Below are 144,179 nucleotides of genomic sequence, written 5' to 3'. Positions count from 1 at the left end.
GTAGATGCTGCCAGGTGCAAGACCGTGTTGCCTTCTTCATCCTTCCAACTCAATACGTCCTTCTTCCCGAGCCATTTCAGCCATCCCATTAGAACTTTAAAGGCTTGCAACTGACCATTCTTCACAGCCAGATGAATAACACTCTCATCACTAACCGTCAACCCTTCTACAGAATCTGGGCAAGTGGAGATTAATTCATCGATGACATCAACTTTCCCTGCGATAGTCGCATAGTGCAGAGGAGATCTACCCTCTCTACCCTTTAAAAAACCAAGATCATAGTCGACACCCATGAACTTTCTCACCATTATAACATTCCCATTGGTTGAAGCCATGTGAATGGGGCTAAACCCATGAGGGTTTAACTTCCTAACAAATGAAGGCTTTAACCTCAAGACCTCCATAGCAAATTTGGTTTGCCCAGTCTCTACAGCCATGTGTAGAGGAGTAACAGTAAATGGGATTTGATCAAATTTCTCAAGAATGAAGGGATCTTGCCCAAGAATCGAATACAAGACATTGATATCTCCTACTTTTGCAGCATCCATCAAACTATCATACCTAACTTGTGAGAATCGTTCATTTTCCATTATTTCTCTAGTAAGAGATAACTAGAAGCAGGCAAGAACCCTGGGCACTTCTGTTTAAGATGTATAGACTATAGATAAAGAATATTAAATAATGTTCTTAAGTTCCAACTAGAAAAAAAAAAAATGTAAAAGACTTTGAAACTGTCGGCCAGCTTCAAACTTTTGGAGAAATTATTTAGTTTCGTTCACACTTGAGCAATTTTGGTGAATATTTGAGTTATCATCTTATGTTATCAAATTGATTACGTATGACTTTTATATTTTCTTTTAGATAATGAAAAATGATCTCGACGACCTCGTGGTCATCAACTTTTTTTTAGCCTATAAGAGAAGAGCAAGGTGGGCCATGTATAGGACTGATTACAGATTCCATTCTAGTCCGGTTTCTAAGAATGACAATTCCTTGTTCTATTTAAATCAACAATTAATGAGGTGACTTCTATGAAACTTACAATTGACTTCTATGAAACTTACAAATTAAAAATGAATAATGATGAAGGCATGCAGTCTTCTTGGTATGCCATTGAGTATGTGGCTGACGCGATTTTGTTCCCTACCAAACCGCGTATCTAGATAGCGTGCATTTGTCACGACTCATTAAATATTAATTGAAATTTTATGAAGTACGGTCACATTTCTCTTCTTGATTTGTTGACCGATTAAAGTCTTCTTGGTATCCTCAGCTTTCTTCTATATGTTAACGATAAAGAGGAAAAAATGTGTCACTTGACCTGCAATTTCCCTCCAATCGTCAATTTCTAACTAATTTACTAGAATTTCCCACAACAAACATAATTTCCCATGAGAATAAATTTAACAAATTCAATCAAATAAGATCTCCCAATCTCATAGATCTATTGTATAAGGGGAGCGTTCAAGGGATATAAGTAAAAACATATGTAAAAATAATCATTTTTCAAAATATGGGTTACAGGTTTTGGATTGAAATTGATTTTTTGTGAGGATAATCTCTATGATGAGAAGATTATCCTCACAAAAAATCATTCCAATTTGAACTTTCTAATCCCATCAAAAGTGATTTAGGAAGTGGATCGTCTATCTTTGTTATTTACAAATAAATGACGGTCCACGATTCTTCAACTTGTAAACTGGGGTTAGAAGTTTCAGAATGAGTTGATTTTTTTTAGTCATATAGGACAAATTTTGTCTCCCAAAGTTGTATTCCTAATGTTGTCTGTCAAACGCTACTCTCTCTCTCCCTCTCTCTCTCTTTCTATATATATATATATATGTATAGGGTTCAATGACCTTAAAGTTTGCCAAACATTCTTCAAAACATGGGTTAGAAGCTTTGGAATGAGCTGATTTTTTGTGAGGATGATCTCTATGATGAGGAGATCATCCTCGCCAAAAATCAGCCTATTCCAAAACTTCTAACCCCATCAAACAAAAGTGATTTACAAAAATTGGACGGTCCACGATTCTTCAATTTGTAAATTAGGGTTAGAAATTTCAAAATAAATTGATTTTTGGAGAGGATGATCTCTTCACCGTAGAGATCATCCTCACAAAAAATAAGCTCATTCCAAAACTTCTAACCTATGTTTTGAAAAATATTTGGCAAACTTTCAGATTGCTGAACCATTCCCTATATATATATATATATATATATATATATATATATATATATGAGTAGCGTTCAATGGCCAACATTTTGGCAAACACATTTTTCAAAACATGGGTTAGAGGTCTTGGAATGGGCTGATTTTTGGTGAGGATGATCTCTATGGTGAGGAGATCATCATCACCAAAAATCAGCCCATTCCAACTTCTAACCTCATCAAAAATGGTTTACAAAAAATGGACGGTTCACGATTTTTCAACTCGTAAAATGGGGCTAGAAGTTTTGGAATGAGCTGATTTTTGGTGAGGATGATCTCCTCACCGTAGAGATCATCCTCACCAAAAATCATCCCATTCCAAGACCTCTAACCCATGTTTTGAAAAAGTGTTTGCCAAAATGTTTGCCAAACTGTTGGCCACGGATAGGGACCCTATATATATATATATATATATATATATATATATATATATATATATATATATATATATATATATATATATATAAACCCATCAAAAATGATTTACAAATAAATGACGATTCACGATTCTTCAACTTGTAAACTAGGATTAGAAGTTTTGGTATAGGCTGATTTTTTTTTTTTTTTTTGAGGATGATCTTTATGGTAAGGAGATCATCCTCACAAAAAAAATCGACCCATTCTGAAACTTCTAATCGTATAAGATGAAATATTTGGCCCTTAAATGGTCCCTTATATATATATATATATATATATATATATATATATATTAGAATCACGAACTTCGTGAAATTTGAAGTTGAGCAATATTATGTTTTTGCAATTTTGTTTATGTATATCCTTATATTATTTGATATATTAAATGTACTTTTTTATTTTAATTTATGTTTTTCATAATATTTTTTCCTGAAATTTGCAAACCCTCTCCCCCCCTTCTTTTTTATTTTTTTCTATTCCCAAATTATTCCTGAACCCCAACTTTGCACATTGGTCTCTACTTTCATTGCACTTAGCATCAATAGGTTGAGAGTAAAACGATTGGCGGTAACAGGTATGGGTATAGTGGTGGTGGATTCCATTGGAATCCATGATGCCCAAAAACAATAATTGGGGGAAGTGATTTGAAAATTTTCAAAATCCAGGTCATTGATATGGATATTGGCCTCCTACACATTTCCTAAAATCTGTAAAAGAGTAAATCCAAGCGTGTTTACAGATATAAAACGGGAAAGAAATGCTAATATTTTCCTGTTTCTGGTAGCAATCGAGTGAAAGTAGGTTTTAAACGCAGGTCTATGATAATGCCACTCATGGTTTAAAATTTCGATTCGTTTTGGTTTGTATCGGCCAAAACGTCTCGGAATTTCAACCTTCCGAGACATATATCCATGGAATCAAAACATTCATGGTTTCGGTTCCAAAGTTCCATTTTCTCTTGTGAATCTGGCTATTTTAAAGAGAACGATTTCGAATGAATTTGGTGGATTTGGATAGAGAGTCGTCTTCGATTTTCCGATCGCTGCTACTGCGGAGAACATACTTGGATAGTCTTAATTCTTCTCTGTTTTTTTTTTCAAAGATGGTGAGCATTCTAAAAATCACGTTTTCAATGATGATATGCCCTTGACTTCAGTCTCCCTTCAAAGACTCGAAGGATTTAGAAAAGACTCCCTCATATTTAAGTAAACATTTGAGAAATCCTTCTACATTCAAACTAATGACATACCCCTTGACCTAGGTATCGTCTTAAGGACTCATATAAATGATCCGAATGTTTCGTACGTATCGAAATGTTTCTGTAATGTTGTAGAAATGTTTCAGCATGATTTTGATTTTTGAGAAACTTGTAACACTGAAACGAAACGAGATCTTGAACCATGCTACCACTCACAGACTTCACCAAGTTACCACGTTGGTACTTTGAAAGTGTGTGAATCAAGTAATTGCTACAATACATACATGCATGATGTATAACTATATCATCAAAGCCACGGAAATAATAAAAACCCCTTCCGAGGAAGAGCACAACCCCCAAACGTCCCTTCCAAGGAAGAGAAAAGATCCGATGCCAAAATTTCATGAAGTCCCTTCTAAAGTAGGAAATCAGAAAAATGTCCCTTTGAACTCTTTGGACAATTTAGTAAGACTAAAGCAACATGTTTGCTTTGATATCCATAATTATGTCACTGACATTGCTTTTCTTTCCTTTTAGAGCTTCAGAAATATTTTATTGTATGTAACTCATAAAATTAATAGTGACGAAATATTGATTTAAACTAATATATAAATAATATTTGATTTATGTATTAGTATTTTTAATCTTATTGGCTTTTTATAAGTAAATATTTGAAGTTTGCTACCCATAGCCATATCCTATTGATAGTTTGGTCGTTATACACGTTACTAGTATCATCGTGTCTAAATGCTAAAGATCTATCTTACCGTGTTAAATAGGGGTAGCAATCTTAACATGACCCGTGAACATGACTTTAAAATAACATGAAATTAGTGGTTTGGCATTAAGCCTAATTGGGTTTATGTTATAATAGGGTCGACCCGTCTAACAAGATTATTAAATGGGTTGTGTCAAGGTTAAGGGACGTCAACCCGTTTAACTTCTTTTGGCACGTTTAATTATTGTGTCATTTGTTTTAAATCATGAAAACATAGGAGGTATATCAAAAATCAACATTTATTTAAGAGTTTTTAAACATTTTTTTCCTAATACATTTTTTTTCCTCTAATTTTATAAAAATATGGATGGCGTTTTAAGATATTTTTTCAAATAATTAAGGGCGAAGCTTTTTGGTTGGGAAAGAAAAACACTTTCTTTACTGAGTTAGTAAGAAAAGTTTCCTGACTACATTTTCTTCTAACATCTAAAAACATGATCCAATGTCTCAAGGATGTAGAGGACAACATTCTAAGAATGTTGGAATGTTTTTTTTTTCGGTGGTGGAAATGGAATTGTTTTTTTCTACTTGAGATTAAAATTTTATTGAAAGAGTTGCATGGGTTGGGTTAGGTTACCTGTTTAACAGATATGTTGGTGTGGGTTTAAATATTTGACACGATTATTAAATGGACCGGGAAAAACTACCCTTATCTCAAAACGACACGAGCACAACACAAACTGACCCATTGGCACCCCTAGTGTTAGAGAAAAAAAACCACTTTTCTCATGCGCAAGAGATCCGATGGTTCATAGGGTGCCTTTATAATCCCATACATGTCATATTTGCATTTTTCTTCTTGTTTTTTTTTGGTTGAATTTTCATGCAATATTGCCAATAAAGTGATCTAGTACTGATTGATGAGCTTCCATAGTACGTAAATGTGCAGTTAATGTGTTCTCAAATACAAAAATGATCACTCTATATCTAATACATTCTTAAATCAAGCAGGTGGCCCTTTTCTGTATGTGTATGGGAGGAATCATGTATTATTTAGAGCATGAACCCGACACTATGGTCCCATTACTCAGAAGCCTGGTTTGTCGCTTCCTTGCTAGAAGGATCAGCAATCCTGGACTATCTTCCATTCGAAATGCGTCCTACTTATACCTACAAAAACTTGACTCCATAAAGAAACCAAAATTACAAGATAGCCAAGAGACGGAAGCTTCAGTGTCTGAAAAGTACAATTTCGAATCCATTCCTGGACTCTAACGTACCTCGCCAATTGATCGTGCTACATCCACATGAGAACAAGCTGAGAGATTCTTACTTTCTGTCGTATTCATTTTCAATTTGTTAGCAGTGGAAGGAATTCCACTCTATTTATCAAAACTCAAAAGTTGGATATTGTTGTTGATCTATTTTTCACAAAGCAGCAACTCCTCTCGGATTTTTCCAACTTGAGATTAAATGGGTTGTGCAGATGCCTAGCTCGCTGGGCTAGTGACGGTAATTTATTGCAGTATCAATTAAAATTTGGACATATTTTTCACAATTTTTGGTCTGGATGAGAAGATATTATTAGCTGCTCTGCTTATTACAAGACATGTTAGCAAAGGAAAGTGAGTTACAGAATTGTGTTGAAATAATAATAATAATAAATAAATAAAAATAAAATTGAAATATATTACTCATCCGAAAATTAGGTTACATATATTACTTAGGACTTGAAAAATGAGGAAGAATTACGCAAGTGGAACTCAGAACTTTTTGAAATTATGAAAATAGGTACATTTTCAAAATATTAACAAAAGATTTGATATACTTTCTATTTCTATTTTTATTTTTATGAAAGTAGGATTGGTATGAAATGAATACTTCGTTAACATTACCTTTATACCCTAATTACGAACTAAATAAAATATCTGATTTTACATCAAATTTTCAGGTGTATGAACCACATGAAAATTTGTTTGACAGTCAAAAAACTGAAGAAGGAGAGTGAAAGACTGAGGTGTTTGACAGTCATAGAACTGAAGATGCAGGGTGAAAGACGATGCACCTTTTCCTAAAACGGCCTATTAATGGAATACTTTTGTAATTTTAAAAACTAAACAATGTGATTATACCTTAATGCCTTACAATTGCTTGGTTTGTTTTACCAAAATTATCTTGATATAATAAATTTAAACGTTTTGTTAGGGAAATAAACATCTAAGGGTATTTTGGTAAAAAAATATATTCTTTTAAATACAAAATCCAATTTCCATAGTGTATTTATTGTAAAAAGGAAATGGATCAATAAGTAATTATGCACCTGTATGGACATCAAACTAACACACATGGACATCATCTGGTTGCTAAGACCTTCACGAATGATGGCATTAAGGTTGAGATTAACTTGGAGCATTGACTATTAAAACAAAAAAAAACAAAAATGCAATGATAAATAATACCCAATCCCATAAACACATGCAACGTAGATACCCTATAATCCATAGGAGTTCATCCAACTCCGTAGATAAAGGTGGGGATCGATCATTCATCTTCTTGTTATGAGCTCTGCCTCTAGGACTTCATAGCAAACTGCTTTTGAATGGGACTGCTCTGCATTTCCTTCATCCACAATATATTTAAGGACCTATTGGATTTTCATTTTTTGTGCCCCCTAAAAGTAAGCTAAGAAATTCTTTTCTAAATAATCGCATTTTTTGTTCAACCATGAGAGAATGGTACACAATTCGAAGTCTCTCTCTTTTTCTTTTACTTTCATGTATTTCATTGATTGCATCATTTATATTGGTTAGAAATTTGGGTCTATGCAATGTTTTCAGGCTGCTGCTAATGAATTCTAATTTTGTTTTAAAAGAAAATGGATATAAGTTGGACGATGGAAAGGTGTATCAAGACATATGAAAAAAAATACACCATAGCATTGATATAGTATATCTAATGCACATTATTATAATGCATACATCTTATCTCTATCAGAACCGAGTTTGTGCAAGATTTACAAAATCTAAATGAAATATATGGTGTTGCATCTTATTTAATGTATCATATTGAAGTGAAAGAGCAGAAAAAGAACTAGAAGTAAATACCCCAAATTGTATGCGCATGCAAGAAAATGGTTCTAGGACCTTAGGTGATGCGCACCACCAACTGCAAAGCCCAAAGGCAAGAGTTGGAAGGTTTTGGCCTAAATCTTTTTTCATGTTTAAATACAAACTCAAAAGCCCAAATTATGCCAACTTGGCTAATGAGCCATTTGTCCTTTCAAAAAAGGAGACATGGCACCTTTCCATTTGTCCTTTGAAAAGTTTATGCTACTTGTCAAAGTCTTAGCGTGGCTTGAACGAGTTTTACCGATTTGAATGAGATTTTCAAAATATCATTCAAGTCATCTTGTTTTTCTCATGAGATTTGTTATCCGGTAGATACTCGAGAATCGAACAAAAATAGAATTGATTGAGGCTTATGTTGAACATAATGTCCTTAAGACAATTTTGTTCCCGCAACTTGGTGCATACCGATCAATGAACAATTTTCTCCCAGGATACAATGATCACACGTCTAGAGGTAACACTATAATCTACACGTCTAGCGAACCGAACGCTAAAGTTATACTCTTTAAGAATGCAAACGAGACATCAGAATACAAACATGTTAAAACAGCAAAGAAGAAGAGAAATTTTTTGAATTAGAAAAAACTAAGGTCGAAATGACCTATTTATAGAATTTTAAGAGACAAGGTGTCTCTTGGGAAAAGAGAGGTCTTAAGAGACATAATGTCTCTTGAAAAAGGAAAGGTGTGTCTCTTAAGAGACAACTCAAAATCAAAGGAAGTGTCCTTTCTGGACGAACAAATACCCATGAAAATCAAGAGGTGTGTCCTTTCTGAATTAAGGAGTGTGCCCCTTCAAAATCAAGAGGTGTGTCCTTCTTGAATTAAGGGGTGTGCCTCTTCAAAATCAAGAGGTGTGTCCTTCCTGAATTAAGGGGTTGTTTGGAGTCGATTTCTCATTACCCAAAATGATTTTTTATAATTAAATAAATGAAATTATTTTCTTCAATGAGAAGAATAAATTTCCAAGTGGTCCCACCTCAAATAAATTATGAAATCCACTTAAATCGTAGTTCAAATAAACCCACTCGATCATAAAAATCTGGAAAAATTGTAGATTGTTCCAACAAGATTCACTAATGGTGAGATGCCACGTCCATCCGTCTTGCTCATCAAAGATACATGGATGACTTGCCCGAGTCATCTTGATTACAGATGAGATTTAAAACCTTGATTTAAATAGATCAGTGTTTTGAGTTTTATGCATATAGATGAAGGTGATTTAGGATAAATCTTTATGTATTTTTAATTAATTTTTTTTATAAAAACATGACCAGTCCAATCAAATCGAATCTTGATCCAACTGTAGCCAGATTTAGCTTTTAAATCTTTTGAGTCGTGCTACGCTGCCTTTGTTGGGGACACTGCGCTAACATAACAGTTCACAGATATACATAGATTTCATTCGCCGAGTACAAGTTAAAAAATCGACGGTCCTATATGCACGCCATGTCAGCACAGTGTTGAATGTGGTGTCGAACAAAGGCAGTCCAGCATTTTCCTAATCTTTTTCCTATCTATGGTTCACTACACACTGCCATTTCAGCACAGTGTCGAAGGAAGTCAGTTCAGCATTTCCCTGTTGAAAATGGAAGATTTAAAATTATAATTCAATGGTAAAGAATAACTTTATTTTGTAATTTTTTTTTCAAAGTTCTCGGAATTTTGTTCTCTACATTCCTTTGGCATCGATCGTGTTTTTGATTCCGTAAGTCAGGAAACTTTCTTTTATGGTAAGGAAGGTATTTTTCTATTCAAGTTTCAAAGATTGAAGCCTTATGAGAACCTGCTTTATTATTTATGGTTTTAAAGAGGAAAGAGTTGTTATTGGCTGATTATAATTATTGCATTATTGCATTATTGGATCTTTACAAGTAATTATGGACGAGAGATTGATGGACGCTGCTCAAACAGGTGATATTGATGCTTTTTATTTATTACTTAGGAAAAATCCCTTTGTTCTTGATTATCTTGATCAGTTCCCATTTGTTGTTCCTCCTTTACACATTGCTGTACTACACGAAAATACCCAATTTGCTATGGAACTCCTAAGGTTGAAGCCTTCATTTACTAGAAAGCTAAATGAAGATGGATTTAGCCCAATCCATCTAGCTTCAACAAATGGGATTGTAGAAATGGTGAGAAAACTCATAGGTATCGATGATGATCTTAATTTGTTGAAGGGTTGAAAGGGAGTACTCCTCTTCATTGTGCGACTATAGCTGGAAAAATTGATGTTATCAATGAATTACTGTCCACTTGCCCAAAATATCAGGAAGAGTTGACAGTTGATGATGAGACTGCTCTTCATTTTGCCGTAAAAACCATCACTTAGAAGTATTTGGAGTCATAGTAAATTAGCTGCGACAGCACGAGACGATAAGGGTTACTAAACTGGAAGGATGAGAAAGACAATATTGACTTGCATTTAGCAATATCCACAAATATACCCCAGGCAAGTTATGATTTTATTTGCACTAAATTTGCTAGAAAATATTATGTTAGAATCAGTATCGTACATATTACTGATCAACTCTTAATTTGCAGTTTGTGGGAACATAGGTAAAAATCAATAATACTTGTTACCCACCATTGGACATGAATGCGAAGAATGCGAGTGGGTTGACAGCTTTAGACATATTGCAGCAACTTCGACCGAGAGAATCAGACACCATGGAAATTAAAGAGATGCTTCGTAGGGAACGCAATACCTCTCGCATATCAAAACTTGCTCGGTACTATTTCCATAAACTAAAGGACTACACAGAGGGGTTGGTAAAAGAACTTCCAGATGAAGTTCGCAATGCTTTATTGGTGGTGGCCGTACTGATCACAACCGTGACATACCAAGCTGCATTCTCCCCTCCAGGTGGTGTTTGGCAAGATACTAAACCACCAACAATTATTAACAATAGCACAAACACCTCCCACATTCATCTATTTAAACTCTACGGGGTTTTTTATTTATTTCTATGGCTATGATTTCAACCCTCACAGTAGGGTTACCTTTCCACTTCCCAGCACTAATATTATAGTTGTCAATGACATCTACTTATCTGGGGTCTATAGTTGTTATATTTCCAAGAGGAATAGGCAATATGCTCCAATTTAAACGTCTTGCTCCCCTTGTTCCTATTCTGCCTTTGGTTGTTGGGTTCCTCCTTTACCTGATTTGGAACTTTATCCTACATATCAAGATGAAAAGTTCCAAGTAGAGAGCTTGCATTTAATTTGTACCAGTCAACAATGTTATCATTCTTATTTTAAATTATGTGTAAGACCTGATATTATTTCAATGAACGAGTACGATTGTTCAATTTGCCTTTTTTTTTTTTTGTTCAATTCTATTATGGCATTTCACTAATATTTCTAATATCTCTGGCATTCAGTACTATTTTGCTAATATTTTCTTTCTGAGTTCAGATTGTATACACTTAGGGAGGAGGAGTGAACGAAGCGGATCCTCGGTAGCACACTGGTCCTGTGTAGCAACCCTGTAGTACAGTTTCAACAGATGAGAGATAGGTATTCTAGAAAAAAATTTACATCTCAGCCTCTTGTGATCGATCTGATTTAAAAATAAATAAATCAAAAAGAAGTTTTTTAATGCAGATCCATGTCTTTAGAAATGAATGGCTACTAAACTGACAATATTTTAAGTGTCAGATCTAATTGTATCGCTGAGGTAGCGCTCTTTCATCTAATGAAACTGTGCTACAAGAACTGTGTGCTATAAAGGATCTACTTCCATGATTGAAACTCCTCCCACTCCTCAACACATGCCACATAAGCCACAACCCAAGGAATTAATGCCTAAAATATCTCCTTTTTAAAATTTCCTTGGATTGTGGCTTATGTGGCATGTGTTGAAATGTGAGGGGGATTTCAATCCTCCACAGGGAGTGCATACGATCTAAACTCTTTCTATGGTTCACATTGGAATTTGGGTAAATTACTAAAAGAGGGTAAAATATTTTAATATTTACAAAAAAAAATCTATTTGTTCTAAAATTACCAAAAATGAGTTAAGTTGCTGGACACTTTAGTGTTTTAGTAACTCGTTGATCTGTGGAACATTTTAATGTGTTAAATTATATTTGATTTACCAAAAATTCCCTTTTAACACCTCACTAATTTAGCCTGCATTTAAAATGTTGGATAGTCTAGCAAGTTAACTTAATTCGTTCTTGGTAATTTTTTTAAAAAAATAGGTTTTTTTTGTTGTAGATATTAAAATATTTTACTCTCTTTTAATAATTTTCCCTTGGAATTATATATGCAACTTCACTTGTGTAAATCTCTCGCAAACTCAGAAACAATGATTTTTTCTACTGAAGATACACAAGGAAAATCTACGAAAATTGAGCAATTATACCCACAACTCAGTTCAATTTAGTAAGTCTTACAAATCTGGAGATAGGAAAGGAAATGCAATTACCTATGCTATCCACAGATACTAGTTCATTTTCTTGATAAATTTGCCTAGTATGAGGGTGAACATCAAAAATAAGATCGACAGCAGTATCAAGGCATAAAAAATGACAAGAGAAGTGGAACCCGTAGCTTCTAATGGCATACATTTCGATAGACCAAATATAAGTGCACATCATTGAGAACAGTAATATTACTACTAGCCGATATAAAGGTAACCCAAGTGTGAGGATGGCAATCATTACGAGAGACGTATAAAACCCTAACGAGTTCATCAACATGAAGACTACAAGTGATACTACTCCCAGTGATGTATTTCCATAACTATACCCATATGGATGACCTTCCCCGTCAATGGAGTTGATGCTCCCAGACTGAGATGGAGGGTTGAGCTGTTGCAATCAGTACGGCCACCACCAACAATGCATTTCGAACATCTAGCGCTATTTTCCTTGGGATCCGAATCATAACAAATTTCATACACCTCCCAAGGCAACTAATTGTCTCCTTTTTTTGAACTCGGTGACGTTGAGTATGTGAATTAATAAGTGGTAAAGGAGGCGTAATATCGTGGCCTCTTATAGCTCCGCTCCTACACAGCATCACCTCAATGTCCCTAGTGTCTGTTTCATTTGGAAGCTGTTTCAATATGTCTAGAGCTGTCAATCCACTCTTGTTCTTAGCATTCATGTCCATTCGCTTAACGATATTATTGATCCTAACCAACATTTGCACTACCTGCAAAAGATTACCGTATTGCATTAAGTAATTATTTCTCATTTACAAAACAAAAAGTATAAATGGAATTTTTGGGTGATTCAAAATACAAACTCAGAAAGGGTTGTTTAATGAGTTGACTCAAACACACTACAAGTCATGCATGCTCTATTTAGTATTTTTTTAATGTGTGTGTGTGTGTGTGGATGGTATGCACCCAGGGTGGGGGATTGAAGCCCTCCTCCCACACCTCGTAATCCAAGGAAATTTTTAAAAGGAGATATTTTAGATGCTAATTCTTTCTATTATGGCTTGGTGTGGGAGGAGGGTTTCTCTCTCTCTCTCTCTCTCTATATATATATATATATATATATATATATATATATATGCAGCAATTGTTAGGGAGTGAACATGGTGCCACATGTTTGTCTTATATGACTTAAAAGTTTTGGATTGGGATGATTTTTCGTGAGGATGATTTCTATGGTGAGAAGATCATCCTTACAACAAAAAAAAAATCAGCAAAATCTGAAACTTCTAACCCCATAAAAAATAATTTAGAAATTATGGACCGGCAATTTTTCACCGAAATTTTTTAAATCACCTTTAATGGAATTAGAAGACTGATTTTTTGTGAGGATGATCTCCACACCACAAAAATCATCCTCACAAAAAATCAGCTCAATCCAAAACTTTTAAACCATATAGGACAATGTTGGAGTGCCTAATGTTGATTGCGTAATGCAATCATATATATAAAATAATTTCAATCATTTACCGTAGGTGAATAAATGCACGCTCTATTTAGTATTCTTTCTAAAATTTTTCTTAAATTATGACTCAAGTGGCATGTATTGAGGCTCGAGAGAGAAATTCAATCTTGTAACTTGGGGGAGTACAATCGGACTCAAAATTTAGAGGAGGGAAAGGAAAAGAGACTTACCCTCAAGAGCTAAAATAAAATTAAAACAATAATTTTGAAAAAATAAATAGCAAAAATGAAAAAGCAAGGTTGGACAAGGTTTGGGTGTTGAAGCCTCGACTAACCTAAACTGAACCTTGACTAAATGGACCTACTAACCTAGCCTTTATCAATATATATTTTTTAGAAAATAATTTGCTCGCAAAAAAATCAATCCTATGAAATAAGATTTCATATTCCTAATCAATCAATGACGGGAAGCAGTTTCTATTAAAGGCATCCCCAATTTACAAAATTACCCTCATTATTAGAAATCGTTGTGGTTAGTCATTCAAGATTTGATTTTTTTGTGAGCTTAAAACCTCTCTACTAATTCTTACTTGTAGTATAATGTAGAACTTGCCTCACGTTGATTCGTAGATGCTGCCATGTGCAAGACCGTGTTGCCTTCCTCCTCCTTCCAACTCAATACGTCCATCTTCCCGAGCCATTTCAGCCATCCCATTAGAACTTAAAGGCTTCCAACTGACCATTCTTCACCGCCAGATGAATAACACTCTCATCACTAACCGTCAATTCTTCTACAGACTCTGGGCAAGTGGAGATTAATTCATCGATGACATCAACTTTCCCTGCGATAATCGCGTAATGCAGGGGAGATCTACCCTCTCTACCCTTAAACAAACCAAGATCATAGTCGACACCCATGAACTTTCTCACCATTATAACATTCCCATTGGTTGAAGCCATGTGAATGGGGCTAAACCCATCTGGGTTTAACTTTCTAACAAATGAAGGCTTTAACCTGAAGACCTCCATAGCAAATTTGGTTTGCCCGGTCTCTACAGCCATATGTAGAGGAGTAACAGTAAATGGGATTTGATCAAATTTCTCAAGAATGAAGGGATCTTGCCCAAGAATCAAATACAATACATCAATATCTCCTATTTTTGCAGAATCCATCAAACTCTCATACCTAACTTGTGAGAAACGCTCATTTTCCATTATTTCCCTAATAAGAGATAACAACTGTAAGCAGTCAAGAACCCTAGACACTTCTGTTTAACATGTATAGACTATAAATAAAGAATCTTCCTAAGTTCCAACTAGAAAAAGAACAAAATTGTAAAAGACTTTGAAACGGCCGGCCAGCCAGCTTCAAACTTTTGGAGAAATTATCGACTTTCGTTCACACTTGAGCAATTTTGATGAATATTTGAGATATCACCTTATCTTCTCAAATTGATTTAAGTACCCTTGAATTTGTTTTTTTCTTCTAGATTAATGAAAAATGATCTCATTGAACTTGTGGTCATCATTTTATCGAAAAGACCAAGGTGGGCAAGTATAGGAATGATGAGATTCTATTCTCAGCTGGTTTCAAAGAATAGCAATTACTTATTCTATTTAAATCAACAACTTGTTTTTGCTCAGACGTTTTGACAATCAACAATTACTTATGCCATTCAAGGGCAACTTGCCTTCTCTGAGACGCCTTTGCAGATAAATTGCTAATCTAACCAATAATGTTCTTCAAAAACCTCTCGTATTTCCCACCCACAACGCCAAAGATGCGGAGTTCTTTCTCCTAGCAAATTACTTTCACCACAAATTTTAAGGACAAACAATGACGGTAAAGGCCTGTTTTCTGAAAACATGTACCAAAAATTACCTCAAAAAGAATATGGATCATCTAGAACTCAATTTATAAAAATTTAGTCTAAGAAGAACTTTTGAATCAATTTATTTTAAAAATACCAAAAGTTTTAAAACTATTTTTACATACTTATATTATGAAATTTAAAACTTACATTAGTTGATCTATACACCAAGAATCAATTGATGATGATCACAATCATCCCCATCATAAAATTAATATAATTAATATTTTACATATTTTAAAATTTTCGTAAATATTTTATTTTAAAAAAATATTAGAAAACTATTTTTAATTATTCTTAAAATTAGTATATTTTTATTTGTGGTTTGACTCATGAGTTTTCGAGTTGATTCAACGAAGATTGGAGTGTTAAAAGTATACTTTAAATATTTAAAACTATTTTTATCTATTGTCATTCCTCGAATTCAGGCCTTATATTGGTCTACCTACATACCAAAACTCAAATTTAAAACACAGAGGCATCTCAAATATTCACCAATTCACATTTGCAACTTGTTGAATGGGTAGTTCTAACATTTTTCTTAAAATTTACTTCAAAAAATCCTTTTTAGATTAATATTTTATAGAGTGAACCTTTCATAGACCATATTCTTTAAGAGAGGATTTTTATGTATATATTTTCAAAAAATAGGCCCTTGTAATCATTGCCCCAATAAAGTATTGAATATGATATGTGTGAACTGAAGTGAATGTAGGAGTCCAAAACCTAGTGTTCCGGCTTCACATGGATAGGGGAAATATTATTAGACTATAGTCACTAACTACCTAGTTTTATTATTTAGGAACCGAAAAAATATGCCAACGGTATAAGTTAAAGTTGTGAAAAGTCTCACAACTTGAAAGTTGAAGCCTAGGACAGGGATCAAGTTATGGAATTGGCAGATGTTAGGTAGACATTCAATTTCAAACAAACAAACCTAATATCTAATGATACTCGTAACATTTACAACACCCAAATAGCCTAAGCAAGCATGGAACTGCATGCTATACTAACTAAACATGTAAATACGAAGCAGGCATGGAACTTGAAGTAGCGGGCGATTTATTTTAATGAGAGAAGGGCGATTCATGATCACCCATAGCAAATTCAATCTTGTTCAAAGTTAGTGGGGGGAAGGGTTCTCCCGTGAAGTGATTTTTAAAGCTCGACAAGTATAGAAAAGATAAAATTCTTGAGCAGTTGTTTTCAATCCAAGTAATGAATGACACATGTACTTCATGCATCATAATATATATCTTATTCTCTTACACTCGGAACAAAATAACCAAATCATTAGGTGTGGGTGGTCAAGGCTTATAGAAGCTAACATAGGGCATAAAAATTCGGGTTCAATATGAGTATATTCATACCCATATCCATATTTTTTATTCGGATCCTACTAGCTAAATCATATCCAAACCATTTTGCTTTCACTAAACCCATATCTCAATCCGACTAAATTAATTTGGGTCAGATAATTTTGAACCGTGGAAGGTCATTCTATGAAAAATTGCTAAAGATGTGTTCACAAGTTAACTTGAATTCAAGACCTCTTCCTTTTTGGAGGGAGACTTTAATCATTGTGCACAACACTTATTATTTGAAGAAAAATACCGTGAAAAATATAAACATATAACTTACAAAGTAATATATCTTTCGGATTTAGGCGGATATAGGGATGGATCCGAATACCCCACCTATTTTTTAATTTAGATATACTTGAAGGAACCAAACCCGCTAAATTCGGATTCGGATAAATCCGACTCATTTTATGCCCTAAACAGACATACATAAGTGTTCAGCGACTAAAAAAGTAACTAAACATACAAAGAAGGCCATGAATGAAATCCATTCTAACATACAACCAGAAAATAAAAAACAACTAACAATAAACTAAAATAGACCCACCCATGGGTTGCCTAAGTGGTAAGGGCGAGCACGTGAAGTGTGGGTTAGGCGCACGTCACGGGTTCGATTCCCCTCTTGGATTTTTCTCATCATTTAACTGGGGGACCATGGCGGTGGGTTGTTGTGGTAGTTCTCCTCGAGATTAGTCGTGGTGCGCGCAAGCTGGCCCGGACACTTGGTTAGCAAAAAAAAAACTAAAACAGAAATGGTGGTCTGTTGACTTTATGATGTATAGAATGCTAATAATTATTATACATTGGAATTATAAAAAAATCAATCAAAATTGAACGATTATACCCACAACTCAGTTCAATTTAGTAAGTCTTACAAATCTGGAGACAGGAAAGAAAACTTTGTTGATACATGCAATTACCTATGCTACCCACAGCTACTAGTTAATTTTCTTGATAAATTTGCCTAGTATAAGGGTGACAATCAAAAATAAGATCGACAACACTATCAAGGCAAAAAAAATGAAGAGGGTAGCTGGAGGTTGCCCGAAGGTGGATCTGAAGGAGAACCCGTAGGTTCTGATGGCATACAATTCGATAGACCAAATATAAGTGCACATCATTGAAAACAGTAATATTACTACTAGCCGATATAAAGGTAACCCAAGTGTGAGGATGGCAATCATTACGAGAGACGTATAAAACCCTAACGAGTTCATCAACATGAAGACTACGAGTGATACCATTCCCACTGATGAATTTCCATAACTATACCCATATGGTCCTCCCCCGTCAATGGAGATGATGCTCTCGGACTGGGATGGAGGGTTGAGTCCAACTTGGTATGTTGCTGTTGCAATCAGTACGGCCACCACCAACAATGCATTTCGAACATCTAGCGCTATTTTCCTTGGGATCCGAATCATAACAAATTTCATACACTTCTCAAGGCAACTAATTGTCTCCTTTTTTTGAACTCGGTGACGTTGAGTATGTGAATTAAAAGTGGTAAAGCAGACGTAATATCGTGGCCTCTTATAGCTCCGCTCCTACACAGCATCACCTCAATGTCCCTAATGTCTGTTTCCCTTGGAAGCTGTGTCAATATGTCTAGAGCTGTCAATCCACTCTTGTTCTTCGCATTCATGTCCATCTGCTTAACGATATTATTGTTCCTAACCAACATTTGCACTACCTACAAAAGATTACCGTATTGCATTAAGTCAGAGATCATCATCACAAAAAATCAGTTCAATCCGAAATCTTTAAGCCATTTAAGACAAAATTGGCTCCCTAACATTGGTTGTCCAACGCCACCCTCTATCATTTGTCCTATATGACTTAAAAGTTTTGGATTAGGTTGGTTTTTTTGAGGATGATCTCTGTGATGAGAAGATTGTCCTCGCACGAAATCAACCCAAATATGAAACTTCTAACTCCATAAAAAATTATTTAGAAATTGTGGATCGTCTATTTTTTACCTAAAATTTGTAAACCACTTTAATTTGATGGACTTAGAAATTTTAGAATGGGCTGATTTCATCCACACAAAATCAGGTCAATCCGAAACTTTTAATATATATTAAAAGAATTTCAATCCTCTACCTTAGGTGAATACACACAATCTATTTAGAATTCTTTCTTAATATTTTCTTAGAGTCATGGTGGAGTGACCTCAAGATTGTACCTCATTTTGCACATCGTGACGTGAAAGTGTGTAGGAATTATACTCGTACCACTATGAAAACATCTATGGTTCTACACACTTTCACGTCAGGGTGTGTGATACGATCAAGTTCAATCTTGAGGTCGCATTAGCATTATTCATTTTCTTAAAGAGAGATTTACTCGACAGACCTAATTGTTGCACTTTTATTACAAAAAACTCCCTTGGAATTCTAACAACTCCAAAGGAACCTTGTTTTATGAAGTTCGTTACCCACAAAACCTCACTTGATCAAGTTCGTTACCGAGCAAACCTTGTAGCGGGATCCACGTCGTAAATTTCTAATTTTTTGTAGTTAATTTGTTACTTAACATACCTTGGAGTGGATTCTAACCACATTAATTTGTGGTATTCAAAAACATGATTTGTCATACAATATTATAAAGGATAAAATTCTAATAACTTAAAAAAAAAATTGAATTTTTTTTTTCACCATTGAATTTTAATTTTAAATTTGGGAGTTCGGTATCATCCATTTTCAACGTCTACAAGATCAATTTTTTTTCTTTTAATTTTTTCTGTGGAATCTGAGTTTTTATTTGCAATCTAGAAGTCTGTGTTGTTGAATTGCTAATTTGATTGTCCATGTGAGTCCAATGAACCTTTGTAAGATTTGAAATCTTCCTAAATTAGTCATGATAGCATGATTCATAAAATAAGGTTTGTGCAGGTAACAAACTTGATAAAGTAGAGGAGTTTTTGTAGCAAAATTGCAATAGATAGGCCAATAAATCTCTCTTTCTTAAATGGTGACTTAGGTGTCATGTATTGAGGTGTGAAAGAGGATTTCAATCCTCTACCTTAGGAGTCATTTTTTGCTCACAGACTTCACTGTGCTTGCCACGTCAAGCATACAAGGTAGTTTTGTAACGAGTGATTGTTCGCTCACAGATCAATACCGTTTTGGCATGTGGCGTTGATGACCTAAGCAATAAGAAGGAAATTTCTCTCTCCTACCCACACATCCACTCCCTAGAAATCTTTATTTTTAGATTTCAAATTTTAAAAACTATCGTGGGACCACATGGATTATCATATTGGCAATCAAACACCACAACCTTCTAGATTTCATGGTAAAAAAAAAACGAAAAAAAAAAAAATCGAGCTTGATCAATGGTGTTGAAAATTGACAGTTATCGAGCATCAAAATTTAAAATTAAAATACAATGGTGAATTTTTTTTTTTTTTTTTTTTTTTTTTTTGTCGAAATTCATAGAATTTCATACTCCACAATACTTTTGTATTGGATCATACTTTTGAATGTGACAAGATGATCTTATTAGAAAATTTTTACCATGGGCAGGGGAGAGAAAAATTCTCTTATTATTGCTTATGTCATCAATGCTACATGTCAAAACAGCGTTGGTCTGTGAGCAAACAATCACTCGTTTTGTAATTAAGTAGGGCACTTCTGTAAATTAGGAATGCCATTAACTACACATGGGTACATGTGCTTGGTGGATCCCCAATTTCTTTGAGCAAAAATTTTTATCTACCCTTAGTAAATACATTCTGGACTCAAAATGTAATGGAGGGAAGAGAAGGGAAGGAAGGGAATAGAGACTTACCCTCAAAAAGCTAAAAGTAAATTAAAACAATAATTAAAAAAAAAATAGTAAAACTGAAAAAACAAGGTTGGACTTGGTTTGGGTAGAAGCCTTGACCAACCTAAACTGAACCTTAACTAAATAGACCTACCAACAAAACCTTTATCAATATATACTTTCTTAGAAAAAAATTTGCTCACAGAAAAGTCAATCCAAAATTTCATAGAGTCCTAGTCAACCAATGACACGAACTAGCATGTATTGAAAGCATCCCCAATCTACAAAATTACCCTAATTATTAGACATCATGAAGTTAGTCATTCAAGATTTTGTGAGATCGATTTGTCTACACTCTTTTCGAGTCTGTATCGTATGCACTTGGGGTGGATGATTGAAACCCTTCTCCCACACCCCAATACACGCTAGGTAAGCCATAAGCTAAGGAATTAGCACCTAAAATATCTCCCTTTAAAAATTTCCTTAGATTAAGACTTACGTGGCATGTATTGGGGTGGGAGGAGGGCTTCAATCCTCCATCCCGGGTGCATACAATCCATTCTCTTTTCAGTGAGCATAATACCTCTTTAATAAAAGTGCTGATTTTCTAACTCAACGTGATAGAATAACTCAAAAACTCACTGATGTGGCATATGCAAGAACAATATATTTTTTTCCATTGGGATACACAAGTGCACATGTTAATGGGGATGTGCAGTTGCGTATCTTGAGGGAAAAATCTACAGTTCTTGCACATGCCACGTCGATGAGTTTTAGAGTTAGTCTGTCAGGGTTGAGTTAGAAAATCATTACACCTCTAATAATTCTTACTTAGTATAAAGTAGAACTTGCCTCACGTTGATTTGTAGATGCTGCCATGTGCAAGACCGTGTTGCCTTCCTCCTCCTTCCAACTCAATACGTCCATCTTCCCGAGCCATTTCAGCCATCCCATTAGAACTTTAAAGGCTTCCAACTGACCATTCTTCACCGCCAGATGAATAACACTCTCATCACTAACCGTCAATTCTTCTACAGACTCTGGGCAAGTGGAGATTAATTCATCGATGACATCAACTTTCCCTGCGATAGTCGCATAGTGCAGAGGAGATCTACCCTCTCTACCCTTAAAAAAACCAAGATCATAGTCGACACCCATGAACTTTCTCACCATTATAACATTCCCATTGGTTGAAGCCATGTGAATGGGGCTAAACCCATCTGGGTTTAACTTTCTAACAAATGAAGGCTTTAACCTGAAGACCTCCATAGCAAATTTGGTTTGCCCAGTCTCTACAGCCGTGTGTAGAGGAGTAACAGTAAATGGGATTTGATCAAATTTCTCAAGAATGAAGGGATCTTGCCCAAGAATTGAATACAAGACATTAATATCTCCTATTTTTGCAGCATCCATCAAACTCTCATACCTAACTAGTGAGAATCGCTCATTTTCCATTATTTCTCTAGTAAGAGATAACTAGAAGCAGGCAAGAACACTGGGCACTTCCGTTTAAGATGTATAGACTATAGATAAAGAATATTAAATAATGTTCTTAAGTTCCAACAAGAAAAAAAAAAAAATGTAAAAGACTTTGAAACTGCCGGCCAGCTTCAAACTTTTGGAGAAATTATCTAGTTTCGTTCACACTTGAGCAATTTCGGTGAATATTTGAGATATCATCTTATGTTCTCAAATTGATTACGTATGACTTGGATATATCCTTTTAGATTAATGAAAAATGATCTCAATGCCCTTGTGGTCATCATTTTAACGAAAAGTTTGGAGATGAATAAAATAAAGGGGTTTAGATCAACTTTTTTAGCCTATAAGAGAAGACCAAGGTGGGCCATGTATAGGACTGATTCGAGATTCCATTCTGGTCCGGTTTCAAAGAATGACAATTCCTTATTCTATTTAAATCAACAATTAATGAGGTGACTTTTATGAGACTTGCAAATTAAAAATGAATAATGTGGATGCAGGCGATCTTGGTAAGCGATCGGGTATGTGGCCGACGCGATTTTGTGTCCTTGCCACATCAGCCGTGTACCTAATTGCATGCATTCACCACGATTCAATAAACATTGTTTGAAAATTTTATGAAGTACTGCCACATTTCTCTTTATGATTTGTTGACCGATTATAAAATCATGAATTAGTTAGAACTTAGCAATCAACCTCAGCTTTCTTCCATATGTTAACGATAAAGAGGAAAAAATGTGTCACTTGAACCACAATTTCCCTCCAATTGTCAATTTCTAACTAATTTATTAGAATTTCCCACAACAAACATAATTTCCCCACGAGAATAAATTTAATGAATTCAATCAGATAAGATCTCCCAATCTCATAGATCTATTGTATAAGGGAGCATTCAAGGGACATAAGAAAAAAAAAATATGTAAAAACAATCATTTTTCAAAATATGGGTTAGAGGTTTTGGATTGAGCTGATTTTTTATGAGGATGATTTCTATGTTGAAAAAATTAGCATCACTAAAATTAGTCCAATCTGAACCTTGTAACCCCAGGAAAAGTGATTTAAAATGTGGACCTTCTATTTTTTTTATCAATAATTTGTAAACTACTTTTGATGCATGACTAACTTACTAATGGTCGTTGGACCCACATGGACTATCAAATTGGGAATCCAACATCACAACCTTCTAGAATTTAGATTTTATGGAAAAAAAACTCAGATTCTAGGGAAAACAAAATCATTTTTGAACTTGATCAATGGTGTTAAAAATGGATGGTTATCATATATACTCTCAAATTTAAAACTAAAATTATTCAATATTTTGTTTTTCAATGCTTTTTGTCAAAGTTCTTAGAATTTTATCCTCCATAACCCATGGCATCAGATGAAGTTTTTCGGATGCCACAAATTGACAAGGTTAGGATCCACTCCTAGGTATGGTAAGTAACAAATTAAACACATCTTTTGAATTTTATGACGTCAATCCCCACTCCAAGGTTTGCTCAATGACAAACATGATAAAGTAAGGTTCCCTTACGATTGTCAATGAGTTTTTGCAACAAAAATGAAACAGTTAGGTAAGTCAGGCAAATCTCTCTTAAATTAAACTATGAGATGATTGATTGATAAGAACGTCTTTCTTTAGAGAAAGACTTGGGGTGTGTTTGATAAGTGAAAGTTGAACACGATTCATCTTTTGTAGATGGCGAGCACGAACCCTCCCAAGGTGGAACATAGAAAGCAAAGGTGGGGGCTATGACGAGAGTCCCAGAGGACGTTGATCCGCTGTCAAAGGAAGGGGAGATTACAATTACCAAACCACAAACCAACATCAAATCGACCGTCCATTTTGGAGAACCTACAATCCTCTTCTCTGAGAACGATGGTAACACAGGTGCAAATAAGTACCAATTTGCTCTTGTAGCAAAATTCTACTGATCAAAATCTAGAGTTTCCTTCCTTAGACTAGGAGTGGAGTTAGTGAGAAAAACCATCAGCCTCTGGAATCTAAAGGGAACTTGTGATGCTTTAACTCTAGGTGCTCTTCACATCTTTATGATCTTCTCTTAGATGTCGGTTTTTTTGGCTAAAAAAATCCATCATTAATGACACAAAAGATGACGGTTAAAACCCGTCATGTTTTAATGTTCTTGCAGTAGTGTGGTAACATACTATTTTCTTGCAAATTTAGTGCAAATAAAATTAGAATTTGCCTGGGGGTTGATTTGTGGATGTTGCTAAGAAATCTATGGTTATCTGTGCACTGCCAGGTCAGCGCAGCGTTCAACAAAGGCAGTGTAGTACGTCTCAAATACAACCACGGTTCCAGATTCAATTTGATTGGACCGGTTATGTTTTTCAAAAAATTAAAAATTAAAAATATATATATAAAGATTTAGGGTAATTTAGTATTACCTCTACGAAATTAGCAAAATTATTGAGAACTCCCTGAGAAGTGCAAGATGAGGTCTGCCTCTTGACTTTCGTTGACTTGATCCAACTGTGGACAAAAACATTTCTATATGTTATCACCGTACATTATGTCACATGGAGTGAGATTTCCCGCCAAAACCGTCTAAAAGCCCTAAAACCCTATGCCTAAGACTTGAAATCCCCAATTCCATCTAGTTAACACTCCATGAAATTGAAACTTTTTATTCGAAAATTCGATGGGCAAGGCCCATGAAGTTTAGTAATCGAATTTCAAAAGCCTATGACAGTTGAAATTGTTGATGTTCCCTAATTCAATGGCTTAGAGCCGTCGAATTTCTCCTATCCTCTAATAATTTGACAGTTTTGACCCGTCGAAAAATAAAATTTGATAATGAAAATTTTGACGCCTTGATCCATCGAATTTTTTGAAATTTGACAACCTTGGACAGTTGAATATGGCCTTTTTTCATGTTGTGAAGGCTTATAGTAAATAGTATAACTTATTATTATCCGTCCCTCTCCCTCTTTCTTTGCAATTTTATCCTGAGCAAAAGCTCAACTCCTTGGCCATGTCTAAATTACAACTTCGGATATCATACATATCGTATGTTAGAGCAAGACCTGTAATCAATTCACTTTGGTAAGGATGGAAATAAAGTTGAGTTGGGCTTCTTTGGTCCAAATAAAAACCAGGCCAGGCTGGGTTGGAGTTTGTTAGCAATCCCTCCATTAAATTCACAAAAAAATCATGAATCCCACAAAAATTTTTGAATTGGTTCACCAATTATGTCAACCTGAAGAATATCGAAAAGCATTAATGTGTATTTGCATTTTATAATCTTTATTTTCTTTCATTGGATATTTTTCTTTTTCATAAGTGAGAAGTTTAACTGTTTTTTTTCACCCCGAGCGGTTGGCTCAAGATAATTTCAGACTGATAAGCGATTAATGTCATAGGTTGTGAGTTCGATAGATAATAGGAACATTAATTCCTTAGGGGCCACCTGTGAGAGTACACCCTTACTTACCTGGTGTGTGTGTGTTGTGCGAGCGTTGCACATGCCACAGGATTAGTCCTTGGACAAGAATATGGTCTATGGATTTAGCAAAGCCCAAATGCCCAACCCACTTTCTATAGCGATACCCAGATATCCAAAAAAAGAAAAAGAAAAAAGTAAGCTATTTTTTTCAAGGGAAACCCCTTTCAGAAACAATTAGTGAATTTCTTCTCTTTACATTTAAAAAGTTACCATTAATAATAGAGTCCTGATAATATGACTCATTAGGTGGCATACTTAATCGACTCCATGACGTGGACAAGTTCGGGAACCAAAGATTTGTACGCCCCGGGATGCATGATTCCCTCGGGATACACTTTATGTGGGGAAGTGCAACCATGTATCCCGAGACATACAGATCTAACGTTCCCAAACTTATCCATGCCAGAGGGTCGATTGATTATGCCACTTGGCAAGTCATATTATCATGACTCTTATGAATATGATCATGAAAGCATTCAAAACGTCTAGTACCTAACCTCACAATCTGCAACTGTGATTTTAGTTCATAAATAACTTTTTGGGGTGGTGGTTTTATTTTTATGATCATTTGTTTCCTTTTTCAATTCCCACAGCAATCCCAATCCCTTGCACCAATGCCATTGTGTTGGAGACCTTTGGTTACTTGTTTTGGATATATGGAAATTAATATAGGATTTCGTTATTTATTAACATAGTCTAACATGAGATTTGATGACATATTATGAGAAAAACACCTAAACGACCTTGACTCTAGCTTGATTATTTTTATTATTTGTTTCCCTATTTTATCATATATTCCAAAATTTTCCCTTGACATCTTATTTATGTTGGCTAGTGACTTGTCCATTGTCAATCATATATCTAAATAAAATATACAACGTAATTAAATATATTTCTTAATATATCAAGTCCCTATCGGATTTGGACTTAAAACATCAAGCAATATTCTGATCAGACCTCCTCCTCCAAACCTACAACAACACAACTCAATCAGGCCAGGCTTGGCTCACAAGTATTGGGCTTGGGTATTAGGATTATGACTACAATCGAGTATGCATGACTTGTTTCAGACCTAATGAATCTTGTAGCAAGAAGAGTATATTTGTGGGTGTTATTATGGAATGTAATTTTGACAATTTTATTCACTAGATTGGTAACAAAAACATGTCAAAGTCCTACCATGATAACTTAGAAAATTTTCATTCAAAAAATTTCCTTACTAGAAAGTTTTTGAATTTCTTGGATTTAATTGTGAAAATCTTTGGACAAGTAGAAAATGAAAATATTTTGAAGTTACTGTAAAAAGTCTAAATTAATATTTTTCATTGATGAAAAAATAATTTTCTTTTGAAAACTTCTCCAAATCTAGTTTCCTTTTCAAATGCTCACAATTGGAAATATATTGATTGAAAAATATATTCTTTGCAAAATTATAATCTAAAAGATACTTATATAAGTTGAAAATCAAATTTGGAAAGGTTAATAGCATTCGAAATGGGTAGATGGGCCTCTAGTCAAAACACCCAATCATGGTCTATGATGGGCCAGATCAGGTCGTGTCACTACCCGGTAGATGAAATTAAAATTATCCGTCGGTAGATAAAAACTAAATGTAAATTATAAATTATCTTATAAAGACTAAGAATAGAAGAGAAATAAATAGCAAATAAAGTTTAAAAGAAAAATGAAGATTGAGAATGTATATGAATCATGAATAATGATTTTTTGACGCCCGCCCCCCCCCCCCCCCCCTCCCAACACACGCCCCTGACGTGGCATGGGTTAGAATCATAGATTCTTTCCTCGGGATACACAACTATATATATATATATATATATATATATATATATATATATATATATATATATATATATATATATATATTTAGGGAGATGTAAAGTTGTGTATCCTAAGGGATAAAAATCTATGATTCTAACCCATGCCACGTCATGGGGCATGTGTCAAATTAAGGGGGCATCAGAAACTCACAACTTGTGAATTATACAAGTTATAGAAGTTACTGCGTTGCTTTGGTTTAAGATTTTTGAGAAACTACTAAATGTATTTGGTTGAAACTAAATACCCACTCACTCAACATGCTGAACCTATCAATTTTGATTTGAGCTGCAACTTGGGCGGGCTAACCCAAACTCAACCCAATTGATGGGTGAGTCTTGGTTGGGTTACATGAAAAATGAGTTGAGCATGGGCAAGGAAATCTCAACCTGAAGTGATTTTCGATTTTGGTTCCGATTTGATTCTAAGTAAATGAGTATCCATTGACAATAAAATGTGCATACCATCCATTATCTTCTTGAATTTATTTGTTGAAATCTTTAACAATGGAAAATCTTTTTATAGAAAAAATAAAAATAAAAATAGACGCTCTAATATATGGAATATAGGTCAATTAATTATTAAGTTAATAATACAAACCTATATTTGGAATAATAATTAAAAAAAAAAAAAGGGGGGAAAGTTTTATATACCTCTCTCTATAAATAGTATAGTATCAATCTTAATTTCTCCCATCTTTTCTGCTTTTATCATTTTTGTTTTTCTTACTTTGATTCTTCCAATGAGGAGAGGACAGTATCACAATTTCTTTAATCCGAGCGAAAGGCCAGTAATTGTGGAGATTAGAGATGGCAATCGTCCATTAACTATGGATCACATCAACCAATACGAGTGGTCGGTCAAGAAAATTCTCACACAAGGTGATATTAGCTACAATAACATGCTTAGTCTGCCTACTGAACAAGTTGAAGCGCACATAAGGCCACATTTGAATACAAGTCAGCTCAGCAACTTAATGGGTACACATCGAGTACCAATCGAAACAAAAATTTACAACACCCAAGCTGATCCCATCACTCTTTATTTGACCAGACAGAGGAATGGAATCTACAACCTTACTGGTAATGCTTGGCTTGAAAACCTTGTGAGGCCTTTAGCTCTTCAGGTAGGAGATGAGGTTGGGTTGTGTTGGGATGAGGAGACTCAGGGCCTTATCTTTGCAGTTCTTGCTCGCGCTTAAGCTAGCTTAAGATGACCTAGGAATATATATATAATAAATGGATCGGTTTTCAAGAAGACAATTTAAATAATTTTTAACTTTTTATATCTATGATAAAGATGTTATGTCGTTAAAATAGTAATGATATAGATGGTTCTTTGGTAAGATGTCGTTTTACAATTTTTTTTTTTTTTTTTTTAATGTTTCCATGCACGTGCATTTGGGCTGTGTCAATTTCATTTCGTATAATTTTTAAAAAATTAAGTGAAAAAGTAGCAAAATTTTGGAGAACATACCGATAATGTTTGTTAGATTTTTTTTATTATTATTACTAAAATCCATCATCTTCAACCTCCCTAAACTATCTATCTTGCTCTTGAGATAGATATTTTAGAACACGAGGGTTTGCTAACGAAACATTCACTACTTTTAGGGTAATTGAAATTATATGCAAATTGCCATGTGGCACATTCTTTTGGACTACTGATCTGATGATCTTATGGCTCATTCAAATGAGATATGTATTAGTGCAACTACATCATGGTTTTAGTAACAGTATCATGATTTCAAACATTTCAGCACAAAATTTCTTATAAACTATTTTGTTTAATTAAAATGTTTTAGAATGAATTTTTGGAAGATTTGAAAGTTTTTTGAGAAGAGATCGAGTTTTGGGAGAAATGTTTTATGTGTCCTTGATTAAAGAGTCGTGTCACGTCACAACCAATAATACTGACACTACATTTTGAGATTAGTTTTGATGATGTTTTTTTTTTTGAGTATTAAAAGTGAGCAATCTGTATCCCTATGGTACCTAAGTTTTCTTTGCTAATTGATTTAAACATGGATCAATCCTTTGATTCAAATTCTAAGAAATAAAAAATTGCAAGGATACAAAATAAAATTTAAAAAAAATACAAGAACTACAAATGATCTATTTGATAATAATAAAAAAATCCATTACATACCAAAGATGACATATCTCTCATATGCTAATAAATTTTGAAAACTCTTACTGCAGGATAATCTTGGCCGCTTGCAAGAAAGATTTTATACTTTACCTTGTTATTTATGCATCAATATACCTAAAATGTAAGCGATAATTTAGTTTTATAATCATCTCATCATTTCAATTGACCGTTTTAAGGGGTAATTTGGTAATTGGCGCATGTAGAACTAGCGTTCTAGAACTTAGATAAGGGTATCAATGGGTACCCAATTACATGATTATCCAATGAAGTTGAATTTGGTTAGTAGGTTTTAGGTTTACAAATATGGGCCTAATCATTTTTGGGTCCGATTCTAGGTAGCCATCTTAAGACCCAATAGGAATTGGTTCCCTCTAAGTGGGTATCCAATACGTATCCAACTAGTAAATATATAACATAATAGTAAAATAGTAGTATGATCAAATGCTTACAAAGAGATATCGTTGAAGTAAATGTAGGTAAAGTAAATTAAATATAAAGAAAATGTCTAGTCTTTAAATTTTTTTATCTTTTCCCTATTGTACTTCCATTTGCTTTTATATAATTTCAATGGAAAATAAATGATTCATACTATATTTTTGTACAATTTTATTCTCAAAAGTTTTATTTGCTTAAAGAATTTATTGTTAATCTTAACTTTCAATTGAGGAATTACAAGAAAATTTATTATATTTATAAATAATTATTTATTTCATTAGTAGATATTCATATTTCTTTTCTCATAAAAATAAAAAATAAAAACTTTTAAAATAAGAACGGAAACCGAGATTTTTAATTTTTTTTTAAAATAAGATCTTCTAAATATTTTAGAAATTTTGCCTTCTAGTTCACCTCATTTGGTAAAACATCCCGCAAAATTTGTGTGCTTTTAATATCCATGACCATCATGATATTGCAAGCTTCAACCTGCTACAACATTATCCAAATATTCACCAAGAAAAGAAGATGCATCACTTCTATGGTTATTTCAAGACATTATTATTTAATGATAGATCTTACAAAATTGGAGGTAAGTAAGAAAATGTGTCGATACAAGTGCAACACACCCGTACTATCTACAACTTAATTTTCTTGATAAATTGGCCTAGTATGAGGGTGACCACCAAAAATATGATCGTCAATGTTGCCAAGCCATAAAATATGATGGTGCAAGTGAAGGAGTAACTGCTGTTCCTGTAGTATGTGCTGATGGCAGACCCGTCCACAGACCAAATATAAGTGCACATCAATGAAAACAGTAATATTACTACAAGCCGGTATAGAGGTAATCCAAGCGTGAGGATTGCAATCATGATGAGAGTCGTAAAAAATCCTAAAGAATTCATAATGTAGAAGATTACGATTGCTGGTATTTCAAAAAATGGATCCACTTCTTTGTGATCTACCGATAAGGTCAGCATTTGAGTGAAGTGCTGGCTATTGGGAGGGTTGAGTCCAACTTGGTATGCTACTGTTGCAAGCAGTACGGCCACCACCAACAATGCATTGCGAACTTCAATTGATAATTCCTTTGGCATCACCCGAGAAACTATATATCTCATACATTTCTGACGGAAAGTCGTCCACTTTTTTTGAATTGGGTGAAGTTGAATAAGTGTCTTAACTCGTGAAGGAGATACAATATCCTGGGCTCGTTCATCTCCGCTCCTACACAGCATCTCCTCAATGTCCCTAGTGTCTGGCTTCCCAGGAAGTAGTTGCAATATGTCTAGAGCTGTTAGTTCACTCTTGTTGTTCGCATTTATGTCCACCCTCTTAGCGATATTGTTGTTCTTTACCAACATTTGTACAACCTGCAAAGGGCATAGTGTTATTGCAATAGCATGTAATTCCTAATTGAAATCATGGTTCTAAAATCATCGAGACTTGTCACATGAAAATCCATCTCCAACATGTCTAATCTTCAAAATAGAGACCTATCTGATGAAAATCATGCTCCAAAAATGAGTCTATAAATATCTCTACTACTATTCATTTTTTGTTATAATTCCTATTTTACCCTTCCTCGTATAGTGTATTAAATGTGATGTTGGCTAAACCCTTTATAATTTTCAATCGTATTTTTATAAAATTAGTGTAACTTTCAATCAACAAATCCGATTTTTATGAAATTGGTATCGTTAATTAAAAAGATATCATCGATCAAGGGCAGATTTACAGTGGAGGAATTTGCCGCCACAAGAAAGTTTTTAAAAATATAGGAATTTTTATGCATCTGCAACTAATAACAACAAATCCATTGCTATTGCCCCCACAAGAATTAGTAGTTGTCCCACATTGACAAAATCCTGGTTCCTCCCTTGTCAATGATGCTTTTATAATGGGGCCAATATTGAATATTTTTAACATATATCTAGAATAAATTATTTGAGTATTATTTTTAAATATTAAAGAGAAATTAGGGGTTAGAGTTTAAATTAATGTTGCGGTGCTTTAAAATATAGTGTCTTCACTAAACAAAAATAATAATTTGCAACTAATAAAATTAGCTGGAAATGGCTCAATTTTTTGTTTAACTCAAGGAAAAACATACAATCTTGATTGTGTAAGCACGAAATGGATCAAATGATTGATTTCACGCTTATACAATTGGGATCATGCGTGTTTTCTCCCTAGTCAACGAAACTTGGCCCAATAGAAATTAATTAATGAAGGAAAAGGAAACTTAATTACCTTCAAAAGCTTAAATATTTCCTATTTTTAGTATTTTTTTTTTTAAAGAAAGATATTCTATAGCCACACCCACTTTTACTAAGATCAAGCACTCCAATTCATATGACATTAACGAATAGTTAGCACACATGTTGGGTTGCTGTTAGCAAAAGTTGGTGTGGCAATAGAACCTCTCTAAAAAAATGTAGAACTTGCCTCAAATTGATTTGTTGAGGTTGCTATGTGCAAGATCGTATTGCCTTCTTCGTCCTTCCACTTGAGCAACTCCATCTCCTTTTGGATCAACTTAAGCCAACCCAATAAAACTATAAAGGCTTCCAACTTGTTGTTTTTCACAGCGAGGTGAAGAGCTGTCTCATCACCCACTGTCAATTCTTCGAGAGCCTTTGGACAAGTAGATAGTAATTCATCGATAACATCGACTTTCCCTTTGGAGGCCGCACAATGAAGAGGAGTTTTACCTTCTCTACCTTTAAGCAAACATAGGTCATGATCTATACTCATGAGCTTTCTCACCATTATTGCATTTCCAATGGTCGAAGCCACATGAATTGGACTAAACCCATCTTGATTTAGCTTTCTAACAAATGTAGCACTACGTGAAAATCCTAAATTTGCATTAAAAAATTTGTTGGGCTTGGCCCGTCAAATTTTAAAATAAAAAATCTGCGGCCCGTGGACCACGTTTTAAACCCAATTTATAATAGGCCTCTCACTATTTCTCTCCCTCTCTCACTGTTTCTCTGCCTCTCTCACTCTCTCATCGATCGATCGTCTGTTACAGTCTTTCATCGATCGATCGTCTCTCTCTCTCACACTCTCTCATCGATCGATCGTCTCTCTCTCACAGTCATTGATCGATCGTTTCTCTCTCTCACAGTCATCGATCGATCGATTGCCTCTTACGGTCTCTCTCTCTCTCACGATATCTATCACAGTCATCGATCGATTGGTCGCCTCTCACGGTCTCTCGCTTTCTCACAGTGACTCTCTCGATCGATCAACCTCGTTTTTTCATTCGTTTTCTCGATCGATCGACCACTCCATCAATCGATTGACCTCTCTATCTATCTCTCACAGTCTCTTTCTCGATCAATCTCTCTTTCGATCTGTATCCCTCGATAGATCTCATCTCCCACTCTATTTGATCGATCGATCTCCTAGATCAGAAACAGGTTTTGGTCCATTTGCAAGAAGTGAATAGGAAATTAGATCAACTGAATTTGATAGAAACAAGTGTTGGGAGTGGAAATGAGGATCAGAACGAATATCAGTGTGCAATTCCTGAAATCCCTAATTTTTCTGTTGGAATGGAAGTCCGAATTGAAGAATTGAAGATGGAGTTGTTTAGAGACAACGTGAGTATGATCAGATTGTGCGCAATTGGTGGATCAGGGAAGACTACATTGGCTGCTAAGCTTTGTCGAGACGAACAAGTGAAAGGTATATCTATCTATTCAAAACTCACATTGAACATTTTTTTTTTTACTTATGGTTATATGATTTTTCTTAGTAGATTAAAAAATTTAACATTGAATTTTATACACAATTGAATCGTGGTGAACATCCTTATTTTTCATCTAAATTACATAATTACAATTGTTTTATTTGATTATTAACTTTATTGTTTGGTTTAATCTTGTCTTATTACTGATTTATGAAATTTGTATTTACTTTGGGGGTCCTTTGTTTGCTTGGTTAATATATTGTTAAGACTATTGATCTATTTAGAGCTTACCTTGTTAGATGAATCTGTGTGGTGGCATAGTAAAAACAATTTGCACTTTAGGAGTGAGAGGGGTCTAGCGATTCCATCGGCATTTATGGTTAAACATGATTTTAATGATAAACTAATAGTATAACACTTATTTACCTTTCTCTTTTGAAGTTTGATAAGTTAACATTTCCCTTTGTTTCATCCATAATGATTTGGAAAGAAATTACTAAAAGAACTAACCCTTAAACTCTTTCATTCACATATATTCTTTAGTATGTGAATCCCCTTAGGCATTGACAAGGTCAAAAGCTTTAGAGAGCCACAAGAAGAAACTATAATAGTTTCAAATTTACTAACAGTCATGTCAGAAATTGAAGGAATGGACCCATTCGACGACTTTTGTGGTCACCCTCACTTAACCAAGTTGGATCTGAACTACGATTCAGATCAATTCTTATGGAAATCTCGATGAGTAACGGTAGAGAAAGCCAAAAAGCAAAGGCAAACTTGCCCATACTCTATCTCACGTTCTCCCACCACCTTTTCCTTTGACCTCAACTGTGGGGAGCTCATTAGATTATTTTTGGTCTTCTTTAGTGCAAGGACAGGTTAACCTTATTTATTCACATGCTCCAAATCTCTGTGTGTGTGCGTGCCACCATTCCAAACCCTTTGGTTGCATCCATTTTGCTATACAACACCAGGCTTGGACACTTTTTTGATGTCTTCAGCTTATGACTGAAAACCCATGCAATACTTCCATGGATTTGTGTGTGTGTGTGGGGGGGGGGGGGGTCATTAGTTTTTTTGTTTTTTGCTTGTCTAGTTTTACCATTAAAGTGTTCAATTTGTTCCTTATACTACTTTATTAAGCAAATAAGTATGTTGGCTCCTCAAAATAATGCTCTATTTCAGTTCAAGATTTCGTTAGATTGTTGGCTGTTGAGGGTTGTGCACATCCTACCTGTCATTATTATAAAGATAATTGATGGATTCACAAAAGGAGTAGGGTTCCACTCATTACAAAAAACTATTACAAGATGTTCTATTTTTCGGTAACTAGTATTATAATACGTGCTGTAAGCTTGGAACCCTCCTTTCTGTTGTGTCCTGTTTTATTTATATCTAAATCAAAACCAACCTAATCAGTCATTGTTGCCACCAATCATCTTCAAAGCCTTAATTCTATCTAAAGCAAGTCTTCTTGTAGATAGGGGTGATTTTGAGAAGTTGTTATTCTGTGAATATAGACAGTTTTCAATTTTAAAATATTTTATCAAGGCAATGTATCCATCAAGAAGACAAAACTTGAGATTGTCTTGACTGAGACATTGTGAAACATTCAATGCTGCGGGTTCAATCTCAGACAGATCTTAATGTTTGGGCATTTTAAGGTTTGAAACTCAACCACATGAGGCAAATTTCTAACTTTGAAAAACCCTTAGAACTAAGGCCCATACAAATCATGAAGCTCTGAATGCCCTACAAGGTTCAGAGATCGAAGTCATACCCGGAACTTTTAATCAGGATCTCCCAAGGCTCGGGACGGATCCATCCTTTGCTAAGAGTTGGATTGAGACTAATGTAATCCCTTATGCAAAAACTATACACTTTCGATATGTAACTGCAGGCAATGAAGTTGTTCCAAGCGACTTAGCGGAACATGTTCTGCCCGCCATGAACAATCTCAATGCCGCCTTAAAAGAGGCCAATCTTAGGATCCCTATAAGCACAGTTGTATCGACCGCAGTGCTGGGGATGTCATACCCACCTTCTCAAGGGGTATTTTCGGAAAATTTGGCTTTGATATTAAGACCTATTGTAGCTTTCTTAGACACTAACAAGAGTCCTCTCCTAGTAAATGTGTATCCTTACTTTGCTTGCATAGATGATCCAAGACACATTTCCTTGGAGTATGCACTATTTAGATCTCAAGGAGTTGTCGAAAGGGACTGTACCTTATGTTACAAGAACCTCTTTGATGCTAAGATCGATGCAACGTACTCGGCACTAGAGAAGATGGGTGGGGACTCTATTGACATTGTTGTCTGAGAGAGAGATAAGATATAAAAATGAATATTTAAGAAAGAGATGGATATGTAATTCCATGTATGTGGCAGGATTTCACTTTCCACACTATTAAGTCAAAATTCCCCTTGGACAAGCTATTTTGATAACTCATCAATATTAGCGAAACAAACATTTAAACATTGGAATAATGTACTCGACCCTAGGGTTGGACACTATATATCGCCTAACAAAAATGACCAACCAGGTTTTTTAAGATTGATGGTCCAACCATTTGAACCATCATTTTTTTAAAACAATTTTTGAAAATTGTGATAAGTTTTCAACGAAAATCTGTAAAATTCTTGTTTTGGCATTAACAAAATAAAATTATATTATTAAAAAAATTTCAAATATATCTACTAAATCAAAATTATTTTTTTAAAATTATAGGTCTTTGTCATGTCTTTTCATGGTTGATTTTATCACCTAAATGGCAAAAATTAGAAAGGAAAATCCTAGACTGTACTGCGATTTACACTGCACTGACGTGGTAGTGTGCTCAGAGCCCTAGATTCTTTTCACTTGTCTCTCGAGGAAAAACATTTGTGATTCTGAGTACATTACCACATCAGCACAGTGTGAATCACAGTTAAACATCAATCACTCTAGCACGCTCAATTAGAAAAGCAATTTATTCGGCAACATGTCTTTTGTCTTGTTTAGATTGAGATTTGCAAACCTACTTAAAGATTTGCTTATAGTAGGTGCATATAATAGAGAAGTAGAGCAAAATCAACACTTCTCATAAGTTATGGACCAGAGGTTGATACAAATTTCTCAAACAAGAGATATAGATGCATTGTACTCATTAATTAGAGAATGTCCCTATGTTCTTGAGAATGTTGATCAAATCCCATTTATCGATCGGTCTACATATGGCTGTAATGGCTGGGGAAAGCAAATTTGCAATGAAAATTATTAGGTTGAATCCTTTATTTACTAGAAAGTTAAACCAAGTGGGTGGAGTCCCTTTCACTTAGCTTCAACCAAGGGGAATGTAAAAATAATCAAAAAGCTCATGAATATCGACCAAGACCTCTACATGTTTAAGGGTAGAGAAGGTGGAACTCCTCTTCATGTGCGTCCATCGCAAGAAAAGTGGATGTTATCGATGAATTATTCACCACTTGTCCAGAGGTAATCGAAGATTTGACAATTGGTGATGAGACTGCTCTTCATCCGACTGTGAAAAACAATTAGTTGGAAGCTCTGAAAGTCTTAGTGAGATGGTTGATGTGGGTGGGGAAGATGGAGTTCCTTAGGTGGATGGAGGAGGAAGGCAATATCGTCTTGCACATAGCAAACAAATCAAAGTGAGCCAAGTTCTAGATAGAGCTGATTTTTTATGAGGATGATCTCCTCGCCATAGTGATCATCCCTGCAAAAAATCAGCTCAATCCAAAACTTTTAAGTCCTATAAGACAAATTTTGTCTCTCAACATTGTCGTTTTCAATGTTTTTTATACTACCTCCAGATGTCGTTTGGATCTTGTAAAATGGACGACGACATCCAAACATTGTAAAAATTATTGTAACAAATCGTTGTCCCTCCAATGTGTCCTATATTGTAATAAGGCTTAAAATCTTATTAAGTGGGTAAGGAAAATGTTTCTCTATATATATAGACCAATGATAAACTGACTCACAAAAATTGACAGTTCGAACCTGATGTGACCTTGCATAGAACCAAAGATATTTTTGTGCACTTGTGTATCCTGAAGAAAAAGATATACAGTTTTGTACACTCCACGTTAAGAGCGTCGATTTATTGTGACTTGTATATACATATCCATACGGGACGGTTCAAAAGACAACAAGTGTGACAATGATTATTGTCCTATATGGGTTAGAAGTTTTGGAATTTACTGTTTTTTTTTTTTTTTTGTGAAGATGATCTTCTCACCATAGAAATCATTTTCACCATAAACTCAGACCATTCCAAAACTTCTAATCATATCAAAAGTGGTTTCAAAAAAAATTGATGGTCCACAATTCTTCAGTTTGTAAATTGAGGTTAGAAATTTTGAAATGTACTGATTTTTTTTTTTTTGTTTTGTGAGGATGATCTCCTCAACATGGAAATCATCTTCACAAAAAATCAGCCCATTTCGAAACTTCTGACCCAAACAAGAAAAAAGAACCGTTGTCACACTTATTGTCCCTCTAGTCAGAAAATGTTGGACCTGATAACTGAAGGTTCAAGATCAAGGCCTTAAGGCCTAACCCTTGTTTTTCACAGACCGACCCATTTTAAGTGGGCCAGCAGTTTCTTGGTCCGGCCCATGGACTCTCCTAAGTCCTAAGTCATCAGTGATTGAACGGTACAAGGTCACCAACATCACACAATCAGAAGTATCAGAAACACCTCTGCAATTGCAATTTACAATCTGCAATCTTTATCCTTCACACCCTATTATTTCCCCGCCATGGAAATCTCGACAATGTCTTCACGCTTCGCTCTAGATACGCGCATGTTAGCAACACCCCATTCATCAAACAGAACTTCGAAACAAACCCTAAATGCCTCTAATGGGGTATCAGTCAGAGCTTCTCTAACCAGCAATTTCTTCGCTCCGTTTGTTGGTGGAAGCGTGTCTGGTGATCTCTGCGGTCAGAGAATTCGTCCTTCGTCCCTCAATCCTTCACAATTCTCTTCTGGTTCTCGTGCAAAAAGAGGAGTCGTCACCATGGTATTTCTGCTAAAGCACGCACCTTTCTCTTGTTTTTTCGTTCGTTTTAGGTTTTTTTAGGTTTAGGAAAGTAGAATAGGGAGTTCTTGAATCTTAGTTCTGGAGTCTTACATTATGTTATGGTAGTTTGAGCTATCAATTGTGCAAATGAGAACAGGTATGAAGGCACGTAAATCAATGAAATACATGGCTTTATAAAAAATTGAATGCAATTGAGCCAATCTCAAATATATGGGATAAGGGCTTTGATGATGAGGAGGAAGTGGAGGCATGTACTTCATAAGGGATGGGTTCATATAATGATGATTTTTTAAACCAAAACATTCAATTGATACGATATGCTAAACCTTTGTGCATACTCTATAAGGGATTGGGGATTATAGCTCAAGGATGCCTTCAATTGTGGAGAGAAATCCGGAGAGTGCTTCTTGGGCATTTGGAGAGACAATGAAAAATTCTGGCAAATATTGTGGATAAAATTAGATACCTTTTTATAATTTTGTACAGCATACTTAGAGATGGCTTAATATAGTTACTGACTCTCCGGCCAAGGATGGAGTACATTGTCAACCATTGCACATCTAAAGTTATGCCTAGTCTCAACCCTTTGTTTCTCCTTCTTCCTCACTCCACCCACACGGTAGTAAACCTGCCCTGCTTTATGGAATCAGTCACTGGGCAATCAAGAGGCATCATGTTAATAAATTGAGAGCAGTAGAGATGAGGATGCTAAGATTGATGAGTGGAAAGATTATGAAAGATAAAATTAGAAACAAACACATTTGGGAAAATGTAGGATTAGCTCCAACTCAATACGTCCATCTTCCCGAGCCATTTCAGCCATCCCATTAGAACTTTAAAGGCTTCCAACTGACCATTCTTCACAGCCAGATGAATAACACTCTCATCACTAACCGTCAATTCTTCTACAGACTCTGGGCAAGTGGAGATTAATTCATCGATGACATCAACTTTCCCCGCGATAATCGCGTAATGCAGGGGAGATCTACCCTCTCTACCCTTAAACAAACCAAGATCATAGTCGACACCCATGAACTTTCTCACCATTATAACATTCCCATTGGTTGAAGCCATGTGAATGGGGCTAAACCCATCTGGGTTTAACTTTCTAATAAATGAAGGCTTTAACCTCAAGACCTCCATAGCAAATTTGGTTTGCCCAGTCTCTACAGCCATATGTAGAGGAGTAACAGTAAATGGGATTTGATCAAATTTCTCAAGAATGAAGGGATCTTGCCCAAGAATCGAATACAATACATCAATATCTCCTATTTTTGCAGAATCCATCAAACTCTCATACCTAACTAGTGAGAATCGCTCATTTTCCATTATTTCCCTAATAAGAGATAACAACTATAAGCAGGCAAGAACACTAGATACTTCGGTTTAACATGTATAGATTATAGATAAAGAATATTCCTAAGTTCCAATTTTGGTGAATATTTGAGATATCACCTTATATCTCAAAATTGATTTAAGTACCCTTGACTTTGTTATTTTCTTCTAGATTAATGAAAAATGATCTCATTGAAGTTGTGGTCATCATTTTATCGAAAAGCTTGGAGATCTTTGAATAAAATAAAGGGTTTTCATCAATTTTTCTAGCCTATAAGAAAAGACCAAGATGGGCAAGTATAGGAATGATGAGATTCTATTCTATTCTCGGCCGGTTTCAAAGAATGACAATTACTTATTCTATTTAAATCAACTAGTTTTTGCTCAGACGTCTTGACAATCAACAATTATTTATTCCATTCAAGGGCAACTTGCCTTCTCTGAGGCGCCTTTGCAGATAAATTGCTAATCTAACCAATATTGTTATTCAAAAACCTCTCGTATTTCCCACAGACAACACCCAAATGCAGAGTTCTTTCTCCTAGCAAATTCTTTCACCACAAATTATAAGGACAAACAATGACGGTAAGGGCCTGTGTTTCTGAAAACATGTACAAAAAATTATCTCAAAAAGAATATGGACCATCTAGAACTCAGTTTATAAAAATTTAGTCTAAGAAGAACTTTTGAATCAATTTATTTTAAAAATACCAAAATTACCCTTTCAATTGCTTATTTAAATATTTAAAACTAGTTAAAACTATTTTTACATACTTTATATTATGAAATTAAAAACTTACATTAGTTGATCTATACACCAAAAATCAATTTATGATGATCACGATCATCCCATCATAAAATTAATATAATTAATATTTTATATATTTTATATATTTTACAAATTTTTTAAATATTTGATTTTAAAAAAAAATTAGAAAACTATTTTTAATTATTCTTAAAATTAGTATATTTTTATTTGTGGGTTGACTCATGAGTTTTCAAGTTGATTCAACGAAGATAGAGTGTTAAAAGTATACTTTAAATATTTAAAACTATTTTTATCTATTGTTGTTCCTCGAATTTAGACCTTATATTGGTCTACCTACATACTAAAACTCAAATTTAAAACATAGAGGTATCTCAAATATTCACCAATTCACATTTGCAATTTGTTGAATGGGTAGTTCTGATATTTTTCTTAAAATTTGCTTCAATTTTTTTTTTTTAGACTAATATTCTATAGAGTGAACCTTACATAGACCATATGCTTTAAGAGAGGATATTTATGTGTATATTTTCAAAAAATGAGCCCTTGTAATTGTTGTCCCAATAAAGTATTGAATATGATATGTGTGAACTAAAGTGCATGTAGGAGTCCAAAATCTAGTGTTCCAGCTTCACACGGATAGGGGAAATATTGTCAGACTATAGTCACTAACTACCTAGTTTTATTATTTAGGAACCGAAAAAATATACCAACGGTATAAGTTAAAGTTGTGAAAAGTCACTGCTCATGACTTGAAAGTTGAAGCCTAGGATGGGAATCAAGTTATGAAATTGGAAGATGTTAGGTACCTAGACATTCAATTTCAAATAAACAAAGCTAATATCTAATGATACCCGTGACATTTACGACAGCCAACTAGCCTAAGCAAGCATGGAACTGCATGCTATACTAACTAAACATGTAAATACGAAGTGGGCATGAAACTTGAAATAGCGGGCGATTTGTTTTAATGAGAGAAGGGAGATTCATGATCACTCATAGCAAATTCAATCTTGTTCAAAGTTGGTGGGGGTAAGGGTTCTCCCAAGAAGTGATTTCTAAAGCTCGACAAGTATAGAAAGATAAAATTCTTGAGCAGTTGTTCTCAATCCAAGTAATGAATGGCACAATGTATCTCATGCATCATAATATGATACACCATATTTTATTACACTTTGAACAAAATAACCAAACAACTAGGTGTGGGTGGTCAAGGCTTATGGAAGCTAACATAGGAAATAAAATGGGTCGGGTTTGGGCTGATTATGAGTATATTCATATCCATATCCGTATTTTTAATGAGAGAAGGGCGATTCATGATCACCAGCAGGTTCAATCTTGTTCAAAGTTAGTGGGGGGAGTGATTTTTAAATCTCGACAAGTATAGAAAGATAAAATTCTTGAGCAATTGTTCTCAATCCAAGTAATTAATGACACAATGTATCTCATGCATCATAATATATATGATGCATCTTATTCTTTTACACTTAGAACAAATAACCAAATCATTAGGTGTGGGTGGTCAAGGCTTATAGAAGCTAACATAGGGCATACAATGGGTCGGCTTCGGGTTGAATATGAGTATATTCATACCCATATCTACATTTTTTATTCGAATCATACTAGCTAAACCATATTCAAACCATTTTGCTTTCACTAAACCCATATCTCGTCTGATTGAATTAATTTGGGTTAGATAATTTTGAACCGTTAAAGGTCATTCTATGAAAAATTGCTAAAGATTTGTTCACAAGGTAACTTGAATTTAAGACCTCTTCCTTTTTGAATGGAGGTTTTAATCATTGTGCCCAATACTTGTTATTTGAAGAAAAATACCTTGAAAAATATAAACATATAACTTACAAAGTAATATATATTTTGGATTTAGACGGATATAGGGATGGATCCGTATACCCCCATCTATTTTTTAATTTAGATATACTTGAAGAAACCAAACCCGCTAAATTCGGATTCGGATCACTCGGATAAATTCGACTCATTTTAAGCCTTAAACAGACATATATAAGTGGTCGGTGACTAAAAAAGTGACTAAACATACAAAGAAGGCCGTGAATGAAATCCATTCTAACATGCAACCAGAAAATAAAAAATATCCAACAATAAAAAAAAACAGAAATGGTGGGGGTTTGGGTTCTGTTGACTTTATGATATATAGAATGCTAATAATTATTATACATTGGAATTATAAGAAATTCGACCAAAATTGAGCAATTACACCCACAACTCAGATCAATTTAGTAAGTCTTACAAATCTGAAGACAGGAAAGAAAACTTTGTTGATACATGCAATTACCTATGCTATCCACAGCTACTAGTTAATTTTCTTGATAAATTTGCCTAGTATAAGGGTGACTATCAAAAATAAGATCGACAACACTATCAAGGCAAAAAAAATGAAGACGGCAGCTCGAGGTTCCCCGAAGGAGAACCCGTCGGTTCTGATGGCATACAATTCGATAGACCAAACATAAGTGCACATCATTGAAAACAGTAATATTACTACTAGCCGATATAGAGGCAACCCAAGTGTGAGGATGGCAATCATTACGAGAGACGTATAAAACCCTAACGAGTTCATCAACATAAAGACTACGAGTGATACCACTCCCACTGATGTATCTCCATGACCATACCCATATGGTCCTTCCCCTTCATTGGAGTTCTCAGATGGAGGTTTGAGTCCGACTTGGTATGTTGCTGTTGCAATCAGTACGGCCACCACCAACAATGCATTTCGAACATCTACCGCTATTTTCCTTGGGATCCGAATCATAACAAATTTCATACACTTCTCAAGGCAACTAATTGTCTCCTTTTTTTGAACTTGGTGACGTTGAGTATGTGAATTAATAAGTGGTAAAGCAGACGTAATATCGTGGCCTCTTATAGCTCCGCTCCTACACAACATCATCTCAATGTCCCTGGTGTCTGTTTCATTTGGAAGCTGTTTCAATATGTCTAGAGCTGTCAATCCACTCTTGTTCTTCGCATTCATGTCCATCTGCTTAACCAACATTTCCACTACCTACAAAAGATTACCGTGTTGCATTAAGTAAGTATTTATCATTTACAAAACAGAAAGTATAAATGGAATTTTTGGGTGATTCAAAATACAAACTCAGAAAAGGGTTGTTTAATGAGTTGACTCAAACACACTACAAGTGCATTTGAAAATTCGTTTGTACGGGAAACTTGACTGAGTTATGCATGCTCTAGTTAGTATTCTTTTAACGTGTGTGTGTGTGTGTGTGTGTGTAGGATCAGGATCTGTGTGCATATATCTACTCATATATCTACAACATGTTTTGTGCTATATGGGTTAAAAGTTTCGGATTGAGCTGATTTTTAACGAGGATGATCTCTACGATGAGGAGATCATCCTCACCAAAAATCAGCTCAATCTTTAATTTTTAACCTCGTCAAAAATGGTTTACAAAAAAGGGACGGTCCACGATTCTTCAACTCATAAATATGGGTTTAGAAGTTTTAGAATTATCTGATTTTTTGTGAGGATGATCCCCTCATCATAGAGATCATTCTCACCAAAAATCAGCTCAATCCGAAACTTTTAGCCCACATAGGACAAAACACGTTGTAGATATATGAGTAGATACATGTGTACATGGATCCTGACCCATATATGTACAGGGTCCCGATCGGCACCCAACCATTTTTGTCTTACATGGGTTAGAGGTTTTGGAATGGGCTGATTTTTTATGAGGATGATCTCTATGGTGAGGAAATCATCCTAACCAAAAATCAGCTCATTCCAAAACTTCTAACCCCATGTTTACAAATTGAAAAATCGTGGACCGTCCATTTTTTGTAAAGCATTTGTGATGGGTTAGAAGTTTTGGAATGGGCTGATTTTTCGTGAGGATGATCTCCTCATCATAGAGATCATCCTCACCAAAAATCAGCCCATTCCAAAACTTCTAACCCATGTAGGATAAAAAACGTTTGTTAAAGTGTGTGGTAAAACTTAGGGTGCTGAACATTTCCCATATATATATATATATATATATATATATATATATATATATATATATATATATATATATATATATATATATATATATGGGGTCCCGTTCAGCACCAAACATTTTAGCCAACCATTTTTGTAAACATGGGGCTAGAAGTTTTGGAATGGGCTGATTTTTGGTGATGATGATCTCTACGGTGAGGAGATCATCCTCACCAAAAATCAGCCCATTCCAAAACTTCTAGCCCCATGTTTACAAGTTGAAAAATTGTGGACCGTCCATTTTTATAAACCATTTTTGATGAAGTTAGAAGTTTTGGAATGGGTTGATTTTTGGTGAGGATGATCTTTTTGGTGATGATGATCTCCTCATTGTACGTAGAGATCATCCTCACCAAAAATCAGCCAATTCCAAAACTTCTAACCCATGTTTTGAAAAATGTTTTACCAAAATGTTTGGTATTGAACATTTCCCACATATATATATATATATATATATATATATATATATATATATATGGGAAATGTTCAGCACCCTAAGTTTTACCACACACTTTAACAAACGTTTTTTGTCCTACATGGGTTAGAAGTTTTGGAATGAGCTGATTTTTGGTGAGGATGATCTCTATGATTAGAAGATCATCCTCCCCAAAAATCAGCCCATTCCGAAATGTTTAGCCCCATGTTTACACGTTGAAAAATCGTGGACCGTCCATTTTTTGTAAATCAATTTTGATGGGGTTAGAAGTTTTGGAATGAGCTGATTTTTGGTGAGGATGATCTCCTCACCATAGAGATCATCCTCACCAAAAATCAGCTCATTCCGAAATTTCTAACCCATGTAAGACAAAACGCGTTTGTTAAAGTGTGTGGTAAAACTAAGGGTGGCGAACGGGACCCCATATATATATATATATATATGGGGGTTCAAGGGCCATATGTAAAAACATATGAAAAAACAATAGTTTTTTAAAATATGGGTTAGAGGTTTTGGATTGAGCTGATTTTTTGCAAGGATGGTCATTATGATGAGAAGATCATCCTCACAAAAAATCAGCTCAATCAGAAACTTCTAAATCTATCCAAAGTGATTTACAAATTATTGACAAAAATTGATAAAAAATCGACGGTCCACATTCTAAATCACTTTTAATGAGGTTAAAAGTTTTAGATTGGACTGATTTTTTTTTTATAGATAATCTTCCCATCATAGAGATCATCCTCACAAAAAATCAGCTTAATCCGAAATTTCTAACCCATATTTAGAAAATTTATTGATGTTACATTGTTTTTACATATGCTTTCTCACATATCCCTTAAACCTGACCCTCTATATATATATGGATCAGGTTCAAGGCCATATGAGAAAACATATGTAAAAACTTTCGTTTTTAATAAAATTTTAAAATATGGGTTAGAAACTTTGGATTGAACTGATTTTTTGTGAGGATGATCTCTATGATGGGAAGATCATCCAAAAAAAAAAATCAGCCCAATCTAAAACTTCTAACCCCATTAAAAGTGATTTAGAATGTGGAGCGTTGATTTTTTACCAATTTTTAACACTAATTTGTAAATCACTCTTGATGGATTTAGAAGTTTCTGATTGAGCTGATTTTTTGTGAGGATGATCTTTTCATCATAGTGACCATCCTTGCAAAAAATCAGCTCAATCCAAAACCTCTAACTCTTATTTTGAAAAACGAAAGTTTTTTCATATGTTTTCTCATATGGCCCTTGAACCGCCCCCTATATATATATATATGGGAAATGTTTAGCACCTAACCATTTGCCCAACATGTTTTGTCCTACATGGGTTAGAAGTTTTGGAATGGGTTGATTTTTGGTGAGGATGATCTTTACGGTTAGAAAATCATCCTCACTAAAAATCAGTCAATTCCAAAACTTTTAACTCCATGTTTACAAGTTGAAAAATCGTGAACTGTCTATTTTTTGTAAATCATTTGTGATGGGATTAGAAGTTTTGAAATGGGCTGATTTTTGGTGAGGATGATCTCCTCACTATAGAGATCATCCTCACCAAAAATCAGTCTTTTCCAAAACTTCTAACCCATGTAGGACAAAACATGTTGGGCAAATTGTTGGGTGCGGAACGGGACCCATATATATATATATATATATGCACCTAGGGTGGAGGATTAAAGTCATCCTTCCACACCCCCAATACACACCGCATGAGTCGTAATCTAAGAAAATTTTTAAAAGGAGATATTTTATATGCTAATTCCTTCTATTATAGCTTGGTATGAGAGGAGGGTTTCAATCCTCCACTCTAGGTGCATACAATCTGGACTCACTCTCTCTCTCTCTCTCTCTCTCTCTCTCTCTCTATATATATATATATACATGGGTCAGGTTCAAAGGACAACCATTTCAACACACATATAGACAACGTGTTTTGTCTTATATGGGCAAAAATGTTTGGAATGGACTGATTTTTTGTGAGGATGATCTCTGTGATGAGGAGATCATCCTTGCCAAAAATCAGCTCATTATGAAACTTCTAGACCGTCCAATTTTTGTTGAAAAATTATAGACCATCCAATTTTTGTAAATCAATTTTGATGGGGTTACAAGTTTTGGAATGGGATGATTTTTTGCCAGGATGATCCCCTCATCACAGAGATCATCCTCACAAAAAATCAGTCCATTCCAAACATTTTTGCCCATATAAGACAAAACACGTTGTCTATATGTGTGTATATATATGTAGGGTCAGGTTCAAAGGACAACCATTTCAACACACATATAGACAACGTGTTTTGTCTTATATGGGCAAAAATGTTTGGAATGGACTGATTTTTTGTGAGGATGATCTCTGTGATGAGGGGATCATCCTGGCAAAAAATCATCCCATTCCAAAACTTGTAACCCCATCAAAATTGATTTACAAAAATTGGATGGTCTATAATTTTTCAACAAAAATTGGACGGTATAGAAGTTTCATAATGAGCTGATTTTTGGCAAGGATGATCTCCTCATCACAGAGATCATCCTCACAAAAAATCAGTCCATTCCAAACATTTTTGCCCATATAAGACAAAACACGTTGTCTATATGTGTGTTGAAATGGTTGTCCTTTGAACCTGACCTATATATATATATATGTGTGTGTGTGTGTGTGTGTGTGTGGAGGATCCTCCGCTCACACCTCAACACATACCACGTAAGTTATAAACTAAAGAAATTTTGAAAAAGAGAGATTTTAGGCATTAATTTATTGGATTGTGACTTCCGTGGCATTGATTGAGGTGTGGGAGGAGGGTTTGAATCCTCCTCTCTCTCTCTCTCTCTCTCTCTCTCTCTCTCTATATATATATATATATATATATATATATATATATATATATATATATATGAGTTAGGTTCGGTAGTAATTGTTAGGGAACGAACATGGAGCCAACACGTTTGTCTTATATGATTTAAAAGTTTCGGATTGAGATGATTTTTCGTGAGGATGATTTCTATGGTGAGAAGATCATCCTTACAAAAATCAGCCAAATCTAAAACTTCTAATCTTATAAAAAAATAATTTAGAAATTATGGATGGGCAATTTTTTACCAAATTTTTTTAAACCACCTTTATTAGACTTAGAGGACTGATTTTTTTTGTGATGATGATCTTTAGACCATAAAAATCATCTTTACTAAAAATCAGCTCAATCCGAAACTTTAAGCCATATAGGACAACATTAGAGTGCCTAATGTTAGCTGCGAAATGCAATCATATATATATGTAAAAGGAATTTCAATCCTGTACCTTGGGGGAATACAATCTGAACTCAAAATTTAATGGAGGGAAAGGAAAAGAGCCTTACCCTCAAGAGCTAAAATAAAATTAAAACAAGAATTTTGTAATTTTTTTTTAGCTAAAATGAAAAAGCAAGGTTGGCCAGGGTTTGAGTTGAAGCCTCGACCAACCTAAACTGAACCTTGATTAAATGGACTTACTAACCTAACCTTTATCAATATATATTTCTTAGAAAATAATTTGCTCACAAGAAAGTCAATCCTATGAAATAAGATTTCGTTGTCCTGATCAAATCAATGACACGAATCAGCGTGTATAAAAAGCATCCCCAATTTATAAAATTACCCTCATTATTAGACATTGTGTGGTTAGGCATTCAGGATTTGATTTTTTTTTTTTTTTATAGCATAATGCCTCTCTAATAATTCTTACTTGTAGTATAAAGTAGAACTTGCCTCACGTTGATTTGTAGATGCTGCCATGTGCAAGACCGTGTTGCCTTCCTCCTCCTTCCAACTCAATACGTCCATCTTCCCGAGCCATTTCAGCCATCCCATTAGAACTTTAAAGGCTTCCAACTGACCATTCTTCACCGCCAGATGAATAACACTCTCATCACTAACCGTCAATTCTTCGACAGACTCTGGGCGAGTGGAGATTAATTCATCCATGACATCAACTTTCCCTGCGATAGTCGCATAGTGCAGAGGAGATCTACCCTCTCTACCCTTAAAAAAACCGAGTTCATAGTCGACACCCATGAACTTTCTCACCATTATAACATTCCCATTGGTTGAAGCCATGTGAATGGGGCTAAACCCATCTGGGTTTAACTTTCTAACAAATGAAGGCTTTAACCTAAAGACCTCCATAGCAAATTTGGTTTGCCCAGTCTCTACAGCCGTGTGTAGAGGAGTAACAGTAAATGGGATTTGATCAATTTTCTCAAGAATGAAGGGATCTTGCCCAAGAATCGAATACAAGACATTAATATCTCCTATTTTTGCAGCATCCATCAAACTCTCATACCAAACTTGTGAGAATCGCTCATTTTCCATTATTTCTCTAGTAAGAGATAACTAGAAGCAGGCAAGAACACTCGGCACTTCCGTTTAAGATGTACAGACTATAGATAAAGAATATTAAATAATGTTCTTAAGTTCCAACTAGAAAAAAGAAATAAGATTTATGATTTTGCGTTCTTGCCAAGTCAGTTGAGGAAAAAAAAAATTCCCAAAATCATTAGCCTCTTATTTTGTCATCGAGACCGAGTAAATTCCTAATAAGTCATCAAGTTATTTTGACTCGAATCCTCCGAGTCATGATACGCGTCTCCACGACCACTTCTATTTCCACAAGTCTGACTTGGAACAAGGATCCTCTAAGTCAACAGTTGAAAAACATTCATCCAAGGAAATAATAATAATAATAATGACGAATGCACGCGGCTTTGTTACACGTACTCATCTAAAATACTTTCACTGTTTCACGTTAGACAACTTCCACAAACGTACAAGTCAAACGCCAGACAACGTACAAGCCAAGGCACTTCTAACTTCTACGAGATGTGATTTTTCAGCATGAACACTCCACGAAATATCATTGATTAGTGCAGATAATAGTGAAAATTAGGAACCCTAAGAGGTTGTCTTAGTGACTAGCCAAGCCTTGAAGAGTAAGTCAAGTATTCAAAACCCCATGAAGCAATGAATTCCTTGGGACAACCCCCAAGGATTTGATTGACCATTGACTCAATCAAATGTACGTACCATATGTGCGTAGGACTTTCTGAGAGGGCAATATGTGTTATCGTGAGATTAGTCTCACCCAAAGGGTGGGGATACCCAAGATAAGAAAGAAATTTGGATCTTTTCTTATTAAAATAATTTAATTTCTTAAATCTTTGTATTTTTACTCATTCATCATATATTAAATTTTGACTTATATTATATTATATATATATATATATATATATATATATATATATATATATATATATATATATATATATATATATATATATATATATATATATATATATATATATATATATAATTATTTAATCAATAGAAATCCATCAGATTGAATTAAACCCCGGTCCGACCAGGTGAGAAAATTTTCAACAATTTGATTATCGATCAATTTTTAAAATAAGAAAATAATTTTTAAATTGTTGGTCTTTGTCAAGAGTGCGAGGATGCTCTTCCAAACATGTTCCCTAACCCTACTATAGCTATTAAATTTATCCATTTTTTTATTGCGATCGTCTGACTTGGATTTGAACTCACATCCTCAAAAGGTTGCATTTTAATAGGTTAGTCAATCAACCAAATGAACCATTGGTCTAAGTCCTATTAAATCAATTAATTAATCTTAAATTTTTGTGAAAATTTTTGTTTAAATTATATTATTAAAAAAATTTCAAATATATCTACTAAATCATTTTTATTTATTTTTTTATAATTATAGGTCTTTGTCACATGTCTTTTCATGGTTGAATTTATCACCTAAATGGCAAAAATTACATAGGAAAATCCTACAGTGTACTGCAATTTACACTGCACTGACGTGGTAGTGTGCTCAGAGCCATAAATTCTTTTCACTTGTATCTCGAGAAAAAACATCTATGATTCTGAGCACACTGCCACATCAGCACAGTAAAAAATGCAATCACTCTAACACACTCAATAAGAAAAGTAATTCACTATGTGAAAAAGGCCCATATTTGACGGTCTTAGCCCGTCAAATTTTGAGAAATTTGACGGACCCTCCTGTCAAATATGCCCGTCAAATATTCTCTTGTAGAATTTTTTTTTTTGACGGCCCTGGACTATCAAATTATTAGATAATGGACTTCAAAAAAAAACAAAAACAATGCCTCTCTAATAATTCTTACTTGTAGTATAAAGTAGAACTTGCCTCACGTTGATTTGTAGATGCTGCCATGTGCAAGACCGTGTTGCCTTCCTCCTCCTTCCAACTCAATACGTCCATCTTCCCGAGCCATTTCAGCCATCCCATTAGAACTTTAAAGGCTTCCAACTGACCATTCTTCACAGCCAGATGAATAACACTCTCATCACTAACCGTCAATTCTTCTATAGACTCTGGGCAAGTGGAGATTAATTCATCGATGACATCAACTTTCCCTGCGATAATCGCGTAATGCAGGGGAGATCTACCCTCTCTACCCTTAAACAAACCAAGATCATAGTCAACACCCATAAACTTTCTCACCATTATGACATTCCCATTGGTTGAAGCCATGTGAATGGGGCTAAACCCATCTGGGTTTAACTTTCTAACAAATGAAGGCTTTAACCTCAAGACCTCCATAGCAAATTTGGTTTGCCCAGTCTCTACAGCCATATGTAGAGGAGTAACAGTAAATGGGATTTGATCAAATTTCTCAAGAATGAAAGGATCTTGCCCAAGAATCGAATACAATGCATCAATATCTCCTATTTTTGCAGAATCCATCAAACTCTCATACCTAACTTGTGAGAATCGCTCATTTTCCATTATTTCCCTAACAAGAGATAACAACTATAAGCAGGCAAGATCAGTACTAGACACTTCTGTTTAACATGTATAGATTATAGATAAAGAATATTCCTAAGTTCCAACTAGAAAAAGAACAAAATTGTAAAAGACTTTGAAACGGCCGGCTAGCCAGCTTCAAACTTTTGGAGAAATTATCTACTTTCGTTCACACTTGAGCAATTTTGATGAATATTTGAGATATCACCTTATGTTCTCAAATCGATTTAAGTACCCTAGACTTTGTTATTTTCTTCTAGATTAATGAAAAATTATCTCATTGAACTTGTGGTCATCATGTTATCGAAAAGCTTGGAGATCTTTGAATAAAATAAAGGGTTTTAGATCAATTTTTTCAGCCTATAAGAAAAGACCGAGGTGGGCATGTATAGGAATGATGAGATTCTATTCTCGGCCGGTTTCAAAGAATGACAATTACTTATTCTTTTTAGGTCAACAACTTGTTTTTACTCAGGCGTCTTGACAATCAACAAATACTTATTCCATTCTAGGGCAGCTTGCCTTCTCTGAGGCGCCTTTTCTGAAAACAAAGATGCAGAGTGCTTTCTCCTAGCAAATTACTTCCACCACAAATTATAAGGACAAACAATGACGGTAAGGGCCTCTTTTCTGAAAACATGTGCAAAAAATTACTTCATAAAGAATATGGACCATCTAGAGCTCAATTTATAAAAATTTAGTCTAAGGAGAACTTTTGAATCAATTTATTTTAAAAATACCAAAATTAACCTTTCAATTGCTTATTTAAATATTTAAAACTGTTTTTACATACTTTATATTATGAAATTAAAAACTTAGACATTATGTGAAAATTGAAAATTTTGACAAGAAAATTTGACGGATTTTAGCCCACAAATTTTAGAAAGAGAATTTTGACAATCTATGGCCATTGAAATTTTTTATGATCCCCAATTCGTCAGCGTAAAGCCATCAAATTTCTCCCATCCTCCATTAATTTAACGATTTCGGTTTGTCAAAAAAAAAAAAAAATTTTGACAATTAGTAAGTTTATGCCTTGGGCCGTCAAATATAGGTTTTTTTCACGTTGTGACATTAGTTGATCTATACACCAAAAATCAATTGATGATGATCTCGATCATCCCCATCATAAAATTAATATAATTAATATTTTAAAATATTCATAAATATTTTATTTAAAAAAAATATTAGAAAACTATTTTTAATTATTCTTAAAATTTGAATATTTTTACTTGTGGGTTGACTCATGAGTTTTCGAGTTGATTCAACGGAGATTGGAGTGTTAAAAGTATACTTTAAATATTTAAAACTATTTTAATCTATCGTTGTGCCTTGAATTTAGATCTTACATTGGTCTATCTACACTCAAAACTCAAATTTAAAACATAGAGGTATCTCAAATATTCACCAAAATGTGGATCTCTTAAACAAGTCACAGTTGCACTTTGTTGAAAGGGTAGTTCTGGGCATTTTTCTTAAAAATTACTTCAAAAAATCATTTTTAGACTAATGTTTTATAGAGAGCCTTAGATAGACCATATTCTTTAAGAGAGGATTTTTCTGTATATATTTTCAAAAAATAGGCCCCCTGTAATCATTGGCCCAATAAAGTATTGAATATGATATGTGTGAACTGAAGTGAATGTAGGAATCCAAAATCTAGTGTTACGGCTTCACACCGATAGGAGAAATATTGTTAGACTATAGTCACTAACTACCTAGTTTTATTATTTAGGAACCAAAAAAAATATGCCAACAGTATAAATTAAAGTTGCGAAAAATCACTACTCACTACTTGAAAGTTGAAGCCTAGGACGGGGATCAAGTTATGAAAGACATTCAATTTCAAACAAACAAAGCTAATATCTAATGATACCCTTGATGTTTACGACACCCAACTAGCCTAAGCAAGCATGGAACTACATGCTATACTAACTAAACATGTAAATATGAAGTGGGCATGGAATTAACTTGAAGTAGCGGGTGATTTGTTTTAATGAGAGAAGGGCGATTCATGATCACCCATAGCAAATTCAATCTTGTTCAAAGTTGGTGGGGGGAAGGGTTATCCCGTGAAGTGATTTCTAAAGCTCGACAAGTATAGAAAGATAAAATTCTTGAGCAATTGTTCTCAATCCAAATAATGAATAACATAATGTATCTCATGCATCAAAATATGATACATCCTATTCTCTTACACTTGGAACAAAATAACCAAACCACAGGTGTGGGTGGTCAAGGCTTATGGAAGCTAACATAGGAAATAAAATGGGTCAAGTTTGAGCTGAATATGAGTATATTCATATCCATATCCATATCCGTATTTTTAATGAGAAAAGGGCGATTCATGATCACCCATAGAAGATTCAATCTTGTTCAAAGTTGGTGGGGGGAGTGATTTCTAAATCTCGACAAGTACAGAAAGATAAAATTCTTCAGTAGTTGTTCTCTATCTAAGTAATGAATGGCACAATGTATCTCATGCATCATAATATATATGATGCATCTTATTCTCTTACACTTGGAAAAAAATAACCAAATCATTAGGTGTGGGTGGTCAAGGCTTAAGGAATCTAACATAGGGCATAAAATGGGTTGGGTTTGAGTTGAATATGAGTATATTCATACCCATATCCATATTTTTTATTCGGATCCTACTAGCTAAATCATATCCAAACCATTTTGCTTTCACTATACCCATATCTCGATCCGACCAAATTAATTTGGGTCAACTAATTTTGAACCATTGAAAGTTATTTTATGAAAAATTGCTAAAGATGTGTTTACAAGTTAACTTGAACTCAAGACCACTTCCTTTTTTTAGGGAGGCCTTAACCATTGTACCCAACACTGGTTACTTGAAGAAAGATACCTTGAAAAATATAAACATATAACTTACAAAGTAATATATTCTTCGTATCTAGGTAGATGTAGGGATAGATCTGTATAATACACCTATTTTTTAATTTAGATATACTTGAAGGAGCCAAATCCGCAAAATTCGGATTCAGATCACTTGGATAAGTCCAACCCATTTTAAGCCCTAAACAGACATCCATAAGTGTTGAGCGACTAAAAAAGTAACTAAACATACAAAGAAGGCCATGAATGAAATCCATTCTAACATGCAACCAGAAAATAAAAAAAAACCAACAATAAACTAAAACAGAAATGGTGGCTTGGGTTCTGTTGACTTTAAGATGTATAGAATGCTAATAGTTATTATACATTGGAATTATAAAAAAATCAACCAAAATTGGGCGATTATACCTGCAACTCAATTCAATTTAGTAAGTGTTACAAATCTGGAGACAGGAAAGAAAACTTTGTTGATACATGCAATTACCAATGCTATCCACAGCTACTAGTTAATTTTCTTGATAAATTTGCCTAGTATAAGGGTGACTATCAAAAATAAGATCGACAACACTATCAAGGCGAAAAAAATGAAGATGGAAGTGGGAGGTTGCCCGAAGCTGGATCTGAAGGAGAACCCGTAGGTTCTGATGGCATACAATTCGATAGACCAAATATAAGTGCACATCATTGAAAACAGCAATATTACTACTAGCCGATATAGAGGCAACCCAAGTGTGAGGATGGCAATCATGAAGAGAGACGTATAAAATCCTAATGAGTTCATCAACATGAAGACTACAAGTGATACTACTCCCAGTGATGTATTTCCATAACTATACCCATATGGATGCCCTTCCCCGTCAATGGAGTTGATGCTCCCAGACTGGGATGGAGGGTTGAGTCCAACTTGGTATGTTGCTGTTGCAATCAGTACGGCCACCACCAACAATGCATTTCAAACATCTAGCGCTATTTTCCTTGGGATCCGAAACATTACAAATTTCATACACCTCCCAAGGCAACTAATTGTCTCCTTTTTTGGAACTCGGTGACATTGAGTATGTGAATTAATAAGTGGTAAAGGAGACGTAATACCAAGGCCTCTTATAGCTCCGCTCCTACACAGCATCACCTCAATGTCCCTAGTGTTGGTTTCCCTTGGAAGCTGTTTCAATACGTCTAGAGCTGTCAATCCATTCTTGTTCTTTGCATTCATGTCCATCCGCTTAACGATATTTCTGTTCCTAACCAACATTTGCACTACCTACAAAAGATTATATTGTATTGCATCAAGTAACTATCTCTCATTTATAAAATAAAATAGTATAAATGAAATTTTTAGCATTAATTTGTAAATCACTTTTGATGGGGTTAGAAGTTTCAGATTTTGCTGATTTTTTTTGTGAGGATGATCTTCTCACCATAGAGATCATCCTCACAAAAAATCAGCAAAATCTGAAAATTTTAAGTCATTTAGGACAAATTTTATCTCCCAATGTTGTCCCCCTAAGATTGTTTGCCGAACGCTCCCCTATATATAAGTCAGGTTCGGCAACTAGCGTTAGGGAGCCAACAATTTGTCCTATATGGCTTAAAAGTTTCGGATTGAATTTATTTTTTGTGATGATCATCTCTATGATGAGGATATCATCCTCACAAAAAATAGTCCAATATGAATCTTCTAACCCCATCAAAAGTGATTTAAACTTTTTGTGAGGATGATCTCCTCACTCCGGAGATTATCCTCACAAAAAATCAGTTAAATCCAAAAAATTTAAGCCATATAAGACCAAATTGGCTCCTTAACGTTGGTTGTCGAACTCCACCCTCTATCATTTTTCCTATATGGCTTAAAAGTTTTGGATTGAGCTAGTTTTTGTGAGGATGATCTCTATGGTGAGAAGATCATCCTCACAAGAAATCAGCCCAATATGAAACTTCTAACTCCATAAAAAATGATTTAGAAATTTTGGATCATCTATTTTTTACCTTTGTAAACCACTTTAATTTGATGGACTTAGAAATTCTTTCTTAAAATTTTCTTAGAGTCATGCTGGAGTGATGTCAAGATTGTACCTCATTTCGCACATCATGACATGAAAGTGTGTAGGAACTATAGATGCTTTTTGACTCGTATCTTGATGAAAACATCTATGGTTCCTACACACTTTCACGTCAGGGTGTGCGATATGATCATGTTCAATCTTGAGGTCACTTTAGCATTATTCATTTTCTTAAAGAGAGATTTACTCGGTAGACCGAACTGTTGCACTTTTATTACAAAAATTCCCTTGGAATTCTGACAACTCCAAGGGAACCTTGCTTTATGAAGTTGTTACCCACCAAACCTTACTTTATCAAGTTTGTTACCGAGCAAACCCTAGAGCGAGATCCACGTCATAAATTTCTAATTTTTTGCAGTTAATTTGATACTTAACATATCTAGGAGTGGATTCTAACTACATTAATTTGTGGTGTTCAAAAACATGATCTATTGTACAAGATTATAAAGGATAAAATTCTAAGAACTTAAAAAACAAAAAACAAAAAACAAAAACAAAAACAAAAAAAAAAAAATTCACTGTTGAATTTTAATTTTAAATTTGGGAGTTCGGAATCCATCCATTTTCAACATCTACAAGATCAACTTTTTTTTTCTTTTAATTTTTTCTGTGGAATCTGAGTTTTTTACATGTAATCTAGAAGTCTGTGTTGTTGAATTGCTAATTTGATTGGCCATATGGGTCCAATGAATCTTAATAAGATTTGAAATCTTACTAAATTAGTCATGGTAGCATGATTTTGTACAAGTAACAAACTTGATAAAGTAGGGAGTTTTTGTAATAAAATTGCAACAGATAGGTTTGCCTAGTAAATCTCTCTTTCTTAAATAGTGACTTACGTGTCATGTATTGAGGTGTGAGAGAGGATTTCAATCCTCTATCTCGTTTTTTGCGCACCGACTTCACAGTGCTTGCCATGTCAAGCATACAAGGTAGTTTTGTAATGAGTGATTGTTTTGTGCACAAACCAATACCGTTTTGGCATGTGACATTGATGGCATAAGTAATAAGAAGGAAATTTCTCTCTCCTGCCTACACAACCACTACCTAGAAATCTTTATTTTAAGATTTCAAATATTAAAGAGTATTGTGGGATCCACATGGATTATCATATTGGCAATCAAACACCACAACCTTCTAAATTTCACTAAAAACTTTATGGTAAAAAAAAAATTGAAAAAAAAAACAAATTTTTTCGAGCTTGATCAATGGTGTTGAAAGTTGACGGCTATTGAGCACCCAAATTTAAAATTAAAACATAGTGGTGAAAAATAATTAAAAAATAAATTATTTTTATTAAATTCATAGAATTTTATACTCTACAATACTTTTGTATTGGATTATATTTTTGAATGTGACAAGATGATCTTATTAGGAAATTTTGATTTTTTACCATGGATAGTAGAGAGAAAAATTCTCTTATTATTGCTTATATCATCAGTGCTACATGTCAAAATTGTGTTGGTCTGTGAGCAAACAATCACTCGTTTTGTAATTAAGTAGGGTACTTTTGTAAATTATGAATGCCATTAAATACACGTGAGTACATGTGATTGGTGGATCCCGGATTTCTATGAACAAAAGCTTTTTCTCTACTTTTGGTGAATACAATTTGGACTCAAAAAATTTAATATAGGGAAGGGAAGGAAGGGAAAAAAAGAGTTACCTTCAAAAGTTAAAAGTAAATTAAAACACTAATTAAAAAAAAAAAAATAGTAAAAATGAAAAAGCAAGGTTAGACTTGGTTTGGGTTGAAACCTCGGCCAACCTAAACTGAACCTTGACTTAATAGACCTACCAATAGAACCTTTATCAATATATAATTTTTAGAAAAAAAAAATTGCTCGCAGAAAAGTCAATACAAGATTTCATAGATTCCTGGTCAACCAATGACACGAACCTGCATGTATTGAAGGTGTCCCCAATCTACAAAATTACCCTCATTATTAGACATTCAAGATTCTGTGAGATTGATTTGTCCGCACTCTTTTCGAGTCTGGATTATATGCACCCAAGGTGGAGGATTGAAACCCTCCTCCCACACCCCAATACACGCTAAGTAAGCCACAAGCGAAGAAATTAGCACCTAAAATATCTTCCTTTCAAAATTTCCTTGGATTACGACTTACGTGGCATGTATTGGGGTGGGAGGAGGGCTTCAATCCTCCACCTTGGGTGCATACGATTCGCACTCTTTTCTGTGAGCATAATACCTCTCTAATAAGAGTGCTGATTTTCTAACTCAACGTGACAAAATAACTCAAAAACTCACTGACGAGGCATATGCAAGAACAATAGATTTTTTCCATCGGGATACACAAGTGCACATGTTAATGGGGATGTGCAGTTGCATATATATCCTGAGGGAAAAATCTACAGTTATTGCACATGCCACGTCGGTGAGTTTTAGAGTTATTCTGTCAGAATTGAGTTAGAAAATCATTACAACTCTAATAATTTTTACTTGTAGTATTAAGTAGAACTTGCCTCGTGTTGATTTGTAGATGCTGCCATGTGCAAGATCGTGTTGCCTTCCTCCTCCTTCCAACTCAATATGTCCATCTTCCCGAGCCATGTCAGCCATCCCATTAGAACTTTAAAGGCTTCCAACTGACCATTCTTCACAGCCAGATGAATAACACTCTCATCACTAACCGTCAACCCTTCTACAGACTCTGGGCAAATGGAGATTAATTCATCGATGACATCAACTTTCCCTGCAATAGTCGCATAGTGCAGAGGAGATCTACCCTCTCTACCCTTAAACAAACCAAGATCAGAGTCGACACCCATGAACTTTCTCACCATTATAACATCCCCATTGGTTGAAGCCATGTGAATGGGGCTAAACCCATCTGGGTTTAACTTTCTAACAAATGAAGGCTTTAACCTCAAGACCTCCATAGCAAATTTGGTTTGCCCAGTCTCTACAGCCATATGTAGAGGAGTAACAGTAAATGGGATTTGATCAAATTTCTCAAGAATGAAGGGATCTTGCCCAAGAATCGAATACAAGACATTAATATCTCCTATTTTTGCAGCATCCATCAAACTCTCATACCTAACTTGAGAGAATCGCTCATTTTCCATTATTTCTCTAGTAAGAGATAACTAGAAGCAGGCAAGAACACTGGGCACTTCCGTTTAAGATGTATAGACTATAGATAAAGAATATTAAATAATGTTCTTAAGTTCCAACAAGAAAAAAAATGTAAAAGACTTTGAAACTGCCGGCCAGCTTCAAACTTTTGGAGAAATTATCTACTTTCGTTCACACTTGAGCAATTTCGGTGAATATTTGAGATATCATCTTATGTTCTCAGATTGATTGCGTATGACTTGGATATATCCTTTTAGATTAATGAAAAATGATCTCAATGCCCTTGTGGTCATCATTTTAACGAAAAGCTTGGAGATGAACAAAATAAAGGGGTTTAGATCAACTTTTTTAACCTACAAGAGAAGACCAAGGTGGGCCATGTATAGGACTGATTCGAGATTCCATTCTGGTCCGGTTTCAAAGAATGACAACTCCTTATTCTATTTAAATCAACAATTAATGAGGTGACTCTTATGAGACTTGCAAATTAAAAATGAAAAATGTGAATGCATGCGGTCTTGGTATGCGATTGGGTATGTGGCCAACGCGGTTTTGTGTCCTTGCCACATCAGCCGTGTACCTAATCGCATGCATTCATCACGATTCATTTAACATTGTTTGAAAATTTTATGAAGTACTGCCACATTTCTCTTTATGATTTGTTGACCGATTATAAAATCATGAATTAGTTAGAACTTAGCAATCATCCTCAGCTTTCTTCCATACGTTAACGATAAAGAGGAAAAAATGTGTCACTTGAACTACAATTTTCCTCCAATTGTCAATTTCTAACTAATTTATTAGAATTTCCCACAACAAACATAATTTCCCCACGAGAATAAATTTAATGAATTCAATCAGATAAGATCTCCCAATCTCATAGATCTATTGTATAAGGGGAGCATTCAAGGGATATAAGTAAAAAAAAAAAAATGTAAAAACAATCATTTTTCAAAATATGGGTTAGAGGTTTCAGATTGAGCTGATTTTTTATGAGGATGATCTCTATGATGAGAAGATTATCATCATTAAAAATCTGTCCAATCTGAACCTTCTAACCCCATCAAGAGTGATTTAAAATGTGGACCTTCTATTTTTTTTATCAATAATTTGTAAACTACTTTTGATGCATGATTAACTTACTAATGGTCATTGGACCCACATGGACTATCAAATTGGGAATCCAACATCACAACCTTTTAGAATTTAGATTTCATGGAAAAAAAAACTCAGATTCAAGGGAAAAAAAAAAAAATATATATATATATATATATATATATATATATTTTAACTTGATCAATGGTGTTGAAAATGGATGGTTATCATGTATACTCTCAAATTTAAAACTAAAATTATTCAATATATTTTGTTTTTCAATGCTTTTTGTCAAAGTTCTTAGAATTTTATCCTTCATAACACATGGCATTAGATGATGTTTTTCGGATGCCACAAATTGACACGATTAGGGTCCACTCCTAGGTATGGTAAGTAACAAATTAAACACATCTTTTGAATTTTATGACGTCAATCCCCACTCCAAGGTTTGCTCAGTGACAAACTTGATAAAGTAAGGTTCCCTTACGGTTTGTCAAGGAGTTTTTGCAATAAAAATGAAACAGTTAGGTCAGTCAGGTAAATCTCTCTTAAATTAAACTATGGGATGATTGATTGATAAGAACGTCTTTCTTTAGAAAAAGACTTGGGGTGTGTTTGATAAGTGAAAGTTGAACATGATTCATCTTTTGTAGATGGCGAGCACGAACCCTCCCAAGGTGGAACATAGAAAGAAAAGGTGGGGCCTATGACGAGAGCCCCAGAAGACGTTGATCCGCTGTCAAAGGAAGGGGAGATTACAATAACCAAACCACAAACGAACATCAAATCGACCGTCCATTTTGGAGAACCTGCTATCCTCTTCTATGAGAACGATGTTAACATAGGTGCAAATAAGTACCAATTTGCTCTTGTAGCAAAATTCTATCGATCAAAATCTAGAGTTTCCTTCCTTAGACTAGGAGTGGAGTTAGTGAGAAAAACCATCAGCCTCTGGAATCTAAAGGGAACTTGTGATGCTTTAACTCTAGGTGCTCTTCACATCCTTATGATCTTCTCTTAGATGTCGGTTTTTTTGGCTTAAAAAACCCATCATTAATGACACAAAAGATGACGGTTAAAACCCGTCATGTTTTAACGTTCTTGCAGTAGTGTGGTAACATACTATTTTCTTGCAAATTTATTGCAAATAAAATTAGAATTTGCCTGGGGGTTGATTTGTGGATGTTGCTAAGAAATCTATGGTCAGCTGTGCACTGCCATGTCAGCGCAGCGTTCAACAAAGGCAGTGTAGTCCGTGTCAAATACAACCACGGTTCCAGATTCAATTTGATTGGACCAGTTATGTTTTTCAAAAAATTAAAAATTAAAAATATTTAGACTTGATCAAACTGTGGACAAAAGCATTTCTATATGTTATCACCGTACATTATGTCACATGGAGTGGGATTTCCCGCCAAAACCGTCTAAAAGCCCTAAAACCCTATGCCTAAGACTTGAAATCCCCAAATCCATCTAGTTAACACTCCATGAAATTGAAACTTTTTATTCGAAAATTCGATGGGCAAGGCCCATGAAGTTTAGTAATCGAATTTCAAAGGCCTATGACAGTTGAAATTGATGATGTTCCCTAAGTCAATGGCTTAGAGCCGTCGAATTTCTCCTATCCTCTAATAATTTGACGGTTTTGACCCGTCAAAAAATAAAATTTGATGTTGAAAATTTTGACGCTTTGATCCATCGAATTTTATGAAATTTGACAACCTTGGACAGTTGAATATGGCCTTTTTTCATGTTGTGAAGCCTTATAGTAAATAGTATAACTTATTATTATTCGTCCCTCTCCCTCTTTCTTTGCAATTTTATCCTGAGCAAAAGCTCAACTCCTTGACCATGTCTAAATTACAACTTCGGATATCATACATATCGTATCTTAGAGCAAGACCTGTAATCAATCCACTTTGGTAAGCATGGAAAAAAAGTTGAGTTGGGCTTCTTCGGTCCAAATAAAAACCAGGCCAGGCTGGGTTGGAGTTGTTAGCAATCTCCCCATTTAATTCACAAAAAAAATCATGAATCCCATAAATTTTTTTGAATTAGTTCACCAATTACGTCAACCTGAAGAATATCGAAAAGCATTAATGTGTATTTGCACTTTATAATCTTTATTTTCTCTTTCATTGGATATTTTTCTTTTTCATAAGTGAGAACTTTAGCTTTTTTTTCACCCCGAGCGGTTGGCTCAAGATAATTTCAGACTGATAAGCGATTAATGTCGTAGGTCGTGAGTTCGATGCATAATAGGAACATTAATTCCTTAGGGGCCACCCGTGAGAGTACACACCCTTACTTACCTGGTGTGCAGGCGTTGCACATGTCACAGGACTAGTCCTTGGACAAGGACATGATCTATGGATTTAGCAAAGCCCAGATACAGGCCCAGCCCACTTTCTATAGGGATACCCAGATATCAAAAAAAAAAAAAAACGTCAGCTATTTTTTCCAAGTGAAACCCCTTTCAGAAATAATTAGTGAATTTCTTCTCTTTACATTTAAAAAGTTACCATTAATAATAGAGTCCTGATAATATGACTCGTCAGGTGGCATACTTAATTGACTCCATGACGTGGACAAGTTCGGGAACCAAAGTGTTGTACGCCCCGGGATGCATGATTCCCTCAGGATACACTTTTTATGGGGAAGTGCAACCGTGTATCCCGAGACGTACAGATCTAACGTTCCCGAACTTATCCATGCCAGAGGGTCGATTGATTATGCCACTTGGCAAGTCATATTATCATGACTCTTATGAATATGATCATGAAAACATTCAAAACGTCCAGTACGTAACCTCACAATCTGCAACTGTGATTTTAGTTCATAAATAACTTTTTGGGGTGGTGGTTTTATTTTTATGCTCATTTGTTTCCTCTTTCAATTCCCACAGCAATCCCAATCCCTTGCACCAATGCCATCGTGTTGGAGACCTTTTTGGATATATGGAAATTAATATAGGATTTCGTTATTTATTAACATAGTCTAACATGAGATTTGATGACATATTATGAGAAAAACACCTAAACGACCTTGACTCTAGCTTGATTATTTTTATTATTTGTTTCCCTATTTTATCATATATTCCAAAATTTTCCCTTGACATCTTATTTATGTTGGCTAGTGACTTGTCCATTGTCAATCATATATCTAAATAAAATATATAACATAATTGAATATATTTCTTAATATATCAAGTCCCTATCGGATTTGGACTTAAAACATCAAACAATATTCTGATCAGACCTCCTCCTCGAAACCTACAACAACACAACTCAATCAGGCCAGGCTTGGCTCACAAGTGTTGGGCTTGGGTATTAGGATTATGACTACAATCGAGTATGCATGACTTGTTTCAGACCTAATGAATCTTGTAGCAAGAAGAGAATATTTGCGGGTGTTATTATGGAATGTAATTTTGACAATTTTATTCACTAGATTTGTAACAAAAACATGTCAAAGTCCTACCATGATAACTTAGAAAATTTTCATTCAAAAAATTTCCTTAGTAGAAAGTTTTTGAATTTCTTGGATTTAATTTTGAAAATCTTTGGACTAGGAGAAAATGAAAATATTTTGAAGTTACTGTAAAAAGTCTAAATTAATATTTTTCATTGATGAAAAAATAATTTTCTTTTGAAAACTTCTCCAAATCTAGTTTCCTTTTCAAATGCTCACAATTGGAAATATATTGATTGAAAAATATATTCTTTGCAAAATTATAATCTAAAAGATACTTATATAAGTTGAAAATCAAATTTGGAAAGGTTAATAGCATTCGAAATGGGTAGATGGGCCTCTAGTCAAAACACCCAATCATGGTCTATGATGGGCCAGAGCAGGTCATGTCACGACCCGGTAGATGAAATTAAAATTATCCGTCAGTAGATAAAAACTAAATGTAAATTATAAATTATCTTATAAGGACTAAGAATAGAAGAGAAATAAATAGCAGATAAAGTTTAAAAGAAAAATGAAGATTGAGAATGTATATGAATCATGAATAATGATTTTTTGACGCCTGACCGCCCCCCCCCCCCCCCAACACACGCCGCATGGGTTAGAATCATAGATTCTTTTCCTCGGGATACACAACTATATATATTTATGGACATGGATAGTTGTGTATCCCAATTAGGGATAAAAATCTATGATTCTAACCCATGCCACGTCATGGGGCATGTGTCAAAGGGGGCATCAGAAAATCACGACTTGTGAATCATACAAGTTATAGAAGTTAATTTGTTGCTTTGGTTTAAGATTTTTGAGAAACTACTAAATGTATACGGTTGAAACTAAATACCCACTCACTCAACATGCAGAACCTATCAATTTTGATTTGAGCTGCAACTTGGGCGGGCTAACCCAAACTCAACCTGATTGATGGGTGAGTCTTGGTTGGGTTACATCAAAAATGAGTTGAGCCTGGGCAAGGAAATCTCAACCTGAAGTGATTTTCGATTTTGGTTCCGATTTGGTTCTAAGTAAATGAGTATCCATGGACAATCCTATGTGCATACCATCCATTATCTTCTTGAATTTATTTGTTGAAATCTTTGACAATGGAAAATCTTTTTATAGAAAAAATAAAAATAAAAATAGACGCTCTAATATATGGAATATAGGTCAATTAATTATTAAATTAATAATACAAACCTATATCTGGAATAATAATTATAAAAAAATAAAATAAAAAAAGGAAGTTTTATATACCTCTCTCTATAAATAGTGTAGTATCAATCTTAATTTCTCCCATCTTTTCTGCTTTTATCATTTTTGTTTTTTTTACTTTGATTCTTCCAATGAGGAGAGGACAGTATCACAATTTCTTTAATCCGAACGAAAGACCAGTAATTGTGGAGATTAGAGATGGCAATCGTCCATTAACTATGGATCACATCAACCAATACGAGTGGTCGGTCAAGAAAATTCTTTCACAAGGTGATATTAGCTACAATAACATGCTTAGTCTGCCTACTGAACAAGTTGAAGCGCACATAAGGCCACATTTGAATACAAGTCAGCTCAGCAACTTAATGGGTACACATCGAGTACCAATCGAAACAAAAATTTACAACACCCAAGCTGATCCCATCACTCTTTATTTGACCAGACAGAGGAATGGAATCTACAACCTTACTGGTAATGCTTGGCTTGAAAACCTTGTGAGGCCTCTATCTCTTCAGGTCGGAGATGAGGTTGGGTTGTGTTGGGATGAGGAGACTCAGGGCCTTATCTTTGCAGTTCTTGCTCGCGCTTAAGCTAGCTTAAGATGACCTAGGAATAAATATAATAAATGGATCGGTATTCAAGACAATTTAAATAATTTTTAACTTTTTATATCTATGATAAAGATGTTATGTCGTTAAAATAATAATGATATAGATGGTTCTTTGGTAAGATGTCGTTTTACAAATTTTTTTTTTTTTTTTTAATGTTTCCATGCACGTGCATTTGGGCTGTGTCAATTTGATTTCGTATAATTTTTTTAAAGTTATGTGAAAAAGTAGCAAAATTTTGGAGAACATACCGATAATGTTTGTTAGATTTTTTTTTATTATTATTAAAATCCATCATCTTCAACCTCCCTAAAATATCTATCTTGCTCTTGAGATAGATATTTTAGAACACGAGGGTTTGCTAACGAAACATTCACTACTTTTAGGGTAATTGAAATTATATGCAAATTGCCATGTGGCACATTCTTTTGGACCACTGATCTGATGATCTTATGGCTCATTCAAATGAGATATGTTGGAATTATGTTTTGGTACCATATTAGTGCAACTACATCATGGTATTAGAAATGGTATCAAGATTTCAAACATTTCAGCACAAAATTTCTTATAAACTATTTTGTTTAATTAAAATGTTTTAGAGTGAATTTTTGGAAGATTTGAAAGTTTTTTGAGAAGAAATCGAGTTTTGGGAGAAATGTTTTCTGTGTCCTCGATTAAAGAGTCGTGTCACGCCACAACCAATAATACTGACACTACATTTTGAGATTAGTTTTGACGATGTTTTTATTTTTTATTTTTTGAGTATTAAAAGTGAGCAATCTGTATCCCTATGGTACCTAAGTTTTCTTTGCTAATTGATTTAAACATGGATCAATCCTTTTGTTCAAATTCTAATAAATAAAAAATTGCAAGGATACAAAATAAATTTTTAAAAAATACAAGAACAACAAATGATCTATTTGATAATAATAAAAAAATCCATTACATACCAAAGATGACATATCCCTCATATGCTAATAAATTTTGAAAACTCTTACTGCAGGATAATCTTGGCCGCTTGCAAGAAAGATTTTATACTTTACCTTGTTATTTATGCATCAATATACCTAAAATGTAAACGATAATTTAGTTTTATGATCATCTCATCATTTCAATTGACCGTTTTAAGGGGTAATTTGGTAATTGGCGCATGTAGAACTGGCGTTCTAGAACTTAGATAAGGGTGTCAATGGGTACCCAATTACATGATTATCCAATGAACTTGAATTTGGTTAGTAGGTTTTAGGTCTACAAATATGAGCCTAATCATTTATGGGTCCGATTCTAGGTAGCCATCTTAAGACCCAATAGGAATTGGTTCCCTCTAAGTGGGTATCCAATACGTATCCAACTAGTAAATATATAACATAATAGTAAAATAGTAGTATGATCAAATGCTTACAAAGAGATATCGTTGAAGTAAATGTAGGTAAAGTAAATTAAATATAAAGAAAATGTCTAGTCTTTAAATTTTTTTATCTTTTCTCTATTGTACTTCCATTTGCTTTTATATAATTTCAATGGAAAATAAATGATTCATACTATATTTTTGTACAATTTTATTCTCAAAAGTTTTATTTGCTTAAAGAATTTATTGTTAATCTTAACTTTCAATTGAGGAATTACAAGAAAATTTATTATATTTATAAATAATTATTTATTTCACTAGTAAATATTCATATTTCTTTTCTCATAAAAATAAAAAAAATAAAAACCTTTAAAATAAGAACCGAAACCGAGATTTTTAATTTTTTTTGAAAATAATATCTTCTAAATATTTTAGAAATTTTTCCTTCTAATTTACCTTATTTGGTAAAATGCCCTGCAAAATTTATGTGCTTTTAATATCCATGACCATCATGATATTGCAAGCTTCAACCTGCTACAACATTATCCAAATATTCACCAAGAAAAGAAGATGCATCACTTCTATGATTATTAATTTCAAGACATTATTACTTAATAGATCTTACACAATTGGAGGTAAGTAAGAAAATGTGTCGATACAAGTGCAACACACCCGTACTATCTACAACTTAATTTTCTTGATAAATTGGCCTAGTATGAGGGTGACCACCAAAAATATGATCGTCAATGTTGCCAAGCCATAAAATATGATGGTGCAAGTGAAGGAGTAACTGCTGTTCCTGTAGTATGTGCTGATGGCAGACCCGTCCACAGACCAAATATAAGTGCACATCAATGAAAACAGTAATATTACTACAAGCCGGTATAGAGGTAATCCAAGCGTGAGGATTGCAATCATGATGAGAGTCGTAAAAAATCCTAAAGAATTCATAATGTAGAAGATTACGATTGCTGATATTTCAAAAAATGGATCCACTTCTTTGTGATCTACCGATAAGTTCAGCATTTGAGTGAAGTGCTGGCTATTGGGAGGGTTGAGTCCAACTTGGTATGTTACTGTTGCAAGCAGTACGGCCACCACCAACAATGCATTGCGAACTTCAATTGATAATTCCTTTGGCATCACCCGAGAAACTATATATCTCATACATTTCTGATGGAAAGTCGTCCACTTTTTTCGAATTGGGTGAAGTTGAATAAGTGTCTTAACTCGTGAAGGAGATACAATATCCTGGGCTCGTACAGCTCCACTCCTACACAGCATCTCCTCAATGTCCCTAGTGTCTGGTTTCCCGGGAAGTTGTTGCAATATGTCTAGAGCTGTTAATTCACTCTTGTTCTTCGCATTTATGTCCACCCTCTTAGCGATATTGTTGTTCTTAACCATCATTTGTACAACCTGCAAAGGGCTTAGTGTTATTGCAATAGCATGTAATTCCTAATTGAAATCATGGTTCTAAAATCATCGAGACCTGTCACATGAAAATCCATCTCCAACATGTCTAATCCTCAAAATAGAGACCTATCTGATGAAAATCATGCTCCAACCGTGTCCTAAAAGAGGTTTCTATTGTAGAGACCCTGATTTGAGTTTCTAAATTATCTATATCTCTACTCATTTTTGTTATAAAATTCATATTAAATTTGATATGGCCACGTCCTTTATACTTTTCAACCGTATTTTCATAAAATTTGTGTAAATCGTCGTAATAGATTCTTATCAGAAGAAAATCATGCTCCAAAAATGAGTCTATAAATATCTCTACCACTATTCATTTTTTGTTATAATTCCTATTTTACCCGTCCTCGTATAGTGTATTAAATGTGATGTTGGCTAAACCCTTTATAATTTTCAATCTTATTTTTATAAAATTAGTGTAACTTTCAATCAACAAATCTGATTTTTATGAAATTGGTATCGTTAAAAAGATATCATTGATCAAGGGCAGATTTACACTGGAGGAATTTGCCGCCACAAGAAAGTTTTTAAAAATATAGGAATTTTTATGTATCTGCAACTAATAACAGCGAAGGACAAAAAATTCATTGCCATTGCCCCCACTAGAATTTGTAGTTGTCCCACATTGACAAAATCCTGATTCCTCCCTTGTCAATGATGCTTTTATAATGAGGCCAATATTGAATATTTTTAACATATATCTAGAATAAATTATTTGAGTATTATTTTTAAATATTAGAAGAGAAATTAGGGGTTAGTGTTTAAATTAATATTGCGGTGCTTTAAAATATAGTGATCTTCACTAAACAAAAAAAATAATTTGCAACTAATAAAATTAGCTGGAAATGGCTCAATTTTTTGTTTAACTCAAGGAAAAACATACAATCTTGATTGTGTAAGCACGAAATGGATCAAATGATTGATTTCATGCTTATACAATTGGGATCATGCGTGTTTTCTCTCTAGTCAACGAAACTCGGCCCAATAGAAATTAATTAATGAAGGAAAATGAACCTTAATTACCTTCAAAAGCTTAAATATTTCCTATTTTTAGTATTTTTTTTAAAAGAAAGATATTCTATAGCCACACCCACTTTTACTAAGATCAAGCACTCCAATTCATATGACATTAACGAATAGTTAGCACACATGTTGCGTTGCTGTTAGCAAAAGTTGGTGTGGCAATAGAACCTATCTAAAAATATGTAGAACTTGCCTCAAATTGATTTGTTGATGTTGCTATGTGCAAGATCGTATTGCCTTCTTCGTCCTTCCACTTGAGCAACTCCATCTCCTTTTGGATCAACTTAAGCCAACCCAATAAAACTATAAAGGCTTCCAACTTGTTGTTTTTCACAGCGAGGTGAAGAGCTGTCTCATCACCCACTGTCAATTCTTCGAGAGCCTTAGGACAAGTAGATAGTAATTCATCGATAACATCGACTTTCCCTTTGGCGGCCGCACAATGAAGAGGAGTTTTACCTTCTCTACCTTTAAACAAACATAGGTCATGATCTATACTCATGAGCTTTCTCACCATTATTGCATTTCCAATGGTCGAAGCCACATGAATTGGACTAAACCCATCTTGATTTAGCTTTCTAACAAATGTAGGCTTCAACCTCACAATTTCCATCGCAAATTTGACTTGTCCGGCCTCTACAGCAATGTGTAGAGGAGTAACGGTAAATGGAATCTGATCAGAATACTCGAGAACGAAGGGATCTTGCACAAGTAACAAATACAAGGCATCAATATCTCCTATTTCAGCTGCTCCCATTAAACTCTCATACATAGCTTGTGAGAATTGCTGATTTTCCATAATTAGTTGGAGCAAATCAAATAACCATAAACAAGTAATACAACAATCAATTAAATTAGGCATCAACTCTTTCTCCTAGTTATATATATATATATAGGGTCAGGTTCAAAGGACAACCATTTCTACACACATATAGACAATGTGTTTTGTCTTATATGGGCAAAAATGTTTGGAATGGACTGATTTTTTGTGAGGATGATCTCTGTGATGAGGGGATCATCCTTGCCAAAAATCAGCTCATTATGAAACTTCTAGACCATCCAATTTTTGTTGAAAAATTATAGACCGTCCAATTTTTGTAAATCAATTTTGATGGGGTTACAAGTTTTGGAATGGGATGATTTTTTTCCAGGATGATCCCCTCATCACAGAGATCATCCTCACAAAAAATCAGTCCATTCCAAATATTTTTGCTCATATAAGACAAAACACGTTGTCTATATGTGTGTTGAAATGGTTGTCCTTTGAACCTGACCCATATATATATGGGAAATGTTTCTACACACACACTCACATTATATATATATATATATATATGGGTCGGGTTCCTGCAACACACATTGCGACACACATATAGACAACGTGTTTGTCTTATATGGGAAAAAATGTTTGGAATGGGCTGATTTTTTGTGAGGATGATCTCTGTGATGAGGGGATCATCCTGGCAAAAAATCATCCCATTCCAAAACTTGTAACCCCATCAAAATTGATTTACAAAAATTGGACGGTCTATAATTTTTCAACAAAAATTGGACGGTCTAGAAGTTTCATAATGAGCTGATTTTTGGCAAAGATGATCTCCTCACCACAGAGATCATCCTCACAAAAAATCAGTCCATTCCAAACATTTTTGCCCATATAAGACAAAACACGTTGTCTATATGTGTGTTGAAATGGTTGTCGTTTGAACCTGACCCTATATATATATATATATATATATATATGTATGTATGGGTCAGGTTCAAAGGACAACCATTTCTACACACATATAGACAACGTGTTTTGTCTTATATGGGCAAAAATGTTTGGAATGGACTGATTTTTTGTGAGGATGATCTCTGTGATGAGGGGATCATCCTGGCAAAAAATCATCCCATTCCAAAACTTGTAACCCCATCAAAATTGATTTACAAAAATTGGACGGTCTATAATTTTTCAACAAAAATTGGACGGTCTAGAAGTTTCATAATGAGCTGATTTTTGGCAAGGATGATCCCCTCATCACAGAGATCATCCTCACAAAAAATCAGTCAATTCCAAATATTTTTGCCCATATAAGACGAAACACGTTGTCTATATGTGTGTAGAAATGGTTGTCCTTTGAACCTGACCCTAATATATATATATATATATATATATATATATATATATATATATATATATATATATATTTGTTTTCCTTTTCAATACTGTTTATAACTTAATTTCAATGAAAAAACGCGTTTTTCTTGTGATAGCTAGTACTCAAAAGTCTAGATGCTGATTTTAAAATTTAATAATAATAACATTTCAAAAGAGAATTTATATTGGCACTCCAACTTTTACTTGTGATATCCGATCAAAATTCAATAAAAAAAAAATAGTAGGGTGGGAATATGACTTTCCGACAAGAGTTAAATCATGGTATGAGATAAAATCAAGATGTCAAAGTAAATGATCTTCATTGATGTCAACTTGTTCTTTTTATTATCAAATAATGATAACTTGTGGGTTTTTCTTATCTTGTACAAGTATTATGAACAAAATTTTCATGTGAAAATGTTACTTCCTATATTAAATCGCACATGTTAAATTTTAGTTGGGATGTAATTGTTTTGGATGTCAACACCTTTTGAAGCTCACGTAATAATTTAATCAAATACTTATTGGGTATTTCACTAAACATCTCGTATGCCACACCTTCCAAGATATTGTTTGATAATGACAATAAAGGATAAACTTAATTAATAACAACAAATGCAAAAAAGATAAATAAGTACACAAAGAAAGAGTAAGAGCATATTACCCACAATACGAGATTTTATATGATTCACCCAAAGGATACGAACACGGATGTATGAGCGTTGGAACTTGCTTTCACTATGAAGAAAATGGGACAAATCGATACAAGGAAACACCTCTATCACTTAGTTTCACCTTCTTCTAGATCTCAATCTTCTCAAACCTCTCAATCTCTCCTCTATTGGTTTTCTTTCTTTCTCTACTTTTTTTTCTATAAAAAACTTAGACTTAGAATTAGACTTACAACAAAAGAAAATAAAATCCCATCATTTTAGAAGCATCACATAGGTGGTCCACTTACATAAGGTACAAGTCCAACCCAAATTATCTTGGACCGACAAATAAACATACTTGGAACGGATCTAATTAATTTTGAGTCATACTTCAACAATAATAACTAAAATTTAGGGTGCCAATAGAATTTTCTTAAAAATATTTTCTTCACATATTTTGAAAAATGCTAATGATTTGTTTACTCGAAAACTTTCACTCGGGTATGTACTCACTTTACGTGGCAAGAGCACAGAATCATTGATCTTTTTCCTTGTGGATTTCGAAGAAAAAGATATATGATTTTGTGCCCTTACCTCGACAACCGATGAAAGATCGAGTGAAAACTTTTGAGTAAAAAAATCACGACTCTTTGAAAAAAATTCACTTATTTATTTCTTGAGTCGTGATTTTTAGACTTGAATTTTTTTTACTCGATCTATACTCGCCTAACGTGGCAAGGGCACAAAACTACCTCTTATTTTCACCGAGATCAAGTAAATTCCTAATAAGCCATCAAGTTATTTTCACTCGAATCCTCCTAGTCATGATACGTGTCTCAACAACAACTACGACTAATTCCTAATAAGTCATCAAGTACACGTCACCACGACTACTTCTACAGCCACGAGTCTTGACTTGGAACTACGATCCTCTAAGTCACTGTTTCACGTTAGACAACTTCCACAAACGTACAAGTCAAAAGCTAGACTAAGCCAAGATGCTTCTAACTTTTAAGAGATGTGACTTTTCAGCATAAGCACTCCACGAAAAATCATTCCATAACCTTCGGTCTGTTTGGCCACTATAAAAATCAGTTTACAACAAACTGAATTTTCCTTTACCATGTAGTAGTAAACCTGAGACAAATTACTTTGTATGTTGTTGTGTTTAACTTTGATTTTAAGATGGGTTTAATTTTTACGTTGTTTATCTAACACTAATGCAACTCTAGATTTGCATATGATATTAAATCCAAAGATAAAAATCTAGAAAAAGATTTAGTACAAAATTTAAATAATATTTTTGAATATTTGTTTAGAACTTAGTCTCTACCTTGATTTCTTGTTGTCTTTTACACTCTTCAAATTTAACAAAATAAAAAGGATCGTGTAAAAAGATTTTTTTTTTTTTTAAGATATGTCAATTTACAAGTTATAAAGTAGAGATGTGTTTGTAAATAATAATTATAGAAAAACCAAAATAGAATATGGATTATAAAAAATAAAAAATAGTGAAAAATAAATGTGTAAAATAAAAGGTTAGAAGCATCTGTTGAATTAAAATAAATAAATAAACATGATCAGATGCCACAGGATTCTAGAAGACGAAATTCCAAGAATTTTGAAGAAAAAAAATGTTACTTTTCATCATTAAATTTTAATTTCAAGTCTTCGAAGTTCAGGAGCCGTCCATTTCCTACATCTTGGGTCAAGCCGAATTTTTTTTTATTTTTCTTTAGAATGAGATTTTCCATGAAATTTGAAAGGATGTTTTGTTGGATTACCAATGTGATATTTCATGTCGACCCAAAATCCCTTGATAAAGTTTCAAATCTTACTAATTAAATTAGTAAGGCTAGTCAAACTCAAAGAGAGAGAAGATTTTAAAAAAAAAATTGAATATTTAAAAGAGATGGATATGTAATTCCATGTGTGTGTGGCAGGATTTCACTTTCCACACTATTAAGTCAAAATTCCCCTTGGACAAGCTATTTTGATAACTCATCAATATTGGTGAAACAAACATTTAAACATTGGAATAATGTACTCGACCCTAGGGTTGGACACTATATACCGTCTAACAAAAAGGACCAACCAGGTTTTTTTTAGATTGATGGTCCAACCATTTGAACCATCATTTTTTTAAAACAATTTTTGAAAATTGTGATAAGTTTTCAACGAAAATCTGTAAAATTCTTGTTTTGGCATTAACAAAATAAAATTATATTATTAAAAAAATGTCAAATATATCTACTAAATAAAATAAAATAAAAAAATTAAATTATAGGTCTTTGTCACATGTCTTTTCATGGTTGATTTTATCACCTAAATGGCAAAAATTAGAAAGGAAAATCCTAGACTGTACTGCGATTTACACTGCACTGACGTGGTAGTGTGCTCAGAGCCATAGATTCTTTTCAGTTGTCTGTCGAGGAAAAACATTTGTGATTCTGAGTACATTACCACATCAGCACAGTGTGAATCACAGTAAAAAATCAATCACTCTAGCACGCTCAATTAGAAAAGCAATTTATTCGGCAACATGTCTTTTGTCTTGTTTAGATTGAGATTTGCAAACCTACTTAGAGATTTGCTTATAGTAGGTGCATATAATAGAGAAGTAGAGCAAAATCAACACTTCTCATAAGTTACGGACCAGAGGTTGATACAAATTTCTCAAACAAGAGATATAGATGCATTGTACTCATTAATTAGAGAATGTCCCTATGTTCTTGAGAATGTTGATCAAATCCCATTTATCGATCGGTCTACATATGGCTGTATTGGCTGGGGAAAGCAAATTTGCAATGAAAATTATAAGGTTGAATCCTTTATTTACTAGAAAGTTAAACCAAGTGGGTAGAGTCCCTTTCACTTAGCTTCAACCAAGGGGAATGTAAAAATAATAAAAAAGCTCATGAATATCGACCAAGACCTCCACATGTTTAAGGGTAGAGAAGGTAGAACTCCTCTTCATGTGCGTCCATCGCAAGAAAAGTGGATGTTATCGATGAATTACTCACCACTTGTCCAGAGGTAATCGAAGATTTGACAATTGGTGATGAGACTGCTCTTCATCCGACTATGAAAAACAATTAGTTGGAAGCTCTGAAAGTCTTAGTGAGATGGTTGATGTGGGTGGGGAAGATGGAGTTACTTCGGTGGATGGAGGAGGAAGGCAATATTGTCTTGCACAAAGCAAACAAATCATCAAAATGAGGCAAGTTCTAGATAGAGCTGATTCTTTGTGAGGATGATCTCTTCAACATAGTGATCATCCCCACAAAAATTCAGCCCAATCCAAAACTTTTAAGCTCACCTTCAATGTGTTTTATACCACCTCCAGATGTCGTTTGGATCTTGTAAAACGGACGACATCCGAACATGGTAAAAATTATTGGAACAAATAGTTGTCCCTCCAATGTGTCCTATATTGTAATAAGGCTTAAAATCTTATTAAGTGGGTAAGGAAAATGTTTCTCTGTATATGTATATATAGACTGATGATAAACTGACTTGCAAAAATTGACAGCTCGATCTTGATGTGACTTTGCATAGAACCATAGATATTTTTGTGCACTCGTGTATCCTGAAGAAAAAGATACATGGTTTGTACACTCCACGTCAAGAGTGTCAGTTTATTGTGTGTCATATATACATATCCATACGGGACAGTTCAAAGGACAATAAGTGTGAATGATTGTTGTCCTATATGGTTAGAAGTTTTGAAATGGGTTGATTTTTGGTGAGGATTCTTCTCACCATAAAGATCATCTTCACCATAAACTCAGATCATTCCAAAACTACTAACCATATCAAGAGTGGTTTTAAAAATAAAAAAATTAATGGTCCACGATTCTTCAACTTGTAAATTGAGATTATAAGTTTTGGAATGTGCCGATTTTTTTGCCCATTTCGAAACTTCTGACCCAAATAAGAAAAAAGAACCATTGTCACAGTTGTTGTCCCTCTAGTTAGAAAATGTTGAACCTGATAATTGAAAGTTCAAGATCAAGGCCCTAACGGCCTAACCATTGTTTTTCACAGGCCGACCCATTTTAAGTGGGCCAGCAGTTTCGTGGTCAGGCCCATGGACTCTCCTAAGTCCTAAGTCATCAGTGATTGAGCGGTACAAGGCCACCAACATCACACAGTCAGAAGTGTCACAAACACCTCTGCAATCGCAATTTACAATCTGCAATCTTTATCCTTCAAACCCTATTATTTCCCGGCCATGGAAATCTCGACAATGTCTTCACGCTTCGCTCTAGATACGCGCATGTTAGCAACACCCCATTCATCAAACAGAACTTCGAAAGGAACCCTAAATCCCTCTAATGGGGTATCAGTCAGAGCTTCTCTAACCAGCAATTTCTTCGCTCCGTTTGTTGGTGGAAGCGTGTCCGGTGATCTCTGCGGTCAGAGAATTCGTCCTTCGTCCCTCAATCCTTCACAATTCTCTTCTGGTTCTCGTGCAAAAAGAGGAGTCGTCACCATGGTATTTCTGCTAAAGCACCCACCTTTCTCTTGTTTTTTTCATTCGTTTTAGATCATTTTAGAGTTTTTGAATATGTTAAATGGGTTCACAATTGAAATCCTTTTCGATTATTAGTTCCTAAAGGTCAGTTTTTTTTCAACAAGTGGAAATATTGTAGAGTTTTTGGAAATATTCTTTCAACAAGTGTGAAAAAAAATGTGTTTTTCATAGCCAGTAACTTAAATTTGATGCAAATATGACTTTATAAAACATTTTTTTTTTTTAAATGCTAGTAGAAAACTAATAGATTTGCCCGACTTCTTTAATGTTTTTCTATGTTAAAGTTTTGATTTTTCTTTCTTTTTTTGGTCATAGTCATATGGGTTCTTATCTGTTTTCAAAATTAAAACTTTTGTATGTTTAAAATAAAATATATTTATTCACAGGTCGTAACACTGTGGTAGGATATTGTGAATATGACAAAATACGTCATCGAGAACGAAACATGGGGTTAAAATATTGTAATTTGAATGTTCCAGTGACTTTTTTTCTAATTACCAAAGCAAAAGAAATTTAAACTGACTTTCCATATTTTTATTAATATAATACGAGTCAAATTTAGATTTAGGAAAGTAGAATTGGGAGTTCTTGAATCTTAGTCCTGGAGTCTTACATTATGTTATGGTAGTTTGAGCTATCAATTGTACAAATGAGAACAGGTATGAGGGCATGTAAATCAATGAAATATATGACTTTATAAAAAATTGAATGCAATTGAGCCAATCTCAAATATATGGGATAACGGCTTTGATGATGAGGAGGAAGTGGATACATGTACTTCATAAGGGATTAATTTTTTAAACCAAAACATTCTATTGATACGATATGCTAAACCTTTGCACATACTCTATAAGGGATTGGGGAATATAGCTCAAGTATGCCTTCAATTGTGGAGAGAAATCCGGAGAGTGCTTCTTGGGCATTTGGAGAGACAATGAAAAATTCTGGCAAATATTGTGGATAAAATTAGATACCTTTTTATAAGCATGGAAATTTTGTACAGCATACTTAGAGATAGCTTAACATAGTTACTGACTCTTTGGCCAAGGATGGAGTACATTGTCAACCATTGCACATCTGAAGCTATGCCTATTCTCCTCCCTTTGTTTCTCCTTCTTCCTCCCTCCACCCACACGGTAGTAAACCTGCCCTGCTTTATGGAATCAGTCATTGGGCAATCAAGAAGCATCTTGTTAATAAATTGAGAGCAGTGGAGATGAGGATGCTAAGATTGATGAGTGGAAAGATTATGTAAGATAGTGGAAGGATTACGAAAGATAAAATTAGCAAACACATTTGGGAAAATGTAGGAGTAGCTCCAATAAACTAAGAGAAACTCGATTAAGATGTTTTGGACATATTCAATGAAGGCCAATTACAACCCCAGTTACAAGAAATATCCAGTTGAAGGCCACAAAAGAGCGAAACAAGACCCAAAAGAACGTGGATGGAGATATTGAAAGCAGGATTCATTTATCCCACCCCAAATCTTTGGGATAAGTTTTTTTTATAAGTAAAAAATTACATAATAAAGAAAGCAATTGAGATAACCAACTGATTACAAACAGGGCATGCTCACATACAACACCCTAATCCATTGTGATACAACAAACTTTATCCCATTTACCCCAAAAAAGTTTGAAGAAAACTCCTTGGATTCGTTAATATTCTGGATGGATTATTTCAAGCCCTAAAATACAGAGGCTAAGCTCCACAAAATCCTATTGGAAGCTGAGAAAGCGAATCCCAATGATAACCAACCATCAAATAATAACAGCAGAGACATAGGAAAACACCCTACAAGAGTGTCTTGATGTTGGTCTTTGTTGATTTGTTGTTGTTGTCGTTTGTTCACCCATCTGTTTCATTTTTCCAACTCTATAGGTTGATAGAGCGTGAATCGAACTTTAAGACATTGGCATTATAGTCCATCAGATGACTACGTAATCCATAGTCTGCCTGTTATAATTGTATTGTATTTTATTGTTTGTTTTCATTGTACTGGGATTGGATACTACCATGGCGACCCATCTAGTTGTGCAGCTGAAACTTCCCTGTGTATGATTCTTCCTTTTGTTTCCTTAACCATTCTTTCAGATGTTATGGATTTGTTCATATCAATGATTGCTTTTCTGTGTCTATCAGTCAATATTGCAAAACTGGTTATTGAAGAATGAAAGCAAAGCTCTTGTTAGTTGGAATTATCTATTTATGGATGTCATCTTCATGGGTTTTTTTCAATCACTTTGTGTGCATTTGTTAACAGGTCATTCCTTTTATGAAAGGAAATGCATGGGAGCAACCACCTCCTGATCTAGCATCTTACTTGTACAAGAACCGAATTGTTTACTTGGGAATGTCTCTAGTACCTTCTGTGACAGAGTTGATCCTTGCAGAATTTCTATACCTTCAGTATGAGGATGCTGAGAAGCCAATTTACCTATACATAAACTCTACTGGCACAACCAAGGTTCCTTGTTTATCCTTAAAAGTTTCTGCTCAAACATAATGATTTAAATATGTGATTGCCACTTTAAAAAATTCAAAATATACAATTTCTTTGTGCTATGAAGAATCATATCATTTTTTTTTTATAAGTTATGAAGAATCATATCATTAAATATTGAGGGATGCTTAAGAGGAGTTTTTGGAGCAATAAATTAGACATGCGGCTTTGCTTGATATGAATGTGCATAACAGCTGCATCGAGAATTCACCTGAGTTACAATCTCCATGAGCTTCATGAATATATATATATATATATATATAAGGTGGAGTTTGGCGGCCAACGTTGGGAGTCAAAATTTGTTGTATATGGCTTAAATTTTTTGGATTGAGCTGATCTTTTGTGAGGATGATTTCTTTGGTGAGGAGATCATCCTCACAAAAAATCGGCCCAATCTGAAACTTCTAAATCCATCAAAAGTGATTTACAAATTATAGGTAAAAAATCCACAGTCCACAATTCTAAACCACTTTTGATGGGGTTAGAAATTTCAGATTGGGCTGATTTTTTGTGAGGATGATCTCCTCGTCATAGAGATCATCCTCACAAAAAATCAGCCCAGTCCGAAAATTTTAAGCCATATAGGACAAATGCGTTGGCTGCGTGTTGGCTCCCTAACGTTGGGTGCCGAACCTGACCCATATATATATATATTTTGATTGATGCTTCATGAAATTATAATTTCAGCCTAGGACATAAGCCAACACTTTCATCAGGAGGCAGTCGTATTTAATTGACTGTGAGCTCCACCGTGTTTTACTAGTGGACTCTCTCATTTGTTGTGGTCAAATTGTAGAGTACAACCCCCTTGGATGGGTATCGTGAAAAATTAAATTTCTAACTATACTGTATCTATTTGCTGTCGGATTATGTCCACGAGCTTGTTATTCACAATCTATTTGTTCCTAAAATTTAAAAGGATACGGATCCCAACCTTTTTTTTAATTATATGAAAAAAGGTTGGGATCCGTTGACTCATGGAAAAAACACATGATGCCAACCGTATAAACATAAAATCCAGGTTGAGATTTAACCTCAAATAAGTATCCCAAGATTTGTGTTGTCTAGCTATGTATACATCCCAGCCATTGGATTTGTGTTGAGAGCATGTGTTTTCTCATGAGTCAATGGATCCTAACCCTATTTAAAATAGGTGCAATGTAGAATTCATTTATTATTATATCTCAAAGCATCAGGAACCATGTTTCATGGACCCTTCCAATACAGTGGACTGTCTATGTTGGATTCCAACACTCAACGGACACTAGTTCTACACTTTTGATTATATTCCTTTCCTTATTGCAGTATATTGAGTAGCATTTATCATTGACATGAGTTCAACTCTTTTCAGTTAAAATTTTCTTTGTTGAAATATAAGAATGATTATATGCATTCTTGTCTAGAGGTAATGTATATCGTACATTTCATAATATTTTCTATCACATAATCTGTTATTAGGTTTATTATTGTATACAAATAATGACTTCTTTTTTTCTAAAATACAATGGCGAGTCCATGAATCCTAAAACTGCTATACTGAACCTTTTTCAAACTGATATTTAATTATTCTATAAGTTGACCTTTTCCAAATGTTTTTTTAGGACCTACCAAATCTGTCATTATTCTATATGCAATATATGCATTAGTTTGATTTCATAGTTACAGTCATTGGTTTTCTGAATTCCATGTTTTATTGTGTTTTAGTGAGGTTTTTTTTCTTTTCTTTTCGGTGGGTAAAAGGGTAAGTAATTAGCAAGGTGAAGTTGGGTTCAAAGGGGTTTGAACCTAGATCGTGGAAACAACATTCCACACGTCTTGCCAACTTAGCTAAGTTTGCACTTCAAAAGTTTTGAGACCAAAAACATTGTTTAGTATATGCATAATTCGTTGAAATTATTGACTTAAGTTACTTCTTTTTTATTTCAGGGTGGTGAAAAGTTGGGTTATGAGACAGAGGCATTTGCAGTATATGATGTTATGAGGTCATAAATTTGTATTCTTTTTATTTCCTTATAATGTTTTTGTCCCAAAGTGCTTTGTTCTCCATTTGAGTATAAATGCATTTAGTAACCTAGGTTCTCTAAAGGATATTATTGTGAAGTACTTACCACCTACATTTATAGAGTCTGCGGGTAAATCGTCCCATGTTATTCTTTCCTGGAGTGTGTAAATTACTTCATTTTCAAGTTGGGAGGTTTTTGTGCTGACGGAGTTTAAGTGAGCTCAAGATCATTTGAAGCTTGAGATCTAGAGTTATTTATACTGTCCTCTTGTGGATCCACTCTTAGTTGGCATTCTACCACAGGTGCTGCTTTGGGAGCTCATTTTGGCTCCCTCTTCTGAAAAATAGAGCAATGCAAAATTTGTTTGCAACAACTGCTCACGCATTTGAGTCTGGTCTCCCTCGTTTGCTCCTACTTTTTGCAACTAAGGTCCGAACTCCAAAGTTGCACTACTTGATGTAGGAGCTTTAAAGGAAATAAGGGTTTTTAAAGGTTTGGGGTTAGGGTTTTCAAAGATTAGGATAAAAGAAATACTAACGATTTAATGAAAGAGGTTATAAAAAAAGTAGGGACATCTGTGGGGAACCTGTGATATCAAATTTTTTTAAAGGGTTTAAAGAAAGAGGTTGTATTTCTATAAGATATCATAAATGGGTATTTTGTGGTTTAAAAATAGTAAAAGAGACAATAAAAAATAGAAAAGTTGATAGGGTTTCCGGTATGTTGAAAAAGGAATAAGTGAAGAATCTAGGGTTTGAGAAGAAGAAGAATGATGGAGAATAAGAAGAGACAAATCTAGTGGTATCACACCAATATTATAATAGGAATCACACTTGGAGTTGAATAGATAGATCTATTGGTATCTCACCAAACACTGAAGATTTCTTGAGCTTCACACGTCCAAAAGAGAGTGCAAGCTGCAATTTTGTTTTTTCATCCCACCAAATCAAGGTTTGTGCTTTGATTACTTAAACTTTTATTATGCCACTTTGTAAATTAATCCCGAGTCCAAATTTCTCTAATCTCTTTGACATTTTGCCTGGCATTTTTTTTTTTTTTTTTTATACAAATTGGATCAGAATTCTTACTGTCCACAAATCAAAGAACAAGTGAACCATCGACTTCTCATTTCAATTTCTCTTACAGCATTTCAGACATTACGGATAAAGTTAGTTTTAAATGACATTAGTACCTTTATCATAGAACATGAGTGGCATTGAGCTTATCTGAACAAGCAAACAGTTTTTCCCTATCACATATATGGGGATCAACTACGTAACCTGGTTAGGTCCAGGAGTTTGTTCTTTGTGCATTTATTTTCTCCATCTAAACCCGTAACTTAGTCTCTTCCAAGCATCTGTTAAGCATATGAATGCAGCCTACTTGGTATGTGACTCATGAAAAACGAAACAAATTCATTCAGAATAACATTTTTTTTTAGCATAATACTGCAAAAGTTGCAGATGTAACTTATCTCAAGACATCTAGAGACTCAAATATTAAGATTTCCTATTCTAGTGAGACCTATTTGCTCAGAATTACCTTATTCTAATTTCTGCAACACGACTATAGCCTTCTCATGCTTCCATGGAATGTTTACATTTTAAAGAACACATGCAGTTCTTTGGGTGGTTTTCAAAATATGTAGAGGATTTCATCTTTGGTATTTTTAAAAAAAAATAAAATTAAAACTGAGCATCTCCTTTCATTTCAGGTATGTTAAATCACCTGTTTTCACACTTTGTGTTGGTAATGCTTGGGGAGAAGCAGCCATGCTTTTAGCTTCCGGTGCAAGAGGAAATCGGTCTGCTCTTCCCTCATCAACAATCATGATGAAGCAGGTCTCTCTTCTTTATTAGCTTATCAATATTTTGAGCTATATTTTTTGCTGAACTCTTATCACTGAACTTCCTTCCAATTTGAAGCTGAATCTTGTCTTGTCTTTTTTATTTGATTTTCCTATATACAATGTTCGACTATTAATATGTAAACCCTTTTTTTCTTCTGCAGCCAATTGCAAGGTTTCAAGGTCAAGCAACAGATATTGAACTTGCCAGAAAAGAAGTACGAAATGTGAAGACGGAGCTGGTAAGAAATACCATAACTTTAAATAAGTTATTAAGTTTTGCTCTCTTATGGTACCTTGGTTTAAGGAAACCTTCATATCAAAATTAAAAAATAAACGAGAGGAAAGTGACTGACGACATAACCTAAAAAGATTATCTGCCCCTATGGCAGATTGTTCAAATAACCTTTTGTTATGAAGGTATATGGTGATCTGTTGCTAGATCATAATCAGGAGGAAAATCCATTTTGAGAAATGATTCTCTGGTTGGAGTTGGATATCTATGTGTATAACTCTTTTCTTGCAATGTACTCATGATTTGGGGATACGGGTTCCATTAAGGAACTGTTTGATATGATGCTCATGCAAGATTTAACTTCTTTGAACACGATGAAGTCAATGTATAGGCTGCTACGAGTCCGGCTGGTTTTACTTAGAACTCAGGCAATACCTTGTGGATACACTTGTAATATTTGATTTGTTCACCATTGATTCCAAATCGACTTGGGATCAGCCCATCCCTGAAACCATGTACTAATACATTGTGCTAATTATTTTAAGAATATAAATTTTTGGCAGTTATTTGTTGTTTATTCACCTAATCTACAATGCTGATCTTTGACATAAGAAGGCCATGAGCTGCTTAAACGCACCACATTGAAGAAGCTTTGTTTCATAGTGGGAGTGAGTTGAGGACCGGGATGCAAAGTTTCTGTGAAAGAAAAGAAACGTGAAAGAACTTGGATTGAGGTTGTGAGAAGTGCATATGAATACACTTGACCATATAAAAGACAATGGCATTAGAAAAAACTGAATAGAGAAATGTAATTAATTCCGTCATCCCTAAATTTTGAGATAGAGCTTTGATGATGCTGATGAAATATGTTGTATAACAATAGTAAGCCTCTTTAGATATTCAATTCAACAGAGTCTCGAGTTAACTCACCAAGTCTTCAAACTATGTTTTGAATGACCAGATTATCACTTCTATCTAATTTTTTTTCCTTCAAGGTTAATCTCTTCGCAAGACATACAGGAAAATCACCTGAACAGATTGAAGAAGATATCAGGCGTCCCAAATATTTCAGTCCTAGCGAAGCTGTTGAGTATGGTATCATTGATAAGGTACCATCAGCAAAGAAAAAGAATTTTTTTCCTATGTTATGTCTTCTTCCCAAATCAACATTACCTCTAAGCTCTTCATTTTTCTACAGGTAATATACAATGAAAGAGGCAGCGAAGATCGTGGGGTTGTTTCTGACCTGAAAAAAGCACAGCTTATTTAAGCCTATTGAAACTCATCTTGATATTTCTTTGCATGTCAAGGTAATGTTATGGTCGATTTTTTCAGTTGCAAGGCTTTGTCTAATTATGAATGATTCGTTCACGAAACTGCATTCCTGTACAATACATCACATAGTCTTACCACCTCAGTTTGGAACAATCCATGCCCCATTACTAGAAATCTGTCAAATTGCTGCTTATGTTTTTGTATTGTTCGATGATTCCAAGGGCTGTCTACTTATTCTAAATCACTTGTAACCATAATCCCTTGTGGAGGCCACATGCACTCCATGGTCCTCTTCTTCAGTAGAAAAACAAGGAGAGAACCTTCTTTGAAAGTTACATTTCTTCATCTTCTTCTTTGTTATAAACCCACTGTGAGCATGTGTTTCAAATCGCATCTATTTTCTCTAGATCTCTATTTTAGGAAGTCTTTTGAGCTGTTTTATTTTAGGAGGATTGTGTTGGTCAAGATCTTAGATGTCAGGAATTTGGGAAGTCCTATTTTAGTTGGCTTCTATTTGTTTAGCTTTCATGTACAGTATAATCTCAACAAGAAAGTGTTAGTTTTGTGTGTTGAGCACTAAAGATCGCTCTTATCACTCCTCCTAGTTGAAGTGGGCATAAGGAACAAGGTTCCTTACATTCTTCCTGTTTTTTTCACAAAACACGCACCCACGGATCTTGTGGTTTGCGAGTAGTTGCCCCCTTTTATTAATGTGTGGTTTTATTTGCAAGAAGATAATTCAGATATCTTTCATGAACAAGATGCCATAAGTGATCTTGCTTTTTCTTCTTTCATGAACCATGTAATCCAATCCAATATAAACAAGTTAAATGCTCCTAAACTAGTTTGATATTAATTAATTAATTAATAAATTCAATGTTTTAGAAAGCTTAGGGGGTGTTTGTTTACCGCTGATTTCAGCACTTAATGCTGAATGCAATTCAGCTTCAGCAATCAGCACGTTTGTTTACTCCACATTTTCAGCACTTATTGCTGAAAAATAAGTGATAAGCATTAAGTGAAGTTGGATCACTTAATTTTTTTGCTGAAGCGGTAAGCACCGGTCTTTTTCAACACGGACAAGTATACCCTTATACTTGAAATGATATTACCTCTTATGTCCTATGGATAATGCTATAAGCACCCCACAAATTAATAAGGCAACCCACACCAATATTATCTCTCATATTTTCTCTCTCATCTACGTATTTAAATAATATTAATTCAAATTAAATAATAATATTAATTCAAATAAAAAAATAATATTAATTAAAATTAAATAATATTAAATTAAATTAAAAAATAATATTAATTCAAATTAAATAATATTAATTTAAATTAAAAAATAATATTAATTCAAATTAAAATAATATTAATTCAAATTAAATAATATTAAATTAAATTAAAAATAATATTAATTCAAATAAAAATAATAATATTAATTCAAATTAAATAATATTAATTTAAATTAAAAAATAATATTAATTCAAATTAAATAATATTAAATTAAGTTAAAAATAATATTAATTCAAATAAAAATAATAATATTAATTCAAATTAAATAATATTAATTTAAATTAAATAATAATATTAATTCAAATTAAATAATAATATTAATTCAAATTAAATAATATTAATTCAAATAAAAATAATAATATTAATTCAAATTAAATAATATTAATTTAAATTAAAAAATAATATTAATTCAAATTAAATAATAATATTAATTAATTTAAATTAAATAATAATATTAATTCAAATTAAAGAGAGAAAATTTTGACCCTTAACGGGTCAAAATTTTCTCTCTCCTTCACGCATTTAAATAATATTAAATATTAAATATTAAATATTTCAAAAAAATAAAAAATGAGAGAAATTTCCTCTTTCCTTTTTATTTTTTTGAAATATTTAATATTTAATATTTAACGAAATATTTATATTTAATATTCTCTCTCTTTAATTTGAATTAATATTATTTTTTAATTTGAATTTAAAAAAATTAAAATTTACTTTTTAAATGATGTGGAGGAGAGAGAATTTGTTCGGCTAGATTCCCAAAACGAATTTCATTAAATTTAGTATTTTTTTAATAAATAATTTTTATTTTTGAATTTTATTAATAATTTCTCCTTAAACATACAATTGTTGAAAAGGGTAATATAGTCAATTTACTAATTTTTAGCATTAAGTAACAAACAGATTTATGTGATTACAGCGCTTAATTTAAATCAGTTCAGCACAATTTAGATCGGTAAACAAACAACAATTTCAGCACTTAAATTCTGTGCTTATACAGTTTCAGCAATTATAAGCATTCAGCACTTATTTGTTCAGTTTAACAAACAGCACCTTAGAGTCCATTTTTCACCATCACTAAGTTCTCTCATTAGAATTAGAAACACTGTGAAAATCATATATTCGAATTGGTAATTTAGCCCTTGTGTTTTGATCGATATTAGAGAGTCTTCCCGTGTTTTTCAAATTGAAGACAGCATCCAAACATTGATCTCACTAAACTAATGAAAAGTGACTTAGAGGGTCCTCACTTTCAACCGCTATTCTCTCTCAAGAAACATAGCAACAAAGTTTTGTAAAAAGTTGGGGAAAATTTTTAGGAAGCATAAAAATGATATTTTCAAGTTTCTTGTCAATATCCATCATCTTCCAACTCCTTAAAAATCCTTCCTCCTATGATTTGAGACTTTAATGTGGAAGAAAAAATTGAGATATCAAGTCTAAGTCAAAAAAAAATTTGTAAGTCCGAACTTATGTGGTTTTAGTACCAATCACCGTTTGTGGAGAGTATTGAATAGCTACGGTCGAGTATTATTAGCACTTAGCCCGCATTGACCAAAAATCCTGATTCCACCTCGTTGGTCAATGTGTACATTGAAAGGCATCTTTTCGTGGGAAACCCTTAACTGTATATGGACAGTTAGGAGTGTGGACCTCGGGAATGGTGCAATTCATAAGATCAGAAAAAATATATTTAAAAACAAATGGCTTTTTAATTATTACTAGCCGGATTGGAAATTGCAACCATAAAAATTCATTTAAGTTCAAAAGAAAAAAAAAAAACAAAAAAGTGAATTAAGTCCCACTACGTTTTGAGCACCTCACATCCCCGCTGGGTTCTCAAATTGATGGCATGCCCACCTTAACCTAGGTTTAGGTTTTGTGGGAGTGACTAACAGAAAATGACCTAAATGTTCTGATCTTCAACCTCAAGCGTTAACCTCACTAATTCAAAATTCATCTACAATCCATCATGGCCTTCAATGGTTTGTTGAAAATCCTTGAATTTTTCCTATCCAAAAAATCTTATTTTGTTATTGGATTTAAAGGTGAAAAGTAATATCAACTTCATTTTCAATCCATCGTGTTCAATGTCCTTGTACTTCTCCAAAATATCTATCTCGTTCTTGTAATTTGAAAGTTGAAGAAGATAAAATTTTAAACTTGAAGAAAGACAGTAAAATACAACAATACCATCCCTCCTCCAAATATATATATATAGGATTAGGGATCCATAAATACACATAAAGCTACTCATAAAGTTACAATGTGTTTTGTCTTATATGGGTAAAAATGTTTGGAATAGGCTGATTTTTTTGTGAGGATGATCTCCATGGTGAGGAGATCATCCTTGCCAAAAATCAGCTCATTATGAAACTTTTAACTTCATGTTTACAAGTTGAAAAATTTTAGATCGTCCAATTTTTGTAAATCACCTTTGATGGGGTTAGAAGTTTTGGAATGAAATGATTTTTTGCAAGGATGATACCCTCACCACAGAGATCATTCTCACAAAAAATTAGCCCATTCTGAACCTTTTTAACCATATAAGACAAATGTTGTAGCTTTATGAGTAGTTTTATGCGTCTACGGAACCCAAATATATATATATACACCGTATGTATATGTGCAAAGTTTACGACAAAGATCCAAAGAAACTTTCATAACCGTTGGATCTGTGAAGATCCAATGGCAGAAATCAGAAATCTTAAACAAACACATGCATAAAGATCCAACGGCAGAAATCTTAAACAAACACATGCATATAGATCCAACGGCAGAAATCTCATATTGTTCACTTAAAAACTTTTGCAAATTTGCAACTACCTCCCCACAAGACACTTACTTGCTTAATTTTTAAAAATCAACGAAGATTTTCAAAATATTATCCAGTTTGAACTGGTTTTTGTCCTAGTTAAATGAGTGAACGCCAGAACTTCAATTACAATGAAAAATACCATAGGAGATGGTATACAGGTGAAAAAAAAAAAGGGTAATTGATCCAAAAGGAGGCAGCAGTCAATTTACCTAGAATGCTCTCTGGGTTATATATCTAAAGCACTAGAATTACTATTACCAGAAAAAGAAGAAAACCCTTTAGAATGCTATGGATGATATTTGAACCGTTTCACTTCAAATATATTAAAAGAAAACACAATAGTGATACTGACATTTAGAGCTGCAAATATTTGAACTGTTTCATAGAGACATTCAAACTTCGGTCAAGACCAAATGAAACACTCGTACCAAAACATCTGTATGTTGTGAGTTGTTCCAATAATGTTTCGGTCGAAACAGTTTCAATTTTTCTTTGGACCAAAATATTTCCACGATGCAAGATTTTAGACCTTGGTTATAAGTAACCCGAAAATCATACCACAAATGGTATTTCTATGTGTAAGATCTTCCAGCCTGTTTTAACCAACATCAACATCCAAGTCCTTTGTTGCAAGCAAATCTTAGAACCAACATGTACAGCACTTGAAATTATGACCCAACAAGATGAGCGAGCCATACACAAAGTTGGCCCTCTGGGATGGAGGCAGCACCAAAATACTTCCAACATTCTAGGCAATAAATTATGTTGGATTATCTATAGAGCTGCCTTTGTCCAAGGCATGTCATCTATTTTTATGCACATTTTGCTAGGTGTGGAGAACATTTACCTTGAGAGATTTGTCCCCAATTAAGAGATTCGTCTGTGACATATCGTCACACGTCCTGGTCGAAAACAATAGCATATAGACAAAGAAGATAGAAGTCGAGTCAAAAACCTACCATCCAAGATAATTCCAAACTGGACTAGTTCTGCTCTTTTCGAGACTGAACAAGAGATCTGGTTACTCAAATCTAAATAAACAAGTATCAAGATACAAAAGCCAGCAAATGTAACAAAAAGAAGAGGTTTGAAATTAAGAATAATATAGCCGTGTCCCGTACATAATAACAATAAAATATAGACATTTCAGTACCATTGATTTATTTCATGACAAACTTATATGTACAGGAATGTGTCCACCTCAATTGTAAGAACATATTTTGGCACATAACACTAACAATGTATCTCAAGAGACTAAAAAGGGCATGCACCTCTAGTCAAAGGGATCAATCCGTGGATCGTGCTCGCTCGCCATTTCCATCCCCGTACAAAGGCATGTAGGACACATGACCTGCCAAAATTACAATCAACCTCAATTGCAAAGATTTAGTAAGGGAAAAAAGGCACCCTAGTTCATGATGTGACCAATACATAAGTAATTAAATTGACAATAATTTATAAGCTCCCAAACTATGAATATTCTTTTTATGGACCAATCACCAATCTTTTCTGAATGTTCAAAAGAAAGTAGTAGGTCACGAGCTTAGATCATGAAATTGAGTTGGCTATTGACCTAGAAATATATCCTACATAGTTCACATGAATAAGCTGGTCACAATCCCCCTATAGAAGTATGTTAATGGTAGAGGTAAAAAAAAAAAAAATATGGTCCTCATATCAATGCACATACATAATCATATGGGATAGGGTGAAAAGGAAATGGCTGAGCAATTTCAGGTGTCCCACCTTTCCTGCACCCGAACAGTTTGAACATCTCTCAGATCTAGGTGGTGATAGAGGTTGATCACCAACATTAACTGTCGCAACTGGCTCAATAAGAACAAGTGATCCTGTGCTTGAACAACGAGCACAAGCAAGATATCCTGCACCAACAAACCAATAAGTCAGGATAAAGATAGAGAGCTGTTAATGACACCCCAACTTTCATTTATTACACCCCAATTTCTTAAATTATTAATCACCCCAATTAAAGATTAAAACATTCTACAAACCTTAAAAAGGTTTGGCTTAAATTATAATCTCGACATTACGAAACAGTATTACACTCGTTCAAACAATTTCAGTAGTTGTTTAAAAGTATGATTAGGTTCATATAAAATCCTAAACCCAAAAAATATAAGTCTAGCAACAACAAAAAAGAAAGCCTCTATTGGCACCCCAAGTCTTACCTTATTCTCAATCATTCATTTATTTTCTTTATTTTTAATTGGGGTATAATAAGTTGATGTTGGGGTGCCAACAGAAGCTCTTTAAAGATATTCTACCCAATTCTATCACAACATTCATTGAATATGAACGTGTAATTATGTGCTGTACAATCGTTAATAAGATCTTCCAGTTTGCAGGATATAACCCATCTTCCTTTCTCCTATTATACCCTATTCTTTAAGTATTGGAGTATAATTCTTTTCAGTTGCAATTGATGTTCAATAGTAAAGAGAAGGAATATTCCAAAAGTGCGGTTTTACAAACCAAGATTTTGGTTTACCAACACTCCAAAGAGGATCATTGGCACCATAAATCAAATTGCTAACAGCAAGGATGATATAAAGCAACATAGGGTTCAAACTATAGTGTTAGGTTTCATGGACTAATCCAAAGCATCAAACGGGAGTTTTGAACAGAAATAGGCCAGAAGAGCTATGTAATTTGGGACATTAGAGGCATAAGAGGAGTATCAAGATTTGAGGGTTTGTGAATAGAGGTGTAAAATTAATATTGAAGTCGTATTGAATATGAAGCTGTCAGAGAGGTTTCCGTTGCAATATTGGTTGGTTAAGAAGATTGCTTGAGTTCAACTTCCACCCATGGGGCAAACCTCTATTACATAATATAGTAGAAGAAGAGCTACAAAATATATGGGGTAGTTATCCTCAATCTTCTGCCTGTAAGTGACAGACAGTGTAAAGACCAAAATGTTTATCAAAGGTAGGGTCCTAAACCTCGCTTTTTTTCTCTTTTGGGTAAACCAACCTCAGATCGGCTAAAGCATCTGCACATATGTAACTCTCACAGATTACAATCGATCATCCACAAGAATGCCTATCGCTAACAGGACAATGCAAAATGTTTTTGTATAAAAAATGTCTAGACCTACAAATAAGGAAAAATTTTAACAATTAACTATATTAGCTTAAACTAAAAGATATTAAGACCCATAAAGTTAATTTATGCTTGTCAATAAATAGGTAACATTCTATAATGCACACCAGTTCCAAGACAATATTTGCATCGCTTCTGTTCCTGCAGTTTGACATTGTTTATTTCTACCACCATCAAGGCCGAGATCACCCCAACAGCTCCTCCTGAGAATGAGGCCACTATAGGATCAACCTCACTGCACATTTGCAACAAAAGAACAGGTAACTAGAAGACTCAAAGAGCAAGGAATAATGGATTACTTAAATGCTTTAAATTTACATGATTGAACATTCAGCTCTAGAAAGAATTGATCGGCACTAAGTGATGTCGACCCCGATATTTGGAATAAGGATTGAGGAATTAGATTGTTTAAATTAAACTAAGAATCTATCTTGATATAGTGAAAAGGCGAATAAGGGTATTGTCAGGGATGATAAATTCAATCTAAGAGTTGTTCCACACACATGAAATGAATTGAACTATCTAAGGAGTAATTCTGTACTGTAGTGATAATGTAATCATTTTTTGAAAATTTAGGGGATTTAATTGGGGCCAGAAGGGCAGTAAAGAGTGCAGCTACAATACAAAGACCAGCCACAAACCATATGATAAGGTTCACTGTCTTTCTTCAGTATAGTTTCTTTAACAAAATTTTCTTAAAAAATATCTGGTTTACTAAAAGAACAGGAGTAAGGGTGCATGCTCAGGAGTCGCTCAGCAAGAGGAAACAAGAACTATACATTAACTAAATACCAATGTACTTGTACCTCAATTGCATGGGCAGATGCATATTACGAATAAAATCTTCATATGATGTGCCCCCTAATCCCAATTTAAGCTCCAGCTGGAAAAACAAATTTAAAATAAAACACGTTCAAAATGACCAGATTCAAGTCTATAAAAATCAAGATAATTAAATACAATATATATATATATATATATATATATATATATGCATCTTGGCCATATTATCTTGGCACTATATCAGCTAGACTGAGACAAGCAACACCTATCTCTCAGTCTCTGCAATTTCTTTTATAGATCAAATATAAAATACTGAACCAAACAAATCCGTATATATAGTTTTCCCAGTGCCCTCCATTGTAAATAGGAGCACCAACAGAGAAGCACCCTACCTCAAGCCACTCAAAAGTATTCAAGGAGATCCATCAGACAGAAGATGGCTCTCTTTTGTCAGTCACGCTATGATTAATAAAACATCTTTCGATCATATATTATAAGAAGAAACCAACAAGATAATTGTATCAATGTTGCAAGGTAGTCTCATGCTGGATTAATAAGCAAGCACTGTTAAAATGAACTGCAACCTTAACCTCGGAGCTATGATCATCCCAAAAGGAGTAAAGTACAAAATAACAGACCAAGTAATTATCTTTTGAGTGCCTGATAACAAGGAACAACAAAGAATTTAAATTTTCCTTTCCACTCATTGTCCATGGCATTAATGCAGGGGAATAGTAGTGATTCTAGTTGAACATTCTACAAATGGGCCACCCTAGACTGGCCTTTAACCCAACAAGGAAACAGTTAAATAATGTAATAGGGGGGGCAGGGCACTTTGATTTCAATTGTTAGGGACCTTAGTGTTACCTGACAAAGCTGACGCTTGGGTCATGGGCTAATGACCAATAATTATAGACGCTTCCTCCCCTTGCATGTGTATTAGGTAGATAACAGATGGAGGAAGCATGAGACTTCGTAAAGCAACACATCATCAAATAATAAGCATTTAAAGGAATTAGAGGTAAAAATGGCATGAGGTGCACTAAAGAGAACAAAAATGTCTGGTGCACACACCTCATACACGCAGATCTCATGATGGAAGCATACAGCCCGCGTGCATATGCTAAGTGGCAGTAATATTAGGTTCTGCACAGTTAAAGTTACAAGTTCTCTCCCTCATATTTTTTATCCCCTAACGCTCAGTTAAGCACTAACCAGTCACCATCGATTAAAAGAAAGAAACATCCCCCCCAAAACTACATCAACACTTTTCTCCTTTTGGGTTTTCAAAACCCAACATAAAAAACTTGTGATATCTTAGCCCATTGGATGAAATTGATGCTATAACCAAAGGATTTCTCATGGACCAACCAGGACGGTGATTTCTTTTTTGTGTTGCCCTCTTCCTCGGCTCAAAGGTAGGTCTTCCTCATGGGCTTGTCGTCAATAAGTAGTCATCTTTGATCCCAATCATCAATGATGATCAATTGAACTCAAGAAACAGGATTTGTTTAGCTGACCCCAAATCTTTGGGATAAGGCTTGAGGATGAGATGAGGATTAGGATGAGTTACAATGATGCTGGACCTAGGGGTTCAGCTTAAATGGAAACAAACCAAATAATTAACTCAATAGTAAATTTAACCATCCATCATTGATTAAAAGATCAAAACATCCTCCCCCGCCCCCAAATACATTAAATTTTTTTTCTCCCTTTCAACTTCTAAAATCCAACATAAAACACTCCTGATAACTTATCCCATTGTATGAAATTTGATGCTATAACCAAAGGATTTCTCATCGAACAAAAAGGATGGAGATTTCTTTTTCATGTCAGACTCTTCCTCACTTCCTTACCTTAGGTCTTCCTAGTGGACTTGTCACCGCCAAATGGTCATCTTTGACTGCAATGATCGATGATAATCAATCCAACTCAAGAAACAATTGATCCTCATGTAAGGTGATGCTAGACCTAAGGTTTGGCCCAATTGGAAACAAAAACCAAACGATTAACTCAATAGTAAAAAAAAAATCTCCAATTATATTCATTTCTATCTCTCATTTTTCCAAAATGGGTAACCTCAAAGTTGCATTGTCATATTGAGCTATGGATCCAACCACTGTCATTTATAGTTATCTTCAAAACAAATATGCCCTAACATCACTAAAATTCTAAACCTAGTGTAGGATAAACTAAATTTATAAAAGTTCTACCCACGATACCTAATCTGAGAAACATATACTTAATTTAAAAAACCTAGTTCTTTCCGACTGTTCATTAGATTCTTCTTCTTTTTTTTTTCTTTTTCTCCATTTTTGAAAGTGAGCACATCGTCTAGGATGTGGAAATGTGCTCCTAAGCCTTTTTTGAGGTTCTACTGGAAGTCGTGGATGTCGCCCCCCATGCTCCCTGCATCAATCCCTCCTTGTTTTGAGAAATTGACTCCGTGTCTTAAGCATTTTTTTATAGGTATAGGGTTAGTGGTTAGCAAGTGAAGTTGGGATCAAGAGAGTTTGAACCTAGGACATGGGAACAACACTCCACACGTTTGACTCCATGTTTTAAGCATCCTTGTCTTCAGCTTCTTACACTTGGAACTTCATTCAATGTACTTTCTCAACTTGAGCACTACACGAATGGAGTAAAGATTGAGAGTAACTGAATTATTACTATTTATGTGTGGTATATAGTTTTATGACTTTTGGATAGGAGGTCTTAAATCTTGGTTGCAATTTATATTACAATCTCCTTGGAAATGGAATTATTTTGATCAATGTGGAAACACTGTAAAATTTCAGAAATTAAGTAAACATTACGGAATTCGCAAAGCAACTCCCCTTCTCAAATTATACCACTCTTTTTGTTTTCCCCAAAACAAAGTCCTTACATCTCTAAGATTCTAACCTAATTTAAGATGAACTCAAAATCCAGGTATTCTACCAAAGATAACCTAATCTGATAACCAAAACCTAATTTAAAGAAACCTAATTCTTTCCCATTCTTCTTTGGTGCTCTTAGTTGTTTCCATCATGGGAAGTGAGCATGCTGTCTGGAATTAAGAGATGTGGTCCTAATCCTCTTCTATGATAGTACACAATTTTTGGATGTCATGGATGATGCTCTCCATGTCCTACATTTTAATCACAAGGTTGGTAAAACCCTTATTTTTCCTTTCTCTTTTTTTTTTTTTTGTTTGGATCAAAATTCACTCTTATGGACATCATCCCATGCAATTTTTATTTTTATTAATTTAGAGAAGGCACAAGTGTTACACTTACTGGCTCAAAGGGTATACCTCACATGTTAGGCCATTGAAACACCCTTGACCACTCCGCCATCTTCAAAATTCAAAAACACTACCAATAAGTAGTATCAAAGCCAGTAAAACAGAGTAGGGAATTTGGTGTACGAAACTTCTGAATTAGTCTTAACCATTAGAGCCAAGGTTTTGGTATCGAGGATCATTATCTTCAACTTTTCAAAATTGCCCTCTGCTATCCACACCTAATTTGAAGAATATATCTATATAGAATGAATGCCATGATGCATCATAAAATAACCTTGGAAATAGCCAGACAACCTATTGCAAATTACTGACATGAAGCAAAAAGGATGAAGAAAGTAATAGAACCTTATAGTCCCATAAAAAGGTAATTCTAAAATATGAAAACTTACAGTAGGAGCAAGAAGGCCTCCAAAAATGATAATTCCAGCAATGAGAGAGAAACAAGTAGCATAGTACTCTTTGAGATTCGTTGAGGTCTGAATATTATACACCCTTTTAGTAATTTAATAAAAAAAACCGCTTGAATAACTAATGAAGCATTCACTTCAAATATAGAATGAATCAGCAGCAAATAAAAGGTGCGTTCATGTGAATGATACATGGACCCATGCCTAGAATCCATAAAGCCACAGTGAATATTAGATTAAAGAAATAAAAAGTCTTACCAAAGGAGGCAAAAATGGAATAAATGATGGAAAATTAGGAAGTTCATTTTCTTGCTCTTCCTTTACGTTTCCAAGTTCAGTACTTTTAATTCTTTGTTGTATTCTTAGCCTGCGAACCTACAAAACAAAGAGAATTAAGAAAATTAATGCTACAAAAAATAAGAGCAGAAGTATCCAACCATGATTACTTATGTGTGAAATACAATTTGATAAAATCATCTGGATTACAGCAAAAGTCAACTATTTCAACAACATGAAAAAAGACTTTTGACTGAATCACCACGTAGGATCAATCAATTTCAAGCCATGGTCTATCTATTCTAGACTTACAAAATACCAAGACAAACGAGCTCAACTGGGGACAAACCAAAAGAGGGACCAATGATACATCCAATTATATTCTCCTTAAATTATTCATTTCTGAGGTTCCATTGATGTGTCAACTCTCCTTGGAAATCCATTTCGACTCCTGAGGTAAATTTTCCTTTGTAAGTTTTTTAACAATCACCTGCCCAAGGTAAACCCACTATTACAGTTGATCCACTCTGCAAACCATGACTTGGGGGCAGTGCCTTGCATGTTTTGACCACTTATGAAGTGGTGAGAGCAGTTTGGTTTGAATCCCCACTCAATCTAAAAGCTCAAGATGTGCAACCAAATAAATGAAAAGAACGAGAGCAAATGATCAGGAAAAGGATTGTCAATTGCAACCAATTGTATCTTCATAATCATGAAGTGGAAGCCAACATTTTGTGAGTAGAGGAGAAATATAAATCAAAACCATTTTCAAATTCCAACTCCACACCATACCATATTCTGCACCAAGCCACACAATGCATGTCTTGTTGCTGAGGAAAATTGAACATCCATTGGATCAATGTCTATTGGAAATATCCCTACGAGGATAGCTATAATTAAACACAAACATGACTTTCTCATGGAAACCCAGGTATTGGAGGAGCAGGAGCATTGATTTGTGATCACTATGGCATGTTACAGCAGCGTTGCAAATAATCATGTACTGTTGCACTCTAGTAGCAGAGGCATCGGCAAAGAAATAAGGATTACTTGTGGAAAAGCATCTTCCATCCAGACTGATACATGTAGAATAGCAGTACAGGACGCTTTTCATCCATGCATATCGTGACACCAATCAACCATCCGACTAGTGAAGAATAATGCTGCCAATTGTGTATAGGCTAAGAGGTCAACTGATAGTTAAACTCTGTGTTTAAATCTTACACCGTGATTGGACTCCAAAAAGAATACTGGTTTTGTGTATGCCACAACTTCCTCCACTCTGTAATCATAGAGGATTTGAAGGGGTGTGGAAAGCAGATCTTAAGGTGCCTTCTGCTTCTTGAAAGGTTCTCTCTCCGAAAAATAATAATAATAATAACAATAACAATAATAATAATAATAATAATAATAATAATAATAATAATAACAACAACAACAACAACAACACAATAATAATAATAATAATAAGGAATAATATTCAACAATGCAAACTCGAAGATGGTCAAGGCATTCGCAGAAACCAGAATACAATCAAAGAATGAATTTGACATGAAATTCTCCAAACGAAACTATGAATGCATACATCGAATTTCATATCAATCCCAAATGGGGTGTATATTGTTCTAACGTTGTATGTGTAATGCAAATACATTATACAAGAATACAGATATATATAAAACATTTTACACCCCATGCTTTCACTGCAGACCAAGATGTAACATGAGATACTCTTCTTTGACAAACTACTTTTACTATAGGACACAATACCATATGCTTGTTGACATGCATCTCACCAATTCCTATAAAAAAAAAAGCCCAGTTTAAATCCTAAAAAAATGCTTAAAGCCTCTTGAGACAAATTAGTGGCATTGAAGTGTACCTCCTCCATAAGCAGGAAGACTTTATTGCGACGACTTCGAATATTATCCTGAATTTCTTGCAATTGCATCTGGGAAAAGTCTTGCACTGTTTCAGGTCCTTCTATGATACAGAAGCTGCATTTGGAAGCATGTTACATGAAAATTTAATTATATAAAGGAATTATTTTTATAGGTTTGACAATAAAGGCGGGGTTTTCAGATCACTGCTAGTTTCATATTCAGCCTTTAAATACAATACTTACAAAACACTGCTCATGCACCATATTGGCCCTTTTATACATTATACACTAAACAATGTTAGCTAAATCATCATTATTAAAGACTTATCCCAAAATTTTGGGGTTGGCTGAACAAATCCTATTCTTCCAACGCATTTCCATCTAAATCAATAGAAGACCTTAGCGAAATGGTTATATTTAATGGTCATCCAAGTAAAACTCACATAAGAAAAATCAATGGAGACATAATCTAGACCTAGCATTAACATCTATACTCTTCTTTTTTTGCATGCATGGAAACTTGTGTGTATATCGTGCACTGATTATGATAATAGTGTACAAATAGTTAATAATTCAGACAGTCAAAGAAAATGATCAGAAGAAAAAAAAGATAATGAAAGAAAGGGAAGAAGATGAGAAGGACTTCCTCTCACAATGAGAATAGGTAGAGAAAACAGTCAACAAAAAAAGAAAGAAGAGATGGTGAACAGAGAAATCCTAGTCAAATCAACAGTGAATAAAGAAAGTACCATAAGTTATTCTTCAGTGTGATCCTCCTATTTATATTGGTAAGGGATGTATTTGTTTTTTTTACATTGTTCGTAAAATTGAGAGGGTACTTAAGTTATTTCTTTGATGTTAACTTCCTATATATTTTGGTAGGGAGTACATTTGTTTCTGCATTCTTCTCAAAATCTCACAACACAAATTCCTTCAAAGAAAATGTTTATCCTTCCGACTATCTCCATGCAGAGAAGAGAGAAGTCAATTCTCCCTAGTAGTTTAGTGTGAAAGTCGAGGGAGCTTTCATAGCTATTCCATGGGTTTGTCTTGCCATCAAGTTTTGTGGTTCGCTGGTCCATTCTACAACTATCCCCAAGTTATTTGAATCCTTTAGAAAGTAGAATCTAAAGTAAGTAATTCAATCTTATAGGAACCAAATAGTGAATACTGCTTATCCCAAGCAATCGAATCACCAAAGCTTATCGGAGGCATAAAAAATACTTTATTCTTGAAAATTTTCAGTCAATCAGACATGGACAAAGAAGGTGTCTATGTCTCCAACAATGGAGAAAAAGAAGACAAGCCACTTCCACGGCCAAAAGAGCAGAAACTGAGACTTCAAAAGGTGTTTTACAAACAAACCACCAGATCAAGGGGTAAAGGGGTAGAAAAACAGATGAAACTTGTTTGCAGTCATTTTAGCAAAATTGATCACAATGTTGATCAATGTTATACCCCTCCCAAGTAGAAGAGCAAGGACCACATAGAGAAAGGGAAGGGAAGACGGCGACATATTTTCACTCAAGACTACCCACTATAACCAATCATTTGCACTTTTTCATATCATTCCCTTGGTCTTGACCTTCTCACTTTCATCCCACTTTGTTGTTTCTCCCATTTTGGTCTTTAGTGCGGTCATACTCGTGATTATGGTCCTTAGTCATATTCTGTCCTCACCAGATACATATGTTCTTTTTTTTTTTTTTTTGATAGGTGGTACACATAGTGTTTCAAGACCTAATCCATTTACAAGAGGAACACAAACAACTATTAATGGGAACTCTTTTGCTTCAGCCGTAATAAGGAAGAAAAGTGTATTTGAAATTCATATGAAGGATTTTAAAGTTGATCAAGGTTCTTCATGTACACGACCTGAACAAGAGCTCAATGTCAGGTACGTTTTAAGCAATAAAGATCTTAGGATATGTTGCTCAAATACTGTAAAATGGGTGTGATAGCCTTATTGGATAATTTGACTTTTAAGTGTAAATGATCTACACTGTATCAGTACCGTGTAGTTGTCATCTATAGGTAGCATAGGGTTTAAGCTTTCTCCCAATACTGATCAATTTGTTCTCTTTAGTAGTAAGACCTTTAAGGTGCGGCAATGTGATTCTGAGGGGTTGTTTAATCAAATTTAATAGTTCATTAAAAGGATAAACTCAATTTAGTAGACAACACAATACTTAAAATAGCCAATTTACGGGAAAACATGTGTAAAATAAATATACAATCATCCATCAAAATAATAATAATAATGATAACAATCTAGATATATTTGAAACTTTTATTAGCATTAAGAGGAACGATGAACTACTAGGATTCACATGACCTTAAGAACACAATGATAGGTGTATGAAAGAAAGGTAAAAGGAATTGACAAGCAGACCACTCAATTGGTTATCTAGCTAACTTCCCTCGCCAAATAGTGCTAGGAAATTGTTAATCTTTTCCACCAGTTCCCTCTTTCACAGAGTTTTAAAAGTTAAAGCAAGAATCCAGAATTGCGTATGAATAATGGCAAGCTTCATTATACTCAAAGCCAAAAATTGTTGAGTTCAAGTAATATTAGTTCAATTGATGAATCTTCATCTTCACCTTTTCTCTCAATTATTTACATTCTGCAACTTGAACAAAAAAATTATGATAGAAAAAAATGTCAGAAGATTGAATTTTTGAGAGATTTACCGGGCAGACGATCTGTTTTAATTTTATTACAACCCTCCCCCCCCCCCTACTTTATCAAGTTTGTTAATGAACAAACCTTATGAATCAGGCCAGCATGACTAACTAAATAAGATTTCAAATCTTACTAAGGGTTGTTGGGCCCACATGGATTATCCAGTTGGCAATCCAACACCACAATCTTCTAGATTTCATGGAAAAACTCAGATTCAAAAGAATAAAATTAAAAAAAAAAAATTCCTTTTTGAGCTTGATCGAAGGTGTTGAAAATGGATGGCTATCGAACTCCCAAATTTAAAACTAAAATTCAACAGTGAAAAAAAACTTTTGTTTCAAAGTCCTTAGAATTTTATCCTTTATAACTCTGTGGTGTCAAATCATGTTTTTGTATGTAACGAATTGATGAGGTTATGATCCACTCCAAGGTATGTTAAGTAACAAATTAACCCCATCAATTTGAATTTTACGATGTGGATCACCACTCAAAGGTTTGTTGGGTAACAAACTTGATAAAGTAAGGCTCGGTGGGTAACAAACTTCATAAAGTAAGGTTCCCTTGGAGTTATCAGAACTCCAAGGGAGTTTTTGTAATAAAAATGCAACAATTATGTCTTTCGGGTAAATCTCTTTAACTTTTATTGGATCCACGGAGAAATAGGGCTCACTTTAGACTGTAGTGAATTTAATTTTCTCATTAAAATAGTTTAGGAAAAGGAAATTCAAATGTCAAAGAAACGAGTATCAGTCTTACGGGTAGCTGATCCCACCTTGCTACATTATCTTTACTTGGGCAAGGTGGTCGGCTAGGAATGGCACTGCTGTAGAAGTAAACATGTAGCTACAGAAAGTTTCTCATATACAAAACACAAACAGAACTAACCAGAAAAAATAAATAAATTTTACATCTAATAGAGTAGGTGAATCTATTTCAAGGATTTTATAAATACTATAAGACCATGGCATTACACATGAAAAAATTGCAAGCAGTAGGAGAATAACTGAAGTCTAATAAATACAATGCATGCTAGTATCAGTACCACTTAAGTGTATTCAGAGAAGCTTTTATAAAACCCTCTTAAGAAATCAGATATAAAAAACTTGAGAAACATGAATAAATAGAAAACCTCGTGACAAATACCTTAAATTGTGGGCTCTCTTCACTCTAGTAGAGATATAAAAGTAAAAGAACTATGTCAAGGCTATAGATAGTTGATTGGGCATTCATACTATATGGCCATAATAGCTATGCTTCTAGTTTCTTGGTCTTGAGATAGATTTCTACAACACATGCACTAAATACTTCAGTATCCCAAAGATCTTCAATTCAAGAAATTGCAAACCAAACACTGGTGTCATTTGTGAGCATCCAAGACATAACAATTACTTTGTTCTAGGATTTCTCCTTCCATGTTAGTATCTATGGGGGTATAGAAAACTAGTTTGGACTGGGATATAGGATCTCACGGTGATATTAAAAGACGGTCACGTCTGCTATCAAGACGGTCAAGACTTAAGAAAGTACCACGTAAAGTAAAGAAAGATCTGGGATAAAGAATAAGACCGAGAAACCGAATCACCCACATGCATAATGACTTGTTGAGGTCATCTCATCCCACACTTTACAGATTGATAAGACAATAACACAACTACCAATCTCGCTCACAACCTGACATTTCATGATTCTTATGAAAGTAAAGCTTCCATGTTGCACACGTCATCATTCTGCTAGTGATATGCCAAGGTCAACGGGCACTACAACCAGGGATTTAACATCTATAAATAGGCGAGAAATAAAAAACAAAGGTATGCAATTTACAATCTTCTAAGCTGAAACCTTGCCCAATCACTTAGTGGTTTGATTGTCAGTACGTTTTCCGCAGGAAGCACCATCAATAGGTGAGAAACGAAAACACATAGGTATGCAATTTCCACTCTTCTAAGCCGAAACTTTGTCGGATTGCTTAGTGACTTGATTGTCAGAACGTTTTCCGCAAGAAGCACCATGGGTAGAACAGACACCATTGCCAACAGATCCAAAAGGAACGGACACCATTGCACTGATCATGCAATCCATAACCCCACCTCTAGATCAAGTTGAGTCCCCTTGTTTAGTTAAAAACTAATTGAAGTTATCGATCAAAAAAAAAAAACTAATTGAAGTTTGCTTGATTCAGAAATCCATGAACATTAAATGTCCAATAAATATTTAAAAAATTACTGGAAATCAACAAAACAACAAAAAAATACACGAGTAAATACATATACAGATATAGAATCAAAGATGAGAGATCAAACAAAAACATGATTACCCAGTAGCGTTTTTGTCGCTAGAATCGGCATCAAGGGAAGGCGCGAAAGAAGAGGAATCTGGCTCTGTCACCATCGATCTCCATTTCAAGTTGGATTTGAACTTTCCATGAAGAAATCTCGAGTTCGGATTTGCTGAATTGTGAGGAATCAAAGGAGTTAAAGAAGAAATTGATATAATTCGACCTGAACAAAGCATCTTTAAACCCTAGATTTCCGGGTTTTTTTTTTAACTTTCTTTTTCTCTCTTTTTTTTGGTTATTAGTGGAAATCCATAGATTTCTATTGTCAACCCAGACATGAAATGAGGAAGCACGCAGAGCTTTCTCCATTATATGCTCTGGTATAGTGGTATTAGTGGAGAGTAAAAGACAAAGTTGTGTTTAAACTAGTCTAGATCATGTAAATCTGAAAGTTCTGTGAATAAACGACTACTGGGCTCCTGATGACCCACGTGGTATCTCTTCCCCCCCCCCCCCCCCCCCCCCCCCCCAACTTACCCACTAACCTCGCCCAGCCGAAAAATCAATGAAGAGAGACTTGAACTTGAGCCCAGAAAGGTAGGCTCGGGCTCAAAAATTTACACCCACTAAACTCAAGTCAGGCTCCTTGTTAACAATTTGGAATATGAAAAAAATTTAAGTTCTATTCGATTTTGGATTGCAAAATTCCTTTCTAATATTCAGCCAAAATTTCAATAAATGAAAAATACGCGGCCTGTGTTTCATGCATGTATTATCCATTTTATTTTAAAATATTGAAAATAAAAAATTCGGTCATATAATAGCGATGTTAAGAGTGACGGTGATGATAAAACTAGTGATGCTAATGGTGATGGTAGTAATGATGGTGGTGATAATGAGGTTATTGTTCCATTGATTTTTAAAAGAAGATCAAAGTTAAGGGATAAATCATCAATTTGGAAAATTAAATGTAGAGGGTCGTGTTGTTATTTTTTTTAAGATATAAAATGAATATTTATCACATAAAAATGTGGATTCTTCCAAAATTTTGAAGTATCGCCACTTCAAAGTCGACTCGTGTTACATGTCATAACTTACAAGTTTACACTGCAACATACAATAAGTTATAGGAGTGTTTTCTTCAATTGAGTTTTATAAAATATAAAAAATCGTAAAAGTCTTTCCATTCTTAAAAATCGTGTTTTATTTTTTTCAAACTTAAAATTCATGAATTATTCAAAATAGTTCAATATTCTAGAGAATGATACTTTAATTGAAAAAAAAAAATTCGTGAATTTTTCAATAATTAAACGAGAGATTGCCAACAAGGGTTAGGTTAAGGCTTAACAATGCTCAGTTTAACTGGACATTGACTTGTTAAAATACTTTATAAATGTGTATAATATACAATTAAATATATAATTTTGTTAAAAAATATAATTACAACAGGGGAATGTTAATGTTCAATACTTCATGGGAATGTTAGCATTGTCTAATAATTTTTTTTCCATTAATACCCTCCTCATTTTTTCTTTTACTGAAAAAATAATAGTGTATTAGTTTTTTATACAATAAATGTTTGTTTAAATAATAAATGCCATGAGAATTTATGTATTATGAATTAAATATCTTGTTGGCAGTAAATGCTTTGACAATCAATGTTAATATAATAAATACATTTATTAATGACACAATAAATATATTTATTATATAAAAGATCAACATGACCTTGTTTTTTTTTATAAAAGACAGAAAAAGGAAGAGTATCATTGAAAGAAAAAAGTGTTAGACAATGATAATATCCCCATGAGGTCTTAAACGTTAGCATTCTCCATTAAAATATATTATAAAATAACAAGTTCACTTTTATCTCTAACAATTTTTTAACTATGTAAAGATTAGACTTCGATTTTGATGAAAAATAATATTATATTAGATGACTCAAAATGATTTTAAAAATTATATAATTTTTTTAATAAAATTCAAAAATTAATCTCACCTATTCCAAATCAGTTAGAATTGGATTAGGGCTTAGTCGAGACGTGATGTAAGGTACAGTGGACCAATTTAGGATCTGGTTAGGATTCAACCAAGCCTAACCCAACCCGCCCTAATCCAAACCTTAAGTAGTCACCTATAAGGAAAATATTAGGTTGGTTGATGATTTCCAATGGATTTAATTTTTATAATCACGGTTTCAAGATCATTAGATGCTGATGAAATAGACTCGAATCTATGGAGTTATGAAGTTAACAAACACCGGGAAGTATAAGATTGTCTCTCTTTTTTCTGGTAGACGTTGAGGCCGGCTGCCAGGTGTATGGCCAGTTCTCGGTTTGGCAAAATAAAAGAAGTTGGAATGTGCAGCTGAGCCGGACAAAAGTACTCCAGCTAGACATTCAACATTTGCCACCTATACATGGGGTGCCAATTTGATGCCATTGAAAGAAACGCCAAACACGGTTTCAAACGGGATGACTTGAACTAGGATTTTGTATTATTTGATTAAAATAATTAATTTTTTCAGAATTTAAATATTTCTTATTTAAATAAAATATGATTTTATGGCTAAACATCTTCTAAGTTTATAAAATATTTTAAAATTATTTTCTTAAGAATAATTAATTTTAAACCTGATTAAAAGATTTATCTCATCCGAGATAACTCGGTCTCGTCCGTGAATTGAGATTTCAAAACCATGGAATCATCTTGAAGAGTGCAGTTGTGGTAATTAGTTTCAAGAGTTTTTCTCATCTTAGTAGAAATCCAACACCAAGAAACAAAAGAGAAAAAAAAAAAAAAAACATAAAAAATTAAAGTGGATAATAAAATGATATTAACAATAACGTGCCGCACATCAAATATAATTACCATATAATTTCATTCTCGTGTAACAAGCAGATATGGAATTTTTATGACTAATGATAATCTAACGCTCTTTTTTCAGACACCTCCTATATGCTCCTTTACTTGGTAGTTACAGACCCATAAATCTCTTTTGTGTATCCTGAAGCAAATGATCTACGATTCTGTGATGGTGGCATACAAGGAGAGTCTTAAAAAAGAGCGTTAGATTATCACGACTCAAATCTTGTAGAGGTATCAAGCATTCATATCCTTTCTTTTAGATCTTTTTCTTCGAAAAATATGTTCTTATAAATTATTTTTATAATTAAAATTATAAAATCAAATACATTTGATTAAGATCTATAAACTAAAATAATAATGATTTGGTCATCTCAAATGAGTCCATGTAATGGACTATTCATATTGTATCGTCCTGCTTTGTTCCTCAAGTTGTCTCTGTCTGAGGCAAGTTTTAAAAGTAGGTGAACAAACAATGAATTTTGAGTCAAGGTCGAGCATAACAGACACAAAGAATTTCATTTTTACGAAACTTTGTACAAAATTATTATCCATAAAATATTTGTATCAATCATAAATAAATTAAAATTAGATTCGAAAAAAATATGTTACTGTAAACTAAATTTGCCTTAGCTCACCCTTCTGTTAATCTAAAATCCATCCAAGTTTTAATTATTAGATAGGCACTTGGCACACGATCAATTTGTTAGACTCGCCAATTGGATGGGTAGTAGGGGCGAATTTACAGTGGGGCCACTTGCCCCCACAAGAATTTTCAAAGTGGGTAGATTAAGGAGCTATTACGATATATATATATATTAGGGGTGCAACTTGGTTCGGGTTAAAGTAAAATTAGAATCGAATCAATCTTGATCGGTTCCATTATATAAGAATCAAACCCGAACTGAATTATTTTAGAACCAAATCAATTCAAACTGACCTTATTTCGATTTGGTTCGGTTCGGTTCCATGGGTTGCCAAGGAAGAGTTAAAATTCCCTCATCTCTCCCACTGTTAGGTTGTTTTACAGCTTGAGAGAGAGAGAAAGAGAGAGAGAGAGAGAGAGAGGGAGAGAGGGATGCACCGTCGCAGCCGCAGAGAGAGAGAGAGAGACGCATCATCGCAGGACACCGTCCCAGGTCTCACTGTTGTTGCCTCTGCCGCTGTCGCATCTGCATCGCACCGTCACAGACGCAGAGAGAGAGAGATGAGACGTTGGCTGCCGGTCGCAGCCGTAGGTCGCATAGACGAGAGGTTAGAGACGAGAGAGAGAGACGGGTTGGGTTGGGTAGTTTTATTTAAAAAGTAAAAAAAATCAAATTAAAAATTAAAATATAAATTTAATATTTTATTTTATATTAATATTGGTTCGGTTTCGATTTGGTTCAGGTTTTTGTATTATTTGAACAAAGAACCGAACCAAAGTTATCGATTCTTTATTTTATAAATCCGAAACCGAACCAATATCCATCTAAACCGAACCAAACCAATCCAAATTCTACGGTTCGATTCGGTTCTCAGTTTGAACCGAATTAAGTTGCACCCCTAATATATATATATTAGCGGCAGATAAAAACATTATTCATTGTTGTTCCCACAAAAAAATTTTATAGTCTAAGTTGCCCCCACATGGGCAAAATCCTGGCTCCGCCCCTATGGATCCTATGATCGAATCGTTCATACCAATTTGTTGGACAATCATGTTGATTTGGTCAACGGTTAGGGAAAATGATATTATTTAAAGAAAAGAAGAAATAATAATAATAATAATTCCTGTTATTTGTATGAAAATTAAAATTTTCAATTTCTTGAAAACAAAAATTTGAAAAATTCGGTGGGGATGAAACGTAACAAACCACGGCCATGAAACATTCTTCTAGCAAAGACAAACAGCATTTAAAGGTTTTTTAAGACTTGTTATCCCCAATAGAAGGCTTGATGTTACCTTCAGAACTTCCTTCTTCACATAATGAGAAAAATATATCCATTCAATCATATAAAGTTCAACCACTAGTTATGTGGGCCCACAACATGGAAAAAACAATATAGTGTAGTTAATGCAGACTAGACTAGAGTGAGTGAGAAAAAAAAAAAACATCTAAACTTAAACTTCAGATTATGACACGTGTCACATGTATTTCGTACCTCATCGACTCCTTACTCCTTAGTGTTACTTGTCTAAGGTTTTGTTTGGCCTAAAAGGACTATACATGATAGATTCAAGGTCATTATATTCTTCCAATCTCGATATTTCGGAGTATTTAAACATTAGATTATAAAACGAGAGATTGCCAATCAATTTTATGAAGGGTGAATCTCAATTTCGTATGTTGAATATGATAAAATTATGAGTCTGCTACACCATTCATTTTAATTTCCAAAACATGTTACAAGTGAATTTGCGTCGAACTCATTGATATATATCAGCAAACTTACTGTTAAAAATATCAAGGATATTTGACTTTAACATTAACTACAATCTCGGTGACTTAATTGTAAAAGTCACTTCAGAATTACTTACGATCTCGCTGCTAATTTATCAACGAGTTCGCTAATCATAAAAGTGATGAACTTGTTGGAAAACATGTTTAGAGAATTAAAATGAATAATGTATCAGAACCAGAATTTGAACATGAGTTGCACACTTTTTGTTGAAAACATTGGACAATCCAGCAATTTTAGAAAACATTGAAAATCCAAGGTTTTTAGTGGGATTTGATAATAATAAAAAAAAAAAAAATACTAGTTAAACAAAAGAAAAAAAAAAACTAATTTTTCTATAATAAAACGACAGCAAAATCCGGCCCAACTCTTGTAAATCTGAAGAATTTTGTTACTATTATTATTTGAGTGGCCCTAGCTAGCCAGCCCAAAGGACCAGTGACCATGGTCCATGTTTAAATATTAAATTAAGATAGAGATTAGACTAAGTATGTTTTAAAATTTTAAAAAGGTGGGGTTCGGTTGATTTCTGAATCAGCATTTAGGTTCTGCAAGTTTAGTGAGTTAGCCAATGGGGTTGCCTAGCCTAGGCAACTTGGCAAGTTGACCTGTGAAGGGTATGTGGAGCCATCATCCTACCCCTTGGTTTTGGGTCGCAACGGACCATGGCTCATGGGCCAGGTCTCGGGTTTCAACACAACGTGAAAAAAGCCTATATTTGACAGCCCAAGACCATTGAATTTCATAAAATTTGACCGGCCAAGACATCAAAATTTTCATTGTCAAATTATTTTTTTCGATGGACCGAAACCGTTAAATTAATACAGGATGGGAGAAATTTGATGGCTCTAAGCCGTCGAATTGTGGATCATCAAAAATTTCACTGGCCGTAGGCCGTCAAAATTAGCTTTCTAAAATTTGTGGGCTTTGGCCTGTCGAATTTTCTTGTCAAAATTTTCAGTTTTCACATAATGCAAAATATGTAGCATGGCATAGTGATGCTCGAAAGAAGGCCTATGATCAATGTATGCTATTTGCAAATGATACAGCACTGGCACGAATGCAACTAACTGTAGATATTGTGACACATCTTTAGCCCATTTACCTCAAACAGACTAGATATTGCTTAGGGCATAGTTTGGGTTGCACCATTAAACCCATTGTTCAACTCAATTAGGCTCAATTGGATGAAAGAAGAAAATTTTAGTGTCCAACGAGTGTCAGCCAGTGCCACACCTTAGAAAGTGGAGGTCTTGAGTTCGCATCGCTCCTTATTGACCACCCTCAAAGATTTATCCTATAAATTATCTGGTGCGTGTGGGTGGAGTGGAGTGTTGGGAGGGGGGCTTTTGAATGTACCCGAGGATTAATTGGTTCCTCTAAGATGCCCGGATGCCTTGGTTAGAAAAATGGAGTTGAAGGAGTATATCAGATAGGCCTTGGAGTTTCTTGAGCAAAAGAGTTGTAGTGTTTAATCAAAATTATGTATTAATTAATGTTTGATTGATTACAATCCCATTTTAAAAGTCATGAATATTTAGCAATCACGAGCACTTAATCTCGTTGTTGTAGCAATACATGTGGATGCAACTGATAATAGAAATTGAGGATGAAGAAGAAAAAGCAGCGGAAGCTAATGAAAAATAGTACTATTTTAGTAAAATAACGAAGAAGAAAAGAAAAAAAGGGGATGGCATTGTAATTTTTTTTTTTTGTATTTTGATTACAATCATACATATAAAGTGCAATGGGGGATTTTCAAAGTGATGAAGTGCAATTGATACTAGGTGATTTGCAACTAGACGACAATGTTACTAGACCCATTTAATAATTGGATCAGGCTAGATCCGATTCATGTTTTCTATAATGGTGTTCTATAAATATTAGAAGTGTATCCATAAAAATTTAAGAAAATGTATTTGAAGTAGGGCTGTCAACGGATACATATCCGATCGGATAATGCAATATCCGAATCCGAATCCGAAACTTTTTAACGATATCCGAATTCGAATCCGAATCCGATCGGATATCACTAATGAATATTCGAATTCGTATCCGAATAAATTATCGGATATCCGATATTATCCGATTCGAATCCGAAATTTAATATTCGAAAATTATCCGAAATGAATATCCGAAATTATCCGAAACTTGTTTACCATCCGAAATTATCCGAAACTTATATCCGAAATTATCCGAAACTTGTTTAATATCCGAAATTTATCCGAAAATATCCGAAACTTATATCCGAAATTATCCGAAACTTGTTTACTATCCGAAACTTATCCGAAATTATGAATTGGATGTAGAAAGAAAATTTCTACACCCTTCACCATATTTTACTCCATATTTTACTCGAAAATAACAGGATGTCCTGTTTAAAAAGCTCAAAACCATCGCTGTTACACCAATCAGTCACTTGAGAGCTAAAACCTTTATCCATACTACTGTACATATCACAATCTAGAGGACTGTCAACAAAATTGACACAACACAACATGATCATAAAATAAAATATTATACCACATCGTGTTCACAAGTGCACACCATTTCCATTGCCATTACCATTAACACACACACCGTTTAATAACCCATAGGTGAGCTTATTTGCCATTCCCATTTTGGTACATTTTTACAGTTGCTAGTCCATTACTCATGCTGATCTTTGTCGTAGCCTTGTGCTTAGAGCTTCTTGTTTTCTTGGAGAAATGCATGCTAATTTCGTAGCTTTCTTCTTAGCCTTCGCTTCTACAACTGCCACAGGATCCAAGAACTCCCCAGCATGATAGGTTGAAGCCCAAAGCTGTAACTTCTAACCCCATCAAAAATGGTTTAGAAATTATTGAAAATTTGTAAACCACTTTTGATGGACAACTTTGGCTATATATATAAACTGCAAAGGAATGATTATCTCATTATCCAAATGGTAGTCGAATACTCCCTAAACTACATTAATAGGAAAATTATGAGTATTTTTATCAAGAAGGAAAAATTGAACATCTTTGTAATCTAATTTATATTGGACAGTGATAGGCTACATAACAACATTCAAAAAGGGAAAAAAAAAGAAAAGAAAGAAGAAGAAATAATTGAAGGGTTACAGTCAACACTAGTGGGCAATGAATCTAAATCCATAATAGTACATGTAAAACAAAGTCTGAACTTGAGAACCCTACCTTCTGAACCTGAGAGAATCCTAAAACCATGCAATTATGTAGTGTCAAACCCTAAAAAAACAAAAAACTGAATGATGAGAAACCTTCCTTGTAAAATGGGTGTAGGTTAATATGTTGACCATGTAGTGTATATACAAACACCATGCTAAAGCTTGAAAGGATGTCGACTTACATGAGGGAAAGATACAGAAACCACTGAAGCAACAGATCCAACTCCCTTTCAAGAGTGTGAAGTGTGTGTGAACAAGGCCTGGTAATGGGCGAGTCTTCTTCCATATAGTTTTCCCCACCATCGTTACCTCCTTGGTTTTGAAAGGACAGGTGGAAAATCTTCATCTTTCAATTGAGAATTCCTCCGGGCTGCCGATCTGGAAAAATAATCGAATTCACCTGTTAATATAATAATACATTAACAGTATGACAAGTGTTTACAGTGAAACTTGGTGGGTGAGCAGAGGATTTTCCTTTTCATCCAGAAAGCTCCTCATCATATGCCGGTACTTTAAGCTTCTGTTATTGTGTTTTAGATTTAATTTACATATTTGAGCTAAAAAGATAAGCAAAGAAAGAATAAAGAACACCATCCACCACTCCAAATTCAAATTGTGAAAAAAATATTTGGCAATATTCCACAGGAAGAGAGGATGGAATTACCAGCAATGCAGACAAGGTAGACTTGCTGCATCCACTTGTACCACATAAAAGCACAGTCACAGATTCTTTCCTTTCTTTTATTCTAAAACAAGAAGAAAACATTTCAGAGGAAAAGAACAAGACATATAAAGCATAAAAGGAATTGGAAATTGAATTATGAATACTAACACAATTGTAAAGTAATCTTACAAAGTATAGAAGAACGCAGGTTGAACAAGATATGACATATAATATAAGGCAACACAGTGTGCCCAAAGCCTGCAACAGTAATATAAAATATTGGAAATTGAATTATGAATACTAACACACCCATAGTTCAATATAAAATGAGTTGGACTCGGAACATATTTAGTAGCAACTATGTGGATACGAGGAAAAAAATCTGTGGCATTTTAACTAAAGCTTTCTAATATGAGAAGAAACATAGAAATGCATAAACGCTTGTGCATACAACTTCAAAAACTAATCAAAATTATTATTCGGGAAAGCAGGGAGTTATATTTCTTAATTTACTGAGCTTTATTTACAAGGAATGAATAGTTTGGTTTGGAACCTTTGGCCTTACCCGAAAAGAAAGTCTGCAGAATTACTCTTAGAGAGAGAAAAAAAAGTGCCACAATGAACAAAACTTACTTTGGACAGAAAAAGGAAAAATTAGTTTCTTACTTTTCCTTTCTCAGTAGCATTTGAGACTGTTGGTTCAGTCTCATCTTGAGGAAGCAAGGGAACTTGCTCGGGTGTCGCATCCTTTGGTGGGCCCTTGATTGGAAGATTTTTGTCTTCAATGTCAAAGGTACCTTCTGGAGGAGGCGCAAGCATCTGAAAAACATATGTGTACAGAATAATCGCACCAACCTGACATTCATAAACAGAGAATGGTGAAGCTCTAAATGAAAGATAGAGATGCGCGTGCACGACATAAAGCAGTTATTATTTCAAGCACGAGCTAAATTGCAAATTGAGTGAGAATGCATGAGTTGCTCTTATCACATGAAACTATTTGGGACCTACCCATTGGCCAAATGAGATATATGCAGTCCCATCTTCGCTACATTTCTCTGAGTCACCAAAAGGGTTGGATTTGTCTCGACATAAAGCTGCAATCAGGACAAGTGGCACATTCCCAATGTTGCCTGTATTCAAAGTTAAACAAGAGATCCATTCAAAAAATTTAAATAAAAAAAAACATTTGAATGGTTACTGGCAAATACCAATAAAGCACCGACAAAGAGGTCAAAATTAAGAATGGTCTGCAATTTTCTGCTTGAACTTGCCACAACAGAAAATTTTTTAAAGCAGAATATATCACATTCAGAACAGATGCCACTGCCTATAATGAACAGAAGATAAGCATGGGTACTACTACTAAGCTGGGAGAGGTGAAACACAAATCTCTGTTTCAACATAATGGGAGAAAACAACCTGTACCCAATTATAGAAGTCTAAATCATAAAATATATCTTGAGACACAAATTTCAACTTTCCCACATCTGCATTTAAAATCAATCTACAACATAGGATAGTTGAGGTGGTTTAAAAAGACAGTAGTGAGGGATGGGAATAAACTCTTTTACTTAGAACTAATCCCTCTAGCAAAGCCAAGAAGTTAAAAAATATACATATACCATCTGACATGCCATGCATTCTGCTGTTAATATGCAAAGAATATCACCACACACAAGTTCTTGAGGCAAAACATCCATATATTTTCTCAGAAACAAAAAATTTAAAAAACAGAGATTGCTAAGATGGTTTCCTAAACAAAATGAAGTAACTTACCAATTCCAATGTGTACGATAGTAAACTTGAAGTATGGATATGGTGGTCGAACGATAGATGCGACAACTAAACCAATTATTGAACCTGATATGGTAGCCAGAATTACATTGAACGGAATAAACCACCTGTAGATGTAATAACAAGTCACATGCTTGCATTTACCCTTTAAATATTAGCACATTAAAAAGTAACATCAAGGAAAATACATGATTAACTTATGACTCACTTTGAATGAAAAAATAACACCATCTTGTTCCTGTTAAAGTATTACAATTTTGGCTAGTTTACAGCAGTAAAGTAAGATCCACTAAATGGAACTTCAAATCCAAAAACACAATTTTGCTCACTTCATATCAAATTTACAGAATTTTACCATGCATCTGCAATCAGTCCTAGATCAGTTAAACAGGGTATAAACCAGCCAATATTCAAAAAGATGCAAAAACCCACATTCATAAAATTAAGCAAAGGAAAAGAAATCTAACACGATTGAAGTCAAGGTGGGAATGCTCATAGAAGTCAGGTTTCTAACACAATTGAATCATCTAGTTCCTCCAAAATGATTTCCTTAGATTCCTTCAGCACTCCTAACACAATTGAAAATTACATAAGCTAGAGAGATTGAGCATAACATATAAATAATTTTTATGTAGAAAAATCAGAAGTACAACACTCATTACCCATTTAGGATTGACTCTTGCATCCTTACCATCCGTATCATAAAGATAAATATGCTTCACATCAATTAATGGAACACAATGAAGGCCTAAGATCCCTATATATCCATACAAGTGATTCTTCATATTTTCACCTCAAAAACCACAGAGATCTGTACATCAAGTTTTCACCTCAAAAACCAACTACAGAACTCAACTTTCAACAATTTTCAACTAGAAGCATACATATGAAACTCATATAGAAAAGTAAACAACAATTAGTCAACTACCATCAAAAGTATGTTGTTTAAATATTACAACCATATTGAAACATCTTTAAATTAAAAAACATATAATGTTCAAACTTAAAAAATACTAAAACCAAAAGTTCATATGGATCCATATTGATGCGAACTCAATCAACCAAATTGATAACATCTGCACAAAAAAAAAAAAAAAATAGTAGTAAGGATATGCACAATAAAATATAAATTTAATAAAATATAACAATTGTATTATTTACCCTTAAGGGATGGCAACCAATCTTTTACACAAACCAAGGCATCCACAACTTCAGGACTCAACGAAGAACGGGATTCAGTGATTATTCTACCACCACTACTGAATGCTGATTCCGATGCTACAGTAGATACTGGAACCGCCAAGATATCACGAGCCATCCTTGCAAGTGTAGGAAACTTCGGACCATTACTTTTCCACCACAGTAATATATCAAAGCTCTTTTCATCTTCACCCAGTGGAAATAAACCTTCATCTAAGTATTTATCCAACTCTGTCTTCTGAACTTGGTGCAAATTTTGAGAACGTTTTTGAATAAATTTCTTGAATTCTTCTTGCATCCTTGAGTTCCCAGTACTAGAACTTCCATCACCAACTGTACCCAAACCACCTCCAATCGAACCACTGGCTAAATCAGTACAAGAATCATCTGCAATGACATACTTGGAGTATAATTCATTCATAGATTTCTTAACTTTATTGATGTGCATGTCTGCATCTTCCCCGTAAATTCTAGAAAACACAAATTCAATGAACTCCATTTTACAACATGGATCAAGAACGACACCAATGCTCATCAACAAGTTACTAGAACTCCAATATTTGTCAAAATTTTCAATCATTTTGAATGCCATTTGACGCACATAATCATGCTCAGAGACAAGCCACTGAATTATGTTGTCATAAATATCACACACACCTTTAAAATATAAATTAGCCGTTGGATATTTGACTCCTGAGAAGTGAAGAGTAGTATCATAAAATACTCTCAAACAGTCACAAATAACTCTCCCTACTTCCCATTCTTCTGAAGATGGTAAACATTTGTAATCAGGAGCCAACTCTGCTAATCGTTCATATGCTGAATGTACGGCCAAAGCACTATCAAGCATCAAATAGGTAGAATTCCATCTGTTTGGCACATCCCTAGACACCCCTTTTCCAGTCAACTTAGTATGGGCCAATGCACTTGCAAATTTTTGACCTCTAGATGCAGAAGATTTTACAAACTTTACACTTTCTCGAATCTTATTCAAAATTCCATCGATCTCTTTTAACCCATCTTGAACAATTAAATTTAGAATGTGAGCACTACATCTTATATGAAACAAGTCACCATCAAGTGCTAACATCCCTTTAGAGCATAACCAATGTTTGAGATCTCTTGCCATTACATCATTATTATATGCATTATCGACTGTGATTGAAAATATCTTTTTATCAAGATTCCAATCTAACACTTTTGATTTGATAAATCCACTCAAAGCTTCCCCAGAATGTGAACCTTGAATTAATTCAAAAGATATAATTTTCTTATTCAATTTCCAATCATTGTCTATGTAATGGCAAGTCAAGCAAGAATAATTGAGTTCTTGATGATCAGATGTCCATAAATCTGTAGTAAGACTACATCGAGAAGGTAGTTGATCAAGCAAGTCTTGTAATCCAATTTTCATCTCGTTATAAACTTTCATTAAATCGGCCCGTCTTGTATTTCTGGAATAGAACTTAACCATGGGATTAACGCCATTGACGAATAACTGAAAATACTCGTGCTCACCCATACTGAAGGGGTAATCATGCTTCGCAATCATCTTCGCAAAATCCATTCTACTTTTTTCAGGATCATACTTCCAATTTATCAATTTTGAGGGTTCTTTACTAGATTTTGTCACAGACAACAATTGATGTTTGACATCTTTATTTGATTTTCTCATACATGTCTTTATATGATTCATCAAATGTGAAGTTCCTTTTGAACTAGAACCGTCAAATCCCCTCTTACAATGTATACAAACTGCTTGAATGCTCCTATCCCCCAATTTCTTTTCATCAAATTCTAACCATACTTTTGACCTCCTTTTCCGACTTTTAGTTTCTAAAGATGTTTCATCTATACTATCGGTTAATGGAACCATATTATTTGTCTGCTCATCATCATTACAATTATCACCAATTACAGGAGAAGGGGCAGATGCAACACTAGGAGTTGTATTACCTAATGGATCAGACATTTTCTTTATAACCTACAAAATACCAACAACATGTATATCCTACTTAGCTATTTGGATTACTAATTGAATCATCAAACAAAAGATAATAATATTCAACAAAAACATAATAAAAAAGTTCTAAACATGAAGAATTGAAACTTCGATCCCCTCTTAACTCGGAAGTCTAACAAAACACAAAAGATCTAAAACTACTAATTAATAAAATGGTAGTGAACCTATTTCTATAGAGTTGACATCAAGGCTCATGAAAAAAATAGAAAAAATGAAATTCAACTATCAATTAGAGCATGTTTTTATGGATCATCAATTAGACGAAAAACATATATTTCATAAAGTATGAAACCTACTCTAATTGATAGTTGGATTTCATATATTTTATGGATCATGTAATAAATTCCAAAGGTAAGATATATATGGATCATATATATTAGGCAATCCATAAAATATATGGATCATCATTTGTATGACATACTTAATGAAATATATGGATCAGACATTTTGTAGCCTTGTAGGTCATATATTCTATGGATCATCAATTAGACGAAAAACAAAATCAGAAAGTATGAAATTTGAAGAAATTAAACTTCTTGGAATTTATTGAAGAAATACATTTTTCTTACCTTTGGAAGTCAAACGGAACTTCGATTGGATCTTGATTGAATATTTATTAATTTAAGTCGGGCCTTAAATGGCTAAATCCCTTTTGGTTTCCCCTCTCTATGGTTCAGTCAAATACGAGAACAGTAGAGCTGAAATTCTACCAAAAAACAAAAAACAAAAAAACAAACAAACATAAGCACATAAATCAGAGACAAATAAATCAATTTGATGAGGAAACAGCTATTGATTTCAATAACCATTGGAAAATTTCTCATCAATCTTTTTTTTTTTTTTTTTCTCATCAAGCTATTGATTTCAATAACCATTGATTTCAGTGATTTCTTAAGAATGAGTACAAAAGCTGCCATGGAAGCAACTTTCCAAGATCTGCAAGAGGGAGAGGGAGAATGAGTACCAGCCAAGAGTTCTAACCGGCGATGTCGTTAAGAGCTTTCAGAGAGGGAGAGAAAGATTCCGATGCCGATGCCAGTGAGGCCGTGACAGTGAGGAGCTGAGATCGTGAGGAGGAGCCGAAGAGGTGAGATCGTAAGGAGATGAGGGGTTGACCGCTGAGATAGATTCTAATGGTGAGGTCGTGACCGCGAGGGGTTGTCGACTTGTCGCCTGTCGGGCTGAGCCACTGAGAGAGATTCCAATGGTGAGGTGAGTGGCAGACTGCGAGGGATTGAGTTGAGATCGTTGAATGGTTGAAGTCTTGAAGACGATGAAGCTTGAATGGCGATGGCTGATGGCAATGGCGATGGGCGATGGGCGATGGCAATGGCGATGGCCGATGGCTGAGCCGCTGAATGAGTTCGAGAGTTACTGTGTTAGGCTTCGACTGTTCGACAGAAGTTCTACAGTCTAAACCCTAAACGAAAAAAAAAATCATTATTTAAAAAATAAAATAACATTTATTCATTTCGGATCGGATATTATCGAATTCGAATTCATCGTATCCGAAACCGTATCCGAAACTCTATCGGATATTTAAAACTATCCGAATCCGAATCCGAAATCCGAAATTTTCGGATAATATCCGATTTTTCGGATACGGATTCGGATTCGGATTCGGATTTTGGCTATCCATTGACACCCCTAATTTGAAGTTAGACCTGGTCCAACACATATATTATAAAACTGAATACTTGCGGATCGGGCTGGACCGGGCTAAGACACGGATGTTTTTATTTTATTTTCCAGACCCCGTTATTAAATGGGCTGGATTCCGTTCGAACCATTTATGAACTGACCTAAGCCCGGCCCATTGATAGCTCTTGCTCAGATCCTAGGGTTCCAAGCGATAGCCAAAAGTCACCAAATCGTAAACCCTAAACAAAACCTTATAAATATGAAGTCTTCCGCTATTCTTTTGGCAGGCCAAAGTGGCATTGGGGTTCATTAGGGTTAGGGTTTTTCCCCCTGATAACAGTTTCTCTTGGTTTTCTTTGTTTTCCTTTAGATCAATGTTTGATTTTATGTCTAGGGTTTGTGATTTTAGAAACGATTGGGAAGATCGCGATGACGACTCCAAAAATTCAAGCTCAACAGACCGGAATGCAGGTTTTCTCTCTTTCACGAGAAGAAACTTGCGTGTCGACAACCCCGCTGAACTGAGCGATCTCCCTAATAACTTATTTGTTCTTCGATGTTTGATATTTTAGGGGTTTCTTTTTGGTGCCGAATTTCGTTTTCAGATCTGGTTTGTTTGTTTTTGTTTTTTTTGTGGAGAGAAGGAAATTAAAGATTGCGATGAGGATAAAAAGCTCCCTCTTCTGAAATAGAAGTTTGAGGACAATCGCTGGCAGAATCGAACCTAATAATCAAACGCCACCACTGAGTAATCTGTTTTCACTCCTTCTCAAGAATTTCTCCCCTTTCATTCTTCATTTTATTTGTCAAAAAATAGTTTTTTACTAATATGCGCCAGATTCACGGCGCATATTAGCACTTTATATGAACGATAAAGCTGAAGTAAGATTACAATAATTTTGGATCTATTGATTTCTCCGATCTTGATATTCTTTTTTTAATTTTGTTCATCCTAGGTCATTTTTTTTTGTTAATGTACTATGGATTTAATGGCTCATTTAAGCATATTTACATGAATCGACTTCTATTGATTTCTCCTATCTAGATTTTATTTTTCATAGTTTTATTTAACATCAATCAGTTTTTTCTAATGTACGCCGTATTTAATGGCTATATGTTAGCTTGATTACGTGGAAGATGAGGATGAAGCAAGAATACAATAATCCAACACTTGATCTGAAGTTTTGGTTTCTCCAAAAACTTGATGCCTAAAAAGCTTTGCTTCTGAATCTTTGTATTTTTTTAATGTTTTTAATTTGTTAGATTTATAAATGTTTAAAGTCATCAAGTGATGAGATCTGAAAATAAATCTTAGGACACCTTCCTACACAGTTATTGTATAAATAGCTGTGGATGAGAAAGACATTTCTACTCTGATGATGATGATGATATCTTAATTTCTGTAAAGTGGGGATCACTAACGTGCGCTGGGGTGAGGATGTCTATGGGAGGGAGAGGGATAGAGAGAAAGAGGGGAAATTAGGTTCTTGAAGCGGCAAATATGTGGAGACGAAAGCTGAAAAATCCTCTTTTGAGAGGAGATTGTGATGGTAAATAGTTTTCAATCTGAATGGAGTAGTGCTGCTCGACCCTTACTTCCACTCTTTCTGTCTTCACCTCTCTCCTTTAGCTCTATTGCTCTCCTTCTGTTTCGTGATGGTTCTTTCTCTTTTTCTGAAGGATGATTCGTCTTTCTTGTGAAATATATCTTGTTCTGCTACGAGTATTCGAATGTTGTTTGCTTGAAAGCATTTCACCCCGGTTTTAGTCTGAATGGTATTTGTTTGAAGATAATAATCAAAGTACAGGATTCCCAAATTGCGAGATAATAGAATATGAAATAAATTTGACAGAATATCTCAACATTTGTATCTATTTCTTCGGGTAAACATTTGTATCTCTTTTTAATTAATATATATCACTTATTAAGAACTCATCCAACGGGGATATCCATAGCCATAGTTGCAAGGCATTCCATTTTTTTTTTAGTGATATTGGATATTTGAGAGTCCACAAATTCAACTCTCTTTAAATATCTTAATGATAATTTCTCACATAATTTGATAATGACCATGAAAAAATACATGATCCCCACGTAGGAGATAAATCTCATTAAAGGGCTGGGGTCATGTGAGTTATATATATCCTGAACAAACCATACTTCAAGAATTTAACTTAGAAATCTTACTAAGGGTAGTTAACTTGGGCTAATTGAATGCAATCCAATTTAATATAATATCAAGCTCGGGTTAATGAGTTTAGGCCCGATGGTTGGTTGAGTTGAGCTCGGGTTGAGGGTTCGGTTACTTGAGTTGAGCCTGTGTTTACCTTCCCACCCGCCCAAGTTGCAGCCCTAATCATTTGTACATTTCTAATGTGTGATAGCTACTAGCACATTCTATAATGTACTCTAAAACTTAAATTTCCTTGCTAATATATTGGTACAATACAATAATCTATGAAAAATAATTATGTATTGTCAAGAAGCATTATGTAATTTTGGTGCATGTGGAAGGTCGCAACTTGGGTTTGTTAGATCAAGTTTTGGCAAATCCAAGTCCAATCCGAACATGGTCTGGGGTTGTTAATTAGAGACCAATCGACTTGATTGTATAAGCGGGTTGGGCATATGGACTGCACAATATTGAAATTGGATTTATTCTTTTGATTTTCAAAGAATTACAGTCAACCCTAAGGGCGTATATAGAATAAAAATATCCAATAGATTCCATCCTAATCTACTCAAATCCAATCATAATCTAATAAGATACCTTACATTTTAATATTTATCTCTAATCTAATCAGATCCAGTATAATACTTATCCTAAGCTTCACAAGAGGATGATTTGGTGCAACATAATGCACCTTATTACAATATGTCTAATGGTCAACCTCCATCATATTCATGGCGATTGAAGTTTGATATGAGTTTGAAAAAAAATTTGAATCCACTTCATCTTGTCATATAGGAATCGTCTTTGCCAAATCTATGTTGCTCAAAATCCTTGTTGTTGATGAAGAATCATCGATTCCCAAATGCAGGATATAGAAGAAATTATGCGATTTAAATTCATTTTTCCAATTGTGTAACAAGTGCCTACACAAGAAAAATGAGTACCCAAATGCATAGAAAATGAAGAGCAAATATCTCTACCCAAATGGACCTCGATGATAGATAATGGAAACTATTTTGAAAAAGTAACACTAGACAAGCTGATAATAGATTTCTAAATCCACTAACGAGATCACACAAATGAAAAGTGAACAATTCACCATCAAGTTGATTTCATTTGTCAAAGAATTCCTAGATCAGTGGGCCCAAAGAGTCCAAAAGACAGGAATTCGGTAAAAGTTAACATCTGACGTACTGAATCCTTATCACCTATACGAGTAAAAAGACATGGGCTGGCGTAGGGGTGTCAATCGGTTATAAGCAACTTAGAAACGTGAATCATTTATGCACAACTCAAATTAAAATTAAAATTAAAACGTGGTTAGGAGAGAAATTCTCTCCAACTGCTTATGTCATTTGCGCTACATGTCAACCAGCTATTGTGCTTCCAAAAATCTGCTTTAGCTCTATTAGACTCAACTTGAATGAAAATCTACCTTATTGAGCTTTGTTGAGTAGTGGGGAGTTGATGCCAACGCACTAGCTATCCCAAGTACTTATGGATCAGAGATTGATGGACGCTGCTCAAACAGGTGATATCGATGCTTTTTGTACATTACTTAGGGAAAATCCCACTGTTTTAGAGAATCTTTATACTTTCATTGTTACTCCTTTACACATTGCTGTATTACACGGAAATACCCGATTTGCTATGGCGTTCCTCTGGTTCAAGCCTTCATTTACTAGAAAGCTAAATGAAGATGGATTCAGCCCAATCCACTTAGCTTCAACTAATGGGTATGTAGAAATGGTGAGAAAATTCATAGATATCGACCATGATCTCTGTTTGTTGAAGGGTAGAGAGGGGAGAACTCCTCTTCACTGTGCGACTATGGCAGGAAAAATTAATGTTATAAAAGAATTACTCTCTACTTGCCCAGAATCTCTGATAGTGTTGACAGATGATGATGAGACTGTTCTTCATCTCGCCGTGAAAAACAACCAGTTAGAAGCATTTCAAGTCATATTAGTCTGGTTGAAACATCACTGTAAATTAGAGTTACTAAAACGGAAGGATGAGAAAGGCGATACCATCTTGCACTTAGCAACTTCCGCAAATCAACTCCAGGTACGTTCTAATTTTAATGCCATATATATATAGGGGAGCATTCAAGGAACATATGTGAAAACCATCATTTTTCATAATATGGGTTCAAAGTTTAGACTAAGAGATCATCCTCACAAAAAATCAGCTCAATCTGAAGTTTCTAAATCCATCAAAAATGGTTTACAAGTTATTGATAAAAAATTGACGGTCCACATTCTAAATCATTTTTGATGGAGTTAAAAGGTTCAGATTGGGCTGATTTTTTGTGAAGATTAGTCTTCTCATCATAGAGATCACCCTCACAAAAAAATCAGCTCAATCCTAAACTTCTAAACCGTATTTTGAAAAATAATTTTTTTTACGTATATCCCTTGAACGCTCCATCTATATATATACATATAGGATTAGGATCCGTATACACATAAAGTTATAACGTGTTTTGTCTTATATGGGCAAAAATGTTTGGAATGGGCTGATTTTTTGTGAGGCTGATTTTTATGGTGAGGAGACCATCCTAGCCAAAAATCAGCCTATTAAGAAACTTCTAGCCCCATGTTTACAAGTTGAAAAATTTTAGACTGTCCAATTTTTGTAAATCAGTTTTGATGGGGTTAGAAATTTTGAAATGGGATGATTTTTTGCAAGGATGATCCCCTCACCATAGAGATCAACCTCACAAAAAATCAGCTTATTCCGAACTTTTTAACCATATAAGACAAAAACGTTGTAGCTTTATGTGTCTACGGACCCATATATATATATATATATATATGGGTCAGGTTCAAACGACAACCATTTCAACACACATGTAGACAACGTGTTTTGTCTTATATGGGGAAAAATGTTTGGAATGGGCTGATTTTTTGTGAGGATGATCTCTGTAGTGAGGAGATCATCCTTGCCAAAAATCAGCTCATTATGAACTTCTAGACCGTCCAATTTTTGTTGAAAAATTATAGACCGTCCAATTTTTGTAAATCAATTTTGATGGGGTTACAAGTTTTGGAATGGGATGATTTACAAAAATTGGACGGTCTATAATTTTTCAATTGATGTTCGCAATGCATTACTGGTGGTTTTCGTACTGATTGCAACAGTGACATATCAAGCTGCACTCTACCCTCCAGGTGGTGTTTGGCAAGATACTAAACCACCAACAATTATTAACAATAGCACCAACCCCATTAAAGAACAACACCACTTTGCTGGGCAAGTAATTCTCGACTCATACTTATACACTATCTTCATATATTTAAACTCTATGGGGTTTTTTATATCTGTTTATATAATTGCAGTCCTCACCGTTGGGTTACCTTTCCAGTACTATGTACTATGCTTACTATTTTCAGTGATGTCTACTTATTTAGGGTCTATAATTGTTACCTTGCCAAGAGGAGAAGACAATGTCCTCAAAGTAAAAGTTATTGCTCCCATTTTTCCTGTAATCATTTTCTATGTTTTGTTCACCTTTTACTTGTTTGTAACCCCTATCTACTACTCATCCCACGGTCCTATTGGACTGTCTTAATTAGTATAATTCCCAAGTAGAGATCATGTATTAATTTGCACCTCTCAACTCAACATTAATTTTATCTTTCTTATTTTAAATTATATATGTGTTAGACCTTACATCAATTCAAAGAATTAAGGAGTACGATCGTTTAATTTGGCTGCTTTTCTTTTTCTTTTTCTTCTCTTCTTTCGTGAGGGATTTACTCTTACAGGGCAGACCTTATCTGTTGCAATTTTATTTCAAAAATCCCTTTACTTTATTAAGTTTGTTAATGAACAAACCTTACCTTATGAATTCTAACCTAGAAATCTTATCAAGGGTAGTTAACTTGGGCTTATCCGAACTCAACCTGATTTTATAATATCAAACTCGGGTTGAGCTTGGGTTAGTGAGCTTAGGCCTGATGGTCGGTTGAGTTGAGCTCCAATTGAGGGTTCTGCTACTTTAGTTTAGCCTGTGTTTACCCTCCAACCTGCCCAAGTTGCAGCCCTAATCGTTTGTACATTTCTAACGTGCGATGACTATTTTGGTGCATGTGGCAGGTCTCAACTTGGGTTTGCTAGATCAAGTTTTGGCAAATCCAAGTCCAATCGGAACATGGTCTGAGGTTGTTAATTAGAGACCAATCCATTAGGATTAGGATTGGTATTAGCGGGTTGGGCATATGGAATGTGCACAATATTGAAATTGGATTTATTCTTTTGATTTTCAAAGAGTTACAGTCAACCCAAGGGCTTATATAGAAAAACGAATCCAATAGATTTCATCCTAGTCTACTCAAATCCAATCATAATCTAATAAGATACCTTATATTTTAATATTTATCTCTAATCTAATCAGATCCCTCATAATACTTATCCTAAGCTTCACATGAGGATGATTTGGTGTAACATTATGCGCCTTATTACAATATGTCTAATAGTTACCCTCCATCATATTCATGGCGATTGAGGATCGATACAAGTTTGAAGAAACTTGAATCCACTTCCTTCATCTTGTCATATAGGAATCGTCTTTGCCAAATCTATATTGCCCAAAATCCTTGTTGTTGATGAAGAATCATCGATTCCCAAATGCATGATATAGAAGAAATTATGCGATTTAAATCCATTTTTCCAATTGTATAAGAAGTGTCTAAACAAGAAAATGACTATCCAAATGCATAAAAAATGAGGAGCAAATATCTCTACTCAAATGGACCTTGATGGTGGGTCATGATCGATTTAAATATACAGAAATATATAAGATTTGATTACGAAAATATGACTGGGCTTCTAACAAATAAGTAAAGAGCTTGACCATATAGATTCAGAGGCTCTTTGAGATATAAGTAGCTTGATCTCTAGGGATTCAAAAGCTTTTTTTTTCTCGGAAAAATGAACTTGATTACTATGGATTCTGGGACTCTGGTGGATAAGGATTTGGGATATATACACAAGAATATATATATTTTTTAACACAAAATGGATGATGGGCTTAAGAACATGAAAAAATGACTAGAGCTTGGGCTTGGGTAGGAGATTCAGCTGAAAGGATGTTTGGGCCTTAATTAATGGATGCATGGCTTCGCAAAAGGGTAGGTTTTATGTGTGGAATTACGCCTTGGAAGGAGAATGGATTTGGGTTTGGTAGATTTTAGACTAATGAAGATTGAATGAGCTTTGAAAATCATCCCAACTTATGACGACTGAAGACTGAGCTAACATACATAGGAGTGTATAAAGCACATCTTTTTATGTGTATGTTATTGAAAGCGTCTTGATCTGTTGGTGCTGATCCACTTTAGGGTTTGGAAAAAATCTCTGTTTGAGAGATTTATGGAGTCGCTACCTATTTTTACATTCTAAAAATAAAAAATTGACTCTAAATAGATAAAACAAAATTTTACAAAGATATGATAGATATAGATATCAGGTTACGAGGTTTGAAGGTGTATGCACCAATCTTGCCCAACGCAAATTGGTTTTTAATACCTAGCAAAAACTGGTATCTACATTGCAAAAATTATAATTTCTATTGTTAGTGGGATTACCTTCAGATGCTGTCAACGGTTGATTGCTGGCGGTGTGTTTTGTCAGAGATTGACGGTGAGCGTTTTTATTGAGAATTTCTTTGGTTTGTACCCTCTTTTAGATCTGTTCCGAACTCCAAAATGAGTACTCTTGAATATTTTTTTTAACTAAATCTGAGTATTTTTTGGGTTGGAAATCAAGGCTTAGGGTGTATATATTGAGTTGAGACTTCAGATTAAGCGTTTTATGAAGGTTCTAGGAAGCTTTTGACCTATTTTTTCCTTGAGTTTCTGAATACTTACTAGATTTGGTAGTAAATTTACTTTTTTAAAGAATTTTTTGATTTTGTATTATATTTGGTCTTTTTTAGATAAATTCTAGCTCTAACTTATCTTTAGGTGATTTTAGATAAGATTTCAAGTGTTTTTAGCTTAGATTTAACTTATAGTGAATATAATCTTTCAAATTTTGGAGATTTTCCTTGGCAGTTTTTTATTTAATTATTTGATATTCTTTGAGATCTCTCATGGAGGGTTCTAGTTATATTTGGTGGGCTCCAATTGAATAAATGGGCCGACACTTAAAAATTGGGCCCACAATTTAATTAATTGTATTATTTGTTCAATTTTTTTTAAAATTTAATCTATTACATTTATTAATATTTTTAATTATTGGTTTTATATTTTTGAATTTTAGAGTATGAAAATAATTTTTTGCCCTCAAAGTGGGTTTTTAACTTTGAAAGGTCATTTTTCGACGTTTTAGGATGTTTTAGAATTGATTTTTCGAAAGGAATTAATTAGAAATATTGATTTTATGTCATTTGTGTCTTTTTGGCATGAAATGGGTGCGAACCCCCATGAGGATATTTTGATTTTTTTTTTTTAAATTGACAAAATAGTTTATTTGGTTCTAGATTGTTATTTTTGGTATTCAAAAGGGTTTTTTCTAAGCGTAATATAGTTTCTAAGGATATTTTTGTAATTTGATCAATTTTTTACAATTTTCTCATCAAATTTCTTTTAGTCTTAAAATGATGATTTCTATATTTCAGATCATATTTTTCTAACGAATTATGGTTTCTAATGTTTCTTTGTATAGAATATCCCATCTAATCTTTGAAAACATATCTGATGACAAATAAAAACCTTTAGAACATTCATCCATCGATTTGACAAGTTAATTAATCAAGTGAATACAAAAATAGGGGTGTCTCAAGTTATGAATCAAATCAAACTCGATTCTTCTCAAGAAGAAAAAGAGTTGGATTCCTTAATTGAAACCCTTTTAAAAGTTAAAATCGATGGCTGGGTTTTGAAGTTTATAGCATTAATTTTCATCAACAAAAGTTGAAAATCAAATATGTGTTCAGGTTCTTAGATTAAGAAGAAGAAGATTTAGAAGAGAAACATAGATTAAGAAGAAGAAGAATTTATTGAGATGAGGGGAACACAAATTTATTATTATTACTTGTTTAACAATGACATCAATCAATCTATATATATATATAGATATATTATTAATTTTCAACTTTGGCTACAACTCTAAAATAGAAATATCATAGTTGAACTCTAAAACCTAATTATACACTTACTAAACTCATAATAAAGTAAATATAGAACCTCTAGAAAATAATAATAATTAAAACTATAAAATTGAAATAAATAGCAACTAAATAAAATAAAGATCTTTATAGTATGATTGGTACGCACATGGCAGTGGTAATGGAGATCTTGTTTATCATCATCATCATTATCTTTACCATTATGATGAGTGATGGTGGAGTAGAAGTCATTCCACGTCAAAATTTGGATGGTCATGAATGACCCGATTTTTATATTTAAGTTTTGTATAATTAAGACTATTCTAATATAAAAAAATCTAAAAAATTGCAATCACTACCCCCTTGTCTGTAACGAGGTTGTTTAGTTTCAAAATTACAAAGGTATCCTATGTTACTATAGAATATTCAAGAACCTTTTAATTAATATTTTAAATTACAAATAAATTTTCTTGATGCACGTGCATATGCAGATGTTACCTTATTATAATCGCTTTGCTCTCCGATTTAACCTTCTATTGTTATGAGATCCCTTTATTTAAATGACAGCTAAGCCAAGATGGGAATGTGGAAAAGAGTGGGAAACGCCATTGACCCTTGACCAGTGACCTTGTTTCTTTAGAAGGGTATGGTGGGGAATTTCTCTAGAGTGGGGGCATGATGGGGGAATTCAATGTTATCAATCAATCACTCAACTTTAGTCCAAAAAATCTAATCTCTTGAAGATGGGTATTTATCCAATGAAAAAGAATATGTACTTGATTACAAAGGTATGCCATCATAATGATGACTGTCAACGATAAATAATGACGGGCAAAATCATGGAGGTGTAGTGTGTAAGATTCTCTAGACCTAAAGACATATTATACTTATTTGAAAATGTTACCTCGTCAAATCATTGATCATTGAGATTGAGAAGATCAAATAATTCATCTACATTGATGTTATTAGAACGGTCACAATGAAGTTTGATACTTGTGATTTCTCAAAAACTTTTAGATGTGAAGAATATAGAAATACTCAAATATGTCTTGTGTATCTCATACCCTCGATTGGCAGTTGTACTCCCTTACTTCTATAATGATTTTCTTATTTCTTAAATGAGTCGTGATGAATTTTTTGGTACATGGTTGATGTGGCAGGGGCACCTAATCATAGATCTTTTTCTTCGGAATACACAAGAGAAAGATTCACAATTTTGTGCCCTTACCATATCAGTGGCATATAAAAAATTATGCATTTATCATTAGTCTTCTTAAATATTCTTACTTATACATGCAATCAGTGTGGATTCGACATGAACACTCCAATAAACAAAAAAGATGCTTATGTGGTAGGATTGGATAAGGAACGGGGAGATATTAGGCTTATTTTAATTTAAATATTTGAATAAAAAATTATAAATTTAACCAAGATACCAAAATAAAAGAATAAATATTTGATTTTCTTTTTTTAACTTTTGAACTTTTAGAAGGTCGTTTTTTGTTTTGTTTTTGTTAATGTACTCTGGATTTACTGGCTCATTTTAGCATATTTACATGAACTGACTTCTATTGATTTCTCCTATCTAGATTTTATTTTTCATTGTTTTATTTAGCATAAATCAGTTTTTGCTAATGTACGCTGTATTTAATGACTATATGTAAGCTTGATTACGTGGAAGATGAGGATGAAGCAAGAATACAATAATCCAACACTTGATCTGAAGTTTTGGTTTCTCCAAAAACTTGATGCCTAAAAAGCTTTGCTTCTGAATCTTTGTATTTATTTTTTTAATATTTTTAATTTATTAGATATATATAAAGGTTGAAAGTCATCAAGTGATGAGATCTGAAAATAAATCTTAGGACACCTGCCTACACAGTTATTGTATAAATAGCTGTGGACGAGAAAGACATTTCTACTCTGATGATGATGATATCTTAATTTCTTTAAAGCGGGGATAATAGATTATGAAATAAATTAGATAGAATATCTCAACATTTGCGTCTATTTCTTCGTGTAAACATTTGTATCTCCTTTTAATTAATATATATCACTTATTAAGAACTCCTCCAACGGGGATATCCATAAACATAGTTTCTAGGCATTCCATTTTTTTTTAGTGATATTGGATATTCGACTCCACAAATTCAACTCTCTTTAAATATTTTAATGTTTATTTAATTCTGATCGAATTTGATAATAACCATGAAAATATACATGATCCCCCATGTTGAAGATAAATTTCATTAAAGGGTTCGGATCATGTGAGTAATACATATCCTGTTTAATAAAATTCAAATCTTGAAAAAAAAGAAAGTTCATTTCCGCTCTAAAAGATAAAATACTAATGCTAAGTTCAATGTAAAATACTTGAAAAAGGTAAAAGGTAAGTTCAATGGTGAAAAATTATTTGTTTTCGATATTTTTTTCATTTCTAGGTTCATAGAATTTTGTCCATTACAACAACCCTGTGGCATCCCATAAGGTGGCCTAGGTCAAAAAGCTTTCCTGACCATCTTTTTGAGAGAAGTGTTTATTATTATTATTATTATCAGATCTTACTAAGCGACGATTTGCTCACATGGATCACTATCTTAAGAATTCATCGTGGCAAGCCTTTAACCATGCTGTTGAAGAACCGATTTTTGGCTTCTATTAACCATGCGATTGACTAGTGATGGATTGGAAGTTTATGTGGGATGTACCTACAATATTTGATCACTATAAAATTTTGGCAGCTCATTTCCCATATTTCTCTGTGGGTTCAAGAAATAAAATTTCCGGTTCTCTTTCAAAATATAGGTTTCTCCTAGCCATTTTTAGTCTACTTTATGATCACCCAATCTCCCTAATTAATTAGCTTATCATCTTCCAAAGCCATGGTAATCCACTCATGTCGATCCTTTAGTTAGGTTGTTCATCAACAAATCATATTAACCTTTAACAGGTAATCCAATTCCAGAGGTCTTGCCAAGACCTAAAATCACTCACTAAAAAACTCTAAAAACCAAAATAGTAAGAAATCCCTCAAATAATGCTGTACAAATTTTATTTTATAACTTCTTGCTTAAAATCCGAGCTTTTGATTAAATTTCTGTTTTCTATGAGATTGCATTAAAAAAAAAAAAAAATCAACTAACATCATAAGTTAGCAACACGCTGAGAAGAAAATTGAGCAATTGAATGATGTACCCGAAAAAACCACCATAAAAATATTAAGAGTAGACAAATGTTAATACATCATAAAATAAAATAAAAAACACTTATCCTCACCAAGGAAGTTTCATAACCTTAGCACCTTGTGGCATCCAAAAACATGATCTTCGTTAAATTTAAATTATAAGTTTATGGGAGTTCTGTAATTGTTTATTTTGGATTACCTTGGATCAATTCTAAAAATATTTTGGATTTTTTAATTTACGTTTTTCAATCAAATCTAGAAGGTTGTGCTGCTGGATTACTAGGCTGATTCATCCATCATTTATTCAAACTAAAAAGCATAGCATTAGAAAATAAGTCGTGATGAATGCATGAGGTTAGGCTGGCGTGGTAAGTGGATAGAACCATATATATTTTTCATAGGGATTCACATTAAAGGGATGTGTGATTCTGTGCCCTTGCCACCAAGTCAGCCGCGTGCATTCATCATTATTCTAGAAAATATTACATTAGACTTAGGTGCTGTTTGTTAAACTGAAAAAAATAAGTGCTGAATAGCATTTAGCGCTGAAATTTATAAGCGCTGAATTTAAGTGCTGAAAAAGTTGTTTGTTTAGATGCTGAATCATATTTGTTGCACATTGCTAAAGCTGGTAAATTGTCTTTGTTACCCTTACAATCATATTATACATTGTTGGCATGTTTCAAATGCTTATTTATTATCAAACACAATAAAATATATTTTTTCTTATAAAATTAAAATACAATTCATTTTTAAATAATAAATAATACTCAAATCTTCAATTTATAAATAATAATTTCTATTTATAAAAGCCCACAAATTTCAAATTAAAAAATAATATCATACAAGTCACCAAAATTTGAAATCAGCATTAAAAGAACTTAATTTTGTATGAATAATTTTTGATGAAAATGAAGGATGTGTAATTATAAAAGCACCCTATGAATTAATAAGGGCAACTCACACCATAGCCAATTTTTTTTGTTTTATATGGGTTAAACTTTTTGGAATGAGCAATTTTTTAGTGAGGATTCTATATGGTTAAGAGATCATTCTCACAAAAAATCAGTCCATTTTGAAAATTTTAAGTTGTCAAAAATAATTTTTTTTTTAAAAAGGGGACGATTTACGATTCTTAAACTTGTTTTGATAGGATTAGAAGTTTCAGGATGTGCTGATTTTTGGTGAGGATGATCTCCTTATTGTAAAGATCATCCTCATAAAAAATCAACTTATTCCAAAACTTTTAACCCATATAAGACAAAATAATTTAACCATGGTGTGGGTTTATTAATTTGTGGGGTGCTTATATACTAATGAGGAAATCATCCTCACCAAAAATCAATTCATTCTAAAACTTTTAACCTATATAAGAAAAAATAATTTAGGCATGGTATGGGTTTATTAATTTGTGGGGTGTTTATATACTTATCCATAGGATATAAAAGGTAATATCCTTTTAAGAATAAGGGCATACTTTTCCATACTCAAAAAAACGAAGGGTATACTTGTCCGTATCGAAAAAAGCGAAGTGCTTACCACTTCAGCACTTTTTTTTCAGCATCAAAATAGTGCTGAATTTTTTCCGCTTATTTTCAGCAATAAGCGCTAAAAATAAAGAGTAAACAAACACGCTATTTTGACAAAAAATGCTGAATTTAATTTTTTTCAGCAATAAGCGCTGAAAAATAGCGTAAACAAACACTGCCTTAGTTCATTAACTTTGGGTTAGGCTTTCTATGCCCATTTTATTGTATGTACCACATGATCATATCGTGCAAAGTTTTCCCCAACCCTAATTGCATAACTGACTACACGAGATCAAATAATGGGCAACGCACCAGTTCAACTAGGTCTAGGTGATTGCCGACGATGGATTGGAGGGATTTCTCTAATTTTCAATGAAAAACTTTAAAAGATCTACATACCTTCTATAGCAAACACTTAATCCTTGAATCTCCTTGCTTCCAATGCCCTATTTCTACAAAACATTACCAAGAGAACAAACTTCAACACAATATAAATTGCTTGAAATCATAAACACACACAGATCCAAAATGAAAATAGAGATTTTCTAGAATACTCTAAAAAACTGAAGCATGGGTGGCTTAGGAGGTAATCAGATGAATGGGTAAGGGTGTAGTGTCTGTTGTGAGAAATATGAGGGTGAGAAAGATGGATTTGTGGGCTTGGTTGTATGACTGGTGTTCGTGGGAAGAATCCCACCGATAGGATGTAGCTTCAAATAAATCCCAAAGACATCTTCTAGTAGTTACATGGATAAATGGGGTAGTTTTAGATAGTTTTCTTTTCATTTTAAAGGGAAGTGATCCCAACCATTGGATCTTGGAACTTTTCTAATCCTATTTTAGATTGGTAAATATGTTTATGAGGTATAAAGATATGTTTTATATATAGACTAGAGTTCCCTTCTGCCTACAACACAAACATCCTCTTTTGGATTAGGGGCCAAAATCGAAAAAAATAAAGTTAAAAGGATATATTTGAAAAAAAATTTAAGGTTAAAGTAGGGGTGCACATTGGATTGGGTAAATCCGAGATCCGAACCAATCCGAAGCTTTTGGATTGGAGTGGTTCGGATTAAACACACACACGGTTTGGGTACGGATCGAAGAAAAAAAAAATCCGATTAATTTGGTTCGGTTCCGGATTAGGATATAATAAAACCGAACCAATCCGAAAACCGAACCAAGTATATATATATATATATATATATATATATAAAATTATTTAAAAAAAAAAATTTCGGTTTTTTATTTATTTCTTCTTCTTCCTTTTAATTTTTTTATTATCCCAAAGTCCACGTTTAAAAAAAGTCTTACTTTTTATTAAGGTTTGAAGATTGGAGGAGATAGAATGCTTGGATTGAGGAAGAAGGTATCTATCTTTAATAAGTATGAGAACCGAGAACCGATCCGAACCAATCCGAACCAAGATTGGATTGGATTGGTTCGGTTCTATAGGGTAATTGGATTGGTTCGATTTCAAATTTGTAGAACCGATAATGTTTGGTTCGGTTCCAATTTTGCCAAAATCCGAACCAATCCGAACCATGTGCACCCCTAGGTTAAAGGGGTTAAATATGAAAAATAATGAAGTGGATTAAAAGAATAAAAAAGAAATATAAGAAAATAATAGAGGTGAAGTGTAAAGGAAATAAAATAAGTCTCACAAAACTATTAGCTTGATGGAAGAGTTAAAAGGGTATATGAAAAAAAAAAAAAATTGAAAAATATTATTAAAGAATTTTGAGGTTAAAATGATAAATATGAAAAAAATAATAAAGTAGGTCAAATAAGGTAAAAGAGGAATACAATAAAGTTTGAAGATGTGAAGAGTAAAAGAAATAAGATGGGCTCATATACATAAAAATGTAGCACTGGACTTTAAAGTCAAGTAAAGTGGGTAAATACGAAAAAAATAAATAAAATTAGAGGACTATTACTATTATTTTAGATTAAGAGGACAAAAGATGAAAAATAATAATGTGAATTAAAGGGGTAAACAAGAAAGTAAAGTAAAATCAGAAAAGATAAAGAATGAAAGACCTAGTTGGATTTGTCCCCTAAAATAATTGGTTTTACAGTTGTTATTAAAAACATTTTAAGTTAAGAAGTAAAAAATGAAAAATAATAAAATTGACTAAAGGTGAGATATAGTAAAGTTTGAGGGAGAGTTACATTATACATATTTTGGTTTGATTCAAGTTAAATGGACACACATTGACACCCTTAAATATTCAAGGTCTTGCTTATGACATAGACTGTCATATTACCTACAAAGGGCATATTATTTGCATCCATTATTTTGCTCATCTCACCAACTTTACTGCTTTCACCCACCCTCCCATATTGAATGTGATTCGATTCCCTCTCACTCTCTCCCTCTCTTTCTCTTTCACTATTTCATTCTTCTTCTTTTTTGCATCTTCAAAAGTTTTAACTAGGATTTTAATATGGATTAAGTGGTACAAGAACTAATAATACCTATAAAGGTTGCAAAGTAGGTTAGAAATGATCGTAGAATCCTCAACTTCTAATTTAGGGGTTATTCAAAAATCTTGGAAACGAAAATAAAAAAAGAGTCGTGTTAGGGTGACATTGGATTTATTGATGCGAGGAAATAACATCTATGGTTATATGTGCACCTCCACAAAAAAAATGTAAAAAACCGTAGTAAATCCAATGTCACTCCAACATTTGTGAAATAAAAATCACATGGAACTTCACTCGGTAGGTCAATATTGAATTCGCCAATATAATTTTGGTAGGATCCTACTGAGTCTATTCAAGTGGATTCAATAGGATCCTATCAAGTCGCAATGAAAATTTTCATTAACTTCCCTACGAAGGAAAATTAGTCTACAAAAAAAATAGTCTTTTTATAAGTGGATGTGACGAGTTATTTTGAAAATTATATTTAAGTGGTAAAAATATGAGTGAAAATAGTCCAATGGTACCCCTTGTTAGCAATCTCCCTTTTAATTCTTGAAAACATTATGAATTTTTCAAAAAAAAATTTCAAATGAAAATATTATTCTCCTGATTATTGAACTATTTTGAATAATTCACGTATTTTAAGTTAAAAAGGAATAAAACGAGTTGTTATGACTTTTATGAATTTTTATAAAACTCGATTGAAAAACAATGCTACTGTAACTAGTTTTATGTTGCAAAGTGTAAACTTTTAAATTGTGATGTATAACACAAGGCAACTTTCAAGCGACTGTGCTTCCAAATTTTGGAGGAATCCACCTTTTTACATGATAAATGTCCTTTCTATCTTTAGAAAAATAAGGACATAGCCCTCTACATTTATTTTAGATTACACCTTAATTTTCCAAATTGATGATTTATTCCTTAATTTTGATATTTTTTTATAAACCAACATAACAATAACCTCAATGCCCTCATTATCACCACCATCATTATTACCCTCACCACTTTATCATCACCTTCCCCATTACCATTAAAATCACCAATTTCATCATCATCATCAATATCATATTATGAAATTTTTTATTTTCAAAATTTTGAAATGAGATACATAATACAATACAAAGCATATGCTGCATATTTTTCATTTATCAAAATTTAGACTGGATTTATGCAATCCAAAATTGAATAGAACTCAAAATTTTGGTGTATTCAAAATTACTAAGATTCAGATTCAATCTGATTCCTTGTTTGCTATCCAAGTAATGAAGGGTAGGTCGAGTCTCTCATGGAGTGTACTTCACGTGGTCCTTGTTATAAGAAACTTGCTTGACAGATTCAACGAAGTATGCTTCACCCACATTTTTAAAGAAACTAACATGACTGCCGACATGCTTGCTTCCTATCAAAATAATTTAGGTTGTACTGAATTAGATTATGGGCTGCTCTCTAGCGACCTTGTCTCTATTATTTATTAGGATGACTATGGTGTCTCGATTCTTCGATTGTAATTGGTCTAGGTATGCCTTAACTACTTGTACTCACATTTATTATTGGGCTCACATTCCAGAAGTGACAAAATGTTTTTTTTCTTCTCAAAACTCAAAAGTAATGTGTTGGTACCCTTCCCATTGGTTGTCCTTGGTTCCACAGCCGACACACCACGTTCTATGTGAGGAGAAGCTACCCTCCACAAACATTAAATTCTCCATTTTCCACATTATTTTACCATTAGTCTTTTTCACATTGCTTTATCATTAGTCTTTTATGTGATTAGGAAAGTTGGGGCCGCAAACTTCTAAAACAAATAGTGATTTTTTTTTTGTTCGCTGCACAAGAGCTGATTGAAATGTAGCGCAAATGATATCACAGGATAGAAAATTTCTCTCCTGCCCACAAGGGAAAGTATAATTTTTCTTAATTGATCACCTTGAGATATTCAAAAACATTATCCCATGTCACAAGGTTGTAGAGGATGAAATTCTATGATGTTTAAAAAATGAATTTCAAAAGGAAAAAAGTTGAAAAATCATTACTTGTCATTGTTGAGTTTTAATTTTAAATTTTGGCATTTGGTAGTCATCCATTTTCATTTGATCAAGCTTGAAAAACTTTATTTTTTATTTTTGAATACGAGTTTATCTCTTGAGATCTTAGAAGGTTGTAGTGTTAGATGGCTAATGTGGTAATTCATGTTGGCCTAATAACTCTTTATAAGATTTAAAATCTTATAATTAAAATTTGTGGAAAAAAACGTGGTGTTGGAGAGAGAAATTTCCTCTCCTATTGTTTATGTCATTTGCGCCACATATCAACTAGCTATTGTACTTGGAGTAAAAATACCTGAAAATTTGCTTCTTAGTTTTATTGGGAGTCAACTTCAATGAAAATTTACGCGCCGTTTGATACAGTTGCAAAAATTTGCTGTCAGATTTTGTTGTAAGAAGTTGCTATTAGAAATAACTGTAAAAACCAGAAACACTAAAAAGCTTGTTTGATAGAGTCTTGTAAAAGTGCTGTGTTGTTTACCAAAATCTGATAATTATTATTCGATACAACTGCTGGATTCTGTTGTATTATGGTAAAATGATAAGAATATCCTTAATGTTAATAACGCACGTAGAATGCATAAAAAATTATCAGAATACCCTTATAAATATATAATTACATAAATATATATAAATATAATAAATTTATATTAAAAAATTATAAAAATAATTATTTTAATTTAATTATTTTTATAATTTTATACAAAATTATAATTAAAATAAACACTCCAATAAACAAAAAGGATCCTTATGTGTTAGGATTGGGTAAGGAGCGGGGCATGATTAGGCTTATTTTAATTTAAATATTTGAATAATTAAAATTATAAATTTAACCAAGATACCAAAATGAAAGAGTAATGAACCCAAACAAACCAACAACTTTGATTAATTTAGTTTGAAAGTTTTCTTTGATGATTTTTTTTAGGATTTCATTTATAGGATAATAGTAGTTTAATGGTTAAATCTTAATGATACATATTTAATATTATTATTTTATGAAAATAAGGGAAAATATTTAAAAAAAAGTAAATGTCTAGCTTTTACTTGAAGGAAAGTGAAATATTTCAAGTTTGCAAAATCACTAAATAAGCTGATATTTGATTTCTAAATCCACTAAGGAGTCAACCCAAATCAAATGGGAACAATTCACCAATCAAGCTGATCATAGATCAGTAGGCCAAAGAGTCGAAAAGACAAAGGAATTAGGTAAACTTTAACATCTGACGTACTGAATCCTTATCATCTATACGAGTAAAAAGACGGTTGACGTGCATATCTTGACGTCACCAAGGTTTCGAACGCAGTGTGGGTGAAAGTCACGTTATCATGTTCTAAAGGGATGTACACACAAAAAGATGCCTAATTGCACCCAATCTTATCCAAATTTTCATTGTTTTTTAAGTTCTCTAGAGAAATGTTAATACATCATAAAATAAAATAAAAAAACACTTGTCCTCGCCAAGGAGGTTTCATAACCTTACCATCTTGTGGCATCCAAAAACATGATCTTCGTTAAATTTAAATTATAAGTTTATGGGAGTTCTGTAACTGTTTATTTTGGATTACCTTGGATCAATTCTAAAAATATTTTGGATTTTTTAATTTATGTTTTTCAATCAAATCTAGAAGGTTGTGCTGCTGGATTACTAGGCTGACTCATCCATCATTTATACAAACTAAAAAGCAAAGCACTAGAAAATAAGTCGTGATGAATGCATGAGGTTAGGCTGGCGTGGTAAGTGGATAGAACCATAGATATTTTTCATCGGAATTCACATTAAAGGGATGTGTGATTCTGTGCCCTTGCCAAGTCAGCAGCGTGCATTCATCATTATTCTAGAAAATATTACATTAGACTTAGTTCATTAACTTTGGGTTGGGCTTTCTATGCCCATTTTATTGTATCGTGCAAAGTTTAATTGCATAACTGACTCACGAGATCAAATAATGGGCAACGCACCAGTTCAACTGGGTCCAGGTTGGATTGCCGATGTTGGATTGGAGGGATTTTAATATGGATTAAGTGGTACAAGAACTAATAATACCTATAAAGGTTGCAAAGTAGGTTAGAAATGATCGTAGAATCCTCAACTTCTAATTTAGGGGTTATTCAAAAATCTTGGAAGCGAAAATAAAAAAAGAGTCGTGTTGGGGTGACATTGGATTTATTGATGCGAGGAAATAACATCTATGGTTATATGTGCACCTCCACAAAAAAAATGTAAAAAACCGTAGTAAATCCAATGTCACTCCAACATTAGTGAAATAAAAATCACATGGAACTTCACTCGGTAGGTCAATATTGAATTTGCCAATATAATTTTGGTAGGATTCTACTGAGTCTATTCAAGTGGATTCAATAGGATCCTATCAAGTCGCAATGAAAATTTTCAGTAACTTCCCAATGAAGGAAAATTAGTCTACAAAAAAACTATTCTTTTTATAAGTGGATGTGACGAGTTATTTTGAAAATTATATTTAAGTGGTAAAAATATGAGTGCAAATAGTCCAGTCGTACCCCTTGTTAGCAATCTCCCTTTTAATTCTTGAAAAAATTATGAATTTTTCAAAAAAAAATTTCAAATGAAAATATTATTCTCCTGATTATTGAACTATTTTGAATAATTCATGTATTTCAAGTTAAAAAGGAATAAAACGAGTTGTTATGACTTTTATGAATTTTATAAAACTCGATAGAAAAATAATGCTACTGTAACTAGTTTTATGTTGCAAAGTGTAAACTTTTAAATTGTGATGTATAACACAAGGCAATTTTGAAGCGACTATGCTTCCAAATTTTGGAGGAATCCACCTTTTTACATGATAAATGCCCTTCTATCTTTAGAAAAATAAGGACATGGCCCTCTCCATTTATTTTAGATTACACCTTGATTTTCTAAATTGATGATTTGTTCCTTAATTTTGATATTTTTTTATAAACCAACATAACAATAACCTCAATGCCCTCATTATCACCACCATCATTATTACCCTCACCACTATATCATCACCTTTCCCATTACCATTAAAATCACCAATTTCATCATCATCATCAGTATCATATTATGAAATTTTTTATTTGCAAAATTTTGAAATGAGATACATAATACAATACAAAGCATATGCTGCATATTTTTCATTTATCAAAATTTAGACTGGATTTTTGCAATCCAAAATTGAATAGAACTCAAAATTTTGGTGTATTCAAAATTACTAAGATTCAGATTCAATCTGATTTCTTGTTTGCTATCCAAGTTCTGAAGGGTAGGTAGAGTCTCTCATGGAGTGTACTTCACGTGGTCCTTGCTATAGGGAACTTGCTTGACAGATTCAACGAAGTATGCTTCACCCACATCTTTAAAGAAACTAACAGGACTGTCAACATGCTTGCTTCCTATCAAAATAATTTAGGTTGTACTGAATTAGATTGTGGGCTGCTCTCTAGCGACCTTGTCTCTATTATTTATTAGGGTGCCTGTGGTGCTTCGATTGCAATTGGTCTAGGTATGCCTTAACTACTAGTACTCACATTTATTATTGGGTTCACATTCTAGAAGTGACAAAATGTTTTTATTTCCTTAAAACTCAAAAGTAATGTGTTGGTACCCTTCCCATTGGTTTGCCTTGGCTCCACAGCCGACAACACCACGTTCTATGTGAGGAGAAGCTACCCTCCACAAACATTAAATTCTCCATTTTCCACATTATTTTACCATTAGTCTTTTCCACGTTGCTTTATCATTAGTCTTTTATGTGATAAGGAAAGTTGTGGCCGCAAACTTCTAAAACAAATAGTGATTTTTTTGTTTTTTTTTTGTTTGCTGCACAAGAGCCGATTGAAATGTAGCGCAAATGATATCACAGGATAGAAAATTTCTCTCCTGCCCACAAGGGAAAGTATAATTTTTCTTAATTGATCACCTTGAGACATTCAAAAACATTATCCCATGTCACAAGGTTGTAGAGGATGAAATTCTATGATCATTAAAAAATGAATTTCAAAAGGAAAAAAGTTGAAAAATCATTACTTGTCATCGTTGAGTTTTAATTTTAAATTTTGGCATTTGGTAATCATCCATTTTCATTCAATCAAGCTTGAAAAACTTTATTTTTTATTTTTGAATATAAGTTTATCTCTTGAGATCTTAGAAGGTTGTAGTGTTAGATGGCTAATGTGGTAATTTATGTTGGCCTAATAACTCTTTATAAGATTTAAAATCTTATAATTAAAATTTGTGGAAAAAAACGTGGTGTTGGAGAGAGAAATTTTCTCTCCTATTGTTTATGTCATTTGCGCCATATGTCAACTGGCTATTGTACTTGGAGTAAAAATACCTGAAATTTTGCTTTTTAGTTTTATTGGGAGTCAACTTAAATGAATATTTACGCCCCGTTCGATACAGTTGCCAAAATTTGCTGTCAGATTTTGTTGTAAGAAGCTGTTATTAGAAATAACTGTTAAAAACAGAAACACTAAAAAGTTTGTTTGATAGAATCTTGTAAAAGTATTGTGTTGTTTACCAGAATCTAATAATTATTATTTGATACAACTGTTGGATTCTGTTGTATTATGGTAAAATGATAAGAATATCCTTAATGTTAATAATACACTTAGAATGCATAAAAAATTATCAGAATACCCTTATAAATATATAATTACATAAATAAATATATATATATATATATGGGAAATGTTCAGCAACAAACATTTTGGCAAAACATTTTTCAAAACATGGGTTAGAGGTTTTGGAATGGGCTGATTTTTCGTGAGGATGATCTCTACGGTGAGGAGATCATCATCACCAAAAATCAGTCCATTCCAAAACTTCTAACCTCATCAAAAATGGTTTACAAAAAATGGACGGTCCACGATTTTTCAACTTATAAACTGGGGCTAGAAGTTTTGGAATGGGCTGATTTTTGGTGAGAATGATCTCCTCACCGTAGAGATCATCCTCACCAAAAATCAGCCCATTCCAAGATCTCTAACTCATGTTTTGAAAAATGTTTGCCAAAATGTTTGTTGCTGAACGGGACCCTATATATATATATATATATATATATATATATATATATATATAGGGGGCGGTTCAAGGGCCATATGAGAAAACATATGAAAAAACTTTCGTTTTTCAAAATAAGAGTTAGAGGTTTTGGATTGAGCTGATTTTTTGCAAGGATGGTCACTATGATGAAAAGATCATCCTCACAAAAAATCAGCTCAATTAGAAACTTCTAAATCCATCAAAAGTGATTTACACATTAGTGATAAAAATTGGTAAAAAATCGACGATCCACATTCTAAATCACTTTTAATGGGGTTAAAAGTTTCAGATTGGGCTGATTTTTTTTTTTTTTGGATGATCTTCCCATCATAGAGATCATCCTCACAAAAAATCAGCTCAATCCAAATTTTCTAACCCATATTTTAAAATTTTATTAAAAACGAAAGTTTTTACATATGTTTTCTCATATGGCCCTTGAACCTGACCCATATATATATATATATATATAATAAATTTATATTAAAAAATTATACAAATAATT

The 144,179-nt window shown here is 33.9% G+C and overlaps 12 protein-coding genes, 6 non-coding genes and 2 pseudogenes across 19 annotated transcripts in view; 12 read left to right on the top strand and 8 right to left on the bottom strand.

The window, feature by feature from the left end:
• LOC147408159 (ankyrin repeat-containing protein BDA1-like) overlaps positions 1-690 on the bottom strand; it is a 4,061-nt gene extending 3,371 nt beyond the window's left edge. The window contains exon 1 of the mRNA XM_086432884.1: positions 1-690. This exon is cut by the window's left edge and continues 17 nt beyond it. Within this exon, the coding sequence (XP_086289010.1) occupies positions 1-590 (590 nt within the window). The 5' untranslated portion in view covers positions 591-690.
• An 8,862-nt stretch (positions 691-9,552) lies between these two features.
• LOC147408158 (uncharacterized) lies at positions 9,553-10,985 on the top strand (annotated as a pseudogene).
• A 1,469-nt stretch (positions 10,986-12,454) lies between these two features.
• Positions 12,455-14,220, bottom strand: LOC147408157 (ankyrin repeat-containing protein BDA1-like). The gene is made up of 2 exons (XM_086432667.1): positions 14,146-14,220; positions 12,455-12,841 (listed from the first exon to the last, which is right to left on the bottom strand). The coding sequence occupies exons 1-2, from the start codon at positions 14,218-14,220 to the stop codon at positions 12,455-12,457; spliced, it is 462 nt and encodes a 153-aa protein (XP_086288793.1).
• A 13,842-nt stretch (positions 14,221-28,062) lies between these two features.
• On the top strand, positions 28,063-28,521 carry LOC147408156 (putative B3 domain-containing protein At3g28853). Its single transcript, XM_086432665.1, has one exon. The coding sequence runs from the start codon at positions 28,063-28,065 to the stop codon at positions 28,519-28,521; it is 459 nt and encodes a 152-aa protein (XP_086288791.1).
• Positions 28,522-30,311: 1,790 nt separating this feature from the next.
• On the bottom strand, positions 30,312-32,681 carry LOC147408155 (ankyrin repeat-containing protein BDA1-like). The gene is made up of 3 exons (XM_086432664.1): positions 32,358-32,681; positions 30,875-31,282; positions 30,312-30,395 (listed from the first exon to the last, which is right to left on the bottom strand). The coding sequence occupies exons 1-3, from the start codon at positions 32,679-32,681 to the stop codon at positions 30,312-30,314; spliced, it is 816 nt and encodes a 271-aa protein (XP_086288790.1).
• Positions 32,682-33,499: 818 nt separating this feature from the next.
• On the top strand, positions 33,500-35,931 carry LOC147408154 (glucan endo-1,3-beta-glucosidase pseudogene; annotated as a pseudogene).
• Positions 35,932-39,437: 3,506 nt separating this feature from the next.
• Positions 39,438-39,989, bottom strand: LOC147408153 (uncharacterized). The gene has a single exon (XM_086432663.1). It carries the CDS (start codon positions 39,987-39,989, stop codon positions 39,438-39,440), a length of 552 nt encoding a protein of 183 aa, XP_086288789.1.
• Positions 39,990-42,918: 2,929 nt separating this feature from the next.
• On the bottom strand, positions 42,919-49,734 carry LOC147408152 (ankyrin repeat-containing protein BDA1-like). 2 transcript variants are annotated; one of them, XM_086432882.1, is made up of 2 exons: positions 48,969-49,734; positions 42,919-43,807 (listed from the first exon to the last, which is right to left on the bottom strand). In XM_086432882.1, the coding sequence occupies exons 1-2, from the start codon at positions 49,592-49,594 to the stop codon at positions 43,804-43,806; spliced, it is 630 nt and encodes a 209-aa protein (XP_086289008.1). In that variant the 5' UTR covers positions 49,595-49,734; the 3' UTR covers positions 42,919-43,803. The 2 variants fall into 2 exon arrangements, with proteins under 2 accessions (XP_086289008.1, XP_086289007.1); XM_086432881.1 differs by having other exon boundaries at positions 42,919-43,803; positions 48,988-49,734.
• A 16,273-nt stretch (positions 49,735-66,007) lies between these two features.
• On the top strand, positions 66,008-66,466 carry LOC147408151 (putative B3 domain-containing protein At3g28853). Its single transcript, XM_086432662.1, has one exon. The coding sequence runs from the start codon at positions 66,008-66,010 to the stop codon at positions 66,464-66,466; it is 459 nt and encodes a 152-aa protein (XP_086288788.1).
• Positions 66,467-68,467: 2,001 nt separating this feature from the next.
• LOC147408150 (ankyrin repeat-containing protein BDA1-like) lies at positions 68,468-71,178 on the bottom strand. Its single transcript, XM_086432661.1, has 2 exons — positions 70,516-71,178; positions 68,468-69,251 (listed from the first exon to the last, which is right to left on the bottom strand). The coding sequence occupies exons 1-2, from the start codon at positions 71,131-71,133 to the stop codon at positions 68,514-68,516; spliced, it is 1,356 nt and encodes a 451-aa protein (XP_086288787.1). The 5' UTR covers positions 71,134-71,178; the 3' UTR covers positions 68,468-68,513.
• A 6,076-nt stretch (positions 71,179-77,254) lies between these two features.
• On the top strand, positions 77,255-85,740 carry CLPR4 (CLP protease R subunit 4). Its single transcript, XM_086437029.1, has 7 exons — positions 77,255-77,625; positions 79,931-80,134; positions 82,097-82,152; positions 83,888-84,014; positions 84,184-84,261; positions 85,250-85,363; positions 85,453-85,740. The coding sequence occupies exons 1-7, from the start codon at positions 77,362-77,364 to the stop codon at positions 85,522-85,524; spliced, it is 915 nt and encodes a 304-aa protein (XP_086293155.1). The 5' UTR covers positions 77,255-77,361; the 3' UTR covers positions 85,525-85,740.
• Positions 85,741-90,711: 4,971 nt separating this feature from the next.
• On the bottom strand, positions 90,712-104,702 carry LOC147408148 (protein ORANGE, chloroplastic-like). The gene is made up of 8 exons (XM_086437028.1): positions 104,398-104,702; positions 99,401-99,515; positions 97,501-97,617; positions 97,225-97,311; positions 93,573-93,649; positions 92,874-93,001; positions 91,390-91,526; positions 90,712-90,994 (listed from the first exon to the last, which is right to left on the bottom strand). The coding sequence occupies exons 1-8, from the start codon at positions 104,592-104,594 to the stop codon at positions 90,917-90,919; spliced, it is 936 nt and encodes a 311-aa protein (XP_086293154.1). The 5' UTR covers positions 104,595-104,702; the 3' UTR covers positions 90,712-90,916.
• Positions 104,703-112,657: 7,955 nt separating this feature from the next.
• On the bottom strand, positions 112,658-118,464 carry LOC147408147 (zinc finger BED domain-containing protein RICESLEEPER 1-like). The gene is made up of 7 exons (XM_086432660.1): positions 116,488-118,464; positions 115,275-115,437; positions 114,507-114,628; positions 114,162-114,350; positions 113,685-113,753; positions 113,496-113,577; positions 112,658-113,209 (listed from the first exon to the last, which is right to left on the bottom strand). The coding sequence occupies exons 1-7, from the start codon at positions 118,462-118,464 to the stop codon at positions 113,181-113,183; spliced, it is 2,631 nt and encodes an 876-aa protein (XP_086288786.1). The 3' UTR covers positions 112,658-113,180.
• A 1,943-nt stretch (positions 118,465-120,407) lies between these two features.
• LOC147408142 (uncharacterized) lies at positions 120,408-126,041 on the top strand. The gene is made up of 2 exons (XM_086432658.1): positions 120,408-124,427; positions 125,374-126,041. The coding sequence occupies exons 1-2, from the start codon at positions 123,828-123,830 to the stop codon at positions 125,902-125,904; spliced, it is 1,131 nt and encodes a 376-aa protein (XP_086288784.1). The 5' UTR covers positions 120,408-123,827; the 3' UTR covers positions 125,905-126,041.
• On the top strand, positions 120,579-120,687 carry LOC147408146 (small nucleolar RNA Z107/R87). Its single transcript, XR_015177145.1, has one exon. It is a non-coding gene; the product is annotated as a small nucleolar RNA Z107/R87 (small nucleolar RNA).
• LOC147408145 (small nucleolar RNA R30/Z108) lies at positions 120,807-120,908 on the top strand. Its single transcript, XR_015177140.1, has one exon. It is a non-coding gene; the product is annotated as a small nucleolar RNA R30/Z108 (small nucleolar RNA).
• Positions 121,291-121,390, top strand: LOC147408144 (small nucleolar RNA snoR31). The gene has a single exon (XR_015177144.1). It is a non-coding gene; the product is annotated as a small nucleolar RNA snoR31 (small nucleolar RNA).
• Positions 121,437-121,540, top strand: LOC147408143 (small nucleolar RNA snoR31/Z110/Z27). Its single transcript, XR_015177128.1, has one exon. It is a non-coding gene; the product is annotated as a small nucleolar RNA snoR31/Z110/Z27 (small nucleolar RNA).
• Positions 126,042-131,122: 5,081 nt separating the features above from the next.
• On the top strand, positions 131,123-131,222 carry LOC147408141 (small nucleolar RNA snoR31). The gene has a single exon (XR_015177143.1). It is a non-coding gene; the product is annotated as a small nucleolar RNA snoR31 (small nucleolar RNA).
• Positions 131,223-131,274: 52 nt separating this feature from the next.
• On the top strand, positions 131,275-131,378 carry LOC147408140 (small nucleolar RNA snoR31/Z110/Z27). The gene has a single exon (XR_015177129.1). It is a non-coding gene; the product is annotated as a small nucleolar RNA snoR31/Z110/Z27 (small nucleolar RNA).
• The last annotated feature ends 12,801 nt before the right edge of the window (positions 131,379-144,179 follow it).

Source organism: Akebia trifoliata, chromosome 3 (assembly GCF_017979445.1).
Source record: "Akebia trifoliata isolate Shusen 1 chromosome 3, ASM1797944v1, whole genome shotgun sequence".
In the NCBI taxonomy this organism is placed as follows: domain Eukaryota; kingdom Viridiplantae; phylum Streptophyta; class Magnoliopsida; order Ranunculales; family Lardizabalaceae; genus Akebia; species Akebia trifoliata.
Note: the sequence above shows the minus strand (reverse complement) of the source record. Positions and strands in the feature narration are given on the sequence as shown.

What these genes read in the sequence shown, in the direction of transcription:
- LOC147408157 (XM_086432667.1), bottom strand. Translation starts at nt 14,220, where the DNA reads ATGGACGTATTGAGTTGGAAGGAGGAGGAAGGCAACACGGTCTTGCAC. An exon ending in CATCTACGAATCAACGTGAG is followed by an intron (nt 12,842 to 14,145) that starts GCAAGTTCTACA and finishes AATCTTTTGCAG; the next exon opens with GTAGTGCAAATGTTGGTTAG.
- LOC147408156 (XM_086432665.1), top strand. Translation starts at nt 28,063, where the DNA reads ATGAGGAGAGGACAGTATCACAATTTCTTTAATCCGAGCGAAAGGCCA.
- LOC147408155 (XM_086432664.1), bottom strand. Translation starts at nt 32,681, where the DNA reads ATGGTGAGAAAGCTCATGAGTATAGATCATGACCTATGTTTGCTTAAA. An exon ending in CCTCAACAAATCAATTTGAG is followed by an intron (nt 31,283 to 32,357) that starts GCAAGTTCTACA and finishes TGCCCTTTGCAG; the next exon opens with GTTGTACAAATGTTGGTAAA. An exon ending in CTCAAATGCTGACCTTATCG is followed by an intron (nt 30,396 to 30,874) that starts GTAGATCACAAA and finishes ATGTTGTAGCAG; the next exon opens with GTTGAAGCTTGCAATATCAT.
- LOC147408153 (XM_086432663.1), bottom strand. Translation starts at nt 39,989, where the DNA reads ATGGAAAATGAGCGATTCTCACTAGTTAGGTATGAGAGTTTGATGGAT.
- LOC147408152 (XM_086432881.1), bottom strand. Translation starts at nt 49,594, where the DNA reads ATGGAAAATGAGCGATTCTCACAAGTTTGGTATGAGAGTTTGATGGAT. An exon ending in TACAAATCAACGTGAGGCAA is followed by an intron (nt 43,804 to 48,987) that starts GTTCTACTTTAT and finishes TTTTGTAGGTAG; the next exon opens with TGGAAATGTTGGTTAAGCAG.
- LOC147408151 (XM_086432662.1), top strand. Translation starts at nt 66,008, where the DNA reads ATGAGGAGAGGACAGTATCACAATTTCTTTAATCCGAACGAAAGACCA.
- LOC147408150 (XM_086432661.1), bottom strand. Translation starts at nt 71,133, where the DNA reads ATGGAAAATCAGCAATTCTCACAAGCTATGTATGAGAGTTTAATGGGA. An exon ending in AATTTGAGGCAAGTTCTACA is followed by an intron (nt 69,252 to 70,515) that starts TATTTTTAGATA and finishes AGCCCTTTGCAG; the next exon opens with GTTGTACAAATGATGGTTAA.
- CLPR4 (XM_086437029.1), top strand. Translation starts at nt 77,362, where the DNA reads ATGGAAATCTCGACAATGTCTTCACGCTTCGCTCTAGATACGCGCATG. An exon ending in AAAGAGGAGTCGTCACCATG is followed by an intron (nt 77,626 to 79,930) that starts GTATTTCTGCTA and finishes ATTTGTTAACAG; the next exon opens with GTCATTCCTTTTATGAAAGG. An exon ending in AGTATGGTATCATTGATAAG is followed by an intron (nt 85,364 to 85,452) that starts GTACCATCAGCA and finishes ATTTTTCTACAG; the next exon opens with GTAATATACAATGAAAGAGG.
- LOC147408148 (XM_086437028.1), bottom strand. Translation starts at nt 104,594, where the DNA reads ATGCTTTGTTCAGGTCGAATTATATCAATTTCTTCTTTAACTCCTTTG. An exon ending in AGCGACAAAAACGCTACTGG is followed by an intron (nt 99,516 to 104,397) that starts GTAATCATGTTT and finishes TTCCAAATGCAG; the next exon opens with CTTCTGTATCATAGAAGGAC. An exon ending in CATCTGCCCATGCAATTGAG is followed by an intron (nt 93,002 to 93,572) that starts GTACAAGTACAT and finishes GCAAATGTGCAG; the next exon opens with TGAGGTTGATCCTATAGTGG.
- LOC147408147 (XM_086432660.1), bottom strand. Translation starts at nt 118,464, where the DNA reads ATGTCTGATCCATTAGGTAATACAACTCCTAGTGTTGCATCTGCCCCT. An exon ending in CTGAAGTTGTGGATGCCTTG is followed by an intron (nt 115,438 to 116,487) that starts GTTTGTGTAAAA and finishes TAATATTTAAAG; the next exon opens with GGTAAATGCAAGCATGTGAC. An exon ending in TATCGTACACATTGGAATTG is followed by an intron (nt 114,629 to 115,274) that starts GTAAGTTACTTC and finishes CTTTGAATACAG; the next exon opens with GCAACATTGGGAATGTGCCA.
- LOC147408142 (XM_086432658.1), top strand. Translation starts at nt 123,828, where the DNA reads ATGGATCAGAGATTGATGGACGCTGCTCAAACAGGTGATATCGATGCT. An exon ending in ATTTTAATGCCATATATATA is followed by an intron (nt 124,428 to 125,373) that starts TAGGGGAGCATT and finishes TGATGGGGTTAC; the next exon opens with AAGTTTTGGAATGGGATGAT.